The 141,559-nt window shown below is 53.0% G+C and overlaps 2 protein-coding genes across 27 annotated transcripts; both read right to left on the bottom strand.

The window, feature by feature from the left end:
• Positions 1–1,074: 1,074 nt before the first annotated feature.
• On the bottom strand, positions 1,075–18,145 carry AAR2 (AAR2 splicing factor). 4 transcript variants are annotated; one of them, XM_036009792.1, is made up of 5 exons: positions 18,078–18,145; positions 17,771–17,836; positions 14,617–15,425; positions 11,221–11,450; positions 1,940–2,419 (listed from the first exon to the last, which is right to left on the bottom strand). In XM_036009792.1, the coding sequence occupies exons 3-5, from the start codon at positions 15,371–15,373 to the stop codon at positions 2,252–2,254; spliced, it is 1,155 nt and encodes a 384-aa protein (XP_035865685.1). In that variant the 5' UTR covers positions 15,374–15,425; positions 17,771–17,836; positions 18,078–18,145; the 3' UTR covers positions 1,940–2,251. The 4 variants fall into 4 exon arrangements, with proteins under 4 accessions (XP_028380316.1, XP_035865685.1, XP_028380317.1 ...); XM_028524515.2 differs by lacking the exon at positions 18,078–18,145 and having other exon boundaries at positions 1,075–2,419; XM_028524516.2 differs by lacking the exon at positions 17,771–17,836 and having other exon boundaries at positions 18,078–18,144.
• A 3,402-nt stretch (positions 18,146–21,547) lies between these two features.
• On the bottom strand, positions 21,548–139,500 carry EPB41L1 (erythrocyte membrane protein band 4.1 like 1). Of its 23 annotated transcripts, none has more exons than XM_036009780.1 (26): positions 138,554–138,689; positions 121,392–121,440; positions 75,202–75,395; positions 74,090–74,254; positions 72,056–72,160; positions 71,412–71,454; positions 67,946–68,021; positions 65,270–65,488; positions 62,250–62,337; positions 61,522–61,674; positions 60,187–60,284; positions 59,738–59,913; positions 56,636–56,784; positions 55,726–55,761; positions 53,180–53,362; positions 50,447–50,551; positions 43,852–45,834; positions 43,262–43,369; positions 41,775–42,185; positions 39,636–39,737; positions 37,905–37,985; positions 33,334–33,420; positions 32,441–32,524; positions 30,407–30,487; positions 30,008–30,124; positions 21,548–24,958 (listed from the first exon to the last, which is right to left on the bottom strand). In XM_036009780.1, exons 3-26 carry the CDS (start codon positions 75,379–75,381, stop codon positions 24,950–24,952), a joined length of 4,839 nt encoding a protein of 1,612 aa, XP_035865673.1. In that variant the 5' UTR covers positions 75,382–75,395; positions 121,392–121,440; positions 138,554–138,689; the 3' UTR covers positions 21,548–24,949. The 23 variants fall into 23 exon arrangements, with proteins under 23 accessions (XP_035865673.1, XP_028379788.1, XP_028379790.1 ...); XM_036009779.1 differs by lacking the exon at positions 21,548–24,958 and adding an exon at positions 28,667–28,812 and having other exon boundaries at positions 56,636–56,781; XM_036009784.1 differs by lacking the exons at positions 21,548–24,958; positions 121,392–121,440 and adding exons at positions 28,668–28,812; positions 139,346–139,475 and having other exon boundaries at positions 138,554–138,638.
• Between the last annotated feature and the right edge of the window lie 2,059 nt (positions 139,501–141,559).

Here is a 141,559-nt window from a genome sequence, read left to right as displayed (position 1 = left end):
TGGGCACTCTTGTCCCCCCATCCTCACCTGCTGTGGGACCCTGGAAAAGGGACCGAAGCTCCGAGCCCAGCTCCATACCAGTAAAGTGGGGTACCAGGACTTACCACGTTACCACGAGGATTAGTGAGGTAAGAGAACAGAACACTTAGTCAACAGCAGTGACGTTTCCTTAACCTGTCTGTGTGTGTGGTGCTGGCGGGGAGTGGCCTCTGCAGACCTGAGATCAGCAAGCTTGGAGAACAAGGTCACATGACCCAGCACTTGACAAGGCCAGTGGGAGGCAGACTCTGTCCCAGCTGAGCCCTGGGTACTGGACTGCCATGCCCGCCACTGCTAGGCAGTTACTCAAAGCCGAGGGAGTCTCAGAACCCAGGCTGTACCCAGCCTCTCTACCTCCCACCCCTACAGGGTGGGACTTGTGAGTGTGCACTTTTAAAAATTATTGATATATAATTTAAATACCATAAAATTCACCACTTTAAAGTGTACATACTTTAGTGGTTTTCAGTATATGCATGAGGCTATGCAACCATGCTCCTAACTCCAGATTCTTTCCTCACTGCAAGAGAGAAGCCCGTACTCATCTGCGCCACTCCCCCTCCCCCCGCCCCTGACAACCACTCCTCTGTCTCTATGGACTCGTCTACTCTGGACACTTCAAATGAATGGAATCATATAACACATCCTTTTGCGTCTGGCTTCTTTCACTTGGCACAATGTTTTCCAAGTTCTTCCATGGTGCAGCATAAAATCAGGACTTCATTCTTTTGGGATCTGCACTTTTAATGAGCTCCCCAGGTACTTCTGGTAAGTGGGCTTTGGGGAGGAAAATAGCAAATTCACACAAGGTGAAGCTTTTGGTTATTATACACATACAGGACCTCGGTCCCGTCTGGTGTGCCTTAGAACCCCACTGGTAACAGGAGGCGATGCTGGCTGCTTGCCTCCTCCAGCGGCTGCAGAGGCTGGGCAAGTGTGTCCTGGTGCTCAGCAGGGAGGAGATGTCTGCGGGCACAGGCCGGGCTGCTCCGGGAACCGGGCGGATTAACTGCAAAAGAGACTCACACAAGGGGATTCAGTCTCAACTCAAAGACTTTAATGTACATTATACTCTTGGAAAAACATCTCCAAGGAAACGAGTGGAACCAAACATCTTAACCGGCAGGATTTCTCATTCAGAAACCTGGTGTGAGCTGCAGCCTTGGGAAAGAAAGTACAGGGACTCTGAACAGAGCGCACCCCCTGGAGGTCAGGATGGAGGGGCCTGTGTGCGCGATGGGCATGCTCTCAGGACTCCCAGGAAACCCGCGAGTCATCACTCCGGTGGCCGACAGCTCCACAGCAGGGTGGAAAGACCCAGGCCAACCGGCCCTCTCTAGGGCTCTGAACTCCAACAGGGCCAAAGTAGCCTGTCCAGAGCAAGAACCTTTCTCTTTGCTGTTGAATCTCCAGGCCATCAAAACCAGTCATGCCAGCTCTGATGAGGAACATGGTCACGCAGGAGGGTCGCCAAGTCCCACTTCTGCCTCTGAGGTCTCAGAATAGAACAAACGGGAGAGGTGCGGCACAAGCAAGGTGAGGCCCCCTGACCTCAGGCACTATGACAACCTTGGGAAGATATCCACTGGGACTTCTGGATGGGAGAAAGGAACTTAGATGGAGAAAACAAAAGCTGATGCCTTGTCAGACACAACCCAATTGTCCTCTGTGCACACTCTCCCCAATCCCGGGCTCCTGAGTGGCCAGATGCCCATGTTTTCTGTGATGTGTTCCCGTTCAACAAGAGGCGGGCAGAAACTCTGGCTCATCTCCCTGCTGCCCTCTGCTGAACCTAAAAGTCACCAACTGACATCCCAGACTCCTTGGTGGTCCAGGGTTTCTTGTGTTCTAACCATGCTGTAGAATGAGCAATCAGTTCTGTTGGGCTTTTTGCTCAATGTCTTCTCACTCAGAAGGAAGTAGGTTGCTGCTGAGGCAGGCCTCTCCCAAGAGCTTCGGGAAGAGTCCACCCGGAATTCAGTCGGGTCAGCACCAAGGTCAGGCTGATGGGGAACCCACAGTGGGCCTGCAGGGCGGTGCAGCCTCTTCGGCACTGAAGGAACTCATTTACTGGTGAAGGAGGGACTTCTGGCTCCATCACTGCAGAACCTGGTGGGGCCGCTGCTCTGGCAGGTCCCGGTAGAAGGGGTGAGTGAAGAGGTCAGGACTGCAGCTGGGTGGGAAGGGGCCTCCCCGGCCGAGAGCACTCCAGTTAGCCGGTCTCCGCGCCCTCGGGGAGCTCCACCACCACCGGGGCGCAGTCCTCAGGCTCCGCTTCGAAGTCCCACCGAAACTTCTTGGTCAAGTGAGCTTGGAACTTTGCAGCTTTCTGCCTCAGGGTGGCATCCACAGCAACACTGCAGGCAGAGGAAAAGAAAACCTACAGAGAACAGAGGGTAAGTCACTCCTGAGAACAGAGAGGGAGCCGAGAAAGCCGTGGAAATTTCCTCATGGTGTTCAGCTCTCTGGGGCGGGTAGATCAGCTGCTGGTGGCACGGGCCCAGGACACCTGCTGTGCTCCCCCAAACCAAGAAAGAAGGCCCAAACCCAGCTGAGAAGCTGGGGCAGGACCAGAATGGAAAATTACCATCTTGGGCAGAGCTGCCCCACTGAGAGTAAGGCCAGTGGGGCCACCAGTCTGGCCCAGTCCCACAGGCAGATCTACTGGGCACCTGGGCAGTAACTCTGAGGAAGAGGTGGTGGCTACAGCACCTGGTGCTAAAAGGGCTTGAGGGGCTTATAAGCCCCCGGACCCCATACAGTCACAGGCCCCACGCCAGTGAGGCTGAATTGCTGCTCTAAAGGGGCCACAGGCTGCCAGTCTGAGGTCTGTGTTCCCCTTAAAAGCTGTCTTTGATGTCCTTTTTCTAAAATTGTGATAACGTGTATACAACACAAACATACCATTTTAACCAATTTTTTACATAATCAAAAACTGTGTTAAATATACATAACACAATATTCACAATTTTAGCCATTTTTAAGTGTACAGTTCAGTGGCATTAAATGTATGCGTTGTTATGCAACCGTCACAACCATCCACCTCTTGAACTTTTTCCATCTTCCCAAAACGAAACGATGAACCGATTAAATAGTCACTTCTCATTTCCTCCTCCCCGGCCGCTGGCAGCCCCCACTCCACTTTCTGTCTCTAGGGATCTGAAGACACCAGGTACCCCATGTGAGTGGGATTATAAAGTATTTACCCTTTTGTGGCTGGCTTCCGTCACTCACCACCGCGTCCTCAAGCCCGTTCACGCAGTAGGTAGCCTGTGTCGGAACCTCCTCCTCCTGGAGGCTGCGGCACGTGGCGTTTCCCACTCGTCTGTCCACGGCCCCTCTACCTGGCCCCACGATCGGGCCGCTCGTCCCTCTACAACACTGCCAGGAACTGGGGTGTGCGATCTCCCTCAGAGTCCCTGCTTTCAGTCCTGCTGGGTACGAACCCAGAAGCAAGGTTCCTGGGTCATAAGGAAACTCTGTCTAACGTGGGAGGGATCCCTGCACGGACTCTCACAGTGGCTGTGCCATTTTACATTCCCATCAGCAACGAACCAGGGCTGCAGTGTCTCCACATCCTTGACAACATCTGCTATTTTCATTTGTTTTGGGTTACAGCCATCCTAACGGGTGTGAAGGGGCATCTCATTGTGGTTTTGATTTGCATTTCCCTAATGATTAGCAATGTTGAACATCTTTTCATGTATTTATTTGGCCATTTGTATATATTCTTTGGAGAAATGTCTCTTCAAACCCTTTGTCCATTTTTAATCAGGTTGGTGTTTTGTTGTTACTGTTGAGTTGTTGGACTTCTTTAAATATTCTGGATAGTAACCCCCTGATCCCCCATTTTGACGTTCTTTTTAATTCCGTTTCATCTAACACACACATGGGCGGGGGGCAGAACAGTAATTTTCTCTCCATCTGAAACTCCACGCCAGCCTATCCTAGATCCCAGTCCCTTCTAGGAATAACGGCAAACCCACTATCCCACAGTTCTACTAGTTTCAGAGAAGTTTCACAGAGGATCCCAACAGATCCTCTATGCACCCTGGAAGACCCACTAGAATGCCTACTTCTTTAGCAATGGGGTCTGAGAAGAACTAGATGACCAGATCAAAGCCTTCCAGAAAGGAAGCCGTCGTTTCCCCAGACCACCCACCCATCGGCTCCCGCAGGACCACCCCACAGGCACAGGAGCACGGGGGCGGAAGACTTTTGATCACGTCACGCTCACGCCACGGCTGGCCCTTGGACCACCATGGAAGGAACTCGAGCTCCAGGGGCCTCGACCTGATGAAGCCAGCAGGTGGACTCCGCAGCTGATTCCTTGGAGAACACCTCTTCCACCTGCTTCTCGACTATTTTTCCGTGTGCAGGAGGAGCAAAGCTAATTTTCGGTGGCCTTTGTTTAGAGCCATTTTGTTGGAGTGACAGGCGATACTCTGTCTGGTAGGGACAGAGTGATATGGGAAGGGGGGTGGCAGCAGAGGGGGTTTCACAGAATTTGGTTTCGTTAACTTGGGAATCGACTAGATAGAGGAGCGGGGAAGCATAGCCACAACAAAGTACCAGATCAATAACTAATTAGAGGGGCTGTGCGAGCTTGGTGGCGAGAGGACAGTGGGGAAGCTGGCGGCCTGTCTGTAGGCAGCTAATGGAGCTTGCCGGGGAGCGCTGAACATGGAGCCCAGCTGAACTTGGGGGAGGGGAGGGGCCTGGTATGGGAAGCAGAGAAGCCTTGTTTCAAAATGCATTAGCTCCAGAGGTCCTGCATTCCCATGAGTCTGTCCCCAGAGGTCCTGGGGAACCTGCCAGCTGAATTATCCAAAGCCTCTTCCTGTTCCCCTCCTTATTCTGTACGTCATACTGGTCTCTACACAGCCCTTCTCTCCAGCCATGCTGAGCAGTGACCCAAACATGCTCTACTGCCTCTTCTGTGCCTCTACACACACACGGTTCTTCTACTTACAACACCCTTCCACCCTGTCTTCTCCTCCGTCACCTCGCTCATTTCTACCAGTAGCTCAGGCTCAGTGCAGACATCACCCCCTTCAGGGTGTCTTCCCAGGCCAAGGAGATGGAATAGGTGCTCCTCCATGCTCCCCCAGCGCCCAGGGTCACCTCGATCAGAGCCTCAATCTCAATTAGGCAGCAGTCCCTTTACAGCTGAGCTCTCCCAAGACACGAAGAGCATCTCCAAAGCAGTGACTCCTTCTCACACCTGCATTCACTCCTGCCATGGAGTCTAACACATAAAAAGGACTCAGGACTGTTTAACGCACATCTATGAAAATCCATTTTCAGCTCACTTTTGTACAGTGCCTGGCACCAAATAATTGCTCAGTAATTATGATGGTTTTGGACGGAATAAGAGACTCATCCTGGGGGGGAGTGGCTTATTTACCGGGCCCCTGCATGACACCAGCTCACAAGCCACGTCTGTGAGACATGCCGCTCACAAAAGCCCGAGATGAAACGAACTGCTCCAGCCCCTGTGCCCCTGGCACAGGGCCGAGCTTCCACTCCGGCACTTCGCACGCTGTGTGCCTTAAGAGTAGGAAATGAGTCCGAGGTATCAGTGTCCCCCACAGAGCATATCGCCTAGCATAGAGTTAGGGCCGCAGGATGGTCACTAAAGGGTTAACGAGATGCAGGGACTGCCCTGCATCTGGCAATGGTCGGCAGAGAGGCTGGAGCAGTCAGGGCCACACTCATCCCTCATCCTTCCCACCCATTGCTCAGAAGCTGCCTGGTAGCAAAATCAACGAGAAGCAGGTAAATAAGGCCTTTAGTCTGAAAAATAAGGCTTCTAATTTGAAAAGTGCTTTGTCCTTTTTAAAGAATTTGTCAATCTAATCTTTACTACAAACCCAGGGGAGGAGGACAGGAAATTACTATTCCCGTTGTACAGATGAGAACAGTGATAAATGCTGAGCAAGTTAAGTGATAAATGTCGAGCAAGATCCCGTCCGAGGAGAGAAATCTCAATCCTTTCTCCCTGCCGAGGCCTTCTCCTGGTGCTGTCCCAGACTAACGCACCTTCATATTTTCAGCATTGCCCTGTGGGGAGCCGAGGGGCTTGGAGACCGGGTGCTTCTGGAACTGTCCCCTCTGCAGGCCTCCAGGATCCAGGGCACAACCCAGATTGACTTTTTTAGGAAAAATGGATTTAAAAAAATCAACTTTACGGCAATATAATTTACATACAATTAAGTCCACCCACTGTAAGTGTTCAGTTTGTTCTGACAAATGCAAACACCCATCCACACACTGTAGGACACAATCAAGACAGATACACACTTAGAGTTTTTCTTCCAGAGTCCAGTTCCATGCGTTAGAAGGGCCACATTCCACCCCCGACAGGATGCGGCCCAGCCCAGCACTGTAACCGACTCCCTGGTGTGCCCCCAGTGGTCCAGCCGCCTCCTTACCCCTCACCCCTGAAATTCACAGATCTATTTTGATTTTTGTTCCTATAGTTTATAAACTTCATATTTTTAAAATAACATAGAAAAGATGTTTAGACAATATCTAGTTTTCAAGCACTAATTTACTCCGATTCTCTAATTTTTAGATTAATTTAATGCCTTCCTTAGGAAATTTTGTAATGATCTGGTTGTTTCATTTATCAACGTGAAATCAAGTAAATACTTTTTAGCATCACTGAGAAATAAATCACCTTAACATAGGAAGGTTAATCCTGGATATTTTCAAAATACTTTGAAACAGGATAATAACAGTTCACAAACAACTGCATTTATTTAAAACTAAAAGCACAGCCATTGGGTATTTTTTCTTTAAATACAAAAGAAGTTATGACTACTTTTATCACTAAGTCTGTGTATTCTAAAATTATAAGTTACTTCAGTCAGAAATGTAAAAGCTTTCTTTTAAGCCCAAGTTAACTAGAGTTCAGTCAGGTCACCCTGAGAAATTTAAAATATCAAGGTAGGAAGCTGAGTCACTATCTTATCCTACTTTTTGGCTACACAAAAAAGATGAAATTTCCTAATTTTTTCAATTCCCAAATGGTTACTCAACTTAGAATAAAACCAGCCAGAGGTAGAACATTTTATTTCTACTTGCAGAAGAAGAAAGTGGTGTTAAAAGCAAGACTATCGCTTCACAATGATTACCAGGAAAGTGAAAGGCAGTAGGAACAATTCTGAAGTCAGTTTAGAGAATTTGGGATGCTTCATCCGGGGCTGTAATATACGAGAACCCCCACAGGCTTCAGAATCAAAGCTCAGCCTTGCCATCTACTAGCTTTGGTGGTCTTGGGCAAAATTATGCGACCTTTCTGATCCTTTATCCTCAGGTGTCAAATGGGATTGTATCCTTAATTTTGAGCATCATTTTGAGGGTTAAATGAGATAATGCACAGTAAGTGTGCAAACCTAAGACAGCTGATTGCAGAAGGTGTAGGAGTAGTAGGTGAAATTTATCACCTGCTGGTGATAAGGTATTATCATACTTTGGCTGGTATGATAATAAAAACACTACAGACATCACTGTCAGAGCCGACGGTTTTCCTCAAGATTTAACGAAGGACACTGGCGTTTAGAATACTCACAGGAAATGAAGCTGGAAAGCATATGTGGCTCATTATGACTAAAAGTATTAAAAAAAACCAGGTTACGTGACTACATGCCTAAATGCTATGCAATCAGCATTAAGACTTCTTATTTTGTACATAACTCACTTTCTAACATACTATTAAATTCAGATTATCCTTTCATTGGTTTTAAACAAATTGTGGTGACTCAAGTAGCTTTAAATAAAAGAAAAAACTATTTTTATAAAACAAATAATTTTTATTCAAGCTAAATCCATGGGATTTGTAAAAACCAGTGGCATCTATTCAAAAGGACCTCTGACGGCAGAGGCCATTACGTGGCTGATTTTATCCAGTTAATGCGGCTGCCTTTAAGTGCTTACACACACAACACCAGTCCCTCTCCACGGGCAGCAGCCATTTAAGCTCCTAAGTGAGAGAGCCAGTCCCACTCACTTGACTGCCTGGGGGGAGAGCAGGCGGCTCGCTGAGGAAGGCTTTTATGGGCTGATTCGTTCAGTCATAAACACCCCGAGTGAGTGAGTGCCTCTGTGTGGGGGGACTGGATTCTTACTGCCAAGATGGCTTCAACGTAACTCTCCACTGAAAACTTCTTTGTAATATCTTTCTCTATATGTGCCCATTGAAATCTGTCATCCTTCCAGCTCATGGTCAAATGCCACCCCTCCTCCTGCAAAAAGCCATTCCTGATCCTCTGTCCTCTCAAGTCTCAACCCCAGTCTGAATTAAGCAATCTCGGCTGCTCCTAACGCCCTCTGATCAGACTTCACTGTTCACGCCTACCACAGCAGGGTCATCTGTACACTGCCACAGGAATTACACACTCTACTCACCTAAAAACACCCAAGAACACAGAGTGAGGTAAGTGCCAGGCCTCGACTGGGCGTTCAACATAACCAGATGAACAAAATAGGTTTTGGGCGAAAGCTCCCGGCTCAGCGGGTCAGCGAGGCAGACACTACGCCCGTTTCGGCAGGCACGGCCTGTGCAACCCGACAGTGACGAGCACGAAGCAGGCTAACAGTATGGAGAGGAGAGAGCTGAGGTGCGGCTTCGCAGAGTGGGGCGCTCTCAGGGCACTCGCAGGATAAACAAGTACACACCAGGCGGAGGGAAAGTCAGGTTCGGTTAAGAAGGCACGAAACTTTATACCCATGTTTTCATCGGCCATGCCAGACGAAAAGTGCGAGAGATCTGCTGTGCTTATAGCTAACAGTAGTGTAGTAGTGTGCTCCACACTTAAACATTTGTCGAGAGGGCAGACCTCATGTTATGTGTTTTTTACCGCAATTTTTTTAAAAAAAGAAGGCATGAGACAACACAGCACGTCTGGGAACTTTCAAGGAGACCGCTGTCACTCGAGCTGATGGAGGAAAACAGGGAGAGGAAGGAGAAGCTAGAGAACAGGTTATGAGCCAGAAAAGAACGGGCCTGGTGACCCATGCTTGGGCTTTTAACATGCTGGGCAATGAGGAGCCGCCGAGAAACAGGGTCAGACGTGCATTTTAGAACGGCAACTCAGGTGGCACGGGTGGGAGACGGACGCACTGACAAGCGCAGACATGGACGCTGACAAACTCTGAGGCAGCCTCAATGAGACTAAAGGATCTGGTTTGGAAAATGGTACCTGGGCAGGACTGCCTGCTGAAACACTTCTCACTTTCTGGAGTTACTCGGTTAATTCACTTCTTTACTTTCCCACTGCAGCAGAAGCTCAAAGTCAGGAACTCTTTCTGTCTTGCTCACAGCTGTATTTCCAGTCTGAGAACAAGGCTTTGTATACAGCAGGTGCTCAGGAAATACCTGCTAAATCAACAAACAAATCTCTCAAGGGCAGAAACCCTGTCTAATCCTTGACACTTTCAGGAGGATGTAATATTTAAAGAAAAAAATGCTCACAAACATGTCTTGGATTTTTCCATAACAACATTAAATTTTCTCGGTGAAAAGTCCAAAGACAGAATTCTTCCACCTATCAGCTTTGCACACCCCACCTGGGCATCTAGCACTCCAGCTGGGCCCTTTCTGCTCCATAAATCACTGCTGGCAACAAAGCCTCAGCAATCAGAGCTCAGCTGGTGGTTGTGCCGGTGACAATGGTCAGAACAGCCAGCAACACAGTGTGGTGCGGCCCTCCCGTGTTTGTGAGACAGCATCAGTGCACACCCAGAGGGCCACACACGTTCCTGCGGGCGCAGCCACTGCCAGAGGCCAGTTAGCAGCTGACGGCTCCCACTCCTCTACGACCTACAACCCTGCACCTCCGGTGGGGATTTTCCCTGCAGAGGCAGGATAAAAGGATTTAACTTCTCTGTTATATCAAGAACCAACAACAGGGCAGTTCTGTAACTCTTCTGAAGTGGAATACACCAGGCTCCAGGCGTCAGCCTGACTGACTCATCCCCACGGTCTGCGCAAGTCCTCCGGCTGGCTGCCGGTTGTAAGTCAGCTGCCGCTCACAGAGACTCTTGTGACAGCGTGTTTGTAGAAGTGGTGTGTACCCTTGAGAAGCAGGCATGATGGTGTCTCCACTCCAATCAATCAAGAATCCTTTTGGGGGGACCTACAATACATCATGTTCAGTATCCAAGAGCATAAGCGTGGGCCCTAAACCAAGACTCAGGCCTGGGAACAAATCCTGACTCTGCCACTCAGCAGCTGTGTGAACTTACACAAATAACTCAACGTTTCTGAGTCTCAGTGTTCCCATTTGTAGCACGGAGTAATCCTCCCTGCCTCACAACATGCCAGAGACTAAATGAGGAAACCCACGTAGCAGCATGATAAACATGGCACCTGCTACTCGACAGGCACTTAATGAGTGTTTGCTCTGTCCCTTACCCAGGTGCAGGTGGGAGGTCAGTGAATAGCCACCTTGTAAGGAGCAGGCCTCATGGGGTCTCACACACAGGGAGAAGAAAGCAGTTTATGGAACAGAAAATATGGAAACTGACATCTTGCAGCTTCTGCCTCTTCTATGCTTGAGAAAGTTACAAAATGTGAGTGACAGGGGCTGTCCCGAGAACATAAAGGAAGCTAATCTGTTTGCAAAGGGAGGAAATAGCACAGGATGAAGATTGTGAGTTGTTTGAAGCTTCTTCCCTAATTACCACTCATAATGAAAATTTAATTGCCAAGTTAAAAGCAAATTTCACTTTTTCTGTCAGAGAATCTCTACAGAAACTGGCACATCTTGTTTGAACAGGAAATCAAAGTTGCTTTAATGATTAAATGAGATCTAAGGAGCTGCAGATGTTTCCCTGGGAGTAACAAGCTCCCAGACTCTGTCCTACTGGGCTGCAGCTATGGCTACGGGGAGAAAGAGAAACTGTTTTGAGTTGAGCACCATAACGCAAAGGGGTGGAGATGATTCCAATTCCAAGTACCCCAGTGCCAGGCACTCTGAGGGCCAGTGGGGAGAGGGTGGTACAGAGAGAGGGTCTCTGACATTCTCTGACATCAAGGAGCTCACAATCGAGTAGGAGAGAGAGAACCAGGAAACAGCCCAAGATTAGGAAACTAAAATCGAGAAAACTTTGGGTCATAACAGAACAGCAAGAAACAAAAAGGTAAGCCTCCTGGGGGTGCAAAGGACTGCCCACCTGTAAGGTGCTGGTGAGGAAGTTGTCCTGGGAGACGATGTCCACGAAGAAGTCTGCGGGGATCTCGCCGAGCTGGTGGTACAGGATGGAGATGAGGCTGATGTAGAGGGTGTGGTGCTTCACCATGGCTTCCTCCGACCGGCACAGGAGGTTCAGGAGCCGCTTCCAGTGCTCAAATGCCTCGTACACATTGCCCAGCAGGAAGCATACAAAGGCAAACTGAAGTTCGCCTGAAAGGTACAGAGAGGAGAAATGACCCGAGGGGGAAGAGTACCAGCTGACTCTGTGAGGCTGTCAACTGCACGGGACCTCAGCAAGGGGTGGGGTTTTGCACCAAGGAGGTCTCAATAAAAGTTTGCTAAACTGCTATAAATGTGAATTTCTGTAAAATCAGACTGCAAGAAAGGAGGTACACCTAGTATTTGCCTGGCATTTAAAGAGTTTACAAAATGTGCCCATGGATATTGTGCCAAGCAGATCCCAAACCTGGCTGCCTATCAGAATTATGAAGGATTGCTAAAAATAAAGCTGCCCGAGCCTCACCCCCCAAGATTTTGGCTGAGGATAGATGACGGGACCTCAGTATTTGCAGCCCTAGTTCTGATGCAGATGATCTGCTCTAGAGTCAGGGAAATGCTGTGTAACACCATGGAATCCTCAGCCCAACTCCACAAGGTGGTCTGGGGAAGGTGGTTACCTGCCTCATTGTATAGATGAGGTCAAGGGACTTGCTTAAGGTTTCACATCTAATGCTTAGGGATGTGAACAATGAAAAGATAAAACAGATTTCCTATTGGGTGGGAACAAGTCTAGAGCCTCCCAGAACAGGAAAATGTGTGAGTACTTGTCCCAGGGTTAGCCTGCCAGCCAGATGATTTTTGTTTAATCACAGGGCTCTGTGACTTAATCTCTATGAGCAGGTTGGTGGCAAAGAGCATGGGCTCCGGTGTCAAACTGCCTGGGTTCAAATCTCAGCCCCACTACTCAGCATCTGTGTGACCCTGGGCAAGTTACTTAATCTGTTCATGCTTCAATTTCCTTATTTAAGGGTTTAGTGAAGATTAAATGAATCAGTACATGTAAAGTATTTAAAATACTGCATGGCACAAAGTAGCACTAAAAAAAATTAGTTGTTATTCCCATATTCCCACCGGATGCCTGTCTCAAACAAGGAGACCTGAGGATCTAGGTGCCGTTGTCCTCGGGCACGCAACTGGGTCTCTGGTCACCAAGATATACTTTTGCTGATCAGAGACGTTCTGTCTGGCTTCAAACTTACTGAGGGCTTCTGTGGACGTACATGGAGGACATAAAAACAACGGAAGCACTCAACACCAAGCTCCTCTTTAAATGCATGGTGCTTGATCTGTCACCTCCAGGGACCTGATAATCTAGTTCCTTGTCCCTAGGCCTTTAGAACTAAGTTTGGTTTGTGTGACTAGCTAGCTAGCTACCTGGTCTAGATATGTAGGACATTTGATCAATATTTTCGACGTAGGTAGTCAGATTTTCTTTGTATGGTAGAGGTTAATGATGTGCTTTTTCAGTTGGCTTTTCCTGGTAAGTTTGTGAAAATATGGGCTTATCCTCTGAATTTAGGGCATTTATTTAAATTCATGCATTTTTGGTCTAGTCTAAAATTATATTTGCAGATCAGGAATAATTTCAAAGAGCTGTCATGAAGATATAAAGTTATCCCTGCAAGAGACCTTTTCACAAGATTACTTTGAAGAACTGAAGTGTTTTAAAGGTAGAAAACAGGATTTCTGTTCATTTTTAAGCCAGAATTTCAATAGTTACTTATTAAATGAAAATGCCGTATAATGCCTTAAGATTCGGTTATTAAAATGTCCATTTTTATCAGCTGAGCCAATGATCTGAAAGGTCCTATATTCAAATTTCTCACTGATCTTCCAATAGAAAATATGCAAACACCTAAATAACTTGTAAAAAAACCAGAAGTAGCTGTTAGAGATGTGATGAATGTTTGCTGTCACTAGTAACTGAAGGAAACAGTCACCATTAAACAATGCAGGGAGGTGGGGAGCCAACACCCTGTGTAGCCAAAAGTCTGCATGTAACCTATCTCCCCCAAAACTTAGCTGTCCCTCAATATCCACAGAGGGTTAGTGTCAGGACACCCACCCCTCTCTACACTAAAATTCGTGAATGCACGGCACAGATGACTGCACACAGTAGGCCCTCTGCATCTGGGGACTCCCAACTGATCAAACACAGTACAGGTACTTATTGGAAAAAAACCCTGTAAATAAGTGGGCCCTTGCAGTTCAAACCTCTGTTGTTCAGGGTCAACTATACACTGAAATAAGACGTCACTCTCCAACCCCCCGGCTGCAGGAGGCCTTTGCTCAATTGCTGTGTCAAAGGTGAAAGGCAACAGACTCCCAACAGCTGATGAGGATGCACGACCTTGTCCTGGCAACATGCATGCCCTGATCCAACAATGTCAACCCCACACGGATGCACAGACACACACAACAATGTTCACTAGACAGCACTTTCAACAGAGAAAATAGGAACATCTTAAAGGTCCATTGGCAACGCATGGGTTCAATAACTACGGAACTTAAGCAGCCACTAAGGAGGAGTGACTGTTTCAGTGACAGAGAAAAAAGTTTATATTGAAGTCAATTACAAAATAATGTAGTGTAATTACGTTTTTGTAAAAGATCACATATCCACACAAATATATTATTGAGTTTAAGACGAAAAAGAATACATAGAAATTAATATAGAGAAAAGACTGAAATAAAATATCTAGATCTATATATATGTAAAAGAAAATAAATATACCAGAATGTAAAAAATGGTTATTTCTAGGCTGTGGAAATTGGAGTGAATTTTATTGTTTTTCTATGATGAGTATATTTTTGTAATAAATGGGCGAAATAAAAACTATGTTCAATTTTTAAAAAGTCACGTCCTGCTCTAAGCCAGCAGAGAGACCACCACCGCGGAAGAGTCAGGAGTACACTGAGGAGGGGAGCGGGAGGCCTGGGAACCGGAGCCCTGGGCTCTGACCGCATTTCCACCCTGTAGTCAGTCAAAGCCTTTCCCTCTGTGGGCCTCAATCTGTAAAATGAGGGGCTGGGCCACGTCAGTGATTCCCAAACCCAGGACTGTCCACATCAAGTTCGCCTGGGGTTCCAGTTTACTACATACATGGACAGACAGACACACTGCTGGGGCCCCACTGCAGATCCTTTGAATCAACCTCCATGGTGGAGGCCCAGACATCTGTAGCTTTAATGAGTGTACTGGGCATGACTGCCTCTTAGCCAGGTTTAGGAACCATTTTCCTAGATAACCCCAGATGTACCCTCTAATCCAACACTCCTCCCTTGGCTACCCCCAAAGAGCCTTGGTCCTCCTCACCGAGCACATCCTTGGGGCTGCTGGGGAACTGCTTGCTGAGCACAGTCTCCAGAGCATAGCTCAGGTCCATGCTGTGTCTGGTTATCTCTGCTGGCGTGGCACCTGCTGGGAACATCTGTGTGGGGAGCTTTGAGAAGCGGATCTCTGTCCCGGCTTTGGGCTTCATCTCAGGCAGCCGAGCCAGGCCTTCCTGGTAGCTTTTGCACTCAGTGCCACAGCGGGGTAGATTCTGCTCCATCCGGTCCTTGGTGTGCTTCAGGGAGAGCACAGGAAGCACCTCTGAGAAGGCGCAGATCTGCCGGCTCTCAGGCTGCAGCCTCTCCATTGTGGCCTCGCTGATGAAGTTGGTGAGTGAGATCCACTTCTTGAGCGTGGGGTATGGGTAAGGTCCTAGGAACTGGTCCAGCTCCTGGAGGTTGGCCCTCATGGCCTCCACCTCAGCTTCTGGGGCTGGGGAAAGGTCCACCTCTTCCTGGGCCGAGTTCCAGCGCAGGAGCGTCAGCCCCCGCTGCTGCAGGCTAAGGAAGAAGCCCATCCGAGGGCCCACATCCCTGGGATTGGCCTTGTCCACAGAGCTATAGTGGAGGAAGTGGATGCCTGGTGGAATCATCTTCACACCCCGGAACTTGGGTCCCACTTCCCAAGAGTTGTAATCAATGCCAAACTCTGTCCCCTTGGGCATATTCAGGATGACCACAGTGGCCCCTTCAAAGAAGAGGCTCTTGGCAAGTTCGGGATCCATCTGCATGGCAGCCATGGGACCAGCGGTGGGTGATCAAAAGGAGATCCCTTCTTATCTTTCAGAAGAGCTGAAAAAGAAAGCAATCAGAGTTCACCAGAACTTGGGAAAGAATGCTTCATTTGCTGAGTGACTTCTACATGCCAGATATTGAATCAAACACTTGATATAATTATCTCCTTAATCCTTACCACAACCTTGCATCAATTTTACAGATGAGAAAAATGAAATTCAGAGAGAAGAGGATTTCTGTGTTTTATTTTAATGAGCAAGAACACTCACTTCACAGTTGGAAAGACATCAAAGACAAGTGGCATGTTCAAGGTCACACGAGGACATACAAAGTCACACAAATTAGTACCCTGCCCTCCTGGTCAGTGTGCTTCTCAGTGTCCACCCAGGATCTACTCTCGGATCTCTCTCTCACAATGGAGGAAGAAAGGAGAGAAAGCTGGAATGGTCCACTCTAAACTATAACTCTGTCCAGAACCTACTGCTAGGGAGTCCCAGAAGAATTGAGAAGGATGACTGAATCAAACACACACCCAGTTTCCCATAAGCCTCAGGGAAAGCCCAGAAATAGACAGAGGTGGAAGGCAGTGCCCAGCATTCAAAATTCGTAATAGATTTGGGAAGTTAAGAGCTTTATAACCACAAGCCTCCGCTCCTCCTTTTACACATAAAAACCTAAGGTCCAAGGAGTGAAACAACTTCCCAAAGGGCCCACAGTCAGTAGCAGCTCTGGACCACTTGCCCAGAATGGATTTGGGTGGCGTGGCTGGCCTAGGATCAGTATTTACAAGAGAAAGAGCTCAGAACACTTATTTTACCTACCTCTGAACTATCCATAGAGACATTCTGTAAAACTTCTGTTTGGCAGACAGAAACTGCCTCTGTGGTATTTATAGGAATGGTTTCAACATTAATTTAATGTAAAACAAACAATTATCTGAACTTCTAGTCCCAAGACACCAACCTATTCAATTCAACAAGTAATCACTGGATGCCTGCACTGTTCCAGGACCTTCCCAGGCACCAGATACAACATCCACAGGGTGAGGCAGCCACTGCCCTTCAGGCACTTCCGATCTGGCCAGACGTATGAACACGGCCCTACGCTTTCAAACAGTTCTTAAGGACAATTGCTTGTTTAGTTCTTTTTACTCTTTGTATTTTAAACAAACACAAAACAAAACAGTGAGGAAAGGAAGACCAACCCTTTTCCAAAAATGGGCATATTTTACTCTTAACCTGAACATTTAACCACTACAAATGACTCACTTTAAATCAGCATTTATTTTCAAACTTCAAGTCAAAATTTGTAATAGGTTAAGAAACAATTTAGAGAGGCTCAACCAGCATTAATTTTTTAAAATGAAAAGAACAGAATTTAAAATTAGAGTGTATCAGGAGTGGAAAAGAGAATTGTTTTCGGAAGCTTTGTGTATGTACACACTCTTGGTTGTGACATAAAATGTATTTGTTACCATGGGTCACGGCCAAAAAAAGTCTGAAAGCCACTGCTCTGAATAACTTATATCACCATCTTCCTGTTCCCAGCCCTGAATTCAGAAGGTCCTTAATAAACATTTGCTAAATGCACAGCTATTACATTTAGAATAAATGCTCATCATTTAGCCACTTTCCCTTGTGGCGTCTGTGTGCTCTTCCTCAATAATGACATTCCTTCAATCTAATTCCATTAGCCTGTGATTCTATTCATTATCTCTTCAGCAGCTGGCACGTGGCCTGACAGCAGAGAAGATGCCCTGGATGCAGAAAGTCACATCCATCCACTTGTCTTCACCACCTCCTTAATCCACGCTACCATGTCCCTCACCCAGAGCACTCTCCCCTTCGATCCATTCTCCACCCACAGCAGAAGCGAGCTCCTCAAAATGCCAGTCTAAGCATAGGGACACCCACACGTAATACCCTCTGAGTGGTTTCCCAGGTGGCTCCCGGAAAACCAAAATTCTCACCCTGACCTACAAGGCATGCACCGCCTGGCCCCTGGCAACTCCTCCAGCCTGTTCCACACTCTGCTCCCCAGGCAAGCTCTCTGGTCTGGTCATATTGGCCTCTTTCAGACCCCCAAATGGGGGGAAGGGGGAGCTCCCGACTCAAAAACTCTTCCCTCTCCTCTTTGTCAAATCATTTTTTTCTGATCTCAGCTCAATATTCTCTCCTCAGTAAAGCTTCCTAGGCCAGGCCTCTTGTGATACTCTCACGCGGCCTCATGCCTTTTCATTTCACTTACCAGCTCTGCAATTTTGCCTATAACAGAGAGCTGTCACCTCTACCAGATTTGCCTATCTGTTCCTCCAGCACAACAGATACTTGACAGTTATTTAATAAAAACATGATATCCACTTTGTAGTTGAGAAACAGGCTCCTTTCAGGGAGAGACCTTACCAGAAAAGTTGCAGAGAGTCGGACAGAACCAGGTCGGGAGCAGCCAAGGTCTCCGGGACCCAAGATCTCAAGTTTGGAAAAAAGCGAAGTTACCCCAGGTGTTCCAGAAGGTACTGGGGACGGTACCTCTGGTGACGGTTTCTCGCGGCTAAAGGCCTGAGGAGACACCAGGGTCCTACCACCGGCCCGCAGACCCCGGTGAGGCGCCCTACTTCAGGGCACTCTGCGACCCCAGGCCGGGAAGACGAGTAACCTGGCTAAACAGCGAAAGCAGACGAGTTAAAACAGGGCGACAGGCCGCACTCACCTACTCCTGTCTCGCCCCTCAGCTCAGGCACTGCGGAAGCGCGCCGGAAGTTTTACCGCGTTGGCGCCGGACAGGAGCTACAGAAAAAGCAACCCGGCAGATCTCTCGGTCGCGGAAGAAGCGGTCCGCGCTTGCAGGTTCCGCCCCATAAAATCATTTGCTTTCAGTTGCTCGTTATAGTTCCTGAACTGTGGGTAACAACTTTTGTCAAACTGCATTTTATGTTGCACTCCACAAACACATCCACCAGCCATGGTCCTTTGGTTGGTTGCCTTCTCATATGTGCCCGACCAAGGATCGAATCCACAACCTGGGCATGTGCCCTCATGGAACTGAACCCCTGACCTTTCCGTCTATGGGATGATGCTCCAACCAGCTGAGCCACACCGGCCAGGGCCAGCCATAGTCTTTCGGTCTCGATCAGTCATGGTCACTGAAGCTGGGGTCTAGGTCATGGCTGCTTAGTAGCCACTGCCAGATACTCAGTCACCGCCCTGGTCAGCCAATGTCTACCTGAGTGACAGGGTCACAGCTAGCCCATTATCTCCCCATCTTACCTTCCAACCACACTCAGGCCTAAGAGGGAGCCTCAGAAACCCAGCTCCCAGCCCAGAGAGAACCTGTCTCGGTAGCAGTAGTCACCACCCCAGACTCTGCAGCCATAACCACCTAGAGTTCTCCTGCAGCACAGGGCTAGTCTGATATCTCGGTCAGGCTGTAACTGTCCTCTGAGGAGGGGCACCTGCCTGTCTTGTTTGTTGTTTCCTACTGTTTGCCTGGAACCCAGCACAAAGCCAGCCACAAAGGCTTAGCTCAGTACATGTACAATATTCTGCATTTAACTGATGACAGTAATTTGGTATTAATAAATAGCTTCTATCTGGGGCCTAGCCTGTGCTGGGTGGTTGTACTAGTCAGGGTCCAACCAAGGACAGCCAATAGGATATGTATGTGTATATATATATATATATATATATAGAGAGAGAGAGAGAGAGAGAGAGAGAGAGAGAGAGATTTATTGCAAGGAATTAGCTTATGTGATTGTAAGGGCTGGCTAGATAAGTCCAAAATCCACAGGAAAGGCTATTCACATATAATTTCTAAACCTTACATTACCCTAGAAAGAATATATTAGCACCCCCTAACTTACAGAAGAGGAAACTGAGGCTCAGAAAGGATACACAGTCAGAGAGTGGCAGAGCTAGGATGCAAACCGAGGTCTGACGGGCTGTTCTTCTCCCTGTGCTGCTCACTGCTCCATAGCTTGTCTGTCACATTTCCTCAGTGACACTGGACACACCAATCTGTCTCAGTCAAAATCCATCTCTTAGTGGTTACAGATGAGACTGGGCCCTGCAGTCATGGTTAGTCACAGTGAGTTGCTGCAGGATTAACCAGAAATGGCCTCCATCAGTCACGGTCATGCATGTCAGTCTCAGCCTGTCCTGTCCATTCCATTTCCTGCATGAAGAAGCTCAGCTCCCTCCTTGCCCCTCCCTATTCCCAGCCTTAGATACCGAGCTCTGGTGCCTGGTCTCAGAGCTTCCTGTTCCAGATAAGCTCACCATCTTCTCCAAGACTCCAGGGCACGGAATTATGGGCATGGAAGCTGTAGATGGTGGCCCGGGAACGCCACCTGTGAGTCACAAGTCCATCCAGATCAGGTTTCTCTACCTTGGTACTACTGTGCCATTTGGGGCCTGTGCATTGTAGGATGCTCAGCAGCAGCCCTGGCCCCTGCCCACTAGATGCCAATAGCACCTCTCTGTTGTGACAACCAAAAATGTCTGCAGACATTGCTAAATATTCCCGGGGGGGATGCAAAATAACTCCCCCCATTTTGAAAACCACTGATATAGATGAAACAACCTCAGGTTATTTCCAAGCAGTGCAGAGGCTGACCCTATGTTTACTGGGGACAAAGACACAGATCCAGGGTGTGTGGAGACCCAATGTTTGCAAACCAAGTCCTACTGCAGAATCTCAGGGGTGATAGATGGCTACAGGAAAATTCAAGAGAGGAGTCACAAAGCTCCTGGAAGTAATTGCCTCTGGCAATAGACAGGAGTCTGCAGAGGGTTGAAGAATTGCTTTTCACTGCATAGCACTTTGTATAATTTAATGAATTATTTCTAAAAACAAAAGAAATAATATTAGTGTTTGAAATTACAGGGAAGGGTTCAGGGTGTAAGTTTCAAAAAGTACTTAGAGTGGTACATACAAGCTAACCTCAATTCTGGCAAAATACATGTACATGGAAAGTCTGAAAGAATATGCCCCAAATTATTAGCAGTGCTTCTTCCCTGTGAGGTTTTGGGGGAAAAAGTTAGATGTTTTGGCCCTGGCTGGTGTGGCTCAGTGGATTGAGTGCCGGCCTGCAGACCAAAAGGTTGCTGGTTCGATTCCCAGTCAGGGCACATGCCTGGGTTGTGGGCCAGGCCCCCAGATCAATGTTTCTCTTCCCCCTCCCTCCTTTTCCCTCCTCTAAAAATAAAAAATAAAACACACAAGTAAATAAATATATAAAAGAGAGGTGGTCTGGCTCGAGTCAGTGAGTAGAATAAAACAGAAAGTGCCGGTGCATATGCTTCAGGTAGTCCAAGGGGCAAATTTAACTTTTATGTGGATTATGGGTTTTTAATTTTAATATGTTTGCATTTATTTTTTATGAAGACCTTTCTTGGCAGGTGACACTAGTTTTTTCATTTGCAGAAGTAATACAGTTTCCTTTTTAAATAAACTTTTTTTTTAGAGTAAAGTTTTAAAAAGTGATGGTAAGTCAATAATGAGACAGGAGGTATGCAGGGGGCTATGGCAACGTGTGTGAAGGTGGTGGACAGAGGCTGAAGCTGGGGGTTGCCGTCTACATTACCCACTAGGCAGCCCTGCAGGGGACTTGCAGAAAGAGACCCAGTTGAAGGCGCTCTTCTGTCAGGGAGGGGAGCTGGGATCACGCTGCCCCTCTGCACACCAAGCGCTTCTGCATCCTGGGACCCACACACTTATCGTGGCTTCTGCCTAGAATGCTTTCACCCAAGTTCTTCCCCTTACTGGGTATTTCTCTTCATTCAGCACAAAAATAACCTCCCCAGGGAGGCTGTAACTGGCCACCTCATTTAAGGTGGTCTCCTTCAGTGACCATCCCCGTCCCCTCTGGGCATGTCCTTCCCGGTGCTGACCACTCGGAGCTGTCTCTGGCTGCTTGCCTGTTTTGTGGTCTGTTTCCCCCCGCTAGCCTGTGAGTTCCTGGACGGCAGGGACTTTGTCTTCCTTGTCATTGTACCTGCAAAGCCTAAGGCAAGACCTGGACCATATTCAGAGCTGCAAATATTTCTTGAATGAAACTGTACTAGGTTGGGATCTCTCCAGTCCAGTTTTCGCCTTTCTCACGACGCCACCTGTACTGGTAGTTGGGGGTGGGGGGAGGGAGGGAGAGAGAGAAAGAGAGAGAGAGGCACACACCAAGGCAGTTTGTGGTTCAGCATCAAACACATTTATTTCACTTTTATTGAGTATACAAGAACAGAGAGCACACGCATACAGCACGGAGCACTGAGGTGGGGAAGCGTGGAGACCAGAGAGGAGAGAGGGGTGTGCATAAAAAGGAACAGGACAGCATTGCATTGGTTGGTAAGGTGCTTTGGGAAAAAAAAATTGAGTGATGTTGCTCATGCAATTTCAGGCCAGTCTTGGAATGTGCTTGCTGGATTCAAAGACTGAAACAGGTCCTGGCGCTTCCTGTACCCTCAGATGGAAAAGATCCCGAGAAACAAAATGAAACGAAAATCTGTAGGATGGGAGAGCGGAAAAAGACCCTGGAGAGCATCTGGTTTATCCTCATCATTTTACAAGTGGGGAAACTGAGGCCCCAAAGAGGGCACGGGCCTAGCTCGATGTCACATGGCGAGTTAGGTGCCGAGCCAGGGCAGATGGCCACCCCGCACTCTGGACTGCCCTCCAGGACGTTTTCCACTATGCCGCATGGTCTCTTGGGTGGACAGGCAGCACGGAAAGGGTGAGAAACATAAAAAAGAAAAAAGGAAAAGTAGGTTGAAGACAGACAAGACAAACGTCTATATTCTCTATGAAGAGGAGCATGGGGAGGGAACAGTGCCCTAGATTTTAGCTTTGCAACTCCCCTCCTCCCTGGTGGCACCGCTTGCCTGTCCGTGGAAGGAAGGTCAGAGCACGTATGGTACAGAGACTTCCACAGATGCTGGCTGGCCCATGAGCTAAGCCTGGTCGCCTCATCCCTGCACTGAAGCCACACTCCCAGGGTCTGTGGGCAGGTGGTGGACCCAGAAAAAATATTCTCCCTCTGAAGTATGTTCAGAATGCCTGGTTCTCACAGAGATGGGGTATCTGAGCTGAATTCTGGGTAGCCCAGAGAGGGTGGAGCCAGTCCAGCTCTTAGCCCAGAAAGAGTGGGAGTTCTCGAGTTGAGAAGGACGAAGAGGAGGTCCCGCACTTCTTTGACCAGGAGTGTGAAGAGAACCCGGTGCATGAAAAGTGTGCTGTCACACCCTGGGAGCTGGAATGGACCACTGGCCTGCTCCAGGGGGATGCGGCTGACCCTGCCCTCTGATCGCCAGGTTCAGGGCTCTCTGCCCTCTCTCTATCCCATTTTTGTCCACGGGGGAAAGCTATTCTGATTTCTTGTCCTGCCTCAGGTCAGCACCCACTGAGGAGCTAAGCATGTGTGTCCTTGGGGTAACTGATCAGCAAGCCTGGCCTCGCTGGGCAATGTTCAACAAGTGGAGAGAATGTGGAAATGCTCTCCGAAGGGCCAGCCACGGCTGGAAATGTAAGGCTGGCCCAGGGGGCTTCCCCGGTGCCTCTATGTCCTCCCCTCCCCCCACTCTCCCTTTCAGTCCATGAATAGTACCTGGCACGAGTCGGTACTCAATATACATATTCGCCCAATGAATTTATCAACCGTTTTAGGAGCTGGACTGGGGAGATGAGATGGGATTGAGAAATTCAAGGGCAGCAGAGGGGTAAACACGCTCCCTCGGAAGGGGACTCACTGAGCTCAGGGAAGCTGCTTGTGGAGGGAGGGCCTTGGGACCAGGCTTCTGATGGGATTTCTCCAAGGGCGTCTGTGGTCTTGAGGCAATTTCTGGGGCCTCGAGGGCACAGGCTCAGTGCTCAGATGCCAACTGAAGGCGAGCCTCCAAAACCAGGGTCTTATGCGTAGATGGGGACTTTGGGCAACACCACCTTTCATGCTCGGCTTGTTCTGGGGCAGGCGAAGCCTTCAGGAATGCACTTTCAGCCTATCAGGGCCTACCCTGGGTTCACGGTGTCTACCATGGCTGCTTTGGCCCAGGAGGGAGAGAATGATTCCGAGAGAATACAGGAATGGTAAGGGAAAAGGCTGAGCTGGGGGTTTCAGCTAGCCAGATTAAAGCCACCATCCTCTGCAATGGCTAGGGGGCGCCATCCCCCTTAGGATGGGAGTTAGTTGTCACAATTTGGTTGGGGGAAAGGCAAGACATGTGGCAAAAAAAAAAAATAGAGGACTGAAACTGGGGCAAGCCCCCTAGGGAGGTGGGGGGACTGAGTCAGGGGGTCTGCAGCAAAATCCTAACTCTGGACCCCACAGCCAGGCACAGGCCAGGCCCTGCACCACTGCTCAGGGGAGAAGGCATCTTGGACTACACCTGTGTTGCTTCCTTCTTGCCAAACCCCAGTCTCTCCATTTGGGGACCCCTCCCCTCCCCACCAATCAACCAATGACGAACATCACACACTGTATTACTACACTGAACCGTTGTCTCCTGCAGCCAGAGTCCAGGTCTCCTCGGCCGGGCCAGTTCAGTGAGATCTAGGAACCTTGGGATACATCAATCACAGTCAGATAATTATAATTTTAAAATGTCAGCTTCATACTTACCAGCACTGTTTATTTTAATATTTGTTTCCCGTTATATGTAATATACATAACTTAAAAGCACATCCATACAAATCTCCTACAAGCTGCACCTTCATAATGAGAACCCATAAACATACAATGTCTACTTCCCTTCCTGTGGCTTGGTTTTCTGTTCCTGCTTTCTTTTCTTTTTTTCTTTCCTCGTTTCAAATGAGAGTCATTTGCAGTGGCCCTCAGCAGGGCCAGGACACAGACAGTGAGGGGGACAGGGTTGGGAGAGAAGGAGGAGGGAGCCGAGACAGAAAATGACGACAAGACTCGTGAAGGGGAGGGGAGGCAGAAGAAAGGAAGGTGGATTTTGCAGCCCAGTGTCGAGACCCATGAAGGAATGACCCAGTGTTCCTCCTCCTCCTTTCCATGTGGGGAATTTTCTTTCTCTCTCGGAAAACGGTTGACGGTGTGTGTCTTGCTGCTGCGATTTATCTTGCTTTGCTGCAAAAGGGTTTTTCCTTTGCACTTGCGTGGGCAACAGACGCTGCAGAACAAACGGAACGTTCGTCCACTAGGTGTGACATGCAGGTCATACTGCACCTCCACAGTCATCGTGGTCCGGCGTGCCTATGTTGTTCCACAGGGCTTCGAAGAGGACAGCGAGGGACTACTGGCATTATAATTTTTTTTCCCTGAAAAATCCCATCAATTCTTCCATTTGTCTGCAAAGGAAATGTAGCTGTTCCGATGTTGGTTGCTGCAGTTGGCCGACGGCTTGGCCAGCCCCCAGAAGCAGTGCAAGGACGCAGTGTTTCCTGTATATATATCTATATCTATATATATCTATATATATATTTATATGCTTTTCCTTTCCCAGTCTCTCATCAGTGACAGTACGTCGCAGCTGGGACGTCGGTGTTCAGTTGGAGAATCCAGAACGAAGGCCCCTTCTTAACGGTTCTCTGGCTTGGGATGGACCAGAAACGCCAGCATCTCTTCACAGAGGTCAGGATTCCTGGGACCAGAGTCGTCGGGGGTGGGGGGTGCACAAAGGAAGGAGGGGGACAAGAACAGTTAGTAACTTTTCATCACCCATCTTTAAATACATGACAAGAGAGCGTTTTTTAGCTAACCATTACCGTGTGCCCTTTATCTATGGAGCAGGGAGACAGTGATTGTCTGAGGCCACACAGCTTGTGCGTGGCATCGGGGAACTGAACCCACATCTGTCTGACTCCGAAGCCCAGGTGTGTTTGCTTGTTGGTTTCCAGGGAGGGGGAATCTCTTCCCTTGGCCTGAAAATCTGTCCAAGTTTCCTCTGGCACTGAGAAGCTAATGTCACACTTTAACGTTCCCTTTTCCCTGCTACATCTCTCAGTTCTAAGTAGTGATTAGTCATGATTACAGATGTTCTTCTGCTGTTTGTTTTTCCTTTCTGTTCCCCATGGGCCTGCTGTGTCCTGGGGATTAAACCCCAGAGTGCGGTCTAAACAAAGAAACTGGAGCCCTGGCTGGTGTGGCTCAGTGGATGGAGCACCAGCCTGAGAACCAAAGGGTCGCCGGTTCGATTCCCAGTCAGGGCGCATGCCTGGGTTGCGGACCAGGTCTCCAGTTGGCAGTGTGCCAGAGGCAACCACACATTGATGTTTCTCTCTCTTTCTTTCTCCCCCCTTCCCCTCTCTCTAAAAATAAATAAATAAAATCTTTTTAAAAATAAATAAAATTTTTAAGAAAGCCCTAGGAAGCTGGGTAAGTGCCCCCCTCTCTCTGGCAGGGTTTGGGAGACAGGTCCTGCCGGAAGAGGCAGGCCAGCGGGAGAAGATGGAGCAGAAGCCACACATCTGGCCTGCGAGGTTGCAGAAAAAAGAAGATAATTTGTGATGTAAGTGTGCTCCCCACACTCACAGCAAGAACTTCAAGGAGGAAGAGTTTCCAGAAAGGAGACTGAGTTGAACGGAGCAGGGAGAGGCATTTCTGGAGGATTCAGGGAGAGAAGAGAAGACGAAGACTAGGGAGACAGGGACCCACATGGAAACAGGGCCTGGTGCACCTGGCTGGTGGTGGAGGTTTAAGGCCTGACTTACTCGGGACTCTCATCACCTCTAAACATGGCAAAACCTCAAGGGACAAGGAAGCAGGTTCACATTGCTAAGCACCTTCTGTCTGGGAGACATGGCCCTGGTGTGTCACTGCTGTGGACTGAATGGTTACGTTCCGCCTCCCCCCAAAATTCACATGTCGAAGTCCTAACCCTCCACATGGTGGTATTTGGAGGCTGGGCCTTCGGTCATAAGGGTGGAGTCCTCATAAATGAAATTAGTGCCCTTGTAAGAAGAGACGCGCAAGAGAGTATCTTTCTCTGCTCTCGGCTGTGTGAGGACACGTGGAGAAGACAGCTGTCTGTAAACCAGCAAGTGGGCTCTCCCCGGGCACTGAATTGGCTGACACCTTGATCTTGAACTTCCCAGCTCCTATAACTGTGAGAAATAAATGTGTGTTGCTTAAGCCACCCAGTCTGTGGTCACAGATGTGGTTTAATTATAACAGCAGGTCCACTTCTGAGATTAACTCTATTTTTGTAGATGAGCAAACTGAGGCCCAGGGAGGTTCATCTGGGCACACGGCTAGCCAGGTGTTTCTGACCCAAGGCCTGGGTGTGTTCCTTCTGGTCAATTCTGCTACTTTCTGAAGATTTCCGTCTTACAGTGGCCGGCTACACTTCAGGTTCGCTCACCAACTAATAAGGTGTAAATGGGATTCTGGGTACATGGCATGTCTTCAAAGGCCCACAGATACTTCAGAAGTACCAAGGACATCTAAAGAATACCATACTATAGTTTATTCTCCTTGGTTTATTGCAGCAGAGTCCGAATGAACAGCATGTTTTTAGCTTGCTTTCAATGAATAGTAACAATAGTCATAACTGTTACTGAGTACTCACTATGCACCAGGCATTAGCCGACTACTGCGTATTTACGACCTCGGCGAGCCTGTGAGACAGATTCTGTGGGACGTCAGTGTGGCGAGGAGGGTAAGGCTACAGGGTGGATGTGCAGTCTAACCCATGAGGATTGATCTTCTAATCAATCCATCACGTTCTCCCAGATCCATGACTGTGAGCAAGCCACCTCACGTCCCTGGGTCCGTATGTGTAAAATGAATGACCAGATGACAGCACTCAAGTCGCTGCACAGCCTGTGCCTGCAACAGCGTGAGCGCTCCGTAAGCTGTCGCGATCGTCACTACTGTGATCGTCATCGCTGCCTGGCTGTGAGGAAACACAGCCGAGAAGGTTAAATAGCTTGTTCAGAGCCACGCAGCTAACGATGGGTAGAACTGAGAGTTGAACCCAGGTCCTCAGTACTACAGGGCTCTCCCTCGGGGTAACCAAGGTGCATCCATCGACTCAATCAACGTTTCCAAACACTTTAAATAAAATCGTCTGATTCGCAGCAGGCCTCTCCCACAGGGTTAGTGAGTGTGGCCATGTTGAGAGTCAGAGGTGGCTGCTCACGTGGTGATAATGAATGACAAAGCCTGTGGGTAGAAGTGGAAAGGAAGAAACTTCTAGCTCCTCAGGGCAACACAAATGAGGCGACCTTTACAGAAGGATCCGAAAACGAGAGGGGGGTGCATGGGGGTGTATGGGAGAACAGCATCAAAGAAAGCACTGAGGCGGGAGAGGAGGGGGGTGAGAAAGCCAAGGCAGCGGCAGCGAGGCGGGCAGATGTGAGACTGCACGGTGGCGGGTGGGCAGGGCGTGGACCCAGAACCAGCGCTCTGGATGGCCAGGCAAACGGGAAGGCCGGAGCCTGGCGGGCAGGCTGGGGGCAACCCAGGCAAGATGAGGAGTGAGACAGAATGGGGCAGACGCTGTAGGTCAGCACAAAAACAGCTCGAGGGCTGTCCCTGGGAGGGGCGTGCCCCATCTCTTCCTGTTGCAGATGAGGAAACAGAGTCTCCTGAGGGAAGAAGCCGACCGGTGGTCATGCACCCAGTCAGTGCGGGACGGCTGGGGTGGCAGCCGGTCCCGGATTCTCAGCACAGGGTTCTTCGCCTCAGTGGCTCCTACACCTGGCTGCCCATGGACTTCCTCAGGGCCAGGGTGAACGTGTGGAGATTCCCAGGTCCTGTCCCAGTGCTTCTAAGTCCGAGTTTAGGGCCTTAGTTGTCTAGTACGTGTTTTCCCCAGGGGGAACCGCCAGCTCAGCACCTGCCCAGCTAGTGACCTACACTCTACCACTCTGAGATCTGGGGGACGAAAAGCAAGATTGACGGGACAACTGAGGAGACCGAAGTGACAGTCACTTGCATAAAGTCTGAGGAAAGCTGGAAGGGAGGCTCTGCCCATGACCAGCACACACTTCTAGACCAGCGTTATCCGACAGAATAGAAGGCGAGCCACAGGTAGAATTTCAAATTTTCTAGATGACAGATTTTCCAACAATGCATTTTTTAAATTTCCCAGTTTTCTAAAATTCTCTAGATAAATGAAAAATTTTATTTTCTAAATTAAAATTCTAAATTTTTATGAAAAAGCAGTAAAAAGAAACAGGTAAAATTAATTTTAATAATACCTTTCACTTAACCTAACATATCCAAACATTATCATTTCAACAGGTAATCAATATAAAAATGATTGAGAGAGTTCACATTATTTTTTCTATATTAAACCTTCAAGATCCTGCAGGTGTTTCACCCTCATCTCGGAGTGGCCGTTTTCACGTGCTCAGGAGCTCGTGTGGCTCCCACACCACCCAGCACCGACTGACCGCTCCGGTCACTGCGGAAAGTTCTGGTGAGCAGCACGGCCCAGACCAGGGTGTGGGCGGACTTTCAATGTGGCAGGAAAACGCTTCCACGCTTTTGCTTCCAATACAAAGGGGGTGGTAATCAAGGGAAGAGAGAAACATTCTTGGATTTTTCTAGAAGGCCTCGATTTTATTCATCAGGGAAGAGGGCAAAAGGAGACCTGCTGTTCGTGAGGGGTTTTGAAGTGGCTGTGTTTTCTCTGTGGCGCCACGTGTGGCCTGTGTCAAGTGCAAAAACCTCAGTGTAGCGCTTGACGGACTGTTGCGCACAGGGGCGGGCAAAAGGAGGGTTGCAGCCGTGAGTACGCAAAGGAGCCTATTTTTGTGTTATTTATGGATTAAGTCCTGTGTTATTTATTCGCATCACACCCGCAACCCCGAAGGGGCGCTTTCGCCCACCCCTGCGTGGGTAAGCCCGCGGAGCGCGCCCAGGTCCAGTGCTGACCGCTGCGGCCGCGGAAGGTTCCCCTGCGGTCCGCACTGTCAGTGCTGCCTCCCGAAAGCAGCCGCGAGGCTGCCCTTTATCATCATCGGTTAGCTTTGCCCATTTTTGAACTTCCTGTGGATGGACCCCAGCACGCACACCTCTTGCATCCGACCTACTTCACGCGACTCAGTGTCTGTCAGACTTTGTTTGCAGCTCTGATGGACTCCAGTGAACTCCCAGAGCAGCTAACCGAGGCCCTCCCTGCTGCAGCGCCACCTGGTTCCTCTTTCCCCTCAAGGTGTTGACAGCCCAGAGGAAACAGAAAACTATCGGGGCTCCTGAGATTCTGGCCCCAGGTGCCCGAGAAGTTGAAGGTCTGCCACATGGGCTCAAGGGCCACATGGACTCAAGGACCTATGGGCTCAAGGGCTCTGGCCCTTAGCAACATCCACTGACGGTGGCAGAGACAGAGACTCTGGGACGGCAATGTGGGGCTGGGCCTGGCAGGCCGCCTTCTGACTCCCAGCTCACAGGCACTGGCCAGGGCGGTTCTGCCTGCCTCCCTCTGTCCTGCCTCAGTGTCCACTGACGATCCTCTCTCCCCTTTTCTTACCGCTTCTGAGCCTAGGTCTAGGGCCTGAAACCCCAAAGAACCACGGGACCAGGCTTCCTTCCCACTCTGATTCGTCGTGCCTGGTGATGATGGGCGGGCAAACCGTGCCAGGGACCAAGCCACAGGATGGGGTCTCAGACAGAAACGGCCCTCAGAGGACCTTGACCCAGTTCCTTCCCCCCTCTCATGGCTGCTGAGCCTCGTGAGCCTTACCTGTGGCTTCTTGTCCCTCTCCTCCGGAGATGGGTCTGTTTCTCTGTATACGACAGCTTTGGTTACCAGCATGTCAGGATGCTGAAGTTTGGCCTCCTTGATGGCCAAAGCCAGGGCCTGGTGGGAAAGAACAACAATGTGAGGAAACACAGACCATCAGATTCGAGGGAGAGACCATGCAGACCAACAAGCTGCTTAGGGCACAGCTGGGAAACGGAGGCCCAGGGAGGGGCAGCGGTCAAAGAGTTAAAGGAAGAGACTAGAGCTTGGGTCTCCTGGCTCCTTTGGTTGCCACTCAATGCCTCTTCCTTGGGGGACCCCCTGTGGGGACAGGACCGGCGGGAAGTGAACACCTTCCCAGCCCACCGGCAACCAATATGGCGCCCCTTATTCCCATACCTGGTCTTGATCAACATCTTCGTCCCCAGTGATAATGATTCGCTTCTCGATCCTCGTCTCGGAAAACCCTCCTTTCACAGTCTGCGGGGGGAGAGGGGGCAAGGTCAGCCTTGGGTCTTGCTGGACCAGCAGCGGTGACAGGGGGCCTATCCAAAGTATCCCTCGAGGGCACGACTGGAACTGGCCGTCACCTTCTCTCCTAGATCCCTCCGATTTTTCCTCTTCTGGCTTTGGGACTTCAGAGTGCAGAGCTTGCCTGACAGTCGCCACTCCGTCAAACACAAAACTGTCCCCACTTCTAGGTCTTCGGGCCCAGATCAAATATACTGTCCCTGACCCTGGATGGCGATCCTCCCGCCTTCTTGCTCTGGTCCTCCCTGAGAGCCAGATTCATCCCTCTCATGGTTCTGGGCTCCTCTGCCCTTTGCCGGCCTTCAGTGTGGGACCTGGCCTTGCTCACTAGCCTCGGGCCCTTGGGGACAGGGGCTGTCTTTTTACATCATTGTATCCCCTCATCCCCGCCTCCCCTGTCCAGCCTGACCAGGGCAGGTGCTAAATGCAGATTTGTTGAATGGACACATGAATGAAATGTGAATGGTGACAAGGTTCTACCTTAAATGACTTTAAACAACAGTACAAGAGAAATTTTGCTGATGACACTGGTAACCACCACTGTTCCTGAAAGGGCAGGTTTGGGTATAAGTTCAGGAGTAGAAACGGGGAAGGACCTCGTTGCCTGGCAGAGTCAAGGAGGGCGGTGGCTGAGGGAAGTCCAGCTGGCGCCAGGAGTGGACAGAAAGAAAAGGGGGCTCCCAGTTGGCAGGGGCGGGGGGACTTTGGGTACAAGAGTTTTCTGAGCTGCATTCAGTGGGGTGGGTGATGGAACACCTTCCTGTCAAGCTCTTGGTGAAGTCAATATTGCTCACTGACGCTTCTGGTGAGAGTGGGTGTTTTCTGGGACTGTGCAGAGGTGCTGAGTCCTGCACAGGAGGGAGCAGGGCTGGGACAGTGTGTGAAGGGCCAGTGCACCCACCAGACTTCTTTGGATGGCTCAGCAGAACCTGCAACTCAACCCGGCTCCCTGGCATCTCTCCTTCAGGCCCCCCGCCTGGGCCTCGGCCCCCTCCTGCCTTCCTTCTGCCTTGCCAGCCTGTTCTCAGTGCCCCGCTCCCCCCACCAATCTTCACTGGCTGAGTCACAGCCGACGCATCAGGAATGCCTGTCTTCTTGGCTCTTCCTCCTCCTTCCCCCACACTGACTCCCACCCTGGTCCGGGCTCTCCACCCCTAGTCTCACCAGAACTCATTCTCTGCTCTCTCCCATCTACCTGCATACCCCGGTGGATCTGACCTCCTCTCCTTAAACTCCTTCTCACTGGCTTACTCCTCAGTTAAGAAACTCTGATGGCTTTCCAGCAGTTTACAGACTCGGGCCCTCCATCGGCACATCTGTCCTGGAATTTGTCCAACTTGTCTCTAGGCTGCTCCTCCTGGCCCCGGTCCACCCTAGTTTCCCATGGTTATGTCCCACCATGCTGCTTCTTGCTGGCAGAGTCCACTACTCCTGCTTCCCAACATGCATTGCTCACAGCCTCTAATAGCCCCTCGCACAGAGTAAAATCTGCTAATGGACGAATAAGCAAACACACAGTTTCTGCCTCTGCCTTCTTCTCCCTCACAAGTCCTACCTGGCTTTCCAAGACCCTGCACAAACCTCACGTTTTCCAGAAGATCCTTCCTCACTCTTTGAGCCTTCCTTATGTTGCCTGCCTCTAAATTCCTCCAGCACTTAAGGTCTGTAAGCTGCAAATGCTATGGCTCACAACTGCTTCCAAGGAGATGGTCTCGTCCCCTCAGCCTGGCGGTCCATGTGGAGGAGCAGGGCCATACCCAGGGCAAACCGTAACTCAGAACAAAGCGCACCACACTCCAGAACCTGGGAACGCCCCGGGTGTTCCCAAGGCTGAGCAATGGCAGTGACCTTCCCAAGCCCTGCAGCCAGGCTGGGGGCATAGGGCACCCTGCTGCTACTCACTTTGGTAACATGGGTGGTGGTGGAGGTGGAGAGGGTTTCCGCAGTGGCGCCGTAGGTGCTGGTGAGGACATCTTTCCCGATGATCTGCAGAATATAACCACCCCCCACCCTGGGGTCAGATGAGGATGCTGGACTCTGCAGGGTGGGGGCGGGGGTGGGTAAACCGAAGTAGGGTGGGTCCCATGAAGGTGGAGTTTGGAAGCCAAGATGCTATGAATCACTGAATCTAAGAATTCAGGGAAATTGGAATCTTCAGAAAGCTAGGCCCATAAGATTCTCAAAGCCTGGAATCTAAGATTCCTAGAACCTGAGATTCCTAGGGCCCAGAATTCTAACAGGACCCTGGAACTGGAGAATCCTGGCAGCTTAGAAGAAAGGACAGAGGGATCCAGGGTGGAGACAGAGCTCCCTCTCAATCCCCCGCCCCGTTCTCTCTGAGGCTAGACGATGAGAACGGCAGGTTGGGATTCTACAGGAGTTGCAAGAGACCTCACAGGGACAGACTTGGGCTCACAGGGCAGCCGCCGACAGGGCCAAGTCCAGGATCCAAGCCTCTGGACCCCTGGCTCATTGCTCCTCCGGGTCAGTACAGACAGCGGATGAAAAAGAGCTATGTCACAGCACAGGCACCACCAAAGGGCAGAGCCCCCTCGCCCCGACACTACCAACGCCCTCCTTGGGGGTGTGTAGGGGAGGAATGGAGGGCAATGGATGAGACTCTGGTGGGCATCAGGGAGCCCCGTGGGCCTCTGAAAATGCTGCAGCTCCCTGGTGCTGCCCTGAAAAGGGCAGCCTTCTGGGCTCTACGTGGCACGTGCCGCGGGCCGGCTGTGGACCCGGGTCCGTGTTCTCAGTGTGGAGTCCCTTAGCCTGAGCTGGCCCTGCCCACTTACCGGAGAAAGAGAACGGATTTCCGTGGCCACCGTCTGTGGGCCTGGGATCATGGCAGCTGCCCCCTTCCCGGACTTGAGACTGTTCTCCTGGGGAAACAATAGTGCTCAGATGGCCAAGCCTCAGGTGGGCGGGCCCCAGGGTGGCTGGAGCACGTGACCATGTCACTCCCGTGGCCGCGGGTTCAATAGGGACATTAGAAGCCGGGAGCTCAAGGCCTCACTCAGTTCAGTTGCTTCTCACTCGTCACGCACACACTCACTCACTCACCTGTTCACACACTTAGACATCACTCACTCAGCGGACACGGCCGGGGTGCCTGGCACGAGGGACATGACAGTGAACATGACACGGTACTGCTCCCTAGAGACACTAACGCAGGAGTTGAGACACTCAGGTTCTCCTCCTGGTCCTGCCACCTTCTAGCCACACGGCCTGGGGCAGAGCCACTTCCGCTCTATGGGCTCGTGAATGCACCTGTGAAGAGGGACCCCCTGAAGCGTAGGTTCATCAGGGACAACAGCCATCCCCCTCTGGGGGGGTGTTGATCATAGGGGAGACTTTGCGTGGTGGGGGGCAGTGGGCATATGTAAATCTCTGTACCTTCCTCCCATTTTGCTGTGAATCTAAAACTGCTCTAAAAAATAAAGTCTTAAAATTAAAAATGCAAACTGGAACCCCTGCCCCACTCCCCTCTGGGCGTTATGAAGCTGACAATGGAAAAGGGGCTTTGCAAATGGAAATCTACAGGATAAATAGCTATGAATAACATCACAATAATGATCGTCTCCTGAGTTCTTGCTACATACTAGATATTATCCTACGGAGGCATTATCTCATTTAATTCTCAGGACAGATCATTTTAATATTCCTGTCTTACAGCTGAGGAAGTGGAGGGCCAGAGAGTGTTAAGTGGCGTGTTCAAGCCCCCCAGCAAGTTAGTGATAGAGCCAGAAACTGGGTCCACGCTCGCCGGACTCCAAGTCCAACACGCTCCTCCCGCACCACCACTCTGCCCTCAGAATGCCTGCCCTTGAGCCAGCTCTCCTGGCCCTGTACTCGGTCTGACTGCTAGATATTCCTGGAATTGGCCTTGGGCTTACTGGCCCACATCTGGCAAGAGGCCTGGCTGCCTGCTTCTCCCTCCCACCTTCCGCACCATCTCAGGGTTCAGCCTTGTCTGTCCAGAGGCCCAGAGCTGCGTCCATTCTGCAGCTGCCCAGAGGGCTGAGCCTGGTCCTGGTCTGTGCACAGGATAGATCTGGACCTCCACCTGCCGTGGGCTGCGTGAGGACAGAAGCCCTCTCTCTGCCGTGGCCCTGCCCGGTCACCTGGCATTCTATCCAAAGCAACTTCCTCGGATAGAGTCCCAAAATGTGTCATGAGCAGCAGGCCTCAGAAGGACAGCCTTCCAGGTTCAATGCTTCCTTTCTTGTTTGGGAAACAGCCATTAGCCACTTCGAGTCCTACTCTGTCACTTCAGGCCTTTCTCCCCAAGCCTCTTCTGCTGCTGCTTTCTCCTACCTGGGCAAAGCCTCACCCTCACCTTGACAGAGGCCACAGATGGGGACAGAGGTCATTTAAAACAACCTGCTGCACCTGCCTCTCCTGTATCTCAGTCTGTCCTCTCTCCTGCCTCAAGGAGGAGCAGCTTCTGTCCCCACCAGGGCAATGTCACCATCTCTGCCCTGGACCCTTCCTCCCATGTACTCAGGGCTCTCCCCCTCACCGTCTGCCCTCTCTCTGGACCACCTCAGCCACTCAAGGCTTCCTCATCAAGGCCACTGTCCCCTAACCCTTTACCTGCAGCCCAGATCTTTCGTGAACCCTAGACCTTTAAAACCAATTGTGTCCTAGGCATTTTCCCTTGGAAATGTCCCACTTGCCCCAGGGAACTCATCAGATCCAAAACAGAGTTCGCTGCCTCCCCCTCCCCCCAACGCATGCACTCCCTCCAGGGCTCTGTTTTCATCAGCCCCCTTCAGACCTGAGGGGCGTCACCGGGAGAGCTGTGAAGGCACAGCCGGCTGGGCCCCATCCCAGTTTCTGACTCTGTCAGCCCGGGGGGCACCCCAGAGGGGGCCTTTCTCACAGGTCCCCAGGACCACACTCTGAGAACAGCTCGGCTAGCGAGCAGTATCGCCAGCCCATCTTTCCTCCTGCCACGGGCACATTCCGTCAATGACCAGATCCTGTACTTCCCTCCTCGGGTGTCCCCGAACCCTGTCCCTCTCCTCGGCACCCACCTCCTCACACTCTGGCCCTGCGCCCGCCCCTGAACTAGTTCCCCGTCTTCTCGTTTGGCCTCTCTTAGTGGCACATGGGCTCAGGGACGCCGTCTCCTTCAGTGCCTGATGCGCGTCCCCGCCCGGCACTTCACACGGCGTGGGCATTCAGTAAATATTTGCTGAAGGGAAGAGGAAGGAGGGAGGGAGGAAGGGGGAACAGGGAAAATAAAAGGAACCCGTGCCCCAAGGGAAGGAATTTTGACTCCAGTCATGTTCCATACAGGTTGCAAGAGTAATCTTTCTAAAACACAGAAACACTTATTTTGATGACATCATGCCCCTAATTAAAAAGTCCAAGTGACTCTCCATTGTGTCCAGGATGAAGCTTGAACTTTGCACGTGACTTGCTCGAGGCCCTTCAAGCCCCAGCCTAGACTTCCTTTCCAACCTCTTCTTCCCCGACTCCCCCTCCCACACACCCACACATGACACCTCACCTCACTGCTAGGTTCCTCCACATCCTTGCCTTTGCACCTGCTGTTCCCACTGCCTGGAATGCCTTCTCCCATGACTGCACCTTAACGTATCCTTCAAGCATAGCTCAGATGTCACTGCCTAGGTGAAGCCTTCCCCGGCTCCTATGGTGTCACCCACACCCCTTCTCCCTGTGCTCCCTAGGAAAGCCTTATGCCACTGTCCCAAGAAAGCAGGGAAAAAAAGCAGCTGCTCACATTGCAGACCACTGACTGTGCTGCCAGGCGCTCCTCTGAGGGGTCTGCACAGATCAACCTCAGCTCATCCACACATCGACCCTATGAGGGACGTGCTACTGTTACTCCTCACCCCACTTTACAGAAGTGGAAACTGAGGTTTGCAGAGGTTCAAGTAACCTGCCCAAGGTCATCAGGCCAGAAAGTGGGAAAGCTGGGCCTTGTTCACCACGGTGTGCCCAGCGCCTAAACACAGGGGCACAGCACACTCAGTGCACCCAAGGTTATTATTTGGCAAATGAATTCTGGCACGCACACATTTTCTTCAACTCTGTATCCCCACACTGGACAGATATAGAGACGAATCAGTGTGCTTGGAACACATGGAGAATGGATGGATGGATGAGTACATGAATGATGCCGCTGCCTGCTGCCGTAGCGTGGGTTCAAAATCGGCCCCGTGAGCACCCCGACGCCACGCGGTGAAGGGCCGAGGGGAAAGGAGGAGCCGAGTGACCAGGGAAAAGTGTGCGAGCTGGTAACCAACTGGTTTGGGTTTATTTACCTTAAAATCTTTTACTCAAAAATCTACTGCAGGGTTGTCTAAATTAATGTAATTCTCTTCCTATGCATTCATCAGGGTTTGGCAAGAGAAACCATCTGAAAACAAGTTCCCAGCAGCTCAAGACAGATCTGGCCTAGGCAATGATACCTGCGCAGCTGCAGCCCCAGCCCAGCCCAGCCCAGCCCCAGCCCAGCCCCGTGTGGCCAGTGCTCCCAACGGTCCGGAGAACAGAGCAAAGTGGTCAAGGTGGATGGCAGGGCTTCTGGAGTCAGAAGGCCTGGGTCTGACCTGGCTCTACCGCTTACTGGCTGTGTGACCTTGGGTGAGTCACTTTACCTCTCTGATCTCCAATCTCCTCATCTGGAAAACGTGAAGAACAAAACGGCATCCACCTCACAGTTTTTGTGAAGACCAATGAGATGACGGGCTGGCACCACAACCTGCGTGCTGAACGCTATTTGTTCTGTGCTGTCATTAAAGTGCCTGATGTTACTAGACTCTCAAGAACCTCTGAGCCAGGCAGGATGGGGATTATCCCCACTTTACAGATGAGGTCGCCTGAGGCCAAGGACCTCCCTTCCTGGGTCAAACAGTAAAGAGGTAGCAGAGCCACAGGCTCCCTCAGGAGATGGTCCAGAATCTTGAGCTGCCAATTTAGGTTCACTGCACGCCACCTACTGACCAAGTCAAGGAAGTGGCCAGAGATGTAAGCAAATGTGCAGCGGCCAAGAGGACGGTCCTGGGGAAAGACTTCCAGGCACAATCCCCGGGCTTGGGCTCGGCCAATAATCGAAGAGTACCACCCTCCTTTCACCCCTGCTGCGGCCCAGACGGTCTGGATAACTGACACCCAGGGATTCCACCTCCCACACTATTCGGTCCAGAAAACGGAGGTCTGACCAGATGTCCTGTGGCAACTATGGTGCCAGACAGCTTGGCCGTCTGTCTCAGGCCAGACGCAGGGAGGGCAGGTAAGGACTTCCTGAAGCAACTGGTGTTGCTGTCCTGTTATCTGGCTGTTTCTGGGGCAGAGGCCCGTCAGAGAGAAAAGTCTCCTGGGTCCTACTTACCATGGTGGTCGATATGGTCTCCGTGGTGATGGAGGGTGTAGTTGTTAGGAACTCCTTCCCCCCTGGGGTGGTCCCATCAACCTGCAGTCAGAGGAAGGGGTCGTCAGAGAGGGACACACAGAGAGGGAACGCCAGATACTCCTGCAGCATCTGTCACCAGGGCTTGGTGGCAGTCCCGGTTACCAGGTGACAGGCTGTGTGAGTGGACGGGGCACAGGGGCACGGGCTGTCCACACACAGGCTGAGGTAGAGATGGGCCTCCCAGGTCCGCCGGTTTACTTCAGTCATCTTATTTGATGGACAAAGGAAAAATAATCCCAAGCAATTTAACCAATTCTACCCAAATGTCAATGCATGAGGTCTTTGACCTGCTGATCCCATTGCTAGGAGTTCACCCTTTGGAAAGAAACTGTGGAAATTTTGCCAAGAAGTCCAGACAAGGAAGTTCACTGCGGCGCTCAACATTAACCGCGAAAGAGAAAAACGAGCACGGGCCCATCGATGGGAGAGTGTGAACAGTCGGGGCCGCTCCTGAGTGGGACTGAGAAGCGCAAGGTGGGTCCACGTACGCCGGCAAGGAGTCCTCTCATGAGGAAATCATTTAAAAGATCGGTGTAAAAGAGAACAATCTCTTTTCTGTAAAAAATTGTATAATATCTTGACATGGAAGTATACATGAAGGTATATGCATACACATTTTCCTGGGAGGAATCACAAAAAAATCTCATTTGATTCTGTTTGAATTTCATAATGATGAGCATTTCACTGTTGTTTCGATGTCAGTAAGGATTACTGAGTTGTGGGATTTGGGGCCATTTTTAGTTTCCTCTATATTTCTCTGTATGAAAATAAAGCACGTTACTAAAACACGTGACTAAAATAGGCCAGAGGCGGAACACGCTGCCTGAGGTCACGCGGCTCATCAGAACTCAAGAGTCAGGACCGCGGCACCAGCCGCCCCAGAAACCTCTATGCGTGTTGGAGAGAGGGAGGCAAGTTCCGGAAGTGACAGAGTCACCCACGTTGTGTTGGTTTGCTTCTCACTTTAGTTCTTGGGACAAAGACTAGTCCGCAGGGCGAGAAGCCCCCAGCACAGCAGCTCCTCCAACCAGGGAGGACCGAGACCCACAAGCTCAATTTTCAAAGTTTAAAAACCACAAAAGGAACTTAGGAACCACCTGTGTCAATTCACGACGGCCTTCTCCCAGGTCCTCAGCGTGCTTTATCTCACTAAGACAAATGATTTGGGGTCTCTTTTTCCCCAGTTCGTTCATTTTGCCAATCTGAGGTGGAACCCCCGTGCACAAAAAATAAAATGACTCAGTGTGAGCCATTGTGACTGCAGCTGGCTCAGGACCTCACGTCTTCTCTTCCCAAGCGGCCCCTGAGGTGTATCAAGAAATTCTCCAACTCCTTCAGGCAATCTGAAAGCCACAGTCCTAATCCACTAGCCACTGGTCCTTACCACACTCCCAGGGGGACAGGAGAGACATGACCATCCCGGTTTAAAGATGGGGAAGTGGAGGCACAAAGAGCGCAGTCTGCCCGGGACAGGAACCCACTCCCAGAGCCCAGGAAGGACAACCACGCTTTCAAGAGCGTTGGGGTTAAGATGAGGGCTCTGGGGGAGCCAAGGTGGTGAGGGTTGGCTGGGGGGCTTGTTCATGGTGGGGATCCTCCACCCAAACGCCTCACACTTGAGCTCAGGGCAAGCCGAAAGGCCCGGCCTACCTGGGTGTCCCCAGCAGTGACTCTGGTCTGCAGCACAGCCTCTGGCTCAATCTTCTTCCTGATGGCCAGGCTGCTGACAGTCATGGTTTCCGCTTTCACAGGCTGTAGGGAGATGAGGAAGGACACTCCGTAACTCAAATGCCTGGCACAACTCCTGCTCATGGGCAGCTGTGGTGTGGGGTTAGCAGGTTCCCTCCCACCCCTGCAGCTGGCCAAGACTCCAGAAAGGTACACAGGTCAAGGCAAAAGAGGCATTGTGTGATGTTACAGACAAACATCCCAAGAGGACAGCCAGAGCCACCAGCAGTACCCAGATAGGCCTGCCATGGACCCTGCAACCTCGTGGGGGCTATATGCTATTTCCCAGGTTACCATCTACAGGGTATCTACCAGCTCTGGCCAGGTAGCTCACTTGGTCAGAGCGTCATCCTGATACACTAACATTGCAGGTTCGATCCCTGGTGAAGGCACATACTAGAAGCAACCAATGAATGCATAAACAAGTGGAACAATGAATCGATGTTCCTCACTCTCTCTAAAATCAATTTTAAAAATTAAAAAAAGAGAATATCTATGATTCAATTAGTATGCTTTGGGCCAGGCCCCATGCTAAGTATTTTCCTCATATACATAATGTCACTGAGTCTTGAATGACTTCAGTGGTTATGCTACCACTTCATTAGAATTGTTCTTTGGAGCAGAAGCCACACACCCGGAGACCCATGGGAGCCAGGCAGGCAGCATAAACAAGTCAAGTGAGCTCGCTGAGGCCTGGGGTGAGCCGGAAAGCACATGGGGTGCCTGCCACTCAGGCCCGGCTGACTGTGGCCATGGCTTCTGAGTGACTGAATCATCTGATTTTTTTAATGATGTAAAAAAATTTTATACTACTTTTTAATGATATAAAAAATTACTGGATTTTTTATTCAATGTCCTAATTTTTAGATCAAGGTCAAAGACAGCACATCTGCTAGCCAGATCTACCCCGAGCCGCCAGTTCACACTCTCTGCTCTAGAAGTCGTAAGTCAAACCATCACTTTCTTCTGAGTCCTCCATCAGGCTAGTTCATGGCTATCCACACGGCACGTATTAACATGTGAGCTGAATGAAAGAATGAATGAAAGCTAGCTCATCATCCGGCTGGGAGGGTGGTGAAGGGATTCTCAGAGATGGTTCCAACCCAGAGATCTAGCCGTTCATTCAGCCAATCGCCTATCAGTGCCCGCCATGTGCCAGCTTCCAGGGAGAGCAGACCCATTAGCCACTAACCCACTTGGGACACCACGGGGAGCAGAAGCACTCCTGAGCAAGAGGATGGTGGTGGATGGAAGAGGACAATACTTCTGGTCAAGGGGGTCCAGAAAGCATTTGCTAGGGAAGTGACACCTGAACTTTGACCCGGAATATGACACATTTGCAAGGCAAAGAAAGGGAGGAAAAACCTACGCAGAGGGAGCAGCACGAGTGAATGAGCTCTTGTTTCAATGCCTGGAAGGGGGGAGAGGGGACTGTGGTGGGAGGCAGGCTGGGGCTGGAAGCGATGAGGGAGCAAAGGGATAACATGAACAAAGATCCCCTGTGGGAAGGGCACAAAGCAGAGAGGCTCAGACACAGTTTACCCCGGTGTCCCCCCAAGTGATGACGTTTCCTCTTCTCTAGGAGTTTCGACTGTCACCCTGGGGCCAGATGGATTGACACTGCCGCCCCTTCCCCAGGAAGCCCAGGCCCCAGGGAGAGGAGTCGGCCAGGACCAGGAGAAACCATCCGAGTTCCAGACCCGGCCGTGCGGGCGCCTGCGATCGTCCACAAGCACATGCTCTCTGCAGTGCCATGCAACACAGGCAGGGAGAGGCGGCATCGAGGAGGGCTGGACTGCTGCTCTCGGCTGGACCTCAGGCAAACGGTGGGGACATAGGGTTAAAACGCCAAGGAGCACATGTTAGGGGCAAACCGAGATGGCAAACATGCGAGCACAGAACCATGCTGTTCTGCGGAGGGGCAGTCATGCAACACGAGACACAGCTTCAGGCTGAGGGATCTGGGCTGCAGGCTGGCGGCTCGGTCTTCTCTCGGGCGGCCCAGGGCCCTCTGAACATGCAGTGCCTGCCGGGCCCGGTCTCCGTGGCGCTCCACTGTACCTCAAACTGGGGCATGTCCGGGGTGGAGCAGGCCCCTCGGTCGGGGCTGTCCTCCATGCCCCCGGAATCGTCATCCTGGCTGGGGCCCCTCTTGCTGAGATCCCGGGAGAACACCAGGCCCTCTGTTTCTGAGTCACTCTTGTCTCGGTCGAGCTCGGGCAGACTGCGGGAGAAGTCTTCGAAGGCGCTGCCGTGGTAGTCGCCGATGACCGTGAAGTCGACCTCAGCCTCCAGACTGGACGTGGAGCTGACTGTGATGCTGGAGCACTTCCGCTCAATGGCCAGGTGGTTGTCCTTCAGGAACACTGCGTCCCTCTCCTGGTCCTGGTCCTCGTCTCCCGTGTCACTCTCTGGGGCCCTGGGGCGAGGCGGTTTGACCTTCTCCTCCGAGCCCTCCCTCAGCCCTGCTCTCTACGGCCAGATAAAATCAAAGGAACAGGGGGTGTGGAGTGAGAGGGGGAGAGAGACAAAAAGAGAAAGATGGTGAATGACAGAAGAAATCTTGGGGCCATGTCGATGTCCCAAATGGAAGAGCAGGTCAGGAAACAAAAAACACCCCAGGAGAGGTTCCTTGATGTCGTAATAAGTTCAAAAAACAAAAACAAAAACCCAAAAACTCCTCAGGAGTGGGGTCGCTGCTTTCCGAGGGTCTCCTGATGGTGGCAAAGCAAGTACAAAGCATCCGTCCTGCCAGCTGGCTCCTGGACAGGAGGCTCCATCCAGCGTGTGGATCTGGGAGCTTGTCAGAAGCGTCACTGTACACAAGGCAGGGATGGGAGCCCAGGTCCCAGGCCCATCCGCGCGGGCTGGCACCGAGAGACGGAAACCCAGGTGGGAGACCCAGGGACCAGGAAACCCAGGCGGGGGAGGCGGAGAGGCTAGAGCCAAGAGCTTTCGGGAACAAAGAGGAAGCCAGCACAGTTTGTCAATTCCACTGAGTCTCCATGGGAGGGATCAGCATCATCTTGAGGGAGGAGTGACACGGGGTAACTCCTGGGAGCCGGGTGCTACATCAGTTCCACCCTGAGCTCTGTGAGGGGGCCAGCGGGCAGGCCGAGGAGTGGAGGTTCTGGTCCCGTCAGTGCAATTGACAACAGCAGGCCAAGGAAACGCTGGAAGGGGACCAGCAAGTCTTGTCTGACATACATACCTCTCAACTGGACTGTCAGGGATTAAACACCACACACGCATTGGGGGCTGCTTCATGACACTCCTTTTTAAGACCAATCGAACACCCGCCAAATATTTTTAAAGCACTTGGTTTCGGGTTCTAGAGATTCAGTGCACTTAGAGATTCACTTGCTTAACAAGCGTCCGTTTGGCCCGTTTCGGGGAGGTTGAGAGGTGTGAGGACACGTTCAGACAAGCCAGAGTTGGGCTGACGCAGGAAGCACTGCCAGAGCAGGCGGGAATCTAAGGCAGCGATGCACCCTGGCCAGGTGAGGGTGACCGGGTGGGTCATCAGGGCACCCAGGGGCTGCAGAGACCTGAGGGCCTGAGGGGCTGGCGAGTCTCAGGTGCCCCCCTTTCCCGGGGGGGTTTGCTGCTAAAGTGGTGAGGTGCTTCTCTTCCCTGACGGTGTCTCCGGATTTGTTCTGGATTAGAGAGGATAGTTAGTCTTAAGGAGGCAGAAAGGCACTTGGCACTGGGACCGAGGGGCAATCACCAGTGAAGGACGGAAACCTCTGGACTGTCCGCTTCCCCAAGGCAGGAGAACCAGGGGAGGGAAAGGAATGAAGGAAGGTTGCTGGACAAGCCAAGCAAACAGGTAGGAACCCAGCAGGTGGGGGCAGCAAGGCAAAGCAAGAGTGTAGTTTGCTGGTGGTTGTACCACCTCCCCTGCTGGGTCTGCGTGGCCCTCGAGGATTTTTGTGGCTAAGCTCACACGGGCTAAGCAGATGACCCTGCATTCTGCTTGCGCTACATTCGGGCCCATTTAGGGAAAAGAACTCACAGGGACGGACAAGCAGCCTCTGATTGCACTAATGACGAGGAGCCACTGAAACATGCTTCTAGAAAGCTACGCAGCATGCGGTGCTCCCCCCAGCTCGGGGCAGTGGTGGGGGCGGGGGCTCACGTGGCCAGCTCCCCCTGTAGTTTCCTCCAGCGTGGTTTCGCAGCCCGAATCGGGGGACATGAGCTCGACTTCCATGCATCCTTCCTGGTGGGATGTGGTAGAAACACTCTCTCTGAAGTGCCTGGTAGCAGGTGACATCACTGAGGAAGAATGCGTGGCATCGGGGCCAGTGAGGTCCCCTGGGGGCTGGAGCTGGACGAAGCCCAGGTCTAAAAGCTTATTCCGCTGCTGCTCTACCTGCCCCAGGGAGGCCTCCGAAGGCAGCTCACGTTGAAGGGCCCACGTTTCACCCTGACTTACTCGACGGCTTTCCGCTCCATGAGTCTCAAAGATCCAAATTTTATTGGCCACTGAGGTCTTGCTAACATCTTCCAGGGAGCCCTCTTGGCCCCCAGCCTGGAAAGGAGTCATCTTTGGCTTCCCTGAAGGGAACCCCAACCCCAGGGGTGCAGCCCTCTCAATCTCCTCAAGGACAACTCTGGGCTTTCTGCTGGCAACAGGGGGTGCCTTGCGCTCACCTCTGTGCAGAGGTGCCACAGGCTCTACGTGGTGCTTGGGCTCTGGACTTTCTTTTAGAAACTCAGGGGACTGTTCTCCAAAGGGATCCCCAAATTGCAAAGGCTCCCCTGACCTAGATGGGGCTGGGCTCGGAGAAGCTTCCTCAGGAGGTGCCTGTGCCTGAAAGGGACCAGGAGAGGTTGGGAGGGGGCTGATCACCTCCATCTGCAGAAATGGCACATGAACCCTGCTGTCCTCCATCACAGGTTCTCCTGTTTGGATGTGAACGGGTCCCCTGTCTTTGGGCAAGAAGTTGCCTCCACCCAGTTTGGCTGGCTTCCACGGAGGGGTGCAGGCCGGGAGGTCTGGGCACATGTGCCCTCCTCTGTGAGGCGAGTGGTTCTTCCGACCTGCTGGGGGACTTTTCTCAGCCTTTCCCTTCAACTCTTGACTCCTGGGGGCCTCTTCCTCCGCAGTGATGGTGGATGCTGGGTGGGTGAACTCTCCCTCCACCCCCCACCCAGCTTCTTCCCAGTCCTCAGCGAACATCTGCCCTGGCGAAGATCCAGTACCGTGCTGCTCGTCAAAGGCCTCCGGGTGGTCTGGTTTCCCGTGGTCCCTGGGGGGCTCCGCCCCTTCCTCTAAGAAAGCTGTGTGAGCTTTACCTGCTTCATACTTGCTCCTTCTGGAAGCTGCAGGAGAGCCCCACTGGTCTGAGGAATTCAGCTCAGAGCTCTCTGCAAGCTCCTCAAAGAGCTTCAGCCCAGCCCTGCCTCTGGGAGGGGCTTCCAGGTGCTCTTCCTGCTCCTCCAGCAGCGGAGGGAGGATTTGGTCTTCAATATCTTCCTCTCCATAGTTGAAATAGAAGCTCCTCTCTGCAAAGGAAGTATCTGTTTCATCACTGGAGTCGGCTCTGGCTTCCGCATGGGCTGGGTCCAGCAGAAACGACTGAAGTCCTTCCTTGTCAGAGGCTGGAGAGGGGACATCCGCCTCAGCTGGCCTGGTCCCTGGGACAGGGGGTCTTTCACCAGTCTGGACCTCCTCCAGCTCCTTCCTCCGCTCCATGTGGCCCTCCAGCTGGCCCGAGACCCGGCGCTTCCTGATGGTTGCCTCCCCGGTGCCCACTCTGAGCTGGGAGCCCTCAAGGAGCTTTTCTGCCAGTGTGCAGCCTGCAGCTGGAGAAGCCCCCTCCGGGCCGTCCCTGGCCCAGGGGCCTTCCTCCCACATGGACTCAAAGTCTTCAGGGCTTGCGATCATCCTTCGTTTTTGCCGGGCGTTTGCTCTTCTGGCTCCCACCATCTCCTCCGTGGCCACTTCAACTTTGAACTTGTCCACCAGGACGTCCACCTTGGAGAGTCTGCCATCAGCAAGGATATCTGCGAGGCCTGCCTCACTTTCTTCCTGCTGCGTGGCGGCCACTTTCGGAAGGCTGAGCTCTTCTGGCCTAGCATACTTCCTCTCTATAAATACCCAATGCTCTGAGCCCTGCGTTTCAATTGGAGCAAGAAGAGGTTAACATGAAATATGGCACCTGAAGAGTGGGTCACCTTTGCCCTCTACAAGAAGGGACCAATCTACTGCCAAAAGGTCAACACGTCCGTCCCAAGAACCAGCTGGGGAGAGGCAGGCATGACCATGCCAGCCGGCCTCTTCCAGGCTCCTCCGCCCATTAAGGCACCGACAAATTACTTGCCGAGTCCCCTCAACCACCACCCCAACTTGGTGAAATGGGACGGGGTCTCCTGCTCCCCCCATGTTAACCGTGGGGAAAGTAAGGATCCATGGGTGGGCCAGGGCTCTTCCTCTTCCTCTCTCAATGATATAACTGCCACGGTCGGAGGGGAAAGTAGCTGATGTTATGTGGAACCTTTGTTAGAGCCCAAAGAAATCCTAAGACACCTTCGGTCCCATCTCCTCATCGTGCAAATGGGTAAACATAGGCCTAGAGAAGGTCGGTGACATACCCAAGGTCACAGTTGATGGTAGAATCAGGAAAAGAGCGCCTGATTTTTGATGCCTCAGATCCTGTCTAACCTATCTCATGGAATATGGAATATGCGTCCTATGGAATATGTGTCCCAACTGTCACCTAATGTCAAGTAGACGGCAAGCACTGAGTTAAGTTTCATAAGCCATGGCCTGAAGTTGGACCTCTCTGCAAGAGCTTCTGGGAAGGAAAGAGATTGGGATGAAAAATACCAGTGGCCAGCCCTAGTGGGTGGTGCCAGTCATCACAATGGCTTGAATAGCTTGAATTTTGTGGGGTTCGTTCCCAAAGAAACAGGTACAATGGCCTGTCCTTGGAAAATTCTAACAAAATCCACAGGAAGAGTAGAAAAAGACTAACCAGAATACATCGCAGAAGGAAACAACCTAAAAATGCAGGCATCATTGAGGGTCTAAAGTACCAACAAGAGGGCGGTGTTGTCCAACCACTGACGGAACAGCCTCCGCCTCCCCCAGAGCCCTTGGCACAGTGCTTGTGGGGGATGATGAACTTCTAGAATCATTCACAAGCAAGAAGGCCATTGGGATTTTCATCTTATAGCCACCAAAAACTTCTTTACACAAAATCTTCATGGGAGGCTAATAGGTAGTGTGAATGTGGGGCTGCCCTGTTGAGCTTGGGGACCCAGGCTGCCCTGAGGTGCCTTCTTCCTTTGAAATTGCTGCTCTATACACTGGCTGGTGTGGCTCAGTGGACTGAGTGCTGGCCTGTGAGCTGAAAGGTTGCTGGTTCGATTCCCAGTCAGGCACATGCCTGGGTTGGGGGCCAGGCACCCAGCTGGGGGGCATGTGAGAGGCAACTGATCGATGTCTCTCATGTGTCATATGTTTCTCTTCCTCTCTTTTCCCTTCCTTTCTCCTTTCTCTAAAAATAAATAAAATCTTGAAAAAGAAATTGCTGCTCTGAGGCAACCCCTCGTGGTAAAGAGGTGGGAACTGAGGCCAAGAGAACGTGAGCACCACGTCCCAGGTTGGAGAGTGAGCTAGTGGCAAAGTCAGGCCTAGGAGCAGCCTCCGCTCAAAGCCCTGTGAGGTGCGTCCCAGGAAGAGGTGCCCCAAGCTGCTCCTGACAATAGGCTGGGGGGCGGGGTACCTGACTTTGGGCTCTGACTCAGGTTATGACTTGGTGAGGAGTCTGCCAGATCCCGTAGGATCTAAAGGATTCCGAAGGATCGAGGGAACAGTGTAAACCTCTTCCCTCCACTCCCCCACCCCATTCTGGCAAAATCTCCGTGACTGTCAGGGAAACAAACCCCACTGAGAGAATCTCGCCAGTGGAGAAAGATGTGAAAGGAAGGGGGAAGGCCCAGGTCAGGTCAGGTGCAGGTTCTGGGGTTCCACTTCAGGCGGCGGAACACTTGGGACAGCAGCACCCGGGCACTCCCGGAGAGAAGTGCTCCGAGGGCCTCCCGACGCCAGGCCTCCTTTCTCGTCCACCCGGGTGGGCCTCCCAGGTGTCTTTAGCTGCTCCCACTTCCGCTTCTGCTGACACCCTCAGTGTGGAAGGATGGCCAGCAGTGGCCCATGAATTCCCTTCTGGGACACTCCTGCCCCAAGTCTAACTGGAACCTAGAAGCCTCCTCGGCTGAGTGGGGTGGGAGCCGGCACAGAACAGAAAGGCTGCACGGGACGAGAAAGGGCAATGTACTTGTGTTTAATCACTTTGTGCTAGGCAGTGTCAGCCCTTGGCCTGAGTCAGCGGTTTTCCACCTTGTTCATCGCGTGGCACACGTGAACTAATTACTGAAATTCTGCTGCACGCCAAAAAATGCATTTTTTGCCGATCTAACAAAAAGAATAGGTATACTTTTGATTCATTCACACTGGATGGCTATTGTGTTGGCTGTTGGCACATTTTAATCTGACCACCTAAGGGAAAAGAGGTCAGTGCCCCTGACTAAATAGTCAGGTGCTGCATGTTTTACAATTTCTCATGGCACAGCGGTTAAAAACTGCTGTCTAAGTTATTACTGTATTTTTCGGACCATAAGACACACCTAGGTTTTAGAGAAGGAAAATAGGAAAAAATTTTTTTGAAGCAAAAAATGTGGTAAAATATTTCATAACATAAATAACATAATATTTCACCAATGTAAAGCTACATTCAGACTATAGAGGTACCCCCCCCTTTCCTCCCAAATTTGCGGGGGAGAGGAGGAAAGTGCGTCTTACAGTCTGAAAAATACAGTAAATTTAATCCACGTGGCAACCTGGGATGCTCGTGCTGTTCCCCTTATTTCAGAAGGGGAAAGGGGGGCTCTCAGCAGGAGGTGATGGGCACAGATGACAGTGAGCACTGAGGGAGAGGTTCTGCTTCTAACAAGTGAAAGTAGGTATGTAGGAACCTCAAGAAAAAAGACTGAACAGAAAGGACAAACCCTTTACTGGCACCACAACACTGGCAGGGCCACAAGGGGCCCTAGGGACTAAGGATGGGAAGATGTCAGGGGTGCTGGTCCCACAGCCATTGTTTCCACTGAGCCGGGACCCTCAGCGCCGCCTCAGCGTCTGCTCAGAGCGCCCTCTGCTGTCAGATGGAGGCACTGCGGCAAGACGGCCACGGGACAGAAGCTGGGAGCCAAGCGGATCCCATTCTGCTCCCACACAGGCCACTGACAAGGAGAAAATCTTCAGCCAGGCAGCTGTGCTGACTCCAGGCCACTCAGGCCCCACCTGGAGCTCTGGGTCACATCCTGGGCCCAGAGGAGGGGTCCAGGACGAGGAGCCCTCTGGAAGCTATGCCCTGGGAGAAACTGTTGAAGAAAGAGGGTTGGCTGGTGCTCAGCTCCCAAGAGCCTTGAGGGCAGGTCTAAGGGGCCTGGGGACAGAGGGAGGCCCACAGACAGGCGATCCAGAAGGTCAGATAGCTCAATATGAAAACTTCACAATGGAGGACTGAAGGCAAAAGGAGCTACCACTATGGACAGGCAGAGCCCCCTCCGTGAAAGGGGCCGGATGGACAATTTTCAGGAAGGCTGATGAAGGACGCAGGTTGCCCCGCCCCCGAGTCCGGGCATCTGTCCTCAGCTCTAGGGGCGTGTCTGTGCTCCCGGGGACCAGTGCTTCCCTAACCTTGGCACGCTGCTGACTCCTGTCCAACCTCTCTCAAGAGAGTGCCGATAGCCTCGTCTTTATTTTTACAACTGAGGAAAGATTCAGGGTAGAACTGTGATATATGTTTTACAGCTACTGTAGCTGACTCATGTCTCTTATTCAGTTCCTGCATGTTTTGGGCAGCTACAGAATTCTTCTCTGGGAACTGAGAAAGGTGGATGCCCTCACACACTCTGTGCCAACAGAGGAGGGTCGTAGGTCAGGGAAAAGGGAGTTTCGCCCGGGTGATCGGTCAGTACCTTCCAATCCTGACAGTCCATGAGGCACTGGCCGTGGGGGGAGATGCGGCCCCCGCTCCCTGGGCCTGGATTCCACCTGGCATCCGTGCAGGGACACAGCAAGTTCCCAGAGCCCTCGACCTGCTGCTCCCCCGGGCGCAGACGCTATGCCCTCCTCATTTAGAACACTTGCGTGACAACACCTCTGTGACCCCAAGGGTACTCCCTGGAGCGAGATGCCCAAGGAGTATCTTTTCTGGAGACCCTGAGTGGCCCAAGCTCCAAGGGGAGTTTAGAGTAGAAAGAGGTGGGGAGGGATGGGATGCCATCCTCCAACCAGCCACGGCTAGACCTCACTCAGGCTTCTAAACAGAAACAAGACCTTAGGGCAGAAGGCGCATAGGGCCCATGACCTCAGATTCCAAGCTTAAAAGGCAGGGCCTGCTTCTAGAGCCACTTGCCTCTGCCTGGCCCGTGGGGAGATCATCTCTGCCTCTCTCTGAAGCCAGGGGTGACTCAGGCTGTTCTATCTTCCCTGAATGGTCTCAGTCCCGATTCCGGGGACACAAGAGATGAGGGAGTGGCCTGCCCTTTGTGGATCGCCAGAACAGGGATGCTCATGTGTCCCGCATGGGGACAATGAGGGCTACCCCCGGCTCCCACGTGCACGGCAGAGTCCACCCCCTCCACCCCAGAGAGAGGGGTTTCTTAAGCCCGTTAGGGGGGTTCTGGGTAGGAGGGGAGGTGATGACAGTAACCTCAGGAGACGCTGCGAGGCTTTTCTGAGTGAACACTTCCAAGCCTGTGGCCGTCCCAGGCTCAGGTGCCAAATCCTGCTGAGAGGTGTCCTGGGTCCTCTGGGACTGCAGGGGAGGCCCGGGGCCAGAGGAAAGGGAAGGAGGGAGGTAGGGAAGGAGAGACGGAGAGGGAGAGAGAGAGAGAGAGAACAGGAGAGACACACACACAGAGTCCATAAATAGCCCCGCTTTGCAAACCCCACATCCTTAGGGTTTATAGAGGAGGTCAGGAAGGAGCTTCGCCGTGGGGCGAGACAGAAAGGAACTGCCTCTCCGAGCCAGTCAAGGGGTCGGCTGCCAGCCAGCACTGTCCCCATCGCCTGCCTGTTCTCATTCAAGAGGTTTTGGAGCCTTGTCACTTGCACTCCGGTTCCAAGTCCTGTCTGGGTGTCTTTAGTTTAGACAATGGTGCAATCCTATAGTTTGGGTCTCGGGCCCTTTGAAGAAGTTATCTTTGACACGGAAACCTGGGCTTGGGAAATGGGAACCCTTCTCTATAGTTTGGGGTCCCTGTTTAAGTTCCTCCTGTTGAAGCTCCGACCCAGATGAAGCTCAACAGTGTATGAGGAAGCTCTGAGAAAACCTGGGTGAAACCCCCTACAGCACAGCCCTGCAAAGCTCGCACCTGGAGCAGGAGTTCTCGCCACCATCAGCAATGGCCTCATGACTGTCCACACCTCCCGGTTTATAAAGTGCGTTTACATCCATTACTTTGCTCAACCTTCCCAAACACCCCACCATAAAGAGTGGCAATTTTAGTTCCCTTTAGACAGACTGACTAGCCAGTGAGGCTCAGAGAGGTGAGGTCACTTGCCCAAGGACTCAGATCAGTCCCCAGCGAAGTGTCCTCCCCATCTCCCAGGTCTTCAAGCGCCTCTCAATGCTCAAGGTGAGCTCCTCGACCAAACTTCTTTCCAGCAGTGGGCAGCACATGTTGGGACAGCAGCGAGAAGAGAGGAGGTGGAACAGACTCTGCCCATCTTCTAGCAGTTCCTGCTTCCACCAGCAGGTGGAGCACCCCCCCAAGCCAGGCTGCTCGGAGGCCCGCCCAAAGAATGCTCCAGAGCCCAGTTTCGCTGGTCACATCTCATCCTCCTCTGCTGGAGTCCAACCCTTTCAGAAGTCCCTGCAACCTACCTCACCCGCTTCAGGGCTAAAGACAGGCCACACCGGTCAAGTGTCTCAGGGCAGGAGTGTGGGGCATGTAACTGGATCACTAGACCAGCCCCCATGGCCCAGTTTAGCACCTTCAGGGTCTCGATTGTGTCAAAGATGACCACAGAAGCCCTTGACGGATGCAGAGATGTGCCCTCCTTCCATGGCACCGTCCCAAAGACCCCCAAGTCACCCCTCGCTCTGTGAATCGCCAGCCAGGGAGCTACCACAGCAGCCTCACTGGACGAGGCCCTCGGTTACTTGGTCGGCCAAGGCCGTGGGGAGTGCTGAGTCAGTGGAATGCCCTGCTTATCGGTCACAGCTGCATCACCAACTGTCGAAGCATCCGAGGGCAGCAGGCACGCAGCTGACCCTCTGCCTGGTCTTCCCTTGATTTGGTCTTGCTTTTGGACAGCTGTGATTTAATAGCAAACGCAATGCCTGGGACACAAGAAAACCAGGTTCTGGCTCCTCTTCAATCAACTATGACACTGGAAAAGTTCCTCCCTCCCTGGGCCTCAAGGCCCCATCCGTGAAGGGATGACCTTGAACCAAGTGGGTTCTGAGGACCCCTCCAAAGTGTACCTTCTGAGCGAGAACCAGGACTCTCAAAATGAAACAGTTAAGTATTGAGCATCCGGGTCTCTGCTGGCCTCTCCATGCTTGATCCAATCCGCTCCTCACAACATTCCTGAGAAGCAGGTGCTTTATAACCTCTACCAAACAGAGGCTCAGTGAGGCTAAGCCACCAGCCCAGGGTCATCCAGCTAGCAGACAGCTGAGCCAGAGCTCAAACCCAGGAGGCGGGTTGGAGCCCAGTAAGCAGCAGCACTGGGGAGAAAACACTTGAGTATAAATGGGGGCAAACTCTGCCACGATGTCAGTGCTAACGACAACGAGTTGGGGTCATCAGTACAGGAAGTCTCGCGACCCTGTCTTTCTCTTGTTCAGTTGCTTTCCACTCTGACGGGCAGGTCGTGTGCGATCCTTTTCTGAGGTAACAGGAGTAGCTCCGACTTTCCCGGAGGACCTAGTTCCCTCCAGGGGCCTCTGAGCATCCTTCCGGGAGGGAACACTCCTCCACCTGCACTTTCACAACAGGCATGTAAGGGTCTGGTCACTGGACAGAGCTACTCTGATTCTTAGAGTTTAGTGTGCATGGGAGCCGCCTAGGGCACTTGTTTCAAATGCTGATTCCAGGGCTCTGCCTCCAATATTCACATTCAGGAGGCCCGACATGAGGCCCCAGAACCTGCTTTTCTGACAAGCACTCCTTCCCCATCATACTCTGGCTGATGGAAGGGGAATACACCAGGTTACTGTGAGTGGTTTTGCGGAGTGGTCCCTGGGATTGTGGATTCCAAGATTTACTGACTTTGACTTCCTCAGCTTAACCTGCCATGCTATCCCATCACCCCCGTATGCAGCAGTGGGGAGGAGCACACAGGTGTGGAGGCTGACAGTGAGGCACTACACAGCAACCTTCCCCACCCCGGTTACCCAAGGCCCCCGTTGAAGGGCTTGGGGGGTGAGACCTACCTCACTGGCTTTCTCAGGGGTGCCCTTGGGGGAGGGGGAGGCGGGCGAGGAGGGCAGCCTGCGCTCCCGCTCCCAGTCTCGATCCCGGTGGATCAGTTTGCTGTTGGGTTCCTTCAGGGTCCTCTTGAGCTCGTTGATGCTGGCCTGGTGCTTCAGCAAGACGTCCTCTGGCTTGTCTAAGAACTAGGGGTGGGTGGAGAGGACAGCCAGGCATTAGAGGACCAGCTCCACGATGGGATGCGGGCTGTGGTGAAAATGCCAACAGCCACCACCGCTGTCCTGCATCATCAAGGGGAGTCTCATCCATGACCCGGTGTTGCTCTCACAGCACCTCACGAGCCGAGCGGGGCCAGGACGTTAGCCGCAACAGGTGCACAGCGCACCTGAAGTTAAAAAGGGGAGACTTGTGGTCGAGCACCACCTTTTCTTCTCCCCTGTTTGGCTCCTGGCCTCGGAGCCCAACCCAACCAACGCCCACAGGCCTGGGCGAGTTCCCTTCGGTGCTGCGAGCCCAGTCCTGGGCACGGAGGTGACTTCCCTTCGCTCACAGCCAAGGTGCAGTGAGAACTCGCCAACCCTGTTCACTGGGCGGCTCTGGCCCCCTCCTTGGCCTCCCAGACCCTGGTCCCCACCTCTGACCAAGGCTTGAGCCACTGTGCTTAGCAGGATCCCCAGACTAGGTCCCTCCTGGCCCAAAATATGCCATTAATCAAGCCCTGTGGGGCCCTTCTAGAGCCAGGGACATCCGGTAAAATGGGCTCTGCTCCCACACCAGGAACCAGGGACCAGAATAAGATTGTGTTCGGTATTCTCTGCTGACAGCCACTACCTTTCCCAGCTACCCTGGGTCTTCCAGATGCCCTGTGGGTGCCGACTCCTCAATAGCAAATGGGGTGAGATGCAGCCAGAGAGAGAAACTAGGATGGTGTGGGGTGTTCAGGAGAATTAGGAGAGTTACGGACCAGGAAGGAGGGCAGTGAGTCCAAGACTGGACACAGGAGCTGAGCCAGGTGCAGCTGCAGTCATAGGTGTGTTCCATGTTAAACTGCCAAGTCTGAGCTCTGGCCAGTGCATCGTGACAGAGCAGTCTGACCCTGGGTCACCTGCAGTGCAGCCCTGGCACAGGAGATGACGGTGACCTGCCAAAGCTGCTTGTCTGCCTGCTTCTGGGGGCAGGGCAGTGGGCTGGTAGTCCAAGGACCCTTATCTGCAAGGCTGTTGAGGATTCATGTCAACTCAGTTCAGGGCAAGAAATGGACAGTCTCAGCTTATTAGAAAGTCAGTTTGAATGATTCCAGAACCACTTGGAAGGTAAGCTCGTGCTTGGACAAGCTAGACTCTTCCCCCGGGGTGATCTCTGGCACCCAGGCATCCACTAGGATTGATTCCGAGGTGACCTCGGAAAGGAAACCAGTGCTACTGGGGCTTCTGCTTTGCCTCCAACACCTGTCTGTCCCTCTGGCACCCTGTCCTGAGCTGAGCTGTGTCAAGACGATGTCTGAGAAATCAAACCTGATGGCCTTTGCACAGGGCACGGGTTTGGGCTGCAAAGGACCCGAGAGGTGTCCTGTAACCCTCTGGGGTGTACCCGCTGCTCCGGCTGCGTGGGCGTGCAGTGCTCCCGAAGGCCAGAGGGGGCAGCGGAAACCTGAGATCCTTGAAGGGCCTCGGGGAAGCCTAGTCCAAAAGCCCTACTTGCAGATGGGGAGCTGGGGCCTGAGGGGTCATCCCCAAGGCCATCGGCGACATCAGTGACAGACTCAGGGCTAAAACCCAGGCCACCAGACTCCAAGGCCAGGCTCTTCTTACTCCCCAGCCTCTGACTCTTCCCCTCAGGCCCAAGAATACATCTGCTTCTCTTGCAGTGAAAGCTCAGATGAACAGCTGGAGACGGTGTAAAAGGGAAGAAGTAGCTAACGCAGGAGGGATAAGATGAGAGAAGCAACAAGGGGAGAGGAAGAGGAGAGAGGGCAGCAGAAAGGGAGGAGGCTCTCCTGATTGAGCAGGAGCAGCAGCAGGCCCCGCCCAGAGGGAGGGGCAACAGAATCTGAGAAAATACAGATGTGCTCCGAGGCTCCTCCCTCCCACCCCTCCCACAAGGTTGCCAACAGATACAAAAAGAAGCTTGGGGTGAAGGGACAATGGACACAGATGAAGAGATGAGTCAAAGAAAGGGTTTGAGGGCGAGATGAGCTCACTGAAAGCACAGGATGGCCTGGAAGGGCTGGGAACACACGTGGGACAGTCAGCGGGGATGAGGGGCAGGGAGGGAGGTCTGGGGAGGCGGAGTGAAGCTGGGTAGAGGGGGGGTCAGGAGGGAGGGGAAACACTGCTGGGGGTGGAGTCTGAGCAGGACGCTGGAGAGATGACCTTGACTGGGGGCTGAGGGTGGTTGGGTGGGAGATGGGACGGGGCAATCTAGGGGGAGGAGGACGGCTAGGGAGCAGAGGTGAAGCTAAAGCCGAGGTGGCACCAGATGAGCCTGGGATGGACTGTGGGATGGTGACAAATGAGCTGGGTAGGTAGGGACAGGTCCCATGCAGTACCTCCTGCTTGTGTCTCGGCGTGGTTTCCTGCTCCGGCTAGCGGACGTGGGAGGAGGGAAAGGAACCAGCAGGGTCAGTAGAGCCAATGGGTTAGAGACACCGCGACCGACCTGGGCCAGCAGGTAGTCCAGAGTGAGCGCTGTCACCCAGGTAACAGGGGCCAGGGAAGCCGGGTGGGCGCCCCACGCGCAGTGAGGGGTCACAGGTGTGGGGTGTGAAGCGGGGAGCTGGCCCAGGGTGGTGAAGAAGGGGCGGGAGGACTGGAGGCAGAGTGAGCAACCAGTCACGCTCAGCAGATGGAAGTGAGCGGTCCGAGTACTCCTGCTGTGGGCAGTCAGCATGTGTGCTCAGGGACCTGTGCTCCCAGGAGGGCTGTGTGATGGAAACACACTCCAGCTGTGTGTGCACGCGCCTGCGTGCATGCCGTTTGACAATCTGGGTGCGTGACCCTACGGGTGAGGGGTGCACCTCTGTGAGTGAACTCATGCATGCAAGTCTGAGGCCGTGCGTGCCTGCACGAGTGTGTGCGCAGGTGTGTGGGAAATGGAGGCGGGCCACAGGAGGGGGACACTTGTGAGGACCCGCAGAAACACCCCATCGTGCTCTGCAGAAAAAGGGGGCTGTGCAGATTCAAATTGTAGTCAAAGGGGCAAATTCAGAATGGGGAAGAGGAAGCTAGAGTCCCCTAGGGGACACTGTGTCCCTCCGGGAAAGCAGAACAAAAGGAGGGTGTAGGGTGGGCAGTATGCACCCTACACCTGGGCATATCCAAGTATTGAACGTGGCCCAAGGGCAAGGCCCTGAACAGGGCACAACCCATAGTAAGGGCGTTTGGCCACAGCTGGGGCACCTGAAGGCCAGGCCAAGGCTAAACACAGGATCAGAGGGTGTGAGAAAGCCAGACTCCTACCTTTAGCTCCTTGATCTTGGTGGGGGTCCTGACCTCTCCCTCCTCAGCCTCTGACCGCCGCCCCCCAGACTCGCCATCTTCCTCCCGCTTGTCACCATCAGGTCCTGCGTCGTGGTTCTCACTGACCGAGGCTGGGCGGGAGAACTCTGCTAAAGGGGCAGAAACAGCCAGGTGGCTGTGTGAGACACCTGCCAGGTGCACTTGCTCGACCGTGCTCGGAGTAGGGCAGACACGTCCACACCCCCAACACACTGGGGACCAGAAGCCCGTGCCCAGCTGAAGTGAAGCGGCCTTCCCCAGGTCACGTGGACTGCCTCCCAGCCCTGGGCCCCTCCTGATATCCACAGCACTAGAGCCCAGATTCAAAGCTCAAATCCATCTCTTCCTGGCTGTGTGACCTTGGGTAAGTTCTGCAACCTCTCTGGGCCTCAGTTTTATCATCTATACACAGTAGTACCTACTTCAGACAGCTACGGGGAGGGGTAGAAACAAATAAGCTAATGTGTGTAAGTATTTAGAGGAGTGGCTGGCACAGAGTGAGCCAATTCAATCAGTGCTGGCCCACAAATGTTGATTTTCTTGTTGTGGCGTTTGCGGCAGAATACTAACTTGACCATTGTTTAGCAGTACACGGATATCGTGAGAGGTTAATCCAAGGGGACCCCTGCAGTAATAACACCTCTCTCACTTGCTAGCCTTCTAAAGCACTTTCCCGAGCAGGAAAGGAAGAAGTGGAATTACACCCTTTACACCAGGCTCTGGGCACAGCCCAGACTACGCCCATGGACTGCATCTTGGTAGGAAAAAATGGCTGGGAAACACTGAATTAAAATGACCAGAGCACAGGTCATCCTTGAGACTGGCCTAGATTAAAAATGAGAGAATTATTCTTTCCAGTCATACATGTTTACTCAGCACAGTGCCCCGTCATGCACATCATTTCATCTGGGCCGCACAATGCTCTGTGGTGATGGCTAGAATGGAAACTCTTACCCTCCTTTCACAGAGGACGACGGGAGGCTCTGAGACCTTTGAGAGAAGCAGGAGAAGAACCCAGGCCTACTGGCTTGGAGTCCAGGCTTCCGGTCCCCTCCTGATGAGCCTCACCAAACCTGGGCCAATTTCTCCTGCCTTGCACAATCTGGGCTTCATTCAGCCCCTGGCCTAGTAATGAAAACTGCAGGGGAGGACAGACAGACAGACAGCAGGGGCCCTCCTTTCCTTCTGCATGCCGCATTTCGCCGTGTATAATGCGTAATTTTTTTGCCCAAATTTTTGAGGGAAAAATAAGGGTATGCATCATACGTGGGTAGTATGAATTCCGCATCTATATAAATGTTTTTAATTCTTTTCTTTGTGCTTATGCATTAAAGTGTAACTCTAGAAAGCAATAATGGTATCCATATGCAAAATAATACCCTGGAATATAATAATCGGTTGTGTTTCTAAATATAAATTGTTTGAATCAAACAATTAAAACAAAAGTTTTCCTGCAAATTTGGGCCAAAAACGTGGGTGCACATCATCCGTGGGGGCACATTACACATGGAGATATATGGCAACTCTTAGCTCTCAGCCCTCACCCGCTCACAGAGAACAAGGGGCTTGCCCAGCCACAAATGGACTCCTGCAAAACTGCATGTCCTTCGAAAGTGGCCAGGGGGTCCTGGGACATGTCTCACCTTCATACTGCAGGAAAAGCACCAGACTCCCCTGATCACCCGGAAAACTCCTAGATATCCTTCAAAACCCTGACCATTATCACCCTCTCTGCAGAGCCCTTTCTGCTCCTCCCAGACAGAACCCATCCCTCTCTCCTCAAGGCTGCTCTGTATTCTGTGCATACTTCTCCCACTGCCTGAATCACATGAAATGCTCACAACACTACTATTCTAGGAGCTCCTCAAAGGGAAGGGCCGTATTTAACATTTGGAAAATGTTTGTAGAGTGGAACTTACTTGCCTAGAGGCCTGCCCCAGTGTGTTCTGGGAGCATTCACTGTTGCCCCACTCAAGGCCCCACTTCCTCCCTACAAACCACCCTCTACAAACTTAAAAGCAAAAATAATGTACTAGTACTACAATAAACAATAATGTATTATTGGGCACTATTATCTTTTACAGGAAGATTATCCTATTTTATTTTCATGAGGGTATCATTTACTAAGGCCCTACTATGTGCCAGGGACTGTTTTGGGTGCAGTAGAGGCACTATCTCAGAACACAGCAAAGCGGTCTTCTTTGTTTTGCAGACAAGGAAACAGGCGCAGGGAGTTGAGCTGCTCGAGGCCTCCCATCCTTTCATTCAGATGTTTGTGGGACACATCCTGTGTCCACAGAGCAGCTGCTGAGTGTCAAGGCTGAGATTCGAACTCAGAACTGCCAAACTCTGTACCTCTCCAGTGTCCCATGTGGCTTCTACGAACTCCAGCGTGCACACTGGGGGCAGTCCTGGCCCCAAGGGGTGCCGCTTTAGTAAGTCTGGGCCGAGGCCTGGGAATCTGAGTGTTTCCCAGAACTCACAGGTGATTGTGATGCAGGTGGTCTACGGGCCTCATTCTGAGACACCTTGGTCTGTCTGATACAGGAAAATGTAGGGCCAGTTCTGGTTGGCATTGGGGGTGCCTGTCTGCCCAAGAGGAGAACGCCATGTGATTAGATGTCAATCAGCTCAACGAAACCAAAAGAGTGGGAACAACCCTTCTGCCTCCAGTCAGGGAGGGCATCACCACATCCACATGGCAGCCGCAGCGCAGCATTCTCCTGGTATGATGACGGTGTGTGAATCATTAAGCAGCCTGGGCAGGGGGCCCCAAAGACCAAATGGCTAAACCTGGGACCCAAAAGGCTCAGAGAAGTCACAGGAAGTCCAGGAGTGGCTATGTCACATCCCAGCGATAGTGAGGCCATAGGCTGGGGCTGAACCACCGAGCGCTGCCCGGGTGCAGCAGAGCTCTCAGGGCAGCAGAGCTCTCAGGCCACCAGGCCCGGTGCAAATCAGCCTGTGCTGTGTCTACCACCTCCTCTGCTCACTCTGCACCTGGCGTGCCCATCCCCCTCCCTCTGAACACCGCTCTTCCCCCACCTCCAGTTTGGGGCATACCTCCATCAAGGCTGCGGGACATGGTGTACCGTTTGCTGGAGGAACGCTCGAAGAAGGGTGCGGGCCGGTCAATGAGAGCGCTGGCCTGGCGGGTCTGCGCCTGGGTCCTCCCACTATACCGGAACTTGGAGCCCATCACCAGGAAGCCCTTGGGTGGGGGCTCGGGGGACACCAGCCTGCAGTGGAGGGATGGAGGTGCGAAGGGGGGATCACACCTGCATTGCCAGGCCCAAGGCTGGACCACAGCTGACCTTTAATCCCATTGTCCCACCAGCTACAATTCTAAGTGGTCCAGGAGCGGGGAGACTTAGAGAAAGGGAGGGGCAGGTCTTTCCCAGGGTCCTTACTAGCTACTCCTGCTCTCCCCTCATAAAACACAGACATCGCCCACACATACACTTGCGGCCTCTGTCACAACGCCGGTCCCCCCGCCCTAGGGTCTGGCTCACCGGAAGAACGTGTGGTGCTCAATGCAGACCTTCCACAGCCTCTTGGCCGACCGGTGGTTTGGGAGCTTAAAGCCAATGGTGCTCTCGAACTGCTCATACTGCAAAACCAAGGGGCAGGGTGGGTAAGAAGGAAGACCTGGGCCCTCTCGCCTCCAGCCCATTCTTTCTGAACCTCTTCTCAGCTTGTGTGACTCTGGCCTCTTCCTTCATTTATTCCCTCATTTACTCAATAACGTGGACTGAGCCCTCACTCTGTGATAGGTCTTGTGCAAAGCAAGAAACACCATGACAGAAGATTCGGGGAGGAGGGGACTTTGATAATAAACAAGTAAACAAGATGATTTCAGACACGGCTAAGGTCATAAAGGGAAAGAACAGAAATGTGTGAAGTGACAGAGGAAGCCTGGGTAGGTGCAGGGCTGGGTACTGTGGTGCAAATGGTGACCAGGAAATGCCCTCTGAACAGGTGATCTTTGAGCAGAGATCTGAAGGATGGGGAAGGAACCAGCCACCTGGGAAGGTGTGGAAGAGGATTTCAGGTGAGGGAAGATCAAAAGCAAAGGGCTCCCGATGGGGAAGAGCTTGGTTATTCAAGAATTTCAGAGAAGGCCAAAGGGGCCGGGGCACAGAGGGCGTGGGACAGGCAGCGGGGTGGCAGTATGTGGGAGAGGCAGGTGGTCACGGACAGAGTTTGGACTTTAGCTGGAGAGAGCTCTTGAAATATTTAAGCAGGAGTGGGAGCAGGGTGAGTGGGACGCAATATGATGGAAAGGGCTTTTAAGCTCTCTTCTGCAGCTATGAGGAAATGGCCTGGAGTGACCATGGGGGCAGTGGAGCCAGCGAGAAGGGCATCGCAGAGACGCAGGTGAGAGACGGTGGCTGTTGGGGGCAGGCGCAGTGCAGAGGAAAGCAGATGGGTTTACACTGATTCTAGAGGCAGAACCAAACGGAACTTTTCATGGGTGAGCCATGGAGGTTGGATGTATATGTGTGTGTGTAACTGTGTGTCTATATGTATCTTACTATGTATGCATACTTGACTATTACATGTAAACAAACACAGGGACATGGACATGTATTCATTGCTCTATGTGCACTGAATATGTGTGGTTATCTTTATACGTGTGCTTGGGTGTGTGCTTGGGCGTGCGCTCCTGCAGGCACACACCTAAGGTGTGCGTCTCCGAAAGGAGCCCAGCGGAAGACGGCTCTCTCCACAGCCGGATCCCAGCGCCCCATCCACGCATCCTGAGTGGGGAAATGCAGGCCTGCTGCCAGGACCCTTTCTGGTCTAGTCGATTTGGGGAGGCCGAGGGGTTCCCAAGTCAGGCTCACCTCCCCAGGCCGGATCTTGATGTAGAAGTTACTCCTCTTGTAGGAGATCTTGAGGATCTTGGGCCAGGCGAAGCGGTTGATTCTCAGGCGGTCCCGGTAAATGAGCAGGCCATTGGCGCAGACGCCTAACATAATGTCAATGCCCTCAGAGTCCTGCATGAGAAGGGACCATGGAGCAGCAGGCCAACGGCGTCCACGCCCGGGGCAACCTGCCGCTGACCCCCGAGTCCCTCCCTGAGCTCTGCTCATAAACGAGCTCTAAGAAGCCGGTGGGCTTTGAGCCCCCACGCTGGAGCTCCTGAGTGATTCCTCACACAACCATTCAGCCATCCCGCTCATTTTGTCATTCACACGCCCAGTCCTTGTTGAGTCACGTGCTCTGCTCATCGCTTATTCACCCAGCAAACACTCCGTGGTGCATCTGTGGTGCCAGGCCATGCACTTACATGCTTGGGAAACGGAAGTAAATGAAGGCCCCGGCTTCCCCTCACGCTGCCCCCATCTAGGGACGGCACAAACAGGTCCCAGAATAAATACAACACAAGGAGGAAATGATGATGGGCGTGGGAGAATAAAGGGTTACGGAACTTCGGGGAATGAGAAATAAGAGCAGAAAAGGCTTTAGGTTACCAGGGACACAGGCCTGGCACACCAAGCCCTCCATGGGAACATGGTAGTTCTCTGGGGACACCCCAGGATGCTAGGGGGACCCTGGGACCCAGCGGTACCTTGGCATGGTGCAGGTCTACTCCGTACATGGAAAGCTTCTTGGCATTCTCTAGGAAGTGGATTTCCGCTTCTCCGGGGGTCATGCCCCTAAGGGAAAGAAGATGATCACAGGTGGCCATGGGGAAGGCCCAGGCCTGGGTCCTGCTGCCGGAAGGTGACCACAGTCAGACCCTGTGACTCTGGGAAGGGAGATGTTCTGGAGCAGGTATAGGGCTAGGCCTCCCGGCCTCTGCTCTCAGTGCAGGACGGTGCACCCCCAGTCTCCTCTCCCGCCTGCCCAACCCGTCTCCTGCCAAAGCTCAAGTCCAATCTTGCTTCCTCTAGGAAGCATTCAAGGGCTGGGCTGGGACTCAGGATTTTTGGCTCATTCTGCCACTGAGTTCAATGTGAGCCATAAATTCTGCTTTTCTGTGACTGTGAAGCCATTGTGAAGACTTTGTCCATCATAAATTATGGGCCCAGGCAGGGGCCCCTAAATTACTACCCACATAAGATATTTATCTTAGAATATGATATGAGAAACCACGTAACCTCCCCTGAGGAACAAGTGCCCATTCTCCTTTCTGGAAAGAAGAATTATGTAACCCAAGTTCCTCCTTTGCTTTGACTTCCAGAACACCACACACCTTACCCTTAGTCCCAGCGAACACTTAATAAGGACTACATGCAGTTACTGTTCCAATCACTTTACATGTCTGAACTTACTAAATCCTCAAAACAATTCTATGAAGTAGGTATTACCATTATTCCTATTGTACATGCACGGAAGCTGTGGCACGAAGAGGTTAAATAACTTGCCTAAGGACACAGCTATTAAGTAGCAAAGTCAGGCCCTAGCTGGTGTGGCTCAGTGATTGAGCGCAGGCTGTAAACCAAAGGGTTGCAGGTTCGATTCCCAGTCAGGGCACATGTCTGGGTTGCAGGCTAGGTCCCCAGTGGGGACTACATGAGAGGCAACCACACATTAAATGTTTCTCTCCCTCTCTTTCTCCCTCCCTCTCCTTCTCTAAAAATAAATAAATAAAATCTTAAACAAAAAAGTGCGGATTTGAATCCAGAGTTTGTGTTCCCAACCACTACTCTTACATCCGTCTCTTTTCCTCTGGGCCTCAGTCTCCTCTGCTCTGTCCATCTCGGTGACCCACTCTGTGGGATCTGGACACTAGATGTCAATGTGTTCTAAGTCAAAAGAGCTGTAATGAGACAGCTGTTAGCATTTCTCCAGCCCAGAGCAACCTGAGCCATTTTCTCGGAATCACAGACACACCTCTAAGACATTGCAGGTTCACTTCCAGGCCACCAGAATGTTACAATAAAGTGAGTCACACAAACTTTTCAGTTTCCCAGTGCATGTAAAAGTGATGTTTACATTACACTGTAGTCTATTAAGTATGCAATAGTATTATGTACATGAAATGGATATACTTAATTTAAAAACACTGTATAGCTAAAAACAATGCTAACTGTTATCTGGGCCTTCAGCAACTCGTAATCCTTTTGCTGGGGGAGGGTCTCACCTTCAATTTATTGAAAGCACTGTATCTGTGAAGTGTAATAAAACCAGGTATGCCTTGCAAATCCCTCACACATCCTACTACCTACGACAGGAATGACAAAGGGATGGCAGGCAGGGCCATCCTAGTCCTGACCCAGGCAGACACTGCTAACCAGTTGTATGGTTTCAGCATCCCACTCAGCACAATACAACAACGGCCATTGCTAACCAATCGGAGTTGGTGTGCAGGTCTTGGAAAGACACATTTGCCACCCAGATGCCACATTCTGGGTCACACCCCACCAGGCTTTCCTCCCCACATCTGGCCCTGGGCATCCACTCCTGGTGCAGCCCCCAGGACACAACGCTCCTCATTCCCTCCATCCTTATTAGCAATGAGATAACACCACCACACAGCACATCTTACAGCTCATAATGTACTTTCCCATTGTTTGCCACTTTGGGTTTCCATAACAACCCTGGCCTTGGAGCCCAAAACACTTCCAGCTTGAAAGGACCTTAGAGACCATTCAGTTTCAGGGGTTCCCTGCCAGGGGACTGGTACCACCCTCATAGTGGGCATTTGGGAATGGGGGAGGGGCATTTGGGTCACTACCGTAACTGAGGAGGTGATAGGAGCATTTAATGGCTGGGACCCAGGGATACCACACATCCTCCAGAATGAATTCTCCTCCTTCAAATACCACTAGTTGAGAAACACTGATAATCTAAGTCTGTACAAATACAGGTAAAAAATGAGGCTGGTTTGCCCTGGCTTGTGTGGCTCAGTGGATTGAGCACTGGATTGAGAACCAAAGGGTTGCAGGTTCAATTCCTAGTCTAGGGCACATGCCTGGGTTTCAGGTCAGGTCCCCAGTAGAGGGCGCACGAGAGACAACCACACATTGATGTTTCTCTTCCTCTTTCTCCTTCCCTTCCCCCTCTCTAAAAATAAATAAATAAAAATCTTTTAAAAATGAGGCTGACAGGTTAAATAGCCAGCTCATCACTGAGCTTCTGCAACAAAGTGCTTTTTCTCTCTGCACAGTCTCCTACTGCATGTGGTGATTTAGCCCAACAACCGTCCGGGGCAAGTTTTACTAGCGTCCATACCAAACAGATGAGGAAACTAAAGCAGAGGGAAGTAAAATGACAAGGCTGAGACCCCTTTGTTAGAAAGGGGCCGAGCCAGAAGGCCCAGGCAGCTGGCTTTACAGAGCAAGAACTTTACGCCACGGTCGAGACGTCAGGCCACACAATGGTCATTATCTCCAGGTGGCAGGAGATAATGAAGAGACTGATTCTCAGAAGCCAAGGATGCAGAATTGTCACACTCGCAGAGGAGCTTAGAACCTGAGTTCCCGAGAGGTCATTTAAGGTCACACTGCTAGTTGCTCTCATTCCCATCTGATGAGATGATTTGCCTTCAAATCTGCACCTTGAATGAGCAGCAGAACCAGGTGGGGTCCTTCCGGCACTGCCTCTGGGGGCCTGGCAGGGACGGTTCCAGGGAGGCCCTCTCACCTGTAGGTCTTGTGCAGCTCCATGATCCTCTCCTCCAGCTCTCGGGTCTGGTTCGGGGCGAAGCGGAGCTCGCTGACGTAGTTGCCCACATGCTCCTCGGTGTCGTAGTCGCCCAGCTCGGCCTGCACGGCGTAGGAGCCCAGCAGGGCATGCGTGACGAAGGAGCAGGGCAGCCGGCCCGTGATGATGTCCGCCCGCAGCTGCAGGCACAGGTAGTATCTGGAGACAGGGGAGAGTGGGCATGGGCACGGGGCCCCTCCCTCCCGAGTTGCCCGCCCCCCCCAGCACAGCTGCCCCCTGCCCCATCAGAACCAAGCTGACCACCCTCAGCCCAGCAGAAAAGGAAGATACTGGCATTCTGTGCTTTGGTAATCTGGGTGTGTTTTGCACCATTTCATGTGACTTGAAGCATTTTTGTTCACATCTAAGTTTGAAGGATTTTTTGTCTACTGTGGGAACATTTTCAATTTCTAGCTCATTTTCAAGCTAACTAGGACTACTTTGACCGCTTTCACAAAATGTCATGTACTTTTGTTTATACAATGCACGTATGCTGATGGTGGAAAAATGTAAACTTCAGAGATGACTCTAGGTGTCCTCCTGATGTCCTTTCTCAGAATCCCCTCCACTGGAGGTCCCCCCGCCATCCGTGCTGCTCCAGACCTTCTCCCTCCGTGGCTGTGTAGGCCTGCACGTGGCTTGGATTCACGCGTGTTTCTCATGGGCACATGGTATCAAAGCCTGCATCTGACTCTCCAGCTTGCTTTTGCAGACGCAACCACGTGCCGCAGAGCCCTTCCCAGGTCAGCACACGAGACGTGCCTTCGCTCGCTTTGTCTTCGGCACAGCGCACCCACAGCCTGCGTGGACCCGGATGGACCCGTGCACCAGTGTTTTCTCAACACTTTTTATTTTGCCTCTAGCACTAAATGAATTGTCTAAAAATAAATTGGTTTAAAAGAAACATTTCCAACCACTAGGCCATGATTTTTTATAACTTTTATGCACACTTGGATGATTTTACAATTTTTAGGACCATTTAAAACCATTTTTTATTGCTTTTTTGGTTATTGTGTATTTTAAAAAAATGTTTCAGTCCATTCCCTGCCAGCAATGCCTACTTGCCCATTGTGCTATGTGTCACCATTTCTTCAGTTGCCCGTTTCTTTTTGTTTTAAGTGGCTTTTATTTAACATAATTTTTACTGTCCGTGATGTTCTTTTGCAGTCTGATTGGAAGCTCTGGCAGGAAGCGTGTGCAGCCTCACTGTGCGCTCAGGGCCAATGCTCAGAATCAGTGGCTGCCCAAACATCGCAGGCACCGAGTATGGACAGATGAGCATTTTATTCAAGTCTAAGACTTCAGAAATCAGCACCAAGCACTCTGATTGATATTTCATTTCAATCAATTTGTCATTTTGACCAGTTTATTCTGGGCCTGGATATTTTCTACTAAATCACCCCATCCCTGGGGTCATCCATGCTGGACAAGGCGAACTTCCCTCTTGGGGTCCCTGGAAGCCGGGGCCTGGCACAAAGAGAAGCAGCAGAGGGCAAGGCCACAGGGGTGGGGGCTGAGCTGGTCTGAAGCTCTCGGTCCTCCCAGGAATAGATGCAGAATCTTGGCTGCAAGCTGGACCTCAGGGCTAATGAGGCCAAGGCCTCCAGCCAGATCTATTCCAGGGACAAATGTCTTATCTCCCAAGGCCAAAGTCAGCACCTTGACCTTGGCCCATTGCCTGGCAAACAGGCAGCCAACATTATTAGGGAGGGACTCAATGGCAGGGACGGGAGGGCTCAACAGCCCTTCCCTACTGTAGGAATAACACCAAGTCCACATCTCACTGTCGGTGGGTGGGCAGGGCCCAGCACACGGAGGACACAGCCCGGGACATCATGAAGTGAGACTATATCTTTGGAATGAGCTATGATAAAGAGAAGGGCCTCTCACTTTCTGGTTTTCAGAGTCAGGATGAGCCCCATAGAAGCTCTCACCCGGAAGGATGCTTTGCACCCCCTTTCAATCTTCAAGCCGAGTTTTCTACTGGCCCCGAGGCACAGTGAGACTGCACGTACAATCCGTGCGCACCCAGCAGCTGGGCTGGCCTCCATGGCCAGCCCACGGAGCGGCTTGCATGCTTCATTTGACCCCCACACACCAGATGTGCACAGAGAACAGCACCCAGGACCAACTCCCACGTGCGGAGGCATCTGCACTCTGCTCCCTCCTGATCCCCAAAGTCGAGAACTAGTGGTCCACCCAGCCCGCTGCCCAGATCTGCAGATGTATGTGGCTGGTCCTACCCAGGCATGCCCACACCGAGTTTTTAAAAAAATGTAATTAGTTTCCAATGCTTAAAAATTGTGGTTTTTACTCTCAAATTGGGTCTAATTCCCACAAGGCCATGATTGACCAAGCTGAACAGCAACTGTCTTAGATGGCCTCTGTCCCCTTGGACTCACATTGGTCCCCACTGCTCCCTGTGACACCTCCCCTCTGAGGTCAAGGGTCACCTGCCATTGACCAACACGTTTGCATCAGTTTCTCTAGCACTGAGTCAGCTTCCGTTGTGGCCAGGGTCCGCCTGGCCTCGGGAGTGTCTGAGTTCGCTGCTGCCGTCACACACCACCCCATTTCCACGGCCCGCACACCTGCCCCTCCCTCCACTGCTCTCACCTTGTGATGTCTTCTGTCAGCTGGGCAGGGTCAGGGGGGTAGAACTTGACTGTGAAGGCAAAATTCCAGGGGCTGCCTGCGAGAAGAAGATGCGGCAGAGATCAGAGAGGCCCCATGGCCCCAGTGAGGGGCCCAGACGAACCATCCTATCAGCAATGTTCAAAGTCTTCTCATGTCTATAATCTCTGGACCATCCAACCAGGGGGTCTGGAACATTCCCACCTGACAGATGAGAAGACTGAGTCCCGGGTTAAGAGACTCATGAACTAGCAGCAGGAAGCAAGGTAGAAAGAAAGGACACCAGCGGTGCACACCGGGCACACCATTATTTTACAAACATCACTTTGCTGAATCTCTATGAGTAAATCCTCCGACTATCCTCATTCTGCAGATGAGGCCAGCCCAGAGTCGCCCAGCTGGGAAGCGGGGACGCCGGGCTCCAGGCCGAGGCCCCTGGCTGCAGGGCTCGTGCCCCTCCCTCTCAGCAAAGTCTGTGCCGCGGGACGTTGATGGGCAGGAGCCTGGGAAGTACCACATTAAACAGGTTTTCTAAGTTTAGACTTCTCAGAGCCCTCACTCTGCCATTACAGATTGTACCTCTCTAAAGGAGGCAAGCTTTCAAGTTCCCAAAACTCATTTGACCCGCTGTATCCATTTTTCATAAGGCAGATTAATGTTCCCTGAAACACACTTTGGAAAACTCTGCCCTATCTCGCTTTAACTCTATCTCAGATGACAGAATTGGATTATAAACAAGACCTAAAAGGCAAATTTGATGGGCTGAAAGTAACAAAGGACATTTCACAGGAATAAATGTTAACCTCCACATTTAGATATGAAAAATTAATGGTACATCTATAGAAGGCAGGGAGAAATAGAGGCCGAGGTCTGAGCTGGAAACTAGCTCTGTGAGCCAAGAGAAGGGATGACCTCGTAGGGTGGGAGAGATTGGTGGCGGGGGAGGGAGATCGGGGAGGACACAGCTGGGGCGTTGGTGAAAGTTTACAGTCCCGAACAATGGACAGACCACCTCCGGGACATTGCGGGCGCCATGCTCTAGAAAGACCCCCGACAGTAAGGAAGTGAGGCCCATCCGGGACAGGAGAGGAGTCACGAAGGGCTGGAGGTCACAGTGTCACTATAGCCCTTGTCCCTGTGGTCATCGCCATCTTCGCCATACAGCTGTCATGGCTCCAACCCTTACTAAGTGTTGGTCACTTATTTTGCTGACAACATCACGGGCACGTACGGGAATTTAATCTTCATTCTGATCCTGAGGTTGACTTTCATTTCTATACGTGAAGATTTTGAGAGATTAAATCACTCTCCTAGGGTCACTCAGCTAGACAGGGGTCTAACCTTGTGTCATCTGACCCCAGAACCCAGGCTCTGGACCACAGCTGAGTCCCTGGAAACGGAAGCCTCAAGGGGAAACAATCCGTGTCTCAGAAATGATAATAATAAAAATAATAACAATAATAACAACTAATACATATCGGATGCTACTGGTGCGGGTACCATTTTAGGTGTTGTGTACCAAATACCTCATTTAATCCTCACAACAGCACTGAAGGTAGGCACTACCATTATTTCCACTTTACAGATGAGGAAGCTGAGACACAAAACAATCCACGTAAGAAGTAGTGATGGAGTCAGAAATCAAATCCAGGCAGTTTAGCCTCATTCTCCCTCCTCCCAACCATCACACCACTGCCTCAGAGAAGCCCTCGTATCTGCCAGGTACTGTCCACACATGTGTCATTTAACTGTCATCCCCCCCACGCGAGGCAGGAATCATGAAGCCACTTGCCAAGGAGAAGCAGGAGCCCAGAGGGGTGGAAGCATTGTCCCCAGTACCCTCGGAGGTGGCCACAGAGATTCGGGAGGAAATAGACCAACTCTGGGACGAGGACTTGTGCCACCTTCCGAAGGTGGAGCTGGGGGAGTTGTTTCAGAGAGAGAAAGGGGGTAAAAAATCGCTCCATGGGGGCTCCAGAACACAGAACCGGAATGAATGGGTGGAAGTGACAGGGGTAGGGACAGACACTGTGGCTCTACATGAGGCGGGAGCATTGCTCGTAGGTGACAGGAGGGCATGGACTCCCTGCCCTGGGGAGGGAGCTGAGACTCCACCACTGTCAGCTGCTTCTCTTTTCTGAGCTTTGGGTCCTTCCCCAACACTGCACACTACATGCACTCTGATCCTTCCCGGCAGGAGGGCCAGCCCTCCCAGCCAGGCTGGGGCTTCTGGGGACAGCCTGAAGCTCACGCCTGGGACCCGGATGGCTCCAGAAGAGCGTGCTCTGTCTGTGTGCCTCCCTCTTTGTCTCCAACTGACAGGAGCCAAAGGGAAGAATTCCTCAAGCCCCCTCCCACAGAGTCAGCTGGCATCCCTGGGCCCAGATGCCTGCTGTCATGGCAACAGGCTCCTGCTAGAGCCTTCTAGCCCAGGGACCAGAGAGGGAGAGTCCAAGCAAGGGGGAGGGCTGTTTAGGCTCCAGGTCTCTGTCCACTGCATAGCCCCTGGCCGAGGCCACCTACCTCCCCTTTGTGACATTTGAAGGCTGCCTGACCCCTCCCAACATAAAGCACAGGTTGCCGGCCTGCTCATCTGTTGAAAACAAGTGCAGGACGATGTCAGAAAGCCAGGACTCAAGACCTGACTCAGCCGATCCCTTGCCCTGGGACCTTGGGTATAGAATGGCCTCTCTCTGGGCCGCAGTCATCACCTGTTAAACACAGGAGACGTCCGAGATCAGGATGGGCCTGGCTCTCTCCCGACACATAAACCCTGTCCATTGACAGCGGCCCAGGGTGTGTGTGGGCAGGGTTTCTGAGCTGACCCCTGCAGCCTTCACCGGCCCTGGACAGTTTTCAGGCTGTCAGCTCGCCCCCTTGTCCTAGATGACCCCACAGGTCCCTTCTAGTGCTGACATCCTGGAGGTGTCGCTGATCCCTGTGCTAACTTGCTGTGTGGCTCTGGATCAGCGATTTTCAACCAGTGCGCTGCAAGAATCTTTGAAACATGCAACGCCTGACTATGTAGTCATGAGCACTGACCGCTTTTCCCTTAGACTGTCAAATAAAATGACAACAGCCAATGCAACAATAACCGTCTGGTGTGAATGAATCAATATTATACCAATGTTTTTGTCAGGTCAGCAAAACATATTTGTGTTTTGGTGCGCAGAATTTTAGTAGTTTGCATGTTCCCTGAGATGAAAGAGGGGGAACATTGCTGCTTTGGACGGTCAGTTCCCTTGTCCGGGCCTCAGGCTCCTCAGCTATAAACTCTACACGCCAATGCCTTGCCTTCCCCACGGCCTTCCACGGGGAGCAACTGAACTCAAGGGTCCGAATGCGCTTCCCGGAGGGGGTCAGGGCGGCACCACCCGGCCTCGTGGCCCAGAGCCCCTGCCCGCCCTTCCTCTATGCTCCCAGCTCCCAGCCACCGCAGGCCACTCACTCCGGATCTGCTTCTTGATTTCCTTGGACGGGTCCAGCCAGTTCTGCAGGAGAAGACAGAGTTCTTTAGAGAGAAGATAGAGAAGAGGACCCAGGTAGGTGTAGCGAGGAGACACACCCTGCAGTGGCCCCACTGACAGCCCTGGTGGGGGACACCCTTCCCTGGCTGAGCTTTCTGGGCTCACGTCCCTGAGACTAGGAGGTGAGGGAACGATGCCCGGATGCACCACGGCGCCTGGGACTCCAGGCCCCGAGGCTGGAGTCGCCCCGAGGCAGGGCAGTGAACAGGTAACACAGCTTCGGCGGGCCTGGCGGGAAGGAGGAAACCAGGGGGCACGCAGAATGGAGCTCCCAAGGGGTGGGGGATTTGCCTCGGTTCCCCCGGGAGGTCACGGCTGGCTCTCCAAATACTCATCTGGGGTGACATTCAGGTCGCCCAGAAAAGACTGGGGGGTGGAGTGGACGCAGAGAACCGAGGACAAGGTAGGACTGGCTGAACCTTGGGGACGCGCAAACAGAAGGTGACTAGTGTAGAGCTGAGGACCGGTGGAAGCCACAGGCTGCCACCAGACCCAGGGGCCCTGAGGGCAGGAGTCCCCCCCACAGCAGGCCTCCCCTGCCCGCCCGGCCCCCCGGCCCAGGCACCTTCTGGCTGTCGGCGTCACAGAAGGTCAGGCCAAAGTAGTCCTTCTCCAGCAGGTTGAGGTGCTCACAGACCAGGTCGAACAGCACCTGGCCCCGGCCGTGTTTCTGAAGAAGAGAACAGAGCTCTGTGAGGCCGGAACACACACGTCGGGGAGGCCCCGGGGGAGACCCCCGGCTCCACTAGGACAACGCGAAAACCCCCGAGAGCCTCCCCGTGTCTGGAGAGATGTCCGCACTGCCCATCCACCCAGCTCTGACCCTGACGCCCGGGTCATTGGCTGCCTTCTTCCGAGCCCTGCTGGGGTCCTCCTAGACCTTGGGCTTGCTTGGGGCTGGGGACGGAGCCTCCCAAGGCTGATTTCTCCTTCCTTTACAGCGACTAAGAGGAGACTAATTTGGATGCAAAGAACAGGGGGTGAAAGTCTAAGCTTTGGGTGTGAGAAGAGAAGAGCCGCCTGAAATACACAAAGTGTGTGGACAGAGGGGCAGGAGCTGGCCCCGGATTCAGGGTCTCGGTGTGGCTCCCCCTCTCTTGCCCTCCCCCTCACGCTGAGTGTGAGTGAAATCCAGGGTGGCCCAGCCTGGAATGCACCCCCTCACTGGGCAGCAAGTGAGGTTCCGTAGGGGCTCATGGGGCCTAAATCAGCCTCAGCTTGAAGCAGCCCTGGGAGAGCCCCCTATCTGCCCCACCCCCACACCCCCGGGCCCAGCGCCTCTCTGAACACCATCTGGGCCTAAGGAGTCACGCACAAGGCCAAATCCCAGAACCTGGCTGGGTAGCCCAAGCCCACAGGGGTGAGGGTGAGCACCGATAAACGGATCACAGGGCCGGGGGAGTGGCAAACAGTCACTACTCAAAGAGACAGGGGCCTCCAGAGAGAGGGTGCGATCCCTGCAGGGTCTGGCTAGGTCGTGGGGGCTGAGACCAGGCCTGACCAAGGCCAGCGGCTTTGGAAAGCAAAGAGCTTCCTGAGCCCGGAGAACCCCCCCAGAGAAAGGGGGCCTGGCCTCGGCCAAATGCCCTGCGCCATCCCGGGATGGCCTGAGACAGCCTCCTGGGCCGGTGTGGGCAAGAGAGACGAGAGGGAAGATATTGCTTCATTGTGCCCAGAAATAGGCATGGTGTCTACTCAGAAACTCTTCAATAGAAGAAATACATATATTAAAAACATAAATAAAAAACCCAACCCTGCAAATAAGAGGGACCCAGCTTCCCAGGGCTCAGGAGTCAGCCAACTCCACTGAGGACACGGGGAAGACCGGGAGGCGGCCCCTGTAACTCTCGGCAGTAAGGCCGCCTGTGGCCGCTTCCGTGCACACGCGGAGAGCCAGGAGTGGTGCCGGGACTAGGGAAGAACCCGAGGGGCCGAGCCGAGTGACAGTTCAGAACTCAGGCAGGAGTCTGAGCCTGTACAGGAAAAGAGAGATGCTGAATGTGGGGCCAGGAGGGCCGGCCCCAGAGAGGAGGCATCTGCCCCGCCACCAAGTGTGGGGCAGGACCATACCATAGGGTTTCTACACGGCCACCCCCCATGCCTGGGGGACACCCTTAGTGTGGAACCCTCAAATGGCCAGTTTATCCTGGAGACTAGGGGTGGTGCCCCAGCCAGGGCAGTTCATGAGGGCGGACCCCCTCTCCATCCAATAAACACATGGAAATGATTCTCCCTGAAACATCAGTGCCTGCTGGGTCGCACCAAGGAGCCCGGTGCCCAGGCCTTCTGGGCTGCAGACCAGCCCCGAGACAGTGGCTCCTTGCCAAGGTACGGCCACTCTGAGAAACCTTTGCCTGGTGCCAGTCTGGTGCCCTGTCTAATTCTCTCCGCAATCAAAACAGCCCTCCCCGGCCTTCGTGCCACCATCTGCACAAAGGAGGGCTGGCGAGGTCATCTCCCTGGGATGCCGCAGTCGGTCCAGGACTCCACAGAGAATGGACACCCTCTGGCTCGGCCCAGGCTGAGTACACACAGAAGCCTGCCCTGGCCCTGAGGCCAGCTGGCGGGGATGCGGCGTGTGGCGCTGGGCGCTCCCTACCTCCACCTCACACTCATACTCAGAGGCGTCGAGCAGAGTGACTCGGCAGAGGGCACTCTTGTATTTCTTGGCAATCTTCTGGGGCGACTTCTGGGCCTTGCTGGGCGTGGTCCTCTCTGACAGGCCGTCAGCCTCCCCATTGTCCTTCTCCTCCATGTCTAGGCTCTGCAGGTCCAAGCAGGGGGAGAGCTGGGTTAGTGAGCTTGAAACCAGAACCTTTCATCCCAATGAGATGCAATAAGGAGGCAGCTGGGGCTAAGAAGAGCCCCCAGATGACAGCCAAGGCCGTCCGAGGCCCCAGGGTGACCAGGGTCCGTGGTGTGCAGGAGGAGAGCCAGAGCTCCTGTGAGCTCAGGGTGGCTCACGTGAGGGGTCCGAAGCTTTCCCACAGGCTCCTGCTGCTGGGGGCAGCCTCTGTGGGCAAGAGCACCCCACAAAACCAAACCCGGTGGCCAGAGCTGTCCTGTCTCCCGAGGACGGTGCTTGAGTTGTCAGGGCAGCCATCTGGTCTCCTCCTCCTTGTCTGTCGCTGGGTCTAACGTGAGGCTGGGGACTTGTGCAGTGATTTAATGGAGGGAGGGGAGGTCTGAGCCCTTTCCTCTAGTCCTAGCTGTACCACCAACACCCTCAATGACCTTGGCCAAGTCCCTGCCCTACCTGGGCCTGTCATGAGTTAAGAAAGGTATGAATTCAATAGCTAGGTGGCTCCTCAAGTCCCCTGCGGCTTCAGGGTGATAAATTATGCTCTGGGGACATGGGATTTGTCTGGCCAGAACGGACAGGCAGGGAAATTAAGGTTGAAAGAACATGGGTTTGTGAAATCAGATCCGGATTCAACGTCTGCCTCTGTCACCTTATAGCAATGTGACTTTGGGCAACTCCCTTCATCCTGCTGAGCCTCAGCTGTCCCGAGTGTAAAATGGGGAGATTAATAGCTACTCCCTTAGGTTTAGGAGAATTAAACGTAAAAGCAAAAACACTGCCTCTGGCACTATGCTCGGCATGTTGCGGGTCAGTAATAAACCCTCGTTTCCTCCTCTCCTCTCCCCTAAGGGCTCGCCCCAGAGAAGGCGCTGGGCAGGAGGAGGGATGCCCACCTCTCGGGCACACACCTGTTCAGCAGGCCGAGTGTCCTGCTGGGGCAGATGCTTTTCATTGGAGTTGGCCTCCGGGTGGCCGTGGCCTGCGGGGGTCACTGGGGTGGTCACAGCGGCAGCGGCGGCCTCAGGCTGCTGCGGGGCCTCTTCCTGAGCCTTCTTCACCTCAGAATCGGGGCCTGTCTCTGTTGTCATGGTGACCAGCACGCCTGCATTGGCATGAAGAAGAACATGTGACGGGGAAAGGGGCAGCGATGGTGTGACAGAACAGAACGAGAGGGGCAGGAACCACATGCGGAGAGAGACAGATGGAGACAAATGGACAAAGAGCCACAGAGAGGAGGGAGGGAGGAGGGAGGGACAGGAAGTAGGGATGCAGAGAGAGTGAAGTGAGGGGTTATGGTGGTAACTGAGGTCACAGGCTCCTCTCCCCCAACCTTGTGTCCACACAGCTCCAATCTCTTGTCCCGGGCCTGGATCGTGGGCCCTTTCTAGGGACAATGTGAGTCTCCCTAGGGAGCTCCGCTCTGCCCAGAGCACAGGGGACAGTCAGCGAATGACCTCCCGCAGGCAGGGCCTTGGCCAGGCTGTCCATGCAATGACAGCAGGCCCAGGGAGCCCCACCAGGCTGCTGGCACACAGGAACCCCTCAGTAGAGGCTGGGTAAACTGAACTCGACCAGAGAGCTCTGGGCTGCAGGCCCTCCCAGCACTGGGCTGAGCAAGGCTCCTCACGCCCCAAGCCTCAATAACTCCCGCCCGCTGACTTCACGGGGAGGTTGTCAGGATGGACCCGAAGGGTGAGACAGGAAGGCACTCTTCACACACGCACAGCCCCGTCGAAGTGAGAGTTGGGAAAGCTGGGCTCGGGCTCCTGGTTGGCCACAGATGGAACACTCACTTTGCCTCTCTAGGACTCCACCCAAAGAGCAGGGGGCTTAGAGAAACTATCTCTGGGACAGGCTACTGTTATCCTTTTCCCCTTGGGGCAAGAAGTGAGATTTCAGAGAATCGAGGACCCATTGCCCAGCTATCCTGTGGAATAAGCAAACTGCAAAAACAGAAAAGGACAGAGAATGGCACGATCCCACTCTATACATAAAACAACAAAATACCCTCAACAACACACCGTCGTGCTTGAGCGCAGGTAGTAAGAGGTCTGAAAGGGCTCTCAGCAAACTGTTAAGCAAGGTTAATAATTCAGAAGTGGATAAAGGACAAATGAGAGAGTTCTATGGGGTAGGCTAAGAGAGGGCACTTTCTTTTTACTTTATACACTTCGGGATTACTTGTACAATTTTAAATATGTATATACTTATATTTTTAACTCACAAGTTGTTGTTTTTTTTTAAGAGGGAGAAAGTACTCATTCTGACCCCAATCAGTGGATCCTCAAAGAAAAGTGTGGAACTAAAACCAGGGAGCCCTTACCCTTGCGTCTAGAGCCCCCCTCTGAACCCACCTGTCCCTTATGGGACACCAGCTGGCAGCCCCGTGCCAGGACACAAATGAGAAAGCTCAAGACTAGACCTGCAGGTCCCTCCCTGACCCCGTCTGTCACGGGAGGCTTCTGACGGGCAGACGGACGGACAGATGCTGGATCTCCCCTTCAACATCATAACTGCCTCCAGGGGCACACACCCCTGCCCCACGCCCCCTTTTTCAGTCCCTCTCCCTGTATTGCAGGGGGGCACCAGCCCGGCCCGAAGCCAAGGGCACTGGACAGGAAATCAGAGGCCCCGAAGGGCCTCACCAGACCACATGAGAGCTCTCGGGCCCAGACAGGCCATGAGCACCCACACCCCACGGAGAAGCCAACGAGTGAACTGCTTTGTAAGCTGGAGCTCGCAGCACAAATGAGAGGGTTTGTTGTGACCGAAGCTGCTGTTGCGGTGGAAGATGAAGCGTGAGGGAGGGCCTGGGCTCGCGCCGCCTCCTCCCCACCCAGAAACGCTCGCCACTCACATCATGACCCCGGGCTTTACGGGCATCACCTAAAGCCACAGTAAAACAAAGGCTCTCTGTCGCGTGGGTGACGCCAAGTGCCAACTGCACCAGGACACAAAGCCACGGGAGCTGCTCCGGGGGAGCTCACAGCCCAAACTGAGACTTGTCCGCCCGGCCCAGGGCCTCTTCTTTGCCTGCGCTGCAGTCTGTCGGCCGTTATGCTAGATAGGGCCTATAGGGAAGAATCCTTAAAACAAATGCCTACTTAACTTTGCTTAGGAAAAAAAAAAAAAAAGAATCCCCAGACTTAGTTGTATGTTTTTGCTGTAAGAAGCAGAGTCCACATGACCCTCATGCGGCAGCCCCGAGGCTCTGGCGCCTCCGCGCCTCCCCTCCCCTTCAGCCTGGTGTCAGCCCACACTCTCCGAACCTTCCCCGGGCCTGCGCCTCCTCGCAGCCACCCAGGAGGGCAATCCTAAGTAAATACCCCAGCCTTCCGCTGCCCGGGTCTGTAGCAAGCCTGCTGGCAGTGAAGACCTGGTCGTGGCAGAACCACGGATGAGAAGAGCTGGAAGTCTTTTAAGATAATCCAACCTGCCCTCGGCCAGGTGGCTCAGTGGGCTGGGCGTCATCGTCCGTACACAGAGAGGGTGCAGGTTTGACCCTCAGTCAAGGTGCATACGGGAGGCGACCCATCGATGCTTCTGTTTCACATCAAAGTTTCTCTCTATTCTCCCCCTCTCTCTCAAATCAATAAACGTATCCTTGGGTAAGGATTTTTTTTTTTAAGGTAATTCGATCTCTTTTACAGATACCCAGAGAGCAAAAGAGACCTAAGTGGCAGTCACTTCCTCAGCCAGGGGTTCCCAGTCCCTCCCACCCACTCTCCTCCCACCCAGCGTCCTGATGCCCCATCCCAGCTGCTTCACACCAGCCTCAGGGGACTCTCCTGGAGGGAGACAGCTCTCAGGCGCAAGGAGGTGGCATAAGCCACCAATGAGCACCACGGCCAGGGGCCAGTTAGACCAACGATGGCTGATCCACTCCAATGAGTTTAAAAACAGGATGGAAAATATCCAAATGAAAAAGCATGATACACAACAGTCTATAAAGATTGGCCCTATTTTGATCAATTTATATAGACTGATACAGAAAATTCAGCAAAGTATTCACTTTGGTTGTTTCTAGACAGCAAGGGTAGGGTATAGATGATTATTTCCTCTTCTTTCTGCTTAATAGTAGTTCTCAATTTTTCTACTACACTTGAAGATTTATTTTCTTATTTTTTAAATTTTTTATTGTTATTCTATTAGAGTTGTCCCAATTTTCCCCCCTTTGCCCTCCTCTGTCCAGCCCCCCTCTACTGCCTCAGTCAATCCCCACACGGTTGTCCATGTCCTTGGGTCATTCATACATGTTTTCTGACTTAAAACATTAGAGTTTGCCCTGGCAGGTGTGGCTAAATTGGTTGTCACATAAATCGAAAGGTCACGGATTCGATCCCCGGTGGGAGCACATGCTTGTGTTAGGGCTTGCTTCCAGCCAGGGTGCGAGCGAGAGGCAGCTGGCCGACGTTTCTCTCTCACACCGATGTGTCTCTCCCCTCTCTCCCTCCCTCCTCCTCTCTCAAAAATCAGTAAGCATGTCCTCAGGTAAGATTAAAAAATAAATAAAAATAAATACATGTTTTGCAACATTTAGAAAATAAAAATAAATAAAAACAGAGGCTGAAAAATAATTTTTTTCAATGCACATGGCTTGGTGTAACAGGATGAGGAGGAGATAAAGTCTGCTTAAACTTTAAAAATGTTCACTAATTCAAAACAAAAATAATATTTTAAAAATCCTATCATGAGATCCTTCCTTATTCTACACGTCCAGGGATAATGGCATGGTTCTCTCACTAGGCCACAGAAAACGAGCCAAGAACCTGGCTGTGGCTTCTGCTGCAGCCAGTCACGTGGGCACGGCTCTGCCCAGGCCCAGGTCAGCACAGACAGAGCCGACGGGCAGCCGGGCTGGCCAGGCACCACGGGGGACTCCGCGGAAGCAGGTGCTGGTCCTCTGGTGCTCACTGCTGCATGGAGGACGATGCTCACCTGGGAAATGGGTAAACAGCAGGCACGATGTGACTTAGTGTACGTTTCAGGCCCTAGAAGATTCTGGAGATCCGGTGATAGGGACCATGGCCTGCAGTTCTTAAAGAAGGGCTTACAGAGTCGGGAACGGAGGGCGAGGCGGAGTCAGGCTTTGCAAAACGGGAGAATTTAGACAGGAGATGACAGGGAGGGCATCTGGGCTGAGTCATCCTGTGGACGAATGCCCAGAGAGGGGGACAGGTAGCACCGTGCAGAGGACAGACAGGAGGACTTGGCGTCCTGATACCTCAGGACAGGAAGTCCGTAAAGGTGCGCGCCAAGCACCCTGGCAGGAGGCACAGTCTGGAGTCCGGAGAAGCGAAGGTGCTGGGGTGGTGTGGGCAGCCTTGCAGGAGTCAGAAGTGTGACTCTGCTGGGAAGGGCAAGACTCCCATCACCATGGGCTGCTGCGGACCAGGCCAGGGTCAGGGACTTCACGGTCATTTCATGGGTCCCTCACAGGGCGGCAGGGCAGGGACAGACCTAGGTGACCCAGACCCAAAGCCTGGCTCCAGCCTTCTCTGCAACCTGGAGCAAGTGACTCACTCCTCTCAGTCTAGGTAGCCTCATCTAAAAAGCACAGATACGCTTGCCTCCCTCCTGGGGTGATGATGGAGATTCAGGAAAATAACATCAAGAGAGTGCTCAGCATGGTTTGCACCCAACAGAACCACCCTAACAGAGGGTCTATAATTACAAGCAGTTAACAGGAAGCCACAGCAGGGAGGGGTCTGAGAAGCAGGAGCTCAGAAGTGCCCACCCAGAACGGATGGAGAAAGCGATGTTCTAAGAGACAGAGCTGGCAAGGCCTGACTGGTGACACTAAATACGAAAACCGGAATGCGTGGGATTAGCAAAGGGAGAGGTCAGCCAGAGAAGTAAATGCCGGTGGAGCACTTGCCGCCCCATCTGGAGGAGAGGGGCCCGGTGAGGCCCAGCACGCTCACGTGGTGGGTCCGGGGCCAGCCCTGCAGACTGTCCATATCTGATGCTCTCCAACATCGCAACTGCCTGCTGGCTCACCCTCCAGGGGCACCAAGCAGCCTTCACACAGTGGCTCTCCATCTGGGTGGCCTTCTGGGAGAAGGGGTTCTAGCCCGGCCGAGGCAATATCCACTTGGCCTGCTGTTGTTCTGCTCACCGAAGTGGATCGGCAGATTTACACATCAGGCCCTCCAACCTGGGTTGGCATGAGTCAGCATCCCCGAGTCCAGTAACTTGCATTTTTTTCTCCATTCCCACGGCCACTGCTCAGGTACAAGCCACTCTACCTCATACCTGCGTGGCCACCCCAGCCTCCTCCACAGACTCCCTGGGGCCACTTGCCCCCCCAGGGTTTGTTCTCCACCGAGGAGCCTCCAGGACCTTTTCAAAACTCCAATCTCATACCCTCTAAAACCTGCAATGACTTCCCATCAAAAGAAAACACACTCTTCACCAAAGCTACAGGTCCCTGCCTAGGGCCCCTGTAGAGCAGCTCCCACCGTGGCCTGCACCCTACTGCCACCATCACTGTGGACTCGTCACTCTGGCTTTCTGTCTGCTCCTCCAACACACCGAGCTTGCCTCTGCTCTGGGGCTTTGTCCTTCAGTGGAATCTCAGTGTGGCAGTGGGCTTGTCCCTTGTGTCTTGGCCATGGTGGCACGCGAGTGCCCTTCACATCTCAATCTGCACACCCCTTGACCACTCTGTCTAAAGTGGACCCCTCCCCCTAGTTGTTTTGGTTACAACATGCTGATTTTTTGTTTGTTTGGGGGGGTTGGGGTTTGGTTTTTTTTTGCCATTTTAACCATTTTTAAGTGTAATGGCTTAGGTTCATAATTGCATTCACAGTGCCGTACAGAAATCACCACTACCTATCTCCAAAACGTTGCCTCGCCCCGAACAGAAACTCTGCACCCATTTAGCAAGCAGGCTGAATTCCTTCCCCAATGACTATCCCAAACAAACCTTATATTTATTGATTGATTTACTTATTTGTTCACCTCTAGAACATAAACTCCACAAAGACAGACCTTTGTCTCATTCGTGCTTACCCCAGGGGCTCAGCGCAGTTTCGCTGAATGACAACACCAACGCTATTTTGCTATTTGCCAGGCACTGATCTAAGCACGTTACATCAATTAACTCATTTAATCTTTATAATAACCTGTAATAGATACTCTTTTCATCTCCACTCTACACAAGAAGACACTGAGAAGTCACTTGACCGTGACCACACAGTCAGTAAACGGCAGTGCCAGACTTGAAACCCAGGGGTCTCGGGTCAGATGGCTGGGTGGACGGACAAATGGACAAACACAGGGGTGATGGGCGGATGGATGGAACACCAACAAGACAATTTTGAAGTCTTCTCAACCGGGGCAAGAGGCCGGGACTGCATCCACCTCGGGAGCCTTTCTGGGCACCAGCCAGCCAGCCAGCCTGTCCCGATGACTTATCAGCTCTTAAGCACCTGACTTTTCTACCCAAACCCCTGATATTATCATCCTTCTTTTACTGATGAGGACACACAGGCCCAGAGAGGTGTACCAGTTTGCTCAAGGTCACAGGGCTGTGCCAAGCCTCTCAGACTCCCGAGCCCACCCCACTCCATGGCATTTCAGCAGCTGCAGGTGGCCGCCCTGTACCTTCTGCCAGCGGTGAGGCTGGCTGTGGAGAAACTTCCCAAGATCGAAAGGCAAATGCACCGGGAAAAGCTGCATTCAGGTCAGGGCCACTGCTTGTTTCCATTCTCCTACCCGAGGTGAGTCCCTTTCCCTTTCCGAGCAAGTTTCCTGGTTTGTCCAACAGGGGTGAGAGCCCCCGTCCTCCTGCTGCAGAAGAGGGCCATGTGGACAAAGGATGTTGCAGAGAAGTAAAGCACTTTAAAGCACAAAAGCTGAAGTCACAGCAAATACAGGGAGAGTACAGACTACAGATGTTTATGACGTGCACCGGAAGCATGTCTTAGCGTGCACGTGCACCGCAGGGGAACAGCACTGGGGCAAGTATGGCCCATATGTGCCCACAACTATGAACAGTCACTCCCTAAACTGCAAGGCTGCCTCTTCTAAATCTTGGACACCGGCGGCGTTCATCCAGGCATTCCAGGGAATTCTGAATCAGGTAGCAAAGGGTGGTAGGAAGGAGCAGAAAGAGAGAGAGACATGGACAGGGTGCGGGAGACGCCAAAATACCAAGAGGCTGAAATGGGAGGCAGGAAGTGCAACTCTTCTGTTCTGAATGACGTTTCCATAATCACAGGGCAGGGGGAACCCATCTCCCCCACCCCCCTACACCCAGGCTTCCTGGGCTGCAGGTCTCCTTTTACACGCCCCACTCAAAGAAGCAGGAGGCTGACCTCTTGGACTACCCCTTGAGCTTCCCTGTCTGCTAACTCCTGGTTGGGTTTGGCCAGTGGGAGGCACCGGCAGGAGGTCAGAGGGTGCAAGGAGACAGAGGTCAGGGTGTATCTTCCCAATTTCCCTCCTGTGGTCCTGCAGTGGCTGAGCTCCTCCGTGACAGCTCCTTGCACAAGCCCAGCCATCAGTGAATTCCGGGAACACGCTCCCTCTGCTCACTCAGGCCAATGGGAGGTAACAGCTTCTCTTGCTGTAGCAGCTTCTGTCACCGTTGGTTTGTAGGTGTTCCTTGTGGGTTCCCTTAACCCTGTCTACACCTTTATCACCAATGAACTCAGTGGAAGCATCTGATGCATATACCATAAGGAAATTCTATTTCCTTCCAAAGTCTGACAGATACACTTCCTGACACTAAATGTAATAAGATCTAAGAAAGGGAGGGAAAGAGAAATCCAGGAAGAAGCAGTATAATCTAGTGGCTAAGGATAAGATGGGAAACAAGGAGACCTTAATCAAGTCCCTGACCTCTCTGCGCCTGTATCTTCATCTGTAAAATCCCGACAATAATCTGGCCTACCTCCCAGGCTGGCTGCAAACATTGAATCGGGTCATGCCGGTAAAGCACTGAACATGTGCCCAAACCCACCCTTAGTGCTCAGGAAATAGTAGACATTCTCATCTTCAGTACTACGTCTAAAGGCTGAAATATTTACGATAACAGTCCCTTGGAGAGGGAATTTTTTTTCTTTTTTAGAGGTTCTCTGTGCTTTGCAATTTTTCTATGTATGACTTTTAGAGTCAGAAAAGAAAAAGAATTAAAAGAAAAATGAGAAAGAGAGAGAGACTAGTAAGACTCATTGTTTCCCTCTGGAGATGATGCTACTTCCACTGGGATTTCCCCAGAACGGAACATTCACTTCCTGGAGTGACACACTCCAGGAGGATGTGAATGAAGTGACTGCAACGAAGAAGAGGGAGGGTGCGGGGTGTGAGAGTGGCCTCCATGCTGCCCCCCAGCCAGGCCCGGGAGCTCCCGCTGGACGAAGAGGGGTCAAACCGGGAGCCCGGCCACAGTGGTTCTTACTGCGGCTCAGGTCCCGCGAGCGCCACTGGGGAGATGGCAATTTGTCAGAGGGTTGTGGTGCCCGTGGGCACCGCATTAAATAAAGCCAAGCAACGTGAAGAGGCTGCCACCCGTTAGCACTGGCTTCTTGCCCAAAGGTTTCACGTGCCACCACGGAGCCACAAACTGGTGTGCAGTTGTGGTCCGGGGACCACGTGACAGGCCCAGCACTGCGGAGCAACAACACCAGAAAGGAGAAATGCCTCCCGCTTGGACCCACTGATGGCTGCAGAGGCAGACAGAGGCCGCCCTGTCACCGGGCATCCTCTGAGGGCTGGCTGCAAGCTGGCTCCCTTCCAGGCTTTGTCTCAGTGGAGCTGCACGAGGGCCAAACAGGGTAGGTGGGCTCTTTCCCCGAGGCTGGCTTGGCTGACCAAGGTCACACAGCTAGTCAGATCGGGTGGAGCCGGGACTAGGACCCAGGTCTGTTGGCTCATGGTCCCCTGCTCTTCCCCCTCAATCCTGCTACATCCCACGACCTCCAGCTTGCTGTCAACCATGTAACCAAAGCTACCGTTGCTCTGGATGTAGAAATAATAACAGCAGTATCAACCCCTCCCACACGCAAGGCACTTGACAATTTAAAGGATCCTTTCAAAGTCATCATTTGCGTGGACCTACTGATTGGCGGTTGGCGAGAGGGAGCATAGAACAGCAGCTACAAACAGGGGCTTCGCACCGCTTTGCATCCTGGCTGCCCTGGCTTGGGGACCTGGGGCTCTCTGAGAGCCAGTGTGAGCATGTAGAGTGAGAATAATGCCCTCCATGTCCCAAAGGCAGTTACTGAAAATTAAATGAGAGGCTGCACAAGGAGCTCACTCTGGCACCGTGTTTGCCATGTAGTAGACGCTCAGTAAGTGGCAGCGGTGGCTCCCACCAGTAAGGGCGTCTCCACCACACAGATGGACAGACTGAGGTCCGGAGAATGTAAAACACTCACCCAAGAGGCGGCAGCAGGGCCCAGGTGGTCACTTTTAGCATCCAAAGAGAATTCAAAAATTTCATAGCTGAGCTCCATACTGGGTGAGTGAAAGAGGGGTTTCCCTTGGACATGCCCACACTTTGAGGGTGACACAGGGGTCCCCTCCCAGCAGGCCAGCCCTCTGTGTCCTTGCACCCTCAGGCTGGGCGGAGTGGGGAGGCCAGGAAGGAAAGGAGAAAGGGAAGCAGCAGACCGTCCCGGACACCCCTATGGCCCCACTGTCGATGGCCCTTCCTCCCACTTGGTTTCCTTTACTTGTTTAAACAGTGTAGGAGTTGACTGTTGGCTTTATTTAGAATAAAGCTGCAAGCAACTTTAAATGTCCAAATGAATGAGGTTTCATCCATTATATTAATTATAAAAGTAGTACATACCTATCATGAATATTTTTGAGATAGATTTTATATATACTGGCATGGAAATATGTCGATACAGCATTAAATGGGAAAAGATGCGATTTTTAAAACACGGATGCCATTTATGGCCCCATTCTGGTGTGCGCTCACATGGGACAGAAAATACCCGGGGAGGGCGCAGCCCACACTGCCAGTGGCCACTTCTAGAGAGAAGGGTTTTGGTTGAGAGCCAAGGAGAGAACACACTTCTGAATTATTAGGATTTTTCACATATTTCTTTTGTAATTAAAAACTAGGAAAAAAACAAATGTAATATTTAAAAAAGGATTTATTTAGGTCAGTCTTAGTTACTTCCCATAGTGCCTGCTCAAACCCCATTTCTGCCTGAATACAACCTCTGTCTACAGTCGTCCTGATTTTACACCCCTTTAATCTGAGTGCTCAAAATTGCACGAGTTTTGTTTTCATTTAACATTAATTGTATCAGGAATATTTCCACATTGTTAGGTCCTCACAGCTAGCATTCACAGGAGTTCTACTGTATGCTAGGAGCTCCACATGCCATGTATCGCGTAGTCCTGACAACAACCCAAAAAGGAGGCGCTGGGACCATCCACATTCCAGACAGGAGACTGAGGTGTGAACAGATGAGCTGATTTGCCAACACGTCCCCGTTACAAGGACGGAAACTAGTCTGGAGCCCTTGCTGGGAACCTCTCCACCCAGCAAGTAGGGATGGAGGGGACTCAGATCCTGGGTCTCACCATTTCCATGACCTTGGACAAGTCACTTCCCCTCTGTTCCCTTCACACAAACACTTGTTTCACCGAACAAGCATTTGCAAATCACTGAGCTACAAGCTGAGGGTACAACAAGGAGTAAAACAGGAACCCTGCCCTCACAGAGACTAGAACCCAGCCTGAATCTCTTCACGCACAGGAAGGATCTAACCCCTGTCCTGCCTCTGGCACAGGGACATGGGAAGTGAAACGAATGAAGGATGCAAAGGAGCTTCATGAGTGCACAGCTCCATACGCTGCAGCATAAGGATTTCTGTGTCTGTCCATGGTTGTATGTTATTTTATCTACTGGATGATCAAAAATGTTCTCAATCATCTTCCTATTGTCACACACTTAGTCCCAATTTGCTGCTGTTATAGAGGAAGCTCTGATGGGGATTCATGCAAAGAAAATTACTCAGAAGAGGGGGAAAAAAGGCAGATTACAAAGAAGATGCTGCAAAACCTTAGACAAGCCCTTCATCTTAAACTCATGAGGCCTCAAACTGAAGTCATGGCCCTGGTGGCCTCCCCCACTCCAAGCCCCACTCCCAGCAGCTGAGCCACACACCACCCGAGGGGACAGACATCTTACTGTGCTTGCAACCTTCTTCCCGCCCCAGCCCCCCGAGTCCACAGGGCTGGCTCTCTCCCACAAAGCCACATCCACACCCCTCCTTGTGGTTCTTGTGGTTGTCCAAGGGACCTTCCCAGACACAGTTCTGTCATGCCCCAGTGCGTGTTCTATGCAGACCAAGCACCTGCAGTTTCCCAAAGCCTCCCGGCTCCTGTCAAGTGGAAACACCGTAGCCTGACATTTCAGAGAGACGGAGGGCGGGGAGAAGTACTGTTGACCGAGTCCCGGTGATGCGCCAGCATGGCGCTAGGTCCTCCATGTAACAACAACCAAATGCCAGCCCTGTGAAATACTGTGTTTATCCACATTTTACAGATGAGGAAACCGAGGCTCAGAACAGCTAAGTGTGTGCCCAAAGCCATGTGGCCAGTGCACAGCAAAGCTGCGACTAGAGCCTAGATCTGGTGGATTTCAGAGCTTTGCCAAAAGACCCAAACACAGGCTGACTTTCTGAGTCACCTCCCAGCCCCCCCAGCCCCCTGCACCATCTGCTCCACGCACACAAGACATCTGCTCTTCTTCAAAGGCATCTCAACTTCCTTCCCCTCTGACTTGGGGGAGTGGATGCCCTCCCCACTGAGACGATCAGAATTCCACTTGGTCTTTGGTGCCCAGAAGCCTTCTTCGATCACCAAAATAGGAACCCATGCTTAGCGCATGCCACAGCTCCCCCTCTGTCTCTCCTGTGTTGTGTCTATGCCTCTTGGATGGACCATAAGCCCTTCAGGAACATGGCTCTGACCCACACTGCCTAGATTTGAATCCTGACTGTCCTGAGACCTAAATGTGTGACCTTGAGCAACTGTCTTCCCCTTGCGAAGCCCAGTTCCCTCAATCTGTAAAGTGTGAAGAAGAAGAATTCCTATTTCACAGGGTTTGTGAAGCTTGTATAAGTTACACAGGTAAGCCCCTAAAACAATGCCCAGCATGTAGTAAGTGCTCAGTAAGTGCTGGCTGTTACTGGTCTTACCCACAAGCCTCCCACCCACAGAGGAAGTGGCACCAGCCCACTCCCACTCCCAAGCCATCCACCCAGACTCAGGTCCCCTCCACACACAGTCCTAGCTGATGCCCTGCATTCCCACCTTCCTGTCTTCCAGTCCCTGGGGACCTACCAAATATGGCATGGGGTGAGTGTCAGGGCCAGCCAGTCTTTCCTAATAGCCAATGGTGGCAGGGAATCCAGAGCATCCCCGCTTCTAGGAGACCTGGCCAGGAAGCAAAGGGTCAAGGCCGACCCCTCTCTCAGGCCTCTTAGCCAGTATCTCTCTGGCCCTGCCCCTCAGGACCACAGAAGCACTGAGGCCACAGGACCACCCTGGCCCCACAGACCCGACACACAGACCTCTCTGCCTGGACCCACCCTGGCAAACCAGGTGTCTGGCTCTGCTGAACACCCACCTGGTTCCCCCACACACTGCCCCAGTATAACATCCTGGTAGACAGACCGGCTCTGGACCCGCACAGCCCCACCCTTTCCAGCTGAGTAACCTCAGACAAGTGACACAACCTCTCTGAGCCTGGTTTCCCATCTGTAAAAAGTGTAACAGCGTCTACCTGACGGGGCTGGCGTGAGCTGATGCAAAGCGCCTAGTGCGCTATGTGAGATACAGTAGGTGCTCAGTGGGCACCTCCACTCTGACTTTATAATCCTTACTCCAGGTAGAGGCTAATCACCCCTTTTTAATAATGGGGGACACACAAGCCCGGGGGTGCCCACGGCGATAACCATGCTGAAGCTAACACAGGGCCACCTCCCACCTGAGACCCTCTCCACTGTCCCAGGGGGCTCGGGCTCAGGCCCAGGACACCCCGGACACCTGGTGTCCTCTCAGCTCTGCACACTCCCGAGAGGGCCCAGCGCTACGGACTACCCGTTGCCTCAGCCCTGGCTCACCATCTACGAGGCAGCCTGGCCTCTCCTCCTCACATTTGGGGGCAAAGGCTCGGGTGGCAGTGGCCAGTGTAAGGCCCCTCCTAAGGCACAGCCGTGGGTTCCAGGCTACAAGGCCCAGCCCCTGTCAGAGCCCTGGGTATGGGACAGCCACCCCAATAGGGAAGCAGGCATTGGGGCTGCAAGAACCCCAAAGCAAGAGACAGAAGACCTGGTATATTAGTGCTGGCTCTCCCACTCAGCTGCTATGTGACCTTGGACAAGTCATTCTTCCTCTAGTCTAGGCCTCACTCAACCTCCCGATATTTGTCGACTGAGGACTACGGGACCAAACACTGTTCTCGTGTGAGCTCCGTGGAAGCAACCCTCCATGAAGCTCACAGAGCTGGGCCCAGGGGACGGCCATGTGGCCCAGGAAGGGTCTTCATAGGAACAGTGCCCACTGACCTCTTCCAGGACTGCCTTCAGGTGCCCACCCCTCCAGGGACCGTGCTCTGAGCACCACAAACACAATACGTGGCGTCCCCGGGCAGGCGTGGCCTCAGACTGGCCAGCAGAAGCCCGCTCCAGCCCTGCACGGAGCTGGCAGAGCCGCCGCGGGCCATGGCGGCTCAGAAAGGAGGCTGGCACAGGCTGCCTCTGCCGCAGGCTCCATATGGAGGACTGGGTGGACAGGCGGGCACATGGCCGCCTCTATTACCCACAGCCTTGCCCAGGACAGGCAGCACTGAGTCTTCCAGGAGCTTCTGAGGGTGCCAGCCCAGTCCCCGGCTTGCGAACGGGCTCAACCGCTCTGATTCTAAAAGACTCCTGATGCTGGAGGTAGGGGCAGGAGAGATGGAGCAGCTGGACCCCAAAGGCCCCAGAGAGGTCCTGAATCCAGCCCTCCTACACTCCCACCTTTGGGCACAGAGGAGGTGCCGTGCAGATCCAGAGGTGAAGGCAGGAACACGTTGGTAGTGTCTCCCCCCACCAGTGCATCCTCAGAGCTCTGTGGGGAAAGCGAGGGCCATGGCTGGCAGCGGAGGGAGACCGGCACCCTCAGAACTCCTTCCTAGTCCTTGTCCAGTCCCTCAAGGTCCGCGTGGATCTCTGTGGGCCACAGCTCTGCCAGACAGGGGCCTCAGCACCCAGTATATACCTTAGTGAATCTCCCCCGCAACCCCGGGTCTATGCCCAAGATCCTAGCCTCTGGGGCCCTGGACATCTCCAAGTATGAAGGTGCCAGACACAACGGGGACCTTCAAGCCCTCTCCCTCTAATCAGTGGAGACAACAACTGCCAAAACAATGCCAAGCCAGACCCACTGACATCCGGGGGGAAGGCCCATCCCCCAGCTTGGGGGGACTTGGACGGGGGTGGGATGGAAAGTGAGCCTGGAGTGGGGAAATGTCTGTACGCTGGGGGTGAGGGCAAGGGCAGGAGCTCCCCGGCATCCCAGCCTCCAGCCCAGCCAAGAGACCATCATGCAGCACCCAAAGCCGGGTGGAAGAGACCCCAAGAACACACGACCTCCACCGAGGCGGCAGAAGTGGTCTTTGCGAACAGACTGGACCCGTGGGACGAGCCCAGCAACCTTCCATCCCTACAGCAGGCACCACCAGCCCAGCCTCCCCACCTCTCTCTCTGGGCCCTGGGGAGGCTGCAGAGCAGGGAGGCAGGGAGAAATAGCAAAGACCACCCCCACACTGGCCAGGGGACCAACGGACTGAAAACTCAGTTCCTTCCAATCTCTCCCCCCAGCCCTCCCCCAGGGCTGGAGTCTGGGCCTACAAGTGCCGAGCAGCGCCGCCCCCCACCCTCCACCTGATCTTCCCCCATGTGCCTACCTGAGCCTGGAGGTCCCCATCTCGGGAAGTCTGGGTGTGGGGCGCCCCCTCGGCTCCTCCGGGTGGCAGGCCTCGGGGCGGGGTGCGCGGCGAGCTCTGCGGAGCAGCCTGTTCCGTGACACCCCCGCCCGCTGATGGATGCCGACTGCAGCAGCGGCGGCTCGGCGTGCGCCGGGGGCTGGGCACTGTGCCCACAGCCCCGGGCCTGGCGCCCAACGCACGGCCAGCCCCCGCCGCGCCCGGCCTCCGCGCCCAGCCCAGGAGCAGCCGCCGCGCGCCTGCCTGCTCCCTCGGGCCGCCCTGCCCCTGCCTCCGCCTCCTCTCTGCCTGTCTCCCTCTCCCTCTCTCCCGCTCTATCGCTCAGGCTCCCAGGCCTCCTCCTCCCTCCAGGGACTGACTGCCACAGCGGCAGTTCCGGATCACTGCGGGACCTTGCATCGGAAGCCAACTCTTGGGTCTCCGCTGCCCCCACCCCGGCCCAAGACAGCCTCGGCCCTCCAAGCTGGGCCAACCCCTCCTGGGGACTCAGCAGGGAGAGAGGAAGGGGGACGGGAGAGGGAGGGGGAGGATCCCTGACTTAGCAGCGGTGACTCAGTCTCAGTGGGCCTCCCAGCCCACCTAGCCAGACACCCTTGCTTCCCAAGCAGCAAAGCAGGGCGTCTCTCTGGGACTCAAGGCTCCTCCCCTCTCCAGGAGGAGGTTATCTGCAAATGTCTCCTGGGATCCTGTGTGACTCTGTGTGTGTGAACGTGTACATTTGTCCACACGTGAGTGGGTGACGACCGTAAGTGTAACAGCAGGGACTGGGCCCGTGTACATGGGTGAGTGCGTACTGGGTGTGCACCCAGGCTGCAGGGAGGTGGTGGAAGGGACCAAGGGGTCTGGGACGCCGGGGTGTGTCTCAAAACCAAGCGAAGCCCTGTTCCTCCCCTCCAGCAGCATTCACTCGGAAAGCCAGTCCAATGCTGCACCTCCATCTTAGCCAATCAACAGGCCAGGACCTCAAGCAGCAGAGGACTCTGGGAGGCAGGGGCCCGGGTTCCAGTCCAGCCGGATCACTGGCTCAACCAGTACCTTTAGGCAAAGTGCTTTCCTCAGCTTACAGGCAATGAAAGAAAGGGATGGATGTAGCCATCTCTAGGCATCCCGGTTCTCTACGGGAAGGCCTGAGAGAGTGGCGGGTGACCCACTGCATGAGCTCCAAAAATGTCTTCCCGTGGGTCTGCATCTGCAGCGCACAGGGCCCCTACTCCCTAACCATCCCCACCTCCTGGTGTGCACATTTATTCTCTCAACTCTTCAAATAATTCCTGCGTACCTACTATGTGCCAGCCATCGTTCTAGGCACCACAGAATCCACCAGCAGGAAACCACAGATGCCCACAGCTGGGAAGATATGAGCTGAGCCCTCCGGCCCGGATGCTGCAGTTCCTAGCTGTCAGCCTCACCAGAGTCCATCTCTGCCCCCCGCACTCCAGGGCAGGTAACTCCTTCCCTCACTCCTCCCTTCCGAAGGGGCTGCTCCGTCATGGTGAGTTCTGCCCGAGGCCCTAGTATCAACACTAAGGCTTCCACAAAACGAGGCTAGGCCCTCTCCCCGGCACCCCTCAGAGAGCCCAAGACAGCAGCTGTGCCCCTTCTCCCCATCCCTGAACCAAGCCTTCTCTTCTCCAACTCGGCACAATGGACTCCTTCTCCAGATGTTCGCAAGACACAGCTTCCAGTCCCTTCGCTCTCCCTGCCGCCCACTAGGCTCAGGAGTGGGCAGAGCAGGAGGAAGCCAGCTCCTCCCAGTCCCAGAGAACACGCCCTCCCTCCAGACGGGAGACAGAGCTGGACAAGCCAGCCCAGGGCCAATTCACAGAAGGACCCGAGTCCTGCTGGGCAGACTTCCTTCCGGGTTTCCTCCTGTGCTGTGGACTTTTCATTCCCCAGCCTCCCCAGTTCAGTTCTTCCCAGGAACTCCCCAGGCCTTCTGGGGTGTGGCCTTGGGCACGTCCCTTTGCCACGTGGGGGTGCTCTGAGTTCAGTTCTCTCTCCATTCATTCAGATGAACCTATTGTTTCACATGCACATCTGCTAAGAGATTCTTGACTGCCTGCTTTCAAGAATTTTTATTTCAAATTGACTCAGCTTCCTCTGTTTGCTGGTCTTCGTAACTCTGGGCTCTTGTGGGCATCACAGAGCTGCATGGCCAAAGCCCTCCATTCCTGTCCTTTCCTGGACCCTCCTCCCCTCCCTTCCGGCCCCCAAGCAGGAGCCCTCCCCCTCCTCCCCTGGGGCAAGGCCACTTTCCCACCCTCCTCAGCTGGATGGAGCCTCTCACTTTCCCAGACAAATCCAGGCTGCATTCCAAAAACCAAGGCAGGACGTTCCCAGACATCGTTCTGGGTTTATACCCACAGGGCCCATTTCACTTCAGGTCAGCGGGACCACACAGAAAAATTAGGCTGCTTCCATTAACATTATTTCTATTTCTAAATTATTATTATTATTATTATTATTATTGACTAACACTTCTCTTAGAACATTGCAGTTTGTGAGGTAGTTTCATGGCAACCTTCACATCTGAGGAGACACCATCACCTCTCACTTTATCAGCAGGCAGGTGGAGGCCCAGAGGGGCGAGTGACGTGTCCACGGTCACACCTGCTCCGTAACACAGAGGCTCTGCAGACCAGACACTTTCTACTTTACCCTACGACAACTTTTTCTAGAGAAATCTGGTTGGGGGCGGGGGAGGCTAGGGGCACTCTCTGAAGAACACCCGACCCCTACAGGCATCAATTAAAATCACTACGCCTTCATTCCCCAGGCAGGGAAACTGAGGCACAGAAACAGGACCCCGCCCTGGGCCCTATCTCACGAAAGCCACCATGGACAAATGCAAGGAGGAAGAGGACCCTCCCCACAATGAAGAGCGTCTCTTCTCTGTTCCCTGAGTTCTGAATTCTGCGTCTGGCCCTGGCTCTATCACTTCTTTCTGTGTCCCTGGGGTGGATGATTTGACCTCTCTGAGCCTCAGCGTTCTCACCTGTAAAACAGGAGCAATCCTTCCTGCCTACTTCTGTCCCAGGGTTGCTGTGACGGGAGGTCAGCACATGCTGGAAGAGGGAAAGGGATGGGATCCCTCATCTCTCTCTGGTCTGCCTAGAAGGTAAGAGATATTCTTTTTTTTTTAAGATTTTTATTTATTTATTTTTAGAGAGGGAAGGGAGGGAGAAAGAGAGAGAGAGAGAAACATCAATGTGTGGTTGCTGGGAGTCATGGCCTGCAACCCAGGCATGTACCCTGACTGGGAATCGAACCTGCGACACTTTGGTTCTCAGCCCAAGCTCAATCCACTGAGCTACGCCAGCCAGGGCCATAGGAGATATTCTTGATGGTGCAAAAGTGCCCGGATACAGGAAAGCCAGAGAAAGGATGGAAACGATCTTCTCCATTGGCTAGGAAGGCAAAGCACGTAGTGTGAGCCACAGACCCCTGCCAAGGCCACTGTGGGGCAGAGACTAAACCAAACACTTGAGGCAACGCCCCTCCCACCCCCCTTTTATCTGTTGAATGAGAAAACCAAGGCCCTGAACAAAGCAGACTTGCCATGGTCACCCCATGTAGTCAGTGGTCTCTGCCAAGGTCACCGCAGGTAGTGCGTGTTCTCTGACTCCCAGTGGCCAGGGTGGGCAGGGTGGGTGGCAAGCACTCCCAGCCCGAGGATTTAATCTTCCATTCATCAAGTAGTGGTGTTCACACTGAACACGGGCACTGAGGAAGGAGAGGGAAATTGGGCAGCCTCTGCCCTTGAAGTCGCAATCAGTCCATTTGGGGAGCGTGGCCTAAAACCCGGTACACGAGAGGCCACGGTCAGATGAACCACCGTCATTCTCTGAGCACTCACTCTGGCACCCGACACACGTTCATTTGTTTAATCCTCGCAGCGATTCTCCAGCATCAAAATTATTAGTGCCTTTCACAGATGAAGTAACAGAGGTTCAGAGGGTTTAATGACTTCCCGGAGTTCACCCAGCTAATAAACAGCAGGGCCGTGTCTACCCGATGCCAAACCCCGAGCGTCAGCCTTTTTGCTCCTCCCGCTGACTCCAGAGCTGTGCTGACCACGGTGGCAGCCACCAGCCACAAGTGGCTACCGAGCACTTCAAGTGTGGCGCCTGCAAATTGAGATGTGCTTTAAGTGCAAAATTCACACCAGATTTTGAATATTTAAAGAAATGTAATAAATCTCATTAATACCTTTTTGTACTGAAATGATAATATTTCAGATGCATGGGGTTAAATAAATCACGAGAAAAATTTTATCGGTTTCTTTTTGCTTTTCCTCATGTGGGTAGTAGAAAACTTTAGATTACATAAGTGGTGCCCTGGCCAGGTAGCTCAGTTGGAGCATCATCCCATACACCAAAAGGTTGTGGGTTTGATCCCCAGTTAGGGCACATACCTAGGTTGCAGATTCGATCCCTGGTCAAGGTATGTACAGAAGGCAACTAATTGATATTCCTCTCTCTCTTTATTTCTCTCTTTCTCCCTCCTTTCCTCTCTCTCTCAAATCAATAAACATATCAATGAGTGAGGATTAAATAAAGAAAGAAAAAATTGCATAAGTGGTTTGAATGTTATATTTCTTTTTTTTTAAGATTTTATTTATTTATTTTTAGAGAGGGAAGGGAGGGAGAGAGACAGACAGACAGACAGACACAGACATCAATGTGCGGTTGCTGGGGTTTATGGCCTGCAACCCAGGAATGTACCCTGGCTGGGAATCGAACCTGGGACACTTTGGTTCCCAGCCCGGGCTCAATCCACTGAGCTATGCCAGCCAGGGCTATGTTATATTTCTTTTGGTCAACACAGGTTTAGATACTCTGAGGTCCGAACCCAGCCCATAGGGCTCAGAAAAGGCTTCCTGGAGGAGGGATGCCTAAACCAAGCTGGGATAAAGGCAAGATCACGAGAGGAGGGTATTCCAGGGCAGAGAGCTGCAGGGCATCTGGTTCTGGCCCCAGAAGGCTGCAGGGCCTGGGTGGGCTGAGCTGTAGCCCCAGGCAGCTGAGAGCTGGGCCAGCCTCCGGAGGAAGTGACCAGAGCCAAACCTTCCAGAGCAGCATGACCCACGAGCCTGGGAAGTTCTGCCAGGCGAGGCTGTGCTCACTAACCCACCACACGCTCTAGCAGGCACTGCAGGGCAGCTGTGTCCGAAGGGCGAAGGCAGGGTAGACAGGCGGTAGCACCCACCTGGCAGAGACCTCTCCCCTCCAGCTGTCCCTACCTCCTCTCCTTGAGTCTCCTCCAGGAAGCCCCCCAGAGAGCACTCCAATCTGCAGGGACCCACCAGCTCACACACTCCTGCATTAGGTCATAGGCAGTGTGGAATTACAACGAGTCACACAGTACAGGATGCTTTTCCATATCTAGTACAGAGGTGCTGAAGATGCTGAAGGCAACATTTATCTCTGGGAGGGGGCTAGAGACAGGGATGGGAGAGCTTCATTTATAGTACAGGAGCTGCGCCACCTTGGACAAGGTGTTAATCTCTCTGAGCCTCAGTTCCCACCTCTGCAGAATGGGGACGATATCAGCACCATGTCTTTGAGCTCCTAGGAGGAGAACATAAAACAAAACCCACACAGGGCTTAGCATGTGGTTCTCCAAAGCCTCCAGAGGCTTCCTCCGCTCCAGGGGGCTCACCCTCCTGCCTTCTCCACCTCTGCTCCAGCCAACCTGACCCTGCTGGGCTACACATCTCGTCCCCACTTCTGTATTTGGGGCTCAGCTGTCATGAAGCTCTCTGGCTCCTCCAACAGGACTGCACTCTCCCAAAGGTGAGAGCCGTGCCTTCTACTCTGTCCCCCTTCCACCCCCCACTCCTCCCTTTCTCCTCCTCCTTTCCCTTCCCCTCCTCTCTGTACCCACAGCCCTAACCCCACCCCAGACCCCTGTCCCCACATCCTGCACAGACCCAGGCATCCCAGAGGCTCTCACAGCCCGTTCCAGTGGCTCGGATCGCACGGGCCACCATCTTTTCCAAAACCACTGCAGGTCTGCGGAACTGCACATATGCTGGTCTCCACTGAGCAAACCTTGAGGAGCTGGTCCCGCCCTGCCTTCTCACAGGAAAAACCTTCAGTGGCTCCTCATCTCCGGCAAAACAAGCCAAACACCTCGGCCTGACTCTCCACACTGTCCACAGCCTGGTCTCGCCTGATTCTTTGGCCTCATCCCTCAGGCTCTGTGCGGGCAGCTCTGCCAAACCGAATGGCTCCGGGCCCCCAGGGGCACAGCATGGCTCTGCCTCTCTGCATTGGCACACACCCTTCCCTCTGCCTGGGAGGCCCTCTTTCCCTTTCCCCTGGTCACTCTTCCAGCCATTCTCCAGGGAGCCCTCCCTGACCCCCTCCTCTTTACAGCCACCCCTCCCAGCTAGAAGAATCGCCTTGGCCTCTCCCTCCTTCCTGCCCTCTGCCTTCCAGTCCTGCCTAGCTGAAAACATGTGCACAGCGTGCGTTCCCCTGGGTCACGTCTGCACTCCTGGAGCCAGAGGCTGGGGGCAAGCGGGAGGCAGGAGTTCACCAGGATGCCAGGACACCCTCACAGCTGAGCTCTGCTGACTCCGACTCCACCTGGGACACACACGCTGACCACCCCTGGGACATCGGTCCTCCCCTAGGAGGTCCGGGAGTCACACTCCTGGGGCCTCAGTACGAAAGATCTGGCCACATTCCACTGAATACAGATGTCCACGCATCTTCTCATCAGGTGCCCGCAGTGTCAGCTGAGATTTGCATCATCGCAGCATCACAGATTCGTTGCAGTCAGGAGAGACCTGAGAGAGTATCACAGAGAGGCCAGGAGCAGTGAGAGGCTACAGACTTGAGGCTCTGCCTGTGGACCCGGGTGCCCGAGACGCTGCAGCAACACCATCCATCAGTATCATCGTCGCAGAGAGCGCTTGAGACCCCGCTGCCTGCCGGCAACTTGTGCCTAGCAACTTGCATACATTTTCAGTTTTTAATTTCTTACAGCTCTGTAAGGCAGAGCTTATATATTCCACCTTGATGTCATGGGAAGGAAACTGAAGCTCAGAACAATTAAGTCACTAGTTCAAGTTCACACTGCTAGTGGGTAGGAGAACCAGGATTCAATCCCAGGCATGGCTGGCTGCAAAGCCTGCTTTCCACCATTAGTCCCACATATAGCTGCTCTAACACAAATTTCCTGTGGAAATGCTGGCTGTGTTTCAGTTCTGGTCTGGGGGCGGGCCGGGTGGTAGTCACACAAGTATATATAAACTTACGATCTGTGTACTTTTCTACATCCATATTATAACTTCAATAAACTTTTATCTTTTAAAAATGTTTTGTCCCAGAGATGAATCTGTGCTAGAAGTTGCGGAGGTATGAAATACTCTTTAGTATCACAGTCTGAAGCCAGAAAGCTGTTTACTTTTTTTTTCAACCCCCTTCCCATGTCCATAGAGACTGTTCTAAGCCCTCACAAACCCCCCGAAGCCAGAGCAAAATTTCATCCGCTGTCTGTCCACTGCTCAGAACACGGGCATTTTCTTGTATTTGCAATCCCAGCCCAGGTGCCACCAAGCCAAACACCATCTCCAGAAGCCTGCGCGGCTCTGCAGTCTTTGCATCCCTCTCCTCACCCCCCCGCCCCATCCGTGTGGAGCAGACGGCTGGACCAGCTGCTGCATCACTGGTTGATCCCCAACTTCAGGAGGCGGCCAGGCAGCAATGTCTGGATGTTCCCATCTCCTCGTACCAGGCCGGGCTGGGCAGGGAAGCTGCCCGGGTGTGTAAACACAGCCTTCTGCGCACGGCTCCTGTCGGCCTCCCCTCGCCAACTGGGCCCTCCGTGGCTTTTATCTTCCTGCCCAAAATAACCATTGGCTTCAATGGTTCTCTGGGCGTGAATCAGGCGACTCTCACGAGAGCCCGTGGCAGCCCGAGGACAGGAAGGACATGTTATCCATCTCTGTTTCCCCAGTGCACCAGGATGAAGGTTTCTGGGATTTAGCGAGCCCTTCTGTGTGCCTGGGAGAACCCGTGCTAGGGAACAAGCGCCCACTGGAAAACAGTCACGCTCTCCGAAGCTCACGGTTTATGAAAAGAAATAAAAGACTCATACCCGTCAACTGCAATAGAAGGCAAAAGGTACTAAGGTTGTAAAAAAGGGATAAAGTGTTTGGGGAGTTCAGAGGAGAAAGATTACAGGGGAGCAGGCGTCAAAGAAGGCTCCGAGGCAGGAGCAGCACCTGGGTTGAGCATCAAAGGCAGGGCAGAAGTACAGTGCAGACGGAGGAGCTGGCGTGAAACAAGGCCGGGGAAGTGCAGGGTCGACCCAGGAAACGCTCCAAGTGGCCTACAGCCTGGGATGAGGCTGGGGCTGGGGCTGGGGAGGCACACGGGAGCCTCGAACGGCATACCGAGTAGTTCCCTGCCCTGACTAGCGACTAGCTGCATGTGACTATTTAAAAGTGGAATTACTGGAAGTTGAGAAAAGGTAATATTCGTAGCACATGTGGTTAGTGGACAGTGCAGACGCAGAAATTTCCATCCCTGCAGACAGTGCTACTGGACAGCGCTAGTACAAAAAGCAGAGAATCCAAAAGATCGAGCAGAAGCATGACATGATCGGAGCTGGGCTTTAGGAAGATTAATTTGTCCCCAGCGAAGAGCAGGTGACAGGAGGGTGGTGGAGGCCTGGACCCTGGGGGAGCATTGCAATAAAACAAGAGAGATCAATAACCATTTCTCTTCCCTCTGTTCCTCTCTTGCTATCAGTAAGCAGGAGGGCAGAGCTGGAATACAACAGCATCGCCCGGGAATGCCTTAGTGTGCAAATCCTCAGGCTCCACCCCAGACCTACTGAATCAGAAATGGGGGGGATTCAGAGCAGCAACCTCTGCTTCCCTCAGCCCTCTCCGGATGCGGATGCGCACTCAAGTGTGAGACGCACCTGCACAGAGGCTAGGAGCCCGTGCTGGCGGTTCCGGAGTGGCTGGAGTCAGCAGAGCTGCCTTCACGTCCTGGCTCAGCCGTTTACTAGCTGTGCTGAATCTCGTCTGGGCCTCAGTTTCCTTACAACAACCCTGTGTGGTTACCATAAAGATTAAAGGAGTTAGTATGTGCACATTTCCTAAAAGACTGCCTGGCATATAGGGGTGCTCAGCGAGTGCTAGTTATCATTTCTAATCCTCACAGGCCACTTCATCCAAACTCCTCTGGTACAAAGTTGAGTTCCTCCCCCAGGCAGTGGACCAGCATCTGTCTCTGTTAGCTATGACTTCCTGCCGGTGCATCATATAATTTTCCGAAGCGCACTCCCCCACAGCACCATTTACTTTCTCCAGGCCCAGCGTCAGAAGGAGCAGCAGCACTTCCTGCCAGGGGAGAGTCTCCAGGCACAAGAGGCGGATTTGATGTGTTGAGCCGACATGCCCTTTAAGGGAGCGAGTCAGGAGATGCCCCATGAGCCTTCTCCTTCAAGACCACCTGTGAGCAGGACCGTCTGGAAGTGAGCTTTCGGCTGCCCACGGCCATCGAGAGCCCCAAGCCTGCTCAGTCGGGTCCATGCCAGTCGAGAAGAGGGCATGGGGAACAGCCACTGGGGTCCTGCCTACAGCAGGTAGCTGGGTCCTGATTCAGGGAACCAGTCGGGAGAGGACAGTGTCAAGAGACCAGGATTTTGACCTTGGCTGTGGGAACTTGGGTAGACGTTTTTCTCACTGGATTCAATTTCCTCACCTATACTGTAAGGCATTGGACTAGCATGGTTCTAAACCTTTTATGGGTAATTTTTTTAAAATAGAATGAAAACTGCAGAGCTTCTCCCCAGAAAAAATGCATGTGGGCACACAAGCAGAGACACACAGTTTACACACGCACACACACCCTTATTACAATTTCAGGCATCAAGAGATGCCATCCCCGGGTCCGTGGACACTTGCCTAAGAAACCGTGGCTCGATGGTCTCTAGTCATCCCTGATAAGAAGTCAGCTGCGTTTGTATTTAATTTAAGGAAACCCTAGAGATGAGATTTGAAATGGGCTTTTGTAGGATTCAATTGTTGATCTGCTAAACACCATGCGCTCCTCCCCGAGCCTGCCCCCCACCCTTGTCAAGTGGCTTCCATAGTCCCCCCGTTCCTGTGCTCCCCCCGTTCAGCAGGGGGTGATCACAGTCCCAAAAGACACCCATACCCCCACCAGCTGTCTCTGCCACTTCCCCAGTAGACAGAGGATCCCCAGCTGGTGCACACTCAAGAAGAGGAGCCTGCCTGCCTCTCCTACGCCCACCCCAAACCCCTGGCTCAGATCTACCCCCCTCACCACCACCAAACACACATATCCACGTGCTTGCCCTCGCTCCCTTAGCCACAGCCAAAGGACTGTGCCTCCGGACACTTGGTGGCGCGGTCACCCAGAACAGGCAAGGCTTATTTTTAGAGGCTGAGTGACAGGATGGGTGAGGGCAGTTCCACCCGGTCAGAGCCACTGCTGCCACCACCGGCTCCGATGAGTCACTACTCCCCACGTGAAGGTGCATGTCTGGCAGCACGGCCAGAGACGCTGTGCGGGCTTCGAGAAGGAATGTCTTGAATTGGAGCCCGCGCTGGTCATACCAAGCTGAGCCCAGGATCAAGCCAACGGCAAGACTGTCCTGCCTGGGCCAGGGCAGCCTACCCAGGCCAGCAGCCCTGGGAGGTCCGGCCTCCCCTGACCAGTACAGTACAAGCACCATGTGCGCCAGCCTAGCCTCTCCACCAAGCTGCCCAAGGGTCTCTCTTTGCCACAGTCCCTGTACAGAGACTGTGGTTGCCTCTCTGCCTACCCCACCCCCGGCCGTCTGAGCGAGCCTCCCACCCCCCACAGTCTGGTAATCATGGCAGTGGGCACCCAGCAGACCAGGCAGACGTGGACAGAATCAATGCAGCCACTACTAGTGCCATCTTCCTGGAGGGTACTTTGGAAAGGCGCATGATAAGCCTTAAAAGTGTGCAGACCTTTTCACCCAGAAATCCCTCTCCTACATATTCATGCTGCAGGAACAATGGCTACACAAAGACACAGCTATAAGAACATTCATGTGTTGTATACAACAGTCTTGTCTTGTATACCACAGTGAAGTGGAATTAACATAAATGTCCAAAAGTAGCAGCTACATTATATAAATACATATCCTAATATACTAAGCAGCAGCTGCTAAAAAATAATGTCATAGATCTATATATTCCTATGTATTGATGTTCATATCATAATACAGAGTGAAAAAAGCAGATACAAAACAGCATGCAACACATGCTCTGATTTCTATAAAACATGTATGCATGCGAGCATGCGCAGAGAAAAGGAAGCTAGAAGGAAACATACCTCTACCTCCCAAATGTTTCCAGGTGTCGTTTATGACAGTGGAAGATTTCTTTTGTGCTTCTTTGGGTTTTGTTTCACTGCTTATTTTCGTGTGTGTGTGTGTGTGTGTGTGTGTGAACATATATTATTTATATAAAAAAAAAAAACAACAAGAAAGACCCATTACTCTCATCTCACGGCTTCAAAGGCCTTCCTGGAGCTTCACTGAAGTCGCTGCCCCTTCAGCCACCAGCCCTATCAAGTCTCCCTCTGGCTTTGAACTTCTGGCTGCCCTTCTCAGTTGCCCCCTGGAGTCTCACTAATTGGAGGCCCCATCAGCCAGTGCCCACAGCCCCCTGACACAGGCCTCCACACTGGCAATCCCGTCGTCCAGGGCTCCCTGTCTGTGAATCTCATCCAGGTGGAGAGAGTCCAATCCCCTCATTTTACAGTAAGGGAAATAAAAATTATTATAAACAAGATAAGAGGGGTATGGGTCTTCAGATTTATACTTTGTTTTCCTATTCCTAGAGCGTTTTATATATACATTTCACTTAACCCTCACAATGGCTCGTGAGGATTATTTACCCATTGTACAGATGGGGAAAGACTACAGCAGCACGGCACTTGCCCAAAGGTCACACAGCGAAGCAGGATTAAAACACAGGTCTAACTTTGACATGAAGGAGTTAATTGGAAGACCTGAACGTGTGTTCTGAGGAGCCCTGTTCTACAGAGCCCCTCCCCCCAGCTCAGCTCACGGATGCTATGCCAGCATCTCCTGCCCAGAATCCCACAGGAGCCTGTCCAGGGCCACGTGCTCTGCATCTCCACACCAGCCCATCATCTGGCGACAGGTCCTTGCTGCCTCCTGGGGTCTCCTAGCAACGAGACATCCTGCAGAGCCACTCTCTCCACCTCTGGGGTCTTCCAGCGAAAGCCGGTCTCCAGCCAGCAGACTCCTCTCACGGGGGTTATAACACCCACAGAGCCCGCTCAGGGCCTCTTCCCAGCTCCACATTTGGGGCACCGGCTTTGGCTGCACTGACCTTCTCTTGAGCTTCTGACTATCTGCTGATCTGCTGACTGGGACAAAAAAAGAAGCTGAATCCTAGGGTTTGAATGCTAGTGAATTCCAATTTACTTTTGCATTTTTGAAATACATGGACTCTTCCCACCAGAATATTAAGATTAAAGACAGCAATAATAAAAGTTCCAGGAACAAAACAGCTGCTTTATCTTTATTCAATCCTCACAACCACCCCTGAGAAGCAGGAGCTAGGATGCCCATTGTACAGATAAGGAAGCTGCGGCGTAGTTTGCCTAAAGACACCTAGCTAATGAATGGCAGCACAAAGATTTGAACAAGTGTGTCTGATATCAAAGTATATGCTCTCACCACTGGACCACACTGAATCTCTCAGAAATCACATCTGTGGGTCCGGAAGCCATATGGCAACAGAATGAGGTTCTGTCAGCTGCTGGAAGAGAGGCAGCTATAAATCCAGAGAACTATGATTAGAAAGCAAATTACAGGCCTCCCTCTATAGGTTTCCAACTCACAAAAACTTTCTAGCAGTCAGAGGGCCTTAATTCGAGTTGCTCAGAGTTTCCAGAGAGGGCACGCGCAGTTTCTGGGGACAGCGAATACAGCCCGAGGAGGCGGGAAGGCGGGAGAGAGAAGGACGGTGTGAGCAGGGACAGAGGGAAGCCCCCACAGAGGCAGGAAATCCAATGGACCGGTGAAAGAAGAGAGGCCACTGGGAGGCAGTGCAACACGATGGCCGAGGACTGGCAGCTGCTCAGGGCTCTAATCCCTGCTCCTGCGCTTTCTAGCTGAGACTCTGAGAAAATAACTTCACCCTCTGAGCCGCTGTTTTCTCAGCTGCAAATCTGGGGATAATTCTGACTGCGATATAGAGGGGTTGAAGGGATGGAATGAGTCAATGTATGCAAAGTGCATCATCCAGTTTCTGGAACACAGGAAGCACGCAAGAAATGGTGGCTTTGAAAAGTGCGAACCAGCCCTGACTGCTGCGGCTCAGTTGGCTGGGCGTCATTCTACAAAGCAAAAGGTCACCATGTGGGTTGCAGGTTTGGTCCCCCGGTCAGGGCACCTACGATAGGAAACTGATGGATATTTTTCTCTTGCATTATTGTTTCTCCCCCTCTCTTTCTCCCTCCCTTCTCCTCTGTCTAAAAATAAATAAATAAAATCTTTTTTTTTAAGTGCTAATCATATGACCCAGCAAACCCACTTCTGGGTGTACAGCCAAAAGAGTTGAAAGCAGGGTCTTGAACAGACATTTGTACACCCATGTTCAAAGCATTATTCACAACAGCCAAGATGTGGAAGCAACCCAAGTGTCCAATGACAGATTCGTGGATAAATAAAATATGGCATAGACATACAATGGAATATTATTCAGCCTAAAAAGGAAGGGAATTCTGACACTTGCTACAACAGGGATGAACCTTGAGGATTATGCTGGCACAAAAGGACAAATACTACATGAGTCCACTTCCACGCGGTACACAGGGCAGGCAAGTTCACAGAGACGGGAAGCAGGATGGGGGTTGCCAGGGGGAGAGGGGGAGGGGGATGGAGAGTTACTGTTGATGGGCACAGAGTTTCAGTTGGCAAGACACAGAAGTTCTGGAGCTGGGTGGCGGTGACGGTCACACAACAGTGTGAGTGCTCTGAACACTCCTAACTACACGCCTAAAAATGCTTAGGGGATGATAAACTTGATGTTATGTATATTGTTACCACAATAAAGTGTTTTTTAATTTTAAAAAGTATCAGAGAGAAAACAAGAAAGAGAATTAAAGGTTAGAGAAAAAGGAAAAAGCGAGAGCGCAGCAGGGTGGGGATGGAGTGGTCCAAAAGGAGGGCACACACTTCATACGCACACCCTCTCAGGCCATCAGGGGCCGTGGAGGGGGCTTTCAGCAGGGGTCTGTATTTCCGGGGCTCCCAGGGCCAGCTCCCCGCCCCTAATTCTGCCCCCCGCTGAAGCCCAGGCGTGTGGGAGAATCGGGCCTCATTCCTCTTCCCCTTCCTAGAATCCCCAGGGAAACAGGGACGGATCAAAGCCCAAAAGGGAGTGAAAAACGGCAACTTCCAGCAGGCCGCACAGCAGCATGTGCAAAGGCCCTGAGCTAGGAGCCATGTGGGAGGAGCACTGTGGGGTGGCAGGAGGGAAGCAGAAGCAAGGAGGGGAGCAAATGGCGAAAGGCCTTTATTGACCACCTACCACACACTGGACACTGTCCCGCATTATCATCTCAGCAATTGTTAAAGTAACCCTAACAGGCAGGTATTAATATACCCACTTTGTGGCAAAGGAAATGAAAATTCAGATAGATAAAGTCACTTGCCTGGGGAAACACAGAGCAGACAGTAGGGATTCCGACACCAGCTGACTCCTAACCTCGTGCTTATTCCTTCAGCTTATGGAGTATCAGGACCTAAGGCCACACTGTGGGCTCTGGAGTCTGAATCCCATTCTAGCCCTCACTAGCTGTGTGATCGGGAGAAATTACGTAACCTTCTGAGTGTCAGTTTCCTCAGCTACAAAGTGGGAATGGCCATGGCACCTGCCACATGTGGTTTTAAGAGAATTAAATGTAATATTGCCAGGAAACTGCATTGCACATGGTAATGCTAGGAAACAAAGTAGCTTTTATTACCCATTATGCTTAGGTCTCTAGGCTCCCCTGATTGGCCTTCCACAGACCCACAGACAGACTCCAAGCCACCGTTTGTCCCTGGCTGAGTCCAGTGCAGCTTTTGGAGAAGGCAGAACCCAGACCAACCCCCAAGAGAGCTAAGAGCTCAGGCTGGGCAGTCATCTTGCAGGAGCAGCAGGAACATCCTGGAAGTGGCCTCCCTACTCTTTGTTCTCGACGCCACAGCCTGGGAAAGTTATGCTACAGACGCTCAGTGGGATGCAGTCTAAGCGGTCTCCACTCACGAGGGTGAACATCCTAGAAACAGCCAGGGCCGCCAACTCGGCTACCCACAGGCCTCCGCACTGGGCTGTCCCCAGCTCACAGCACCTCCTGGGACCAGATGACCTACCAGCGCAGAGCATCAGCACCAGGGGGGCCTTGGGAGACCATCCAGTCCCACCCCTCCTCATACAGAGGGGAACACTGCCGCCTGGGGATAAGCGGGGACCTGCTTAAGGTCACACTGAGCCCCTGGCAAAGCTAGAAGGCAACCCTGGGCCTCTCACCAACCTGGTCTACTGAAGTTTCCAATTTACTTTGCCATCCCCATTTATTATTGCATAAAGCTGAAGTTTACATATTCAAATTTCTAGAGGGTTAGTCATCTCTACAAGCCTAACTGGGAAAGGCAAGAACTCTGGGCAGCAGCTAAGGGCATAGGTTACAGACCTACCACAGCCACTTCCTGATGGTCACTTTACCAACCACTGCTGTTTCCTCTTCTGCACAGCCTGCCTCATAGAATCATGTGAGTATAGGATGAAAAAAATATAAAGGACCTGGTACATTCCTTGGTATGGACGTCTACTGTTAGCAAATTATCTTTAATGCTTTGATTGGAATATGTTGCCAGTAGGTAGCAAGAAGTTACCTCAGTCTTGCCCTGGCTGGTAACTCAAGTGGTTGGAGCATCATCCCTTGGAGCATCAACACAAGGTTGCAGGTTCGATTCCTGATCAGGGCACATACCTAGTTGGGGAGTTAATCCCTGGTTGGAGTGTGTATTGGAGGCAGCCTATCAATGTTTCTCTTTCACATCAATGTTTCTCTCTTTCTCCCTCCCTTCCTCTCTCTCTAAAATCAATAAACATTAAAAAAAAAGAAGTTACCTTAATCTCAAAGTTTTAGTTCTCTCAGTTCCTGTCATGGGACCATGAACCGTCAAGCTGGCAAGGGTCCCATTTTGCAGACAACAGCACTGAGACCCGGAGGGAAATGACTTGCGCCAGGAGCAAGTTAATGAGAGGGCTGACCTGGAACCCAGATCTCCTCACTCTTACTGACTGAGTCCCATAAGTCCAAGCTCTCACTCTCCAGGCAGCTGTGTTTGTGCATAAATTTGGGGGAAGGGAGGATGATCTTTCAGACCCCAGTACCACGTGTCGCTGGCCTCAGCTGGGATGGCACTACAGCAACACGGCCACCCTGGCGGGCCAAGGCCGGAAGCCAGGTAGGCCCCGTGCTGGCAGAGCAGGCCAGCTGGGCCAGCAGCCAAAGTGGCGCCATAGGCACAGCCCGGGGCCCTCTCACCAGCTCATAATAAAGTAATTATGGGATTAGGGATAAAATTAGTCACTTGTGTAATTATTTTGCTTAGAACAAGAACAGAAAGGCCTTTTAAAGAGTCGTTCCTTGACCCCTCCCAGGAGAACTGCCGCTGGGACACAGATGAGTGAACACACACGCAAACACATAGACACGGGCTGTGATGGCGGTGCGTGGGCGGGGCTGCCGGCCTCCTGCGGCGTCCCCTCGCCTACTGGTCCTAACCCTGGAGGCCAGGAGCGCATTCTCTGACGTTTGCCTCATGGAACACCTTTGTCACACTGTCCCAGGACACAAGGCCTCCCTCAGGGCCCTTCGTCTGGTGGCACAGGCTCACGCCCCACCCCAACCACAGCATATTAGGCCTGGGTTCCCCCGGCCCCTTCTGCATTGTGGAGGGTGGGACAACTCCAGCAGTACCTGGGGTCCACCTATCCAGGGAGACCTCTGATATTGGCCTCTGTGGTGGGCGGAATAATGGCACTCCCCACAACGTCCACATCCTAATCCCTAGCATCTGTGAACATGTTACCTCTCATGGCAGAGGGACTTGGCACATGTGATTAGGTTAAGATTTCTGCCCTGGCTGGTGTGGCTCAGTGGATCAAGCGCCAGCCTGCAAACCAAAGGGTCACAGGTTCGATTCCCAGTCAGGGCACATGTCTGGGTTGCGGGCCAGGTCCCTGGTGGGGGGCGTGCAAGAGGCAACCACACATCAATGTTTCTCTCCCTCTCTTTCTCCCTCCCTTCCCCTCTATCTAAAAATAAATAATTTTTTAAAAAAAGAACTCCGAGGTGGGGAGATTATCCTGGATTATCTAGTGGGCCTAATGCAATGGGTCACAAGGTCCTTATGAGTGAAAGAGGGCAGCAGGTGACCGAGGGTCGGAGAAGGAGGAGTGACGAGGGAAGCAGAGGTTGGGGCGATGCCGCTGCTGGGAGGGGCCGTGAGCCGAGTGCTGCGGGCAGCCGCTGGGGGCTGCAAAGGGCCAGGCACAGATGCCGCCTTGGAGCCTCCAGAAGGAGCACAGTCCTGTCAACAGCTTGACGTCGGCCCCACAAGGCCCACTTTCAGACATCTGATCTCCAGAACTGTAAGGTAATAAATTCGGGTTGTTTTAAGCCACTAAGTATGTGGTGATCTCTTACAACAGCAACAGACAGCAACAGGCGACTAACACAGTCACTTGAGGAGGGCCCCTTGGAGCCCACTTTCCCCCCAGGACTGAAGCCCTCGATGAAACTCCCTCCCAAGGGCCAGAGTGTACCCTGAATGCACCTCTAGGGAACAGGCCTGTCCTGGGGGCCTGAACTCTAATCCAGAGAGATACCTTCTGGGGAGAAACCGCACCCCAGAAAAAGAAAAGCAGATGGTTCTGGGAGGAAAGGGAGAGGCCTCCCCTTATAGCTCCACTCCAGGGACTCAGTTCCTCCAACCACAGCCTCCAGCTTGGGGACACCAACCCCCTTAAGCCAGACATCCCCAGGGGCAGGCTGGCATCAGGGAAAGAAACTGCCCAGAAGGCGGGATGTCTAGGTTCTGGCTTCAGCTCAACCCAAGTCACTGGCTGACTTCCTCCCTCTGGGCCTCAGCACGGTCTTCCTGGCTCAGCACCTACCCGGTGCCAGGCTGCACACTCCCATGCTTTGCGTGCATGATAAAGCCCCATGACGACCCTGTGGAGCAGTCACTCTGGTCATGCCATTTCACAGCCAAGGAAATGGACTCAAGAGGGTGGAGAGGGGCTCCTGGTTTGACCCTGTCCGCCTCACTTCGCAGCCTTCCCCACCACCCATCTCAGTGAATGAGGGGCCAGACAGAGCACGGCCCCCCCGCAGGGCCTACACACAAGGAATCAAAAACAGCCTCTGCCCCTTCCCTCTGGAAGCTGGAGCCTTAAAGTGGCACGGCAGTCTGGCAAGATGGACCAAGAGCCTGCAAGGCCTCTGTAGCCTTTGGCCCAGAAGTCCCCTCCTGGGACCCCACCCTAAGTGACATCATCTGAAATAGAGAAAGAGCACTCTTCACGCAATGTTCACTGCAGTGTTACGCCTAACAGCAAAAAAACGGGAACGACCTGAACGTCCATCGCCAGGAAAAGGGGTGAAAGTGTCCCGGGTTTGGTGGAGCCCTCTGTGGTGACACGGGAGGTGGCTCCACGGGAAACGGAGGGCAGCGCTGGAGACGCACTGGGAGCCCACGGCCGGGAGGAGAGAGCAGAGGAGCAAAGGTGGAAGGAAGCGTGCCAGCCTCCCAACAACTCTCAGGGGTCACATTTTTCCTCCTCCTGTTTTCCAAAATCTCTGCACTCTGTTATTGCTTTCATAATTTTAAAAATCCACAGTATTATTAAAAACAAAAACAAGAGCCATAACTGCGATGGAGCCCTGAGGAACGCACACAGTGCGCAGTTTCGCTGAGAAGGGGGAACAGGAGGAGGAGAGCCGGCCAGAGAGACAGCGGGAGAGCTGGAAGGGAGGGAGTGGTGTCGTGGACACCAGCAGAAAATGAGGAGGTGGGATCCCCGGGGACAGTGCGCCTGGGAGGCACTGGTGACCTGACACTTGGCCCTATGTCTTCAAATGCACTCACAACACAACCCAGGTGCCAAGAAGGCTGTAGTGATTGACCCCCACACATTCCCCGCTGAGGACTCTCAGAGTGTCCCCACCATGACCAGTGTCCCCAGGGGCAGCAGTTCCAATGCAAACCTGGCAGGCCCCCAGAAGAAGCAATGACGCACTGCCCCCATGGCCAGCCACTCCCGTCCCAGCCCAAGCAACATGCAGGCGGCCTCCCATAGAAGGGCCTGGTCAGCGTTTTCTTGTATCTTCGGGACAAGGCTCTCCTAGCCCATAGTCACTCACCAGTTCCACCACCCGTCTTCCCACTGGGACCCACATGCACACATGCACACTCGCTTCCTGGGGCCTTGCTCAGCCTCTCTGAGACAAGTCCCTTAGATTCTGTGCCTCCTTGATGCAAGCACACCCAGAGTCACACCCCCATTCACACTCATTCCCCAGCCTGCTTCCTTCCCCTGAAAGCCCCCTTCCTCCCCTCTCTACCTCCTCATCACAGACCCAGACAAACCTGACCACGGCAGGGAGGGCCCCTCAGCAGTTCAGGTCCGACTTCACTGTCCCATCCCTGTCCCACCACACCTATGGCAGCCAGTGGCCACGTCTGGGCTGCTGTTCCCGCAGCCCGCAGGTGGAGGGAGGCTGAGTCACGGAGCTAAAAGCTAAACAAGGTTCTGAAGGCCAATGACCGAAAGAAGCCACCTCTGACCTTCAGCTTGGTGAGTCAACAAGAAGCACGGCTGAGTCATGGCCAGATGGCCCCCTCTACCGCCGCACTCTAAGAAAGCTTGCACAGATTGGTTCAGACCACGGCCCAAGCACAGGGCCGCCCTCCCGGTAGGCCTGTGGCACCAAGTGTGGCTGGGCCAAGACAAGGTCAGACCAGTCAGGCCGCCCCCTTTCCTGCCAGTGAGCTCAGCCTCATTACTTTGCTGCATTTTCAGCTCATCTGAAAAATCTTCATTTGAGCTCCCTGGAGGATCTTACAAGTGTTATTCGAACATTAACTCTGACACACGCCTCCCCAACTCAGACATCACCCACCCAAGGCAACACTTCCCTCTCCCTGCCTTTGGCATTGCCAGGAATGAGCGGCGCCCGCCCTGCCACACGGCACCACAGGCCTGGCCACCTCGAGCGCTTCTCAAACAGCCTTTTTTAGGGGAGACACCAGGGAAGGGGACGTGGTACTGCCTGTATGGCAAGCACATCATCTCATTCAACCTTTGTGACAATCCCCTGAGGCGGCATTGGAATTCCTCTGTCACAGATGTGGAAACCGAAGCTGAGCAGCCCTGCCAAGGCCACCTAGCCAGCATGTCACCAGGTCAGGTCTGGCACCCAGGACTGCTGAGCTCCAGGGCTCTCCGAACTGCCACGCCCAGACCTGCAAACTCAGCTCTGCGTGCTGCCAGGCCCCGCCCCTCAGCCCTGCCCCCCGCAGAGATGGGGCATCCGTGGTTCACTGTCCTGGGCTTGTTACCCTGAGCCAGAGTCCAGATGGAAGGGCTGTGGCAAGAGAGGCTGTGGGGTCTGAGGTTTCTAGGGGGGAAATGCTAAGAGCTGGCTGCACCTCCCTATCTTCCTGTATCTTACAGGGGCACTTATAAGAGAGAACATGGTCAGAGCCCAGCTTAGAGGCCAAAGGGGAGCATGGAGGGTCAAAAAGGAGAGGATGTGGGCTGTGCAGTCAGGGGAGTCAGAGCTGCAAGGACCCGAGGGTTCAGCCCAATGCCTTTGTTTTTACAGGGAGGAAAACGGAGGCCCAGGGAGGAGAAGGGACCAACCCAAAGCCAAGAGTGAGTCTGTGGCTGTGCCAGGATTCAAATGCAGGTCCTCTGCCTCTTAGGTTAGCTTTCCTGGACCTAGAAGGATAAAGAACCTGGAGCAGATGCTGCCTGGGATAAATGAATAAGCAAATAAACAGGGAGACCCATCAGCTCTGGAGCTGGGGGGCGGAGCACAGAAACGCACACGGTGCTTCCACGGGCACCCTGGTGTCTCTCTAGTCTCTCGGTCTGTGGAAGATGTAGGCAGGAAGGAGGCCCTTCCATTCACCAAAGCTCCAGCTCCACCAGGAGCCAATCACAGCCCTGGACGGAGGTAGAAACTTTGGTTCCCCTGGCAACGCAGACAAAGGCCTCTCCTCAGCACAGCAATCAGCTGGAGTAGAGATGTGGACTGTACCCGCCCCCCAATCCAGATGGGCTCCTTTCCTCTTCTCATCAGGAGGGAACCAACCCAATCCTTCTGGTTTTAACCATCCCCCACCTCCAGCCACAACCGGGAGCAGGTGTACGAATGAGCTCCTGAGTGGGGCCATCGGACCACAGCTGAGTCCTGCCCAGTCTGTGGGGTTGTGCTGCCACCAGGTGTGTTCCTCTGCGTTGGGACAGGAGCCTGCGAGGCTGTCCACCAGCTCGCCACCCCCACACTCCTCTGAGAGGCAGAGTCGGCTGCAGAAACACAGCAGAGCCTGGGGCTGGAAGGGTGGGGCCAGGCCCCACCCAGCTCTGACGTTAATTTGCAATTGGACCTGAGCAAGCCTCATCTTCATTTTCCCCATCTGTAAAGTGTAAAATCGAAGGTCTCGGGCTCTCTGTTAAAACAGCTCCCGCTCCACACTTCCAGAAGAAAAATCACACCACTGTGAAAGCTGCCTCGCCCTGATCCCAGCCTTGGAATACACAGCACATTCTACTAACGGGCATCGCCTCTTTGTGCATGCTTTAAGGAGAAGGAAGATAATCCCAAGAAAACTGATGGACTCTAAAAAACATCTTCCAAATAAAATTCCTAGCTTTGGCCACTTACAGGCCAAGCCACCACCGCCTGGCCCAGGCCCCAGCCCCGCAGGGGGCAGATACGCTCAGGGTCTCGTCCCTAGGGGAGAAGTCGATCGCTCAGAGATTTTAGAAAGATTTCCCACACGGAGATTCGAAACAAAAAGGTTTCTCAGGAAGCTTCTTGGTTCCCAGAAAAGTCAATAAACCCACATGTGCCCTGGCTGGTGTGACTCAGTTGGCTGGAGCATCGTCCTATAGACTAAAAGGTCACAGGTTCAGTTACTGCTCAGGGCACACTCCTAGGTTGTGGGTTCGTCCCCCGCAATCAGGGAGCATCCGAGCGAGAGGCAGCCGGTAGATGTTCCTCTCTCACATCCACGTTTCCCTCCCTCTAAGGTCAATGAACACGCACCCAGCATGCTTTTTGCTCTGTAGACTCAGCCACCCTACACGGAAACCCCACAGCCATCCAGGATGCGGCTGCTTTCCCTGCCCTCTCTTCCCATCAGGCCTCACACTCCATCCACTCTCCCACGTCACACACTCTCTGATCTGCTCCCTCTTCTCCGCATGCCTGAGTTCAGGACCATCACTTCTCAATGGGGCCACACCAACAGCTTGTCCATTGGTCACTGGGCCTCCGCTATGCCCCTCCAACCCATCCTCCTACAGCCAGAAGTCAGATCACATCGCTCCCAACCTAAAACCCTGCAGGGCCTTCCTTTCCCCGGGGACCAAGTTCCAGCTCCTGGCCCGACGTGTGCGTGCGACAGATCTGGGTGCACCTGCCGCTCCTCCTCTTGTGCACACAGCAAACTCCAAAGCACCCTCCTGTGTCATGCCTCTGCACATTCTTCTCTGTACGCATGGTTCCCTCTGCCTGGAATTCCCTTTCTGAATGCCCCACTGTTGAACAAAGATAATGGCTCACCTTGACTGCATGCTCAGAATGTGCCAGACGCTCTGCTAAGCCCTTTGCATGCACTACAGTGCTTCATTCATCTTCACCAAGACCCTAGGAGGCAGGCACTAAATGCAGCCTGTGTACAGAGGAAGAAAGGAATCAGAGATGTGAATGAACCTGGCAGAAGCCACATGGTTGATAAGAGGAGGAGCCAAAATAGAAATCCAAGCATCTGACTCTTAGGTGGCCGCAATCCTCTGCCCGCCAGGAACAGTGCAGTGACGACGTGAATCAGAACACACAGCATGCTGCCACCAGCACCCCTTCCTTCTGGGCGTTGGAAGTAGCTGGCCTCAGGGTCTGCCTCTGGGAGGGTCCAGCCTGTTCCTCTTTGAGGTTGCTCCCCACCCTGCTGTGCCCTGAAACGCACAGTGTGGCCTCACCAAGGGAACAAACTGCCTAGACCCGCACCTCAGAAGTAAAGCCCTCTAGTTATAGCTAATGGCCCAGCGGTGACTCCCAGCAAGGTCTTTCTAAAGTGCAAACTCTTTGGCTGCAGATCAGGGACCACCAGGATCCGGTACCAGCTCATCTTTTCAACCTTAATTGCCCTCTACATCCTCCGCCCCGATACATGCTCCAGCCACAATAAATTGGTGGGTATTTACCATCCATGTTGGTTCTCGGTGAAAGCTGCCATTTACCGAGCACCTGCTGAGAGCCATGCCCTTCGCCAGGCACTCAGCTAACACCCCTGTTTCACTACAACTCAGTCATTCATTCATTCAACAAATGCTTGTTGATAATGACTCTGTGCCAGGCAATGTGAGGTCGAGTAAATACAACACTAAACATAAAAGACAAATGACGACAAGTGGAGATAAGCATTACGAGGAATCAGAGGGAGGGGCAGGGAGCAGTGCAGTGGGGCAGGGGAAGGAAGTGTCTAATAAGCTGGGTTGGAAAGGCTGGGAAGGACCCAAGGCTGCAAAGGGCCAGGAAAAGAGAATTCTAGGCAGAGGAAACAGCACCCGTAGAGGCCTTGAGGTGGGGAAGAATTTGTTAAATAAACAGAAGACTCCTGTAGCTGAAGCAAATGACCACTGGGGAAATACATAACTGGAGAGGGAAGGCAGGGACCAGCTTATTCAGGGCCCCGGGGGCCACGGTCAGGAGTTTAGAGTCTGTTCTAAGGGCAGAGGAAAGACACTGAGTGACATGGTCTGACTGCGGCTTTACAAAGGTCATTCTCATTGCCACTTGGAAAGAAGACTTAAGGACATAGGTAACACATATGTATTTTTAGAGGGGAAGGGAGGGAGAAAGAGAGGGAGAGGAACATCAGTGGGTTGCCTCTTGAATGCCCCCAGCTGGAGACCTGGCCCGCAACCGAGGCATGTGCCCTGACAGGGAATCGAACCAGTAACCTTTCAATGTGCAGACCAGCACTCAATCCACTGAGCCACACCAGCGGGAGCAGTATGTGTCTCATATATATTATTTTATATAGATAGGTAGATAGATAGATAGATATACAGACATATGTATACACATATATATGGTTCCCTTTATATAATAAAAACACATTTCATATGCATATATATTTATACAGTATATATTAATATGTAATGCATTTACATATTTTATACAACAATACTAATATATATATAATGCATGCAAAGTAACTGGCCTAGCCTGGCACATAGGGGATGCTTGATAAATGTTAATTCCCTTTTCCTTCTCTCTGTCCCCACACCAGGCTGGGGTTGTCCTCTCTATCAACTTCTCTTCCTTCTGATTTTTGTATTTTCAGAATTTAGAGTTTCTGAGGACATACTCTCTCTATCTTCTTCACTGTTAGATACGAAAACTGTGGTTGAGCTTTCCTGCCTTCCCTCCTTCCCCTGGGCTGGACCCTGGATTGAGGTGGAAGGAGGAAGAGGAGGCAGCAAGTGCTGAGGCCTTCCCCCTGGGTTCTCATTCTCCCCCAGCTGCTCATGGGCAAGCTCAGAAAGCCTGGTTCTCAGGCAATCATGGGCTCCAGGGAAGGGGGGAAGGGAGGAAGGGGAAACAACAGGAAGCCCCAGCTCTGGGTAAGCTCTCTCCTCTGAGCCAGTTGAGGATATGTCAGACTATACAAAGAAAACACTTCCCTTGGAGCCTGGACACTCGCTAGGATGTGAGCCAATCCTATCACCATCTCCAGGAAGCGAGCAAGGGTCGTGGCCCTCACTTTGCCGGCTCAGAACCTGAGGCCCTTGGTGCGTGCTTGACTTGCCCAGGGATAGAGAGAAAATGGCAGAGCTCGAGCTGGAATCGTAGTGTGTGGCCGTCTGAGGATTATTGAGCCCAGAGCCACACTGTGCAGATGAACACACTGATGTCCAAGAAGGGAGAGGGATTTGCCCACGGCCACATGCTGAGTGATCGGCAGAGCCAGGGATGGGAGTCTGAGTGGCTTCTGCTCTCCAGGTCCCCGAGGCTTCCTTGAGACGGGTGAGAAAGGGGACAGAGGTGAGGCTGGGACTGGGGGAGTGACAAGGCAAGGACAGGGCAGCCCTGCCTCCTCAGGCCTGCCCTGCCCCAGCTCCCAGCGGCTCGTGAGTGTGGCAAAACCTGTCAAACCAGTCCCCGTGCCAGGGCCAAGTGGCAGAGCCTAGAGCTGCCGGGCATGGGGAGGCTGCAGATACCAACAGCAGGGCGGGGGGAGCGGGGGAGGAGGGCGGGCAGAGAGGACAAGGAGAGGCTGCTCCTGGGCCTGCCAGCCGCACAGACACTGTCCCAGGGCCAGGATGGGGCTCACAGCTGAACCACCCCTCACCTGGAATCAGGCACAACCAGGACTCACCAGGCCTCCCATCCCCTTCGGGCACAAGGGCCTGCACCCTGCTTCCCTTCCTCCTCTGGACACTCGACATATCAGCTGTCAGGGCCACCAAGGTGAGAGACCAAGGAACTAGTCTGGGAAACGTGACGGGGGCAGAGAAATACAACACAATGGCACAGACACATCTGCCCTCCCACCACAGCCTCCAGGGCGAAGTGGGGCCCCGCGTCTGGTCAGGCACACACAGGCTCCACCCAGGGGTGTCCAACCTTTTGGTGTCTCTGGGCCATGCTGGAAGAAGAAGAGTTGTCTTGGGCCACACATTAAATACACAAACACTAACGAAAACAAAAAAAATCTCATGTTTTAAGTAAATTTACAGTTTTGTGCTGAGCTGCACGCATAGCCATCCTGGGCTGCATGTGGCCTGCAGGCCGTGGACTGGACACCCTGCTCTACCCCTTGCGCTCCCCGAACCACCACCTCAGTGAGCAAAGCCCAGGAAACAGCTAAGCACCAGATGCCACTGCAGGGGGCGGGGGCCAGATCTGTGTTCTCGGGTGGCTCTGTGACAGCCCTGTGACACTCGGGGTAGACATGAGAAAACCTGACCTCAGTCTTCAGTTTTGACCCCCTCCCTGCGGAGGGGCTGGGTCAACTCCATGGTTTCGGGGGGCCTCGACGTTTTGCTCTCACCCCATCCCCACCCCATCCATCTCTTATCACCTCCTGGAGAAGAAAGCCTAAGAGGGCACACCCACCTTGTACGGGGTCCCTGTGGGACAGGGCTGGTCATGTGTCAGGGCCGCCTTGCCCGAACCTGTTCCCTCAGCGCTGGTGCCAGCCGAGGAAGGCGGGCCCACTGGCCAGCAGGAGGTTTCTTGGGCCAGGCAATGGGGGAGCCGATGATCCTGGAGCCCGGAGCCCAGGTCCGAAACCACTCCCAGGGTAGGAGGGAACCTGGGCATCAGCCTGGGCTCCTGTGAGCACAGGTCAGGTGGGCCAGGCAAGTTCCCCACAAATCTCAGGGACTGTTCTCACATCTCAACCAATCCCCTCATTTGGGAGACGGGGAAAAGGAGGCCCAGAGAGTGGAAGGGACTGGCCTAAGGTCACACAGCAAGGCTGTGGCTGAGAGGGAAACCCCACTCAGGCCTGACCCCCAGCCCAGGGCTCCCTGCACACGCTACCTCCCACAGCAGACATTTTTCCAAATGGACAATCACGCACCCCACAGGGGAACCGAGACGCCTTCCTTGACAGCCTTTGGGAACGGCCAGAGACTGGTACACCGATCACATGTTCAGCTGCTGTGTTCACCTGTTTATCCTAGCACGTGCGTGCGACAGTGTCTGGTGTATGCCAGGAACTCAGGGAAACTTGGTCAGCTACACCAAGGCTCAGTGGAGGAAGGACTGGAGGCAGAATCCACTTCTCAGACCAAGCCCTGGGGCGGGGGGCGGGAGAGCAGGAACTGACAGGGAGGAAATGGGATCTGGCTTTCTGGGGCTCAGGGGTCAGCCAGGCTGTATTGGACAAGCAGGGACGCTGTTGGCCAGGGCTCCAGAAATCCGAAGTGCGAGTTGGGTTGCTCCCAGTCCCACCGAAGGTATGAACTCAAGGCCTGTCTGCATGTTTCTGCGACTGGGCAAGGCCGCTGAGCCAGACACTCTGTCATTTAGTCAGTCGCTCACTCTCCGAAACTCCAGAGTGAAAGTCAGGGTGAGTCACAACATCGCCTGCATCCTTGTCAGAGCTGCCTGACCCAGAGGCTGGTGCACACAGCACCTCTGGCCAGGAGCTGAGGCCCCAAAGCATAAAGGCCTGAGCTGAAGTCATGGAGAAGCCACTTCTCCTCCCCTGAGACTCACAACCGTGCCTGTAAAATGGAGATGATGATGTCTTCCTGCCTCCATGGAGAAGTGCTCTGAAGGTCACACGCAGGGACAGATACGAGATTATTAATAAGGATAACACTGCCATCGCCGGCCCCCACAGAACCCCAATCTCTGGATGTCCATTATCATCATCATCATGGTTGTCAACAACATAGTAACACCCACCGGTTACTGGGCACTGGGCTGTGAGCCTTGTTAAAGCAACTCCCCATTTGCTGAATGAAGCCTGGCACGCCTCTGAAGTCACGTGGCCGCTTCGCTGACCCTCGAGGTAGGCGGCACTGGCTGTTTGGCCCATGAGGCAACCGAGCCCCTGGGAAAACTTGGCAACCGTGTGCCTTAACTCACTGACAAGAGAACACCGGGACACAAAGGACTATAGAGAATGGGTCCAGAGGGGGAAACTGAAACCCAGAGAGGGAAAGGGGCCTGCCTACTTCATTCATTCAGGCCTTCCTGAGACCTTCTCAGGAGCACACCCGAGAAGGAGGCCGTGTGTGCTGCTCTAGTTTTATAAGGCTGCCCCCACTCCACTGCTTTGCCAGCGGTGGGTACAGCTGGCAACCAGTGCCAAGTGCTTTCCGAGTCTGAGTCTTCGTTTCCCCAGATGCCATGTGGGGAGACTAACCTTGGTCCAGCAGTGAGTTCTAGAAGCCAACACTGCTTCCACAGGCCAACATCAGGCCCAGGAGGCCAGTCTCGGCGCCCTTGCTCCCTGCTGCCCCCAGCTCCAGGGACATCTGGAGCTCAAGGGCGCATGCACTAACAGTCACAGAGTTGTGCAACCATCACCGCCATCTAATTTCAGAATTCCAGTTGTTGTTCGAAAGCATGGAGCGCAGCCCCCACTGTTCCTTAGGAGTCCAGGGCCCCTCCCTGATTTGGCCCTGATGCCACTTTTCTGGGAAGAACCGGGGTGCCCCTAGGAAGAGTTTCTCTGGGGCAGAAGTTGAGCAAAATGTAAACATTCAGTGGACATTGTGTTTCACTCCATGAAACAAAGTTGTGGGTTTTCTGGGAAAGGGGCCCACCGTGTGAGCCCAGCCTCACCCCTCGAGCGGCCCTGAATGCCACGATTGTACTGACCTTGGCCTCAGTTTCCCCATCTGCTCTCCGGGAAGCAGCTGAAACATATGCCTCCAACATCCCACAAAGGGATCCTCCCCAACAAATGGCTAATCACATCCACCTTGTCAGAAGAAAAAGGCCAGCCTGTTAGTCAGCCAAGATTGGCAAGAGCAGTAGGCTCAGGCTGGCCTGGAGAGACTCCAGCATTGTTGCAGGGAGTAAAGAGGTGGAGAAGGGTAGGGGGACTGTTTCTTTGGGAGTTTCTTCACCCCCATGGCCTTTATCACCTGGCTCACTCCTGGAGCAGAATCTAAATCCCTTGCATGTTTCCTAAAAAGGGCTTTTCTAGTCTTCATCTCATTAGGCTTTACCCATAATCCTGAGAGAGAAGGTAGGGAGGCTATGATTACCCCCATTTTGTGGGTGGGTTAACTGAGGCTCAGAGAAGGTAAGCGACTTTTCCAAGGTCACACAGCTAATGAGTGGCAGAGCAAAGCTAGAAGACAGAAGCCAGTGTCGAGGCTTTCTTGCCATTGGCCGGTACTGATGGGTACTGGGACAGCTTCTGGGATTGTCTTTGGTCCAGTAAGGAAGGCGGCAAGATTCTGAGTAAACTGTTGCCAATTCAACCACAGCAGTTGTGTTACAAATGCTTCCTATAGGGATTGATTCTGCTGCCCCCCAAAATGTGAAAGACCCTATTCTAAGGGATAAGAAGAGCATTGAGAAGTAGCCAAGGCTGATGTGTCCATCCCTAGTCTACAAAAGAGGAAACTGAGGCCCAGAAAGAGGATGTGATGAGGCCAAGGCCACAGAGCACGTCAGTGCCAGAGCAAGGACCTCAGTGTGGGGCTGTGGGCTTGCAGGCCAAACGGCTTCCCCTGCACCACCCGCTGCCTGTGGAAATCTACCGCCTCTCACATTTCCTTGTCTCCTCCAGTAAACTGATGGTGGTTAAAACCCAGAGTCTCATCTTTCTCGGCCCTGACCCCTACAGAGTTGCCTGGCTTCTTGTAGGGCTTCTTGGAAACTCAAGGAGCATGTGGAATAAATGCATGAACTGACCTCTACCTCCCCTTACCACGCCCCCTCCCCCCACTCCACGCACATATCCGTTTAGTTCCCCTTCTCCCCACCCATTTGCCCAAATGTCAGGGAAAGACCAGCAGGCCCCCTCCTGGGAACTCCTAATCCACCTCCTCTGTCCGGGCTGTGCTGTGGCTGCGGACAGAGGATTCCTTGTTCCAGTGCTTCCTGCCCAGAGATCTCCGTGGGGCCCGTGCACTGGCAGGAAGGAGCCAAATCCCTCCTTTTAACTGGAACTAACACCACCCCCTACTCCCCTTCCCTCTCCCTGCCACCCCCCCCCGCCCCCCCAGCAACATGCTCCCAGCTCTGCTTGACATTTATTCTACCTGCCCCAGCCTGGCTCAGCCCCGCCCATCCCCTATAGCCCCTGCTCCTTAGGGAGAGAGACACACCCCCAAGACTTCCCCTAGGGGTACAGAGGTGCCTCACAGCTAACCAAAAATAAAAACCAGAGGATTCCAGCATGACAGCATCACCGCCCTGGCAGTTGTGTCTTACTAATAACCCCACGATGACATTTGCGTATTACTTCGCAATTCCCCCATCAGTGTGACTCCATTGGCTAGGTCCTCTCTCCATGCCCTCGTCCTGCCAGATTCACAGAACCTCAGAGTTAGAAGGGGCCTTTGACACGTCCCGGGGCCAGTGGTTTGCAAAACATCCCGCACAGAGCCAAGGACAGTTCCCTGTCTCAGGCTGCTGGGGGCTGAGAAACTAGCCAGTTGGGGTGCCCCAGCCCAGCCCTACCCTGACTCCAACCACTACTGCATCCCCTTTCCCTGACTTGTACATTGAGAGTCTTTCAAGTTCATTTGCAAAGGGAGCTTTCCAGCTAGAAAGTGGGAAAACAACTCATTTACTCTGACCCCACCTTCCCCAACCCCCTGCCCTGACTTTGTGTATATATCCCTGAGGCCAACAAAAGGGAAGGTAGCTGCCTAAGGTCACTTAGTCATCGGTGGCAAAACCAGAACCCAAGCACCCTCTGCTGAACCCAGTCTACAATCTAGAAGTGGTTAAGCAAAAGAAAACAAGGGCTCCGGTTTCCACTAATACAGCTTCCAGGTCCAAGGTCATCCGTCACCAGCCACGACATCATGGAAAAAGCTACACAGGCAGAGCACGCTGTCTACCACTGATTTGCTCAAGAAATATGCATTTCAGCCCCCACCTCAAAATAAGCCAAAACCACGGAGGACCCACTGCATTGCCCCCCTTTTCAAACCCACCAGAAATCTGTGGCCTAGACAAATCCTCATGCCTCCACAGCAGTAAAATGTATCGAAACAGAGAGCCTGAGGACCTGGAAGGCCGACTGTCCAACCCGAGCAGGAGAAGGAAAGACCGGCTGTGCCAGTGCGAGACTCACCGGTCCTCGGTCCGCACCGCTCCCTGGGGGGACGACGTCACTCAGGCACCTAGAAGGAGGGAACGGTGTTAGCTGCTCTGAACTGAGATCATGGGCCCAGCATGGAGCTGGCAATTGAGAGGCTGGCATTTGACTCTCTGAGGAACCTCGGGGAAGTTGCTGAACCTGTTAAACAGAAAGGCCCGTGTGACTGCGCAGAGAGCAAAAAGGAAAGGAACAAATACGATGCCGGAGCGGCAGCAGGGCCCAGGCCGTGAACGGCTTTGGAGGCCAAGGCAGAGAGTTCGGCGTTGATTCCAAGAGCAGTGGGGAACGGCTCGTAATGCAGAGACTGGATGGAAATGGGCAAGAGGAGCTTTAGGACCGTGAGTCAGGAGGTGGTTGCAGTTGTGCAGGGGGGCGTGTGACAAGGGCCCAGACTGGACGGTCGCAGTAGAGCTGGAAAAAGTGGCAACGGGCTGGATCTGGGGGGTGAGGGAGGGCTGAGGCCTACCTGCCCCTTGGGCACTTACTTCCCTGTCTGTACCACGGGCTCCAGCACCCAGGGAAAAATACCCATCGCTCTCCCTACCTGGCCTACCCTTGCCTCAGTCCCCATCGGTAAAAATAAATACGGTCGGACTCAGTGGTCCCTGGGGTCTTTTTAGCATTAAGATTCTGTTCTGGTATAATCTGCTCACAGTATTAAGCCCCTTTTCAATCATCTTTAAGCCCCAACTGCAGGACCAGCCTGCTACACAATGGGGCAGGATGGCTGGAGGGAGAAGCCTCAGGTCCCCCGGACTCTCTCTCACACTCAGAACAGTAAGTCTCCAGGTGGGCTGAGACATTTCCACTCCCTGTGGAACATAAGAATCGAGCGAATAGGAAGGTCACTTGGGCTGAGGTTGGAGCAGCAAGAACAGAAGTTGTGTGCCCAACTGCCTTTTTCTTTCTCAGCTCTGGAGGCCAGCAAGGGCCTCAGGACACTGCTACTCCAGCTGCAGCATCGGTCACCCGGCAACCTGCTTCCCACCCAGTTTCCTAGCAGCCAGGCGGATGCTGGGAGGCAGCGCAGCACAGTGGTTGCGAGCTTGGGCTCTGTCTGCCTCACACAGACCTGGTTTGAAGTCTGGCCCCACCACTCTCTAGTTACATGGCCTGGAACAAGGCACTTCACTTCTCTGAGTGCTGGCTTTCTCATTTGGAAAATAGCAGAAAATAGCGTCTGCTGCTTGGGCTAATGAGAGGATTAAATGAGATGATGCGTGTGGAGAGCTCAGCACAGTGCCTTATCACAACAGTCCAGCAGGTAGCAGGGTCCAGTGCAGAGGCGGAAGCTGAGACCCAGGGAGGTGCGATGATGCACTGAGGACGAGTACAGCAAACCCGCACAGGAATGAGACCCAGAGCTGGGTTCTTCACAGCTGGGTTGTACGTACAGCATTCTGGTTCCGGCTTTTCAGATGAGAACGCTGAGGCTAAAAAATTACAAGTGACTTGACCAAGGCCACAGAGAGACCCAACGGTACAAGAGGAATTTCATCCCCAGCCCACTTGATGAAAAAGCCCGTGGTTTCCCCCACGTGCCTCCAGAAAGTAGATGTGTGTGGAGAGTTCAGATTTCAGGGCTCTTTAAACCTGGAACAGGGACAAATGCAAATCTGGGCAGATGGGGGGGGGAGGGGGAGCTACCTGGAGAGGAAACCAGAAGGAGCTGGTGAAACAAAAGCCTCTTTCTCAGAAGCCCTCCCTAGGGACCCCGCAGGAGAGGAGGGGGCTGACAAGCAGGGCCATCCGTCCTGCCACGGCTGAGCTGAGGGCTGAGTCTAAACAAACAGAAACAGTTCCAGCTTGGCCATCCACTTGTTGGGTGATCCTAGGCAGATCACACACACACACACACACACACACACACACATACACAGTCCTCTGTTTCTTCAACTCCAGAATGAGATGGCTGCACTGAAGGGTGTGTCAATTGTGAGAGACGAATAGTAACAACCCCTCGTCAGCCCCTGACTCCTGGTCAGGCCCTGATCCCATGGCCCCAAATGGTGGCCTCTTGGCGCTGGCTCCGATATTACCCAGCAGGGCTGGGGCGTCCTGCAGGCAGGTTCTGTCTGGGTAGCCAGGTCACTTCCCCTCGACAGGCCTCAGCTTCCTCACCTGTGAAATGAGTACCTACCTTTGCCTGATCACCTACAGAACAGGAAGTTCCAAGGAGCTACCTCAGAGGCAACAAGTCTCCTGAGGTAATGAACAAAGCACCGCCCAACGCCCCATCCCAAATGTATCCTCAAGCTCTTTTAACTCCTCCTCCTTTCCCTCCGGTCCAGGTCCCCTTTGCACAAATGGAACAAGAGAATCCAAGCTGATGAGTGCAACAGGAGTAGCAAAACCCCACACAGCTAACAGTAACAGCAACTGCCACCACCGCCAATACCTGACTACTCACCTGGGTGAGCCAGGCACTGGGCTAAGTGCTACACTGGGACTAAATCTCAGGTAATCTCCTCAATCAATGAGGTAAGTCCCACAATTAGTCTAGATTTACAGATGACAGGTTAAGGTTCAGCAAGGTGAAATGACTTGCCCAAGGTCATGTACATAGCAATGAGTAGCAGGGCCACCCAAATATAAGCTCTTCTTTTGACCTCAGAAATCTTCATCTTGCCCTGACTGGAGTGGCTCAGAAGGTTGGGTGTCATCCTGCAAACCAAAAGGTCGCAGGTTTGATTCTCAGCCAGGGTACACGCCTGGGTTGCAGGTCGTGGTTCCCTGGTTGGGGGCGTGGGAGAAGCAACCAATCAATGTTTCTCTTTCACATTGATGCTTCTCCCTCCCTTCCCCTGTCTCCAAAAAGTAAATAAAATCCTTAAAAAATAAATTTAGCCCTGGCTGGTGTGGCTCAGTTGTTGAGTGCCAGCCTGTGAATCAAAGGGTCACCAGTTCAATTCCCAGTCAGGGCACATGCCTGGGTTGTGGGCCAGGTCCCCAGTGGGGGTTGTGTGAGAGGCAACCACACATTAATGTTTCTCTCCCTCCCTTCCCCTCTCTAAAAAATAAATTAAAATCTTAAAAAAAGTAAAAAATAATAAATTCAAAATAAAAAGAAGTCTTCATTTTATCCTTGAGGCTATGAATGGGGTTTCCAGGGTAACATTCCACACCACGGGACATGGCACAGATCTAGGCGGGCAGTGAATGGGAAATATCTGATCTTTATCCCCCCAAGCCTCTCCGGATAAGGGTCATGACAGACTTGCATTATCATTCAAATGTGTCCAACCCAGCTCTCTAACTGCAATAGCACTGTCCCATCGAAGTACTGTGCAAACCTTATATGTAACTTAAAAGTTTCCACTAGCCACATTTTATGCATATATGTATATTTGTATGTATGTATGTATGTATTTATTTTAGAGAGGGGGAAGGGAGAGAGAGAGAAACATTGATTGATTGCCTCTTATGTGCACCCCAGCTGGATCCCAAACCCACAACCCAGGCATGTGCTGTGACTGGGAACCAAAGCCTCGACCTTTCGCTTTGTGAGACGACACCCAACCAGCTGAGCCACACCAACGAGGGCGCAGTAGCCATATTTTAAAAAAATACAAAGGAATGAGTGAAATAAATTTTAATAGCATATTTATTTGACCAAATATGTCAATTTCAACATAAAATTGACATAAAAATATTATTGAGGTATCTTACATTCTTTTTTTCGTACTGGGTCTTCTAAGTCTGGTGTGTAGCTTACATTCAGAGCACCTCTCAATTCTTTTTTCTTTTTTTTGAAAGAGAAAATAACCAAATTTAATACACACACATATCTGGGGACCCGACATACATGAGAGAGTCAGAGAGCACACACACAGGAGAGTTTCCCGCGCATCTCAGCTCTGACGCTAAGCTGTCGTCAGATATTCAGATCCCCCAGCCTTTACAACTGAAGCAGGAGATTCATGAATCTAAGTTCCTAAATATGTATAGAAGTTTTTCAATAACCAAACAGAGTATTCTTTTCAAATCTGAAGTTAATCAAATCGAATAAGATTAAAAAGGGAGTTCCTCAGTGGCACCAGCCATGTCCCCAGTGCTCAACAGCCACCTGTGGCTAGCGAACGCCATTCGGGGCGGCTTACAGCTCGGGGCAGTCCAGTCCAGAGGGTGGGTGCGGCCTGCGGAACCCTAGGCCAGAGCCAGGCCTCCCAAGGGAGAGCTGAATCAGCATAGAATGGTATCTTACTCATTTAACAAACCTCTACTGAGCCGGATACACATATACATATTTTTAATTTTATTTTAATCATTGTTCAAGTTCAGTTTTCTGTCATATATTTTAAGTTTTTAATCCTCACCCGAGGACATCTTTTTTATTGCTTTTAGAGAGAGGGGAAGGGAGAAAGGAAGGGAGAGAGAGAAACATCGATGTGAGAGAGAACCATCAGTTGGATCCGTCAATTGGGTCATACATGGGGTCATACCTGCCTGGACAGGGGACTGAATCCGCATATGTGCCCCGACCAGGAATCGAACCAGCAATCATTTGGCGGACAGGACAACACTCCAACCCACTGAGCTACCTGGCCAGGGCTGAGCCTAATATTAACATCTACATCTATCCATAGCCTAAAAACTCAAATATGAGACTAATATTAATTTCTACATCTGGGGTTTATTATATTCACAGTGATGGTAACAAAGGGATCAGAGCAACTATTGTTCAAAGGATGTCACTTTGGCTTAGAGAGGTGGGCCACCTGTGCAAGGTCACCTAGCGTTGACCCCTGGCCTGTCTGACTTGAAAGCCTGAGCTCTGTCCCAAAAGCTTGACAGGGCCCCCCCCTGGAGCTCAGCCTCCTTAAAGAAGAAATAAGCCTTCGCCACTATTCTTGGCCGCCCCTCCTCCCCCAGGCTAGAGAATGGCCTAGAGTAAGACGCCCAAGAAGAGGGTAAAGTAGAAGAGCAGGGGAGAGGCATGGCATGGCCTGGCCTGCACTGGGCAGTGGCCCTGTGCACAGCGCTTAGGCCGCTGAGATGACATCCCTCCAGCCCCCTACCCCTACCAAGCAGGAGGCAAAGCCCGCAAGGTCCACTGGCTGCCTGCCGTCTGGGTGGGTCCCGGGGTCGGGTGCCATGCCTCACCCAGAGGCCCTTGGACCAGGGCCACAGCCAGCACTCACCTCCAAGGTCACCTCAGCTGGAGTCCAGGGAAAGGGTCCAAAAGGCAACCCTCCTGCTAGAAGGAGGGAGGAACAGGTTCTGGAGGTGGATTCCAGAGTAGGGAAAAGGTGGCAGGTACAGGCCAGAAAAACCTGGGTGGCCCCACCCCTCTCCTGGGGAGCTCAGCTAGCACACGGCCCAGCAGGGTGAAACTCTCCCCAGCCATTAGGTTTAACAATTAACTCTGAGTTCCATTTCAGCAGGAAACAGTTCCAGCAAAAAGCCCCATGGGGGTAGGGGGACTTGGAAGGAGATAGAGGGGACAGGGCTAGAAGATGTGAAGGGAGAAAGCGGTGGTTAGTGAACTCCCTCATCACTCCCCCCCCCCCCCCAACGTATCCTTCCAACACGGGACGGCCCTCATGCTAAGGTGTAAGTTCCATAAGGTTGGGGCGGTGGACCTGGCACATAGTAGGTGCTCAGTAAATAAATACATATATTTTCTAACCCTCACCTGAGGATATGTTTTTATTGATTTTAGACAGAGAGGAAGTGGGGGCAGAGAGACAGAGAAAAACACTGATTGTGTGCCTCCTGTACACTCCCAGCTGTGGATAGAACCCACAACCTAGGTAAGTTCCCTGACCAGGAATCCAACCCGCAACCTTTTGGTGCATGGGATGACGCTCCAGCCAAGCGAGCCACCTGGCCAGGGGCTCAATAAATATTATTAATTAACAAACAGAGGGGCTTTGTTTGAATGACACAGGCCAGACAGATGGGCAGACTGATGGAGGAGTTCTGGAAGGCAAAAGGTGGCGTGCCCGAGGCGGGCCACCTCCCCGACCCCTCTGACTGCAGGTCCTCACTGAGACCACGCGGGGCTGAGGACTGGGGTGGCAGCCATCCGGGGTCTGCCACGAACGTGGCTTTGAAGTCCCCCAGCACTGGCTCTGCTCTTCCCAGCTACGACCTTTGGAGCCTGCATTTCTTCTCCCATAGAGCGGGGGTGAAACCACTAAGGCACCCCGCACAGGGCTGCACAGGGCCAGGCTCACAGATGCTGAGACGCTCTGTGCCACTGTAACACCATGTGTCGCTGACTACCTGGCAACAGCCTCCTCTTCCCAGGCCACCCCCTGAATGCCCCCGAATCTCAGTCTTCCCCTGGCTCCCGCCGATGTGGCCCTTTTTCCTTTCTGGGGAGGAAAGCCTGGAACAATGACGGCTCCAGCCCCCTCACGTCCCACTCACCTGGGATCACACCCCCTGCCACACACACACACACACACACAAACGCACTCACACCCTGGCAACGGATTGTTCCCAATCTGACGTTTGCTTGTCATTTACACCCCTCCCTGGGTTTCCTGACTCCCCTCCTCACCCTTTTGCCCCAAACCCTAACACAGGCCTAGGTCCACAGTCCACCTGGGGCAGGCACTGAACGCACTGTGGCCAATTCACTCAAGCAGGCTCCCCCTTCCGAGCCTCTGCTTCCCAGCTGTGTAACATGAGGGTGAAGGGGGTGGAAGCAGGGAGTGGCTTCTCCTGCAGGCCGACTCTGATATTTAGTCTGATATTTCTGGGACCAGTTTAGCGTCAGACAGAGCAGAGCTCGGATCTCCACCTTGGCCAGGTCAGCAGGCTGCCCTGCTATTACGGAACAGATTCCGTGGTGAGCCTGCAGGGGCCTGGGCCTACAGAGCCCACCCCCAACCATGGATAGAACCCACAACCTAGGTAAGTTCCCTGAGCAGGAATCCAACCCGCAACCTTTTGGTGCATGGGATGACGCTCCAGCCAAGTTCAGCTCAAGCTCAAGCCGGGGCCAAGGGACAAAGGCCCTCCCTGCTCACTGGTCCCCACTGTCTCCTCCACAAGGCCCTAATTTTTCTGCCCTGCCTTTCCAGTCTTCCTTCTCTCTCCTGCTCATTCACACAGTGGCATCATGAGCCATCGACCCCCCAGATTCTTCTTAGCAAAACAAAGCTTGAAGCTCCCCCTCCATCTGGGGTGCTGAGCCTAAGCCCCTTCTCTGTTAGATTCTAGAGCTGCCTCTGCTTCCACTCTGCTCTTTCCTGCATTCTTCCTCCAGCTCTTCACACATGTGCCCCACTTCCCCGTCTCCGGGCTGGAGCCCCCTCCTTCCCCTCCATGGGGATACCTGTCCCCCTGCCTCAACTCACTCAGCCATGTCTCTGCCAGATGCTACTCGCTCTAACAGAGTCTAACAGCCCCTACTTGACCTTCAGACCCTGGGCTCCAAGAACCCTGCAATGATTTCTCTGTCTCTCACTCTCGCCACCCAGCGCGATGCTTAAAACACAGTAGGTGTCTGCCGAAACTCCAATAACAACAACCAGTAACTGAAAAATAATGCATTATAACCATTTATTGACCATTTGTTCTTTACGATGCTCAGATCTCAGCAATTTTACACACAGAATTGGGGTAATCCTCCCAAGCCCCCAAAAGATTTGTCATCCGCGCCCCTCTGTTTTAAGCTGAGGAAACTGAGACTCCAAGAAGAGAAGTGACTTGCCCAAGGTCACACAGCCAGGCAATGGCAGGGTCAAGACTGGAGTTTAAGTTCTTACCCACTGCCCTACTTGGCCTCCTCCAGCCCACGAATAAAGGGAGGGATAAGTGAGAAGCCATGGCCTGCCAGTGAGGGGCCACAGGGGCTCAAACCAGCCCCGCCAGGGCCAGAGGCAGATTCTGCAAATAGAACTTAACAGCCTTCTATCAAGCTCCTGCTCCATGCAAAACTCTATGCTGAATGCTGGCAAGAAAAACAGTAAGGTATGAGACATCCTAGGGTTCACAATCTAGCAAGAGAAACAAGCCCTGTCCCAGGATAAAGTGAAGGCCACACAGAACTTGTGCCCAGAAAAAAAAACAGATAAGGCGCTAAGAGAATGCAGAGGAAGAAAAGACAAATTCTTGTTGTTGGGGTGGGGGTGGGAGGGCTCACAGGGCTTTGTGGGACAGAGGTTGGTACCTAAGCTGAGCCTTGAAAATGCAGACAGGATTTCAACGGCGACTGCAGGGAGGGGGTGGCATTCTTGGCAAGGAGGAACCCAGGGACCTGTGGCAAAGACACAGGTAAGCACTGGGCGTGTCCCAAGAACCTCAGGAGACACATTCTCCAAACCCCTCCCCTTGGCACTGGCCCCAAGTGTCCGGCTCTGAAGAGAGGCCATCTTGAGCGTCCCCAGACTCACAGGCACCAGACTCATTCATGGTGAACAGGCCTGGGAAGGAGGAGAGGGCTGAGCCTCTGGGCACGTGGATTGACAGGAGGACCTCAAGGGGCTGGAATCTGGGCTCTTCAGGAAATGTCTGAAGATGGGAGACACTAAAAGAAGTGGGTGGTCCCACTGGAGGCGGTGAAGCTAGGGAAGCAGCAAGAAAAAGGGCAAAGAATATAAACTGGGGACCAGGAGACCTGGCTTCCAGAACCACGGATCAAAGTTAAATGGGACCTTGAGCTGATCTTGCCCAACCTTCGTTTTACAACTGGAAAAACTGGGGCCCAGAGAGGGAAAGGGACCAGTGCACAGTCCCTGAGCATCCTCACTTAAAACCAGCAATGTGCCGAGGGACAGGGGACATCTGTCTTCGACACCTGATGCTGCCGTGAGCTCCCAGGTGACCCTTCTCCGGTCACTAGGCTCCCACTCTATAAAACGGCCCTGGGGACGGCGGTTCCAAACTTTTATGGGTCGTGACTCAGAGAGTCAGGTGGTGCCTACGGATCCTCTCCCGAGATCAAACCATACTCTCGAAGGTATGTACTGTGTCATTTCAGAAGTTCACAAACATGTGAGATCAGCATTCTCCAAGGACAATCTGAGAACCTCTGTCTCCCAGTCACTTTGTCAGGGAACCTGTTAAAATGGGCTGATTCCAGGGCCTCACTACAGATCTGCCCTCCTAGGGCGCAGCCGAGTTTGACTCTCTGGGCAAGTCCTGGAAGAGAGTGTTTTTAGCCAGCTCCTCTCTGCTGCTCTTGGGGAAGCTCTGCCTTGGGGAGCCTAGAGGTGGGGGGAGGTGCCGAGTGCTCTCCTTTCACATGCTGAATTTCTGCTTCCCTGCCTATAAAGAGAGGGTTCTATGGCCGAAAGTTTTAAAGCCACTGCTCATTAATCAAGGTCCCTCCGGGTTGAGCCATCTGCTCAAGCTGACCATGGGCATGGCCATGGTGGAAGCGGGTGGAGGCCCAGCAAGCTGGCGGCAGCTGCCCAGACTCTCAAGAAGTGCCGTTCTAAGTTCAGCAGCCCTGCCTGGGAGGGAGTCTGGCCTCCTGGGCTGAATTTAGGGTGAGAGGTGGTTTCTAATCAATCCTGGCCTCGAGGCTCCTTCCCTCTCTCCGGCCTGTCAGCTCTGGCTTCCTTCCCTTTTTCTTCCCAGCACAAGGGTACTCCTGAACCTGGGTCTCTGAGCTCCAGCCTCTGCCTTCCTTCCCCTCTCCCCATTGCTGAGCCTGATAGAGGATCGCTAAGCCCCCACACTCCCAAGCACCCTTCTGAGACAAAACTATCACCCTCTGCAGATGATAAGTATTTAACTGGAATGAACACTCAAGATAACCTATGAAAAACATAGGTGACCAGTAACAAAACAATATTTGGGAAATAAGCCAAGTGCCTTCAGACCTGCTCTGTCACCTGCCCCTGATGCGGGGGTCTGTCCCACAGGTGGGCAGCTGCCTAGGACCAGGTGGGCTCAAAGTCCTGGCCAGCCCCATGGCTGACACTTCAGTGTCAGTCTCTGCGGGAGTGACAGCACAGGCCTGGGAGACAGCAGACCCGGACTGGAGACCCTGCCCTCTGAGCCAAGAATTTGTTCTCCGAATCTGAACAAATGCATATCCCTCTGAGGCCCCCTAAAAGTTCTCACAGGCCCCACCTGGGGCAGTGTAGGAAAGACTCAAGAGCACCTGCTGGCTTTAGATGGATCTAGATTTCAACCCCAGCTGTGCTGCCTGCCAGCTGAGGACCGGGTAGGCCTTGGGCGAGTTACTTAGCCTCCTTTAACAAAATGCGGAGCTAATCTCCGCCTCGCTGGGTAGGCTCAAGGATTAAAAGACAGGGGTGTGAAGGCGCTGAGCATGGGATCTGGCACGTGGTAAACCGATCAATGGAAGCAGTCGTATATCAGCCACCAGCGAGCCTCTGCCAAGGAAGACTAGGCCTTCCGATTCTGAGGTGGCCCCAAGCAACCCTAAAACCACCCGGCTGAACTGGGTCTGGGGGCTTTATCTTTAGGCCTTTAATTTGGACAGAAGATGAGGAGAGGGAGGAGAGGAAGGCAGAAGAGTGAGAAAAAAACTGAGAACGGGAACAAGACAAGTAAAGGAAAATCGAGGGGTGAGGAGGAGCCTGGCCCCCCCAGCTGAGGGGAAAGGAAGATGACTTCAGGGAAACTGCCAAGACAGGATGAGCCTCCTCTCCCTTCCAGAGCTTTCCTAGGCCCGCCAAGGCAAGACTAAGAGGGGCACTGCCTGCTGAGAGCACCGCCCTGGCTGTCAATAGGGACACTGAAGCCTCGGGTTACTTCCAGTTCTGGCTCCGCAAGTCGCGCTGCCCGCCCCGGGTGGCCTCCCCGGGCTGGAGCAAGCAGAGAGGGACAAAGCCAGGCGGAGAGAACAAGACAAACTGCCCCCCCCAGCCTGTAGAGGCACTGCCTGCTCACTCAGGGCTCAGGGGCCCCCTTGCTTGGGATTCTGGTCCTGACTCAGCAAGACTCTTCCCCTCTGGGTCTCCACCGCCAGGCCCTGTGCTAAGCCTTCTCCAGGCCACTACCTGCCCCAAGCTCCCGCTCCTGAGGCTGAAGTTGCAACTGGGGGAAAAGCACTGTTCAGACTGTAAGCAAGAGCCACAGACAAGGTGTTCCCTCGTCACTGACCTGCTGTGTGACCCTCTAGGGGTCACTTCTCTCAGAGCATGTTCCCCTCCTCTGGCTAATGAGGGCAATGAAGGGCAAGGGCCATCTCTGAGGTTCTCCCAACTCCGACAGCAGCAGTGTCTCCCAGGACACCTCGGAGCACAAAGGGGCAAAGAGGGCTCGCCTCAGGAGAGGAGTGGGCTCTGCTGGGCTCTGCTGAGAAGGCAGTGGATGTGGCAATGGCCAAGGGCTATTATGATGATGACGATTATAATTAAAAATCACAGCAACAAACTCTTAAGCACTTTACAAAGAGCTTTCTCGTTATCCCCCGGGAGTCACAATCTGGTGAGAGAGGTAGAGCTGGATGGTAATTATTCACATTTGGCAGATGAGAAAAGTGAAGCAAGATCGAAGTGACTTGTCCCAGCTACTAAGTGCAAGAAGGGGGAGCCGAAGGGGCAGTAGTAAGGATCGAGTGCCAACTGCGTGCCAGCTCAGGAGGCTTGCTCCCATCTGTCATCGTGACCAAGGCTCACAACCACAGCATGACATTGCAGACACTACTGTCCCCACCTCATAGAAGAGGCAACTGAGGAAAACAACTGATTTCTATTTGAGGGCTCAGGGCTGAACCATTGCAAAGCCTGGATTGGGACCTGGGCTTATAGGACTCTAAGACCTGCACTCTTTTCCTCTTCTTGTACGTGCCAGGTTGAAGTGTCCCTCCCCCCCCCCATTCATGTCTACCCAGAACCTCACAATGTGGCCTTATTTGGAAATAGAGTCTTTGCCGATATGATTAGTGAAGTAAAATGAGGTCATAGTGGATTAAGGTGGGTCCTAAATCCATTATGACTGGTGTCCTTGTAACAGGAGACAACACGGACACACAGGGAGGAAGGGGAGAGAGCCGTGTGACAGCAGAAGGCTGATGCTGCTAAAAGCCAGGAACCCCAAGGATTGCTGGCAACCACCAGCAGCTAGGAGACAGGCGTGGAACAAACTCCCTTCTCACAGCCTGCGGAAGGAAACAAACTTGGTGACATTTTTTTTTTTTTTTTTTAGAGAGAGGGGAAGGGAGGGAGGAAGAGGGGAAGAGAAGTATCAATGTGTGGTTGCCTCTCGCATGCCCCCTACTGGGGACCTGGCCCACAACCCAGGCATGTACCCTGACTGGGAATCGAGCCAGCGTCCCTTTGGTTCACAAGCCAGCACACAATCCACTGGGCCACACTAGCCAGGGCTGACTTTTTTTTTTAAATCTTCACTGGAGGACATGCTTTTAGAGAGGGAGGGAGGGGAGGGAGAGAGAAACATCAACTGGTAGCCTCTTGTAGGCTCCCCAACCAGGTATCAAACCCCAAATCCAGATATGTACCCTGACCAGGAATCGAACCCACAACCTTTCAGTGTACTGGACAACACACCAACCAATTAGGCCCCACTGGCCTGGGCTCATGCCAACACCTTGATTTCTGACCTCAAGCTCTAGAACTGTGACAGAATAAATCCCTGCTTTTTCAAGCCACTTGGATTGTGGTACTTGTTAAGCAACCCTAGGAAATGAATACACTGTGAGTCCATTGCACACTGAGAGGTCATATTCCACTTCTCAGATTCCCAGTCATTGGCCTTGGAGGTTAATGGAGGCCTGGGACCTGTGAGAAGTCATTGTAATCTCTCCTTCACCTCCCTGGCCCAGGTTGGCCTGAAGTCCATCCGCTGTGCTTCTTCCGTGTTCTAGGTCTCTATCTACCCCACTGGGCCCTTCCATCAGGTAGACAAACACCCTCTGAGCCTGGTCACCTGGTCAGTAGTGCCCCCACCCCCACCCCTACATCCACCCAGGCCATCCTCTAAAGACACCTGCAAAGCTGTTTTTGAAATGCAAATCTGACCCATCCAGGCTAGCTTTATCCTCTTCCCTTATACCCCACCCCCTGTAGGTCAAGATTTTCAGCCTCTGCCAGACTGGCCCCAACCTTCCTCTCAGGCCTTATATCCCAGCCACTCACCCCACCCATCCCGACCACTCACCGCCTTCTCCAACCACATGGAGCTTCTTGGATTTGCCCTAACAAGCCATAGAGCCTTTACACATGTTGCTCCAACTACCCGGAAGATAAAACCCAGTTCCAAAAAACCATCCCTCTCTCCCATGGAGCTTTTTCCTCTGTGAGCAGCCACATCCTGGCACCTTGTACACCATACACATTGACCTGCCTGCCCCCATGCCTAGCCTGTGAACACTTGTATTCATTTCTGTTTCTGTTAGGCTTAGGATTGGCAAAGGCATTCAAGAATGTTGAACTGAATGGTGGAGCAGCCATAATGCCAATAATCATTAACATTTATCAAATGTTTGCTATGTGCTTAGCACTGTGAAAAGCATTCCTTGTATCTTACCTCGTTTTGTTCTCAAAACAATGCTACGAAACAGATACCATCATTGGTCCTGTTTTACAGGTGAGGAATCGAAGAGATAAGGTCAACTTAGCCAAGGTCACCCAAATAGCATATAGCAAAGCCCAAACGACTCTAGAGCCAGTGCTAGTAACCAATGCTATGTGTTCAGTCCCTCCCAATACACTCACTTTACAAAAGAGGAAACAAGCAAGAAAGGAGAAGTGACTTGTCCACGGTCAGTAACAAGGCAGGGACCCTAATCTTTAGATTCCTTAACTCAGTGCTCTTCCTTCTTCCATTCTTGCAGGATCCTAATCCAGGAGGACACAGAAAACAAGCTGGGCTCTATCTCCTGAACAGCTTTCTCCTGCCTTCCCTGGAACAGAACTCAGCATGGGCCCGGGCACAGTGAGGGCTCAAATCTATGGCCACGAGATTCAGCAAAGAGACAGATAAATGTGCCTCAAAAATATCTGAGGCCTGCTTAGGTATTGCAATGTCAGGGCTTGAAAAAAAACTTGGGGTATCATTTAGTACCATCTCCCATTCTATAAAGGTACCCATTCAAGAAATTCATTGAACACCAATCATAAGCCAGGCACTGAGTGGGGGCACTAGAAGGCTGATAATTGAGTTCCTGCCCAGTGGTATTTGCAATCCAGTGAGAGAAGACGAACAGCTAACAGGTTCATGTATAATTACAAACTCTCATAAGTACTATAAAATACAGGAAGCTCTAAGAATGTACAACAGAAAAATCAGACTTAGCCTAGGGAGTTGGTGAAGCCCAGTGCGCCCTGAGAAAGTGACTCTTGGCTGAAATCCGAAGAGTGGGAGTTAATGAAGATAAGAAGCAGGGAATGCGTGTACTAGACAAAGGGAACAGTACTAGACAGAGGGAACGGCGTGTGCAAAATCCCAGAGGTGAAAGAGTTCCTGTTGCCTTGATGAACTGAAAGAAGGCCAGAGTGGCTGGTTTCCAGAGGGGTAGACAGAGACTCCATCCTGCAGGTCTTGTAGGTCCAGGTAAGGAGTGGAGAAACTGAGCAGAGCCAGACACCTCTGGTCCAGAACCTGGCCCAGCACAGACGCTGTCCATGAGTCATTGCACAATTCAGTGAAGGAGTGATTTGTCCAAGATCACAAGGAAGACCTGGGACTTGAAACCAGTACCGCTATCTGCCAGGTTAGGGTTGCAGGCTACTTCAGGTATGTGTTTGGGAAGAAGCAGGGGAGCCTTCCAGGTGTTTCAGCCGAGAGGAGGTTCTGGCTCCCTGTCTGCACTTCTCTTGAGCTCTAGAGTACCCCAGAATCACCTGCGTTTGTAAGACCGACTGCTGGGCTGCACCACCAAAGTTATTAATTCAGTAAGTCTGGCATAAGGCCCAAGAATTTACCTGCCTAAAAAAGACCCCAGGTGATCCTGTTGCTGTTGATGGGGTGGCCGTATGCTGAGAACCACTGCTCTGCACTAGAGTATATGGGTGCTGGGGGGAAGCAGGGGTGGAGACCATGGCCAGGATCCTCCAGGGCTAAAAGGGTAGATTCCTACATCTGGGTGACAACGAGACAAACTCTAGCACTCTGAGAAAGAGAAGGGGCCTCAAAATCCCAGAATCCAGCCTAATAGCTTCTCAGCCAGGGAAACTGAGGCTTGGGGCATTTAGACTGACATAAGAGAAGCCCACTAAAAATGTATTGAGTGAACAGGTAAGTGCATACAGGGTTTGACCGAAGTCAAAGAGAGACTGATCCCTCAGACGCCAGGGCTCCTGAACTCTGGGCCCTTCTTGTCCTGGGAAAGGAATTCAGGAAAGGGGACCACAAGCTCAGCTTTTCCCAGCTTCTGCTGCCTTGGGCAGGGAAACATTTTAAGAATTGCAGAAATCTGCTGTTGGCCTCCAATGCTATCACCCATCACCCTCCTTCCTTTCACACTCCCAGCTCCCTCCCTTTACACTCCAAAGCCTGTGCACTTTATCCTGGCAAGCCAGGCAGCAGAGGGGGAGGTGAAGTTACAGGGAAAAAGAACTGGAAGCGAAGGGAGGATTCTTGCCCTTGAATATACTTCTTTTAGAATAACTCCTTCCTTCCATAAAAGTCTCAGTTTCTCTCTGTCCTTGTATCCAGTCTTACCCCAATCTACCTACCACCTTTTCACCCAGTTTTTCTAAAATAGAATGGCCCTGGACAAAATTTTTCTATCCTATTCCAGTTGGCAGCAAAATGCCACTTCTCTTGCAAATGCACATGCACAGTCTCACTAATATACAATCAGCTAGACGTAGATAAAAACAAATATACCAGAATTTATAAAAACACATACGCATCAAGAAATACATCATTCACTGTTCACCGATAAACCATACCTAAGCACGAAAATGCATAAGAAATACACAGCACACATGCACACAGACTATAGATCTAGAAACTGCATCAATGGAAAAGGGGGTATGTACACACCAGAGACCTCTCTCAAAGTGCAGGTCTCCTGAGGGGGGATTCCTGGTGGGGGAGTGGGGGTGGGTGCTGGCGCTTTAAGAGAGTGGTCCTCCCTCCTCCTTTCAGGGCCGTAAGATGTGGCTCTACTCTCAGTGCAGGGGTGAGAGGGGAGTGCGGTTGACCCGGCCAGGCCAGTCTGGCCCTGGACGACGGTCCCAGCTCCGAGACAGGAAATGGATTCCTGAATCGACTGGGACACCAGCCTGAGGCCCGTTGTCGCTGCCGCTGCTACCTCCACCACCCCACACCCACACCCACACCCCACACACACCGGGCTTCGGACAGGACACGCCCTCGGCTCCAGCTTGACCCGGTGCGCGGGCTCCCGCTGTCAGTCACGCTCCCTCTTGCCCCCAGGGTGTGGCTGCCCACCTGCTAGCAGGGCGTCTCCTCCTCCCGCCCCCCCAGGACGCTCCCGTGGGCCCGCCGCGGGGTGGGCCCGCCGCCACCCACTGCCCGGCCAGGTGCCCCGCTCCCTGCGACCGCAGCGCCTCGGCCGCCGCCCCCACCCCTTCCTGCCGGCAGTGCGGAGACAAAGCCGCGCACACTCACACGGGGGCTACGCGGGTGCACACCCAACCTTGCACGCGCACACACGAGGAGTCACACTGGCGCTCACACAGCGACACACACACACACACACACCCCGCCACAGGCTCCCGCCACAGGCAAAGCCACTGGCACACACCCTCATCGAGATGTACACACACTCAGCTACACATTCGGACACACCCTCTCATAGACACATTCACGGAGACACACGCAGACACACACACCTTCTCCCAGTGCAGGCGCGCGGAGACACACGAGGCACACACACGGATGCACACACATGCACACCCGGGGCACACGCGCACACGCGCGCACACGGAGCATCCACTTGCACTGATCCACGTCCACTCGCGCGCTCACAGCCAACACACACCCGGCGATGTGGATCCAGACAAACATACCGGCGCCAGGATCTGGTCAAACGAACCGAAGCCGGGCTTCTGCCTCCGGCGCCCGCCCCCTGCCCGGTGGCGTCCAGAACCCCGGAGCCGGCCCGCCCGCCGGTCAGTGCTCGAGGACCTGAGACCGAACCTGGAGCCCTCTGTGATCACCTCCAACACACACACACACACACACACACACACACACACACACACACACACACGAGCTGGGCCGCGGCGGGGTCCTCTGGCCCCGAGGAGGGCAGCGGGACGGCTAACCTGGCGGCGGCACGGCTTCCGGCGCTGTCTGTCCTCGATCCGTGCGTCCGGCGGCCGCCCGGGTGGGCTCCGAGGCGCGCTCGAGCTGCGCAGAAAAGCCCCGCTCGCTCCCTCGCTCCCTCCCACAGCGCTCAGCCCCCTCCCCGCCCGCCCGCCCCTACACCCGGTCTCCCCAGTCCGCCCCGCCCCGCCCCGGCCGGCTCGCCCGAGGAGGCGGCGGCGATCCCGGCTGCCCAGGCAGCGGCGGGCGGGCGAGAGAGCAGCAGCGGCCAGCAGCGAGTGGCGAACAGCCGGGGGAGCGCCGGGGCCGAGCGTCGGGAGGAGCCGCGTCGCCCCGGGGAGGAGAGGAGGGGAGGGGGCTGAGCCCCACGAGCCCGCCTGGCGCTGGTGGCCCGCTGCCCACTTCCCCACGTGGGCCCCGCGCCCGGCGCCTACCTGAGCCGCTGCCGTGCTCAGAGGCCGGGGGGCCAGCGGCGGGGCGAGGAAGTGGAGACCCGGACCCCAGGCCTCATCGCCCTCTCGGTCCCAGCCGGTGGGCTCGGGCCCCGCTCCCGCCTCCTCCCGGTCTCCGCCAGTGCCGACCTCGGTTTTCCCTGGCTGGGATGCCTCGGCTCTGGGCCCAGTGCCCTGGGCTAACCCCGCGGCCAGGCGCTGAGCTCGCCGGCCTGCTACACCTCCAGCCCGGACCTGGCCGACGCCCACCGGCTTCCCCACCGCCCTCCCATTGTTTCTGTGGCGGGAGCTCTCGGAAGATCACGCCACGCAGTCCAGCCCCCTCTTAGGTGGCAATACCTCTGGACCCTCTGGAGGCTCTCGAAGCGCTGGCCTCTGGCTCTGGACCTGACGCCCACCGTCCACAGGCGCTGGCACACCCAAAGTAGAGAGCTTTTCTAAATCACCACCACAGCCCTTGTAGGCGCTCTTTCAGGAAGGGAGGAACTAACCCAAGTTCAGCAAGCCCGAAAGAGCAGCGGGAGAAGGTGGGGCACGGATTAGTTGTCCCCATTCCACAGTTGAAGAAACCTAGAGAATTCCTGCCCCAGAGCTCCTGGGAAGTGTAGGGCTCTCCAGAAATGTAGGGAATAATGAGCCTGGCCTTCTTGGTTGGACATTAAATAACGCACAGAGTGGGGGTGGGGGGCAGGGAGTAAGTGGTTCCTGCATGCACCTTCCTGGGTTTTACTGGAAGTCAAGAGGTAAGAAAAGGCCTGCTTAAGTACAGGAACTCTCAACTCCTTTGTCTCTCTTAGTCCTGACCATGGCCCTATGTAGCAGCTGTGTTTATCCCCACTTTCCAGACCAGAAGCTTGTCTTAGGTCTCCCCACCAGGCAGCACAGAGCCAATACAGTCCAACCATTACTGAAGTGTACTGCACTCCTCCCTCCTGTACAGGTACTAAGTGCCAAGCGAGCAGCTGAGAGCAAAAGAAATGAAGGAGGGACTTCTACAAACTTGGAGAGGGCAGAACTGGGGGAGCTGAGGCCACAGAGCAGGACTGAGCATGGCCTGGGGGCTGGAGGAATTATAATGAATAATAAAACTAGTGTGTTTGGGGCACTTGCTGAGTTCCAGGCACTGTTGTAAGAGCTTCACTTGCACTGACTCATTTAATCCCACAATAATGCTGTGGGAAAGAGGTTAGTCTTATCCCCACTTTGTATACCAGGAAACTAAAACACAGAGACGCTACTAGCTTGCAAAGTGGCAAAGCTAAGATCCAAACCCCAGAAGCTGATTCCCAAGCCCCCACTGTTAACTACCGAAGGCCAGACAGGAACAGCCCTGAATTCGAGGCAACTGTTTAAATGACAAGAACCCCCACCACACTACTGTCTCCCTGTGCATCACCGGTCTCCAGCCCACAGGGCCTGGTGTGCGGCCTGGCTGGTTAAACTACAGCATAGCTGCCATGTGAGGCCGGAGTGCTCGGCTGCAGCTTTCTCTGCTCTGCTGGGCGCTTTTATCAGTGGTTATAGATGAAGCAGAGGAAGGCCTGAAACACTAATCAAATCTACAGCTGTCATAAAGTTGGGATGGACAGGAAACCCTCCGGACACCAACATTCATTTCCAAAAGATCTCAGTAGCTTTAGGGCTGAGCTGAAACTGACAAGATAAAATGCTACACAGGATAGATGTAAACTCCTGCCCTTCGCTCCAAACTAGAGCAAGTCCCATAGAACTTTCTGTGATGTTGGAAACTGTCCTGAATCTTCATTGTCTGAAATAGTAGCCACTAGCCACCTGTGGCTGTTGAGCATTGACACGTGGCTGGTATAACTAAGAAACTAAAATAATTGCATTTCATTTTAAGGACTTTAAATGTAAATAGCTACATGGGGCTGTGGCTGCCACATCAGACAGCGCAGTTCTAAATGATCAAGGGCCCAAAATAAAGGCTAGAAAGACACTAGTTTTAAGAGCAGTTTCAGGGAAAATGACTTAAAGGTTTGAGCTGACCTCAGGCTCAACAGTGCAATGTGGCCAAACAATAAAAAGAAGAAGAAAAAGAAGAAAGGGAGGGGAAAGAGAAGGGAAAAGGGAAGGAAGAGGGAAAAAGAACATGAGATGCTGCATCAACAGAACCCAGGGGTTGGACCTCTATGGCGAATCTCCCTGGAGGCTCCGTGCTGCCCTGCCGACCGCAGCTGGACCACGGGCTTCAGCTCTGGGCTCCGCATTCTGAGGGGCGCAATGCCTGCCACACCGGGGCAAGTCCAGAGAAGGAGACCAGAATGCTGGGTGCTGTGTTGTGTGGTGAATGGTTTAAACAGCTCGGAGAAGGGAAAGTGCAAGGGGGATATAGCATGTGTCTAAAAACGTCTGAAGGGCTGTCATATAGAAGGAGATGAGATTTGTTTCTTGTCATTTACGTCTAATAACAAACTACCCTGCAAACCCCTAAGCTACGCTCTGTTTTCCTCAGCACCTAGTCTACCCAGGACCTGGTCCTTATTAAACATTGACAACAAATTTGCTAACAAGTGGATATGAAAAAATTCCACT

Source organism: Phyllostomus discolor, chromosome 9, assembly GCF_004126475.2.
Source record: "Phyllostomus discolor isolate MPI-MPIP mPhyDis1 chromosome 9, mPhyDis1.pri.v3, whole genome shotgun sequence".
Taxonomy (NCBI): domain Eukaryota; kingdom Metazoa; phylum Chordata; class Mammalia; order Chiroptera; family Phyllostomidae; genus Phyllostomus; species Phyllostomus discolor.
Note: the sequence above shows the minus strand (reverse complement) of the source record. Positions and strands in the feature narration are given on the sequence as shown.

Coding starts and splice junctions, on each gene's coding strand:
- EPB41L1 (XM_036009784.1), bottom strand. CDS start 75,381: ATGACAACAGAGACAGGCCCCGATTCTGAGGTGAAGAAGGCTCAGGAA. Junction 59,914..60,186: donor GAGCACCACACGTTCTTCCG/GTGAGCCAGACC, acceptor CCTCCACTGCAG/GCTGGTGTCCCCCGAGCCCC. Junction 45,835..50,446: donor GCCTCGCAGCGTCTCCTGAG/GTTACTGTCATC, acceptor ATTGAAACGCAG/GGCTCAGAGCATTGGGTATT.
- AAR2 (XM_036009792.1), bottom strand. CDS start 15,373: ATGGCTGCCATGCAGATGGATCCCGAACTTGCCAAGAGCCTCTTCTTT. Junction 11,451..14,616: donor CAGCCCCAAGGATGTGCTCG/GTGAGGAGGACC, acceptor TGTACCTTTCAG/GCGAACTTCAGTTTGCCTTT. Junction 2,420..11,220: donor TCCTCACCAGCACCTTACAG/GTGGGCAGTCCT, acceptor TGTTCTCTGTAG/GTTTTCTTTTCCTCTGCCTG.